Genomic DNA, 144,179 nt, shown 5'->3' with positions numbered 1-144,179 from the left:
AGTATGTACAATGAAGTCCCTTTCATCATGTTCCACTCTGTCACATAAACAAGAACAAATTCAATCAAATCAATACTTCTCTTCATATAGAGTGCATTCTAAGTTATTAGCAGGCATTGGCTTAAACCGCCTGTGAGGGTTTAAACTATCACATTCCCTCAGTACCTGCAACCTGGAAACAGCAACAGTCAAAGTTAACAGGTCGATCTTGGCATCTGGGAAGAAGAAAAAAATACTTTTGAAAATTCCGCCCGACGATATCAATTGCTTTTCTAGAAGATCTAATCTGAAATATTCTCACAAAACTCTATATGGACAGACCTTCTAAAGGTGTTTTCCCCCAGAAATGCTCTTAGAAAGGAGAGAAAGAAAGGAGAAGGAAAACATGAAGTAAAAAGGAAGAATTTAAAGAGGGAAAGAAATAAAGAAATTAAGAAGAGAAAGACACTAGGGTAGATGGGAATTCTTCCCCTTTCATGGTAGGCAGGAAACCTATGGAAATGCTGAAGAGGTGATGCAATTGGGTCCCTATCATTTTCACAGGAGTCCTGCTGATCTCCTACCCATCAGTTTTGGATCAACCTGGACTCCAATGAAAGAGGGATTGAGAAAGAACTAGTCATAAGTGCTATATTCCCCTCTCCCAGAGGTTCATCATTACTGTCAGAACTCAGCCTTCACCACCAGTGAAAGCTGAATGTAATTCCCAGAAAAATCTATTACAGTTGCAGCAGAGCAGCTGGCTATAATTACCCAAGGGTGCTTGTGTACTTCTACTGCACAGTGGGGAAGATAAGCAAGTCTTTGCAGATTGATTTGCTATGGTTGCAGACTGATTTAGCCTCCAAATCAACTTGAACAAAACTGACTCCCTCCATCAAGTATAGATTATTTTGATATAAATATCTTAAGGGATCAGAGGTCCAATGTTCCTGGGCAGTCATTGTCCTGGAACATAGCGCACTCGATGTTACGACCTGAATAGAGACCATTAACTTTAAAGCAAGAGATATAAACTTCCCAGACCGATTAAAGAATTACGTGAGATTTCATGTTTTAAGACTTTTACTATAACAACTAAACTAAAAAAAAATCAACATTAACTAAAATGTATTTAGTAGGTAGCTAATACACTAAACTACAGAGAAAGGTATTTTCCATTAACACACTCAAAAACCCCACACCATGGGTGAATTTTATGCTGTCTGACACGGCGGTTTGGTGGCGGGTGGTGTGATATAATTAGGTGGGAGGTGTTTTTTCAGATTCACGATGGCGGCATATTTTAGAGGAATTAAGTCATCGGTGATTTTGCAGCGTTCTGGGGTTCCCCAGCGTGATGGCAGATTGCAGCTTTGCATTTATTTACATGCAATGAGTACTCATTACCCTATGCATAGTTACAATTTAGTCCTACCTGTCAGATTAAGTGAACGGTTAGTGATATTCCTGTGCCACCCGGTTCACGAATGTTTCAATGTGTCGTATGACAATTAGATTTTGCAGTTATGGCTTAGGACTGTGCTCTTCTCTCTTTCATTCAGCCACTAAACTATCACCAGCATTGGAATGGATTTGCCTCCAGGCTTGGCACCAGCAAGGGTGAATCATCTCATGGGATGGCGGGAGCTACAGGGAGGAGCAGGGGAGGGTAGTCAGGGAGGATAGGGTGGGGTCTCAGGTGCATGGCAAAGCAGGGGAAGGAGGAGGGCAGCATCCAGTGTGTGTAGTGACTGATTTTGATGATGAGGCTGGCTGTGTGTGGTTGCAGGGGGTGGCAGGTTGATGCGTTCCTGTCAGTAAACTGATGGTCATGAGAGGCGTAAAAAGGGGGAGGATGGCTGTCATTGGAGTCCTCTGTGTCCACATCAGGGTACTGAATGATAGAAGGTACAGTCACAGTTACAGGGGGCAACTGTATATGGTGGGGGTGGGGGGGGGGTGGGGTGGAGGGTTGGGTATTTGAGGTCATCATAGGGAGAGGATTGGGGATCTGTGACTATATCAAGGTGGATTCTTGAAGGTTTAAGGGTGAGAGTTGGCAGTTGGATGCTGACGGGAGTAGGGGCAGTGGGGAAGCCTGACATGTATAACTTGATGATGGGCTGGTCCACGGTAACGGGGGAAGGTGCTATGGTAACAGGGGGCAGGGTGAAGGTTAAGTGGTGGGTCAAGGGTTATGGGTGCAGGGTGGAAGGTGGCAGGAGGAGGTTGGAAGGTGGGTAAATTTGCCTGGTATTGCAGACACAACATTTTCTGGAAGAAGAATGCAAACCACGTGTCCAATCAAGGAATGCAAGTCGATTGGGAGGAGATAAATGATGGTGGGTGCGATCACCTGCTGCATGCAAATGTAAGGCACATAACAGCGATCTGCTCATGACTTTCATAGTTCTGCTGAATGGCAGAAGGACAGTTTTACAACACACTTCTCATCTCAACAATTGAAAAACTGCAAAGATATGAATCTCATTTGTCCTCTAACACACGAACAATTGCAGAGGGAGAGACTGAGGAAGGATCTTGGCGATCAACGGACGATACCTCAACAGGAGCAGCAGGCAACACAAGAGGGCGAGACTGCTCAGAATGAAGCCATCCAGGAAAGACATTATCAAAGACGGATACTGGCATGTCATCGCATCCTCAGGACAAGGACACATTACCTTCAGATGTCAGCGAGGCAATGCCAGAGAAACATGAGGATGTGATTTGCAATGGCGACAGAAATGTATATGATCCCTCAGCATTACCTGCAGCTGCTTGTTTTCATTGGGAATCCCATGCCACTTACCCTCAAGGTTACTATTGCACTCAATCTCTTTGCTACCAGGCGACATATGTGGCATCTTGCAGTCCACAACCAACAGGTGCAGAGGTAAAAAATGCCCTTTTTCAATGTGCCAATGATTTCATCTACTTTCATGTACGTTTCAGCCAACATTAAGCCACATCATCAAGAACTTTGGGAGGAGAAACATAACAATTCCTCACAGAAATTCCCTTTTGCCCAAGGTCTTGTTCATCTCTGCAATCCTAAAGCGTGGCTGCACTTTCATGTGATTGGCAATTGAAATTGTCCATGGGCTACAATGAATGCGACTACAGCAGCGTTAAGTTATGACCGTAGTAAATAAAAGTAAGACTTGACCGTACTGAAAAATTTTATTAATCATCAAAAGGAAAACAGCCATCATTGAAGAGTGAAAGCTCAAATTCCAATGAGATATGGACACTGGACATTTCCTGAGATGCTTTGCAAACATCATTGCAATTTGCACAATGGTACCTGCCTGTCGCCCTGAGAGAAAGGAGCACCTGGAGGGAGGTCCAGGTTCCTCGGCCCCTCTCGCTTAGACTCTGCTGCATGGAGCCCACGGCAACAGTGATGGAGTGCAGGTCAGATCATGTATGACTCGAGTGCTCCACAGAGCTCGCCAAACTCTTGACTGAGCAAGCCATATGCTCAAATGTCTGGGACATGGCAGACATCATGGCTTACATGGACTCCTCCATGGCATGCACAAAGCCACACATGACCTCAGGCATCTCCGACATATTTTCCACATGGTTTTGCTGCATATCCAGCAGACTTCTTGCAGCAACAAACAGAGGGTCATCATGAGCGTGCAGCTGAGCAGGAGCCTGGTCCCCAGCGTTCCTCCGATTATCAGGGGACCCGGCTGGCACATGCTCCCTCAGGCTGCTGGGATGTGTCTGTGTTGTGCACACCAGCTTGAGACCCAGATTCCAATCTTAAACCCCCTCCCCCCCACAGACCGTGTGGATGTATCTGCGCTGGCAGAGATGGAAGAAGAGGCAGGTGACGGTGAACCCTCTGGGGCATTGGCTTCATCATCCTCCCCAGAGGAGGATTCTTGGGCCATGCGGTGTTCTGTGACTTGAGTGTGGGCACCTGCAGTGGAGACACAAAATTTAGTCTGGGGCAGGAAGGCCTGTGAATGGCCTTCCCACCGCGCCATCAATTGAGGCTGTTAACTGGGCAATTAATCCCCAATTAAGGGCCTCTTCCCACCGCAGCCGAAATTAGCCATGTGGTGGGCTTCCCTGTCGCTGGATGGGAAGCACGGCATGGAAAACCATGAGGGCTGCTTCCTGGCTCTGGGGGTGTTGTGGGGGGTTCTTTGTTTAAAGGCATTTAGTGCCTGAACGAGGGGTCTGGCATCGGGAGACGGGGAAAAAGGGGTGCCTGTTGACAGCCAACCCCTTCCCTTGCTGCCAACCCCTCTCACTCCTCCCTCCAAACCCCCACCCCGCGAGACCCCTCCCACTCTGACCTACCTGTGACCTGGGTCCAGCAATGCTTCTCAGCCTCCAGTAAGTTCTCCTCCAACAACAGCCACTGCCTCCACTTTTGGTTGGCTGGCAGCTCTCCAAGGGCGGGAGCTCCGGCAAAGAGGTCCTTTATCCTGTGGAAGGCCTGCCACTGTGCACTTAAGTGCCTGATTGGCACTAGATTAGGCAGGCCTTCCAGAGAAGAGGCGATGCGTGGATCTCGGCGTCACTTTTTCCAGACGTTGAGACCCTCACCGCCAGAATAAAACTCTCCCTCCCCAATAAGTCTGACCATAGCAAGACCACCTGGGCCTTTCTTTGTTTCCAGGTGTTAAAAATTGCTACTCAAATCGGCATTTGAGAGTCCCTGGGCTCCTGTTTACAACCTGTGTCTGCGTGGGTTTTCTCCGGGTGCTCCGGTTTCCTCCCACAAGCCAAAAGACTTGCAGGTTGGTAGGTAAGTTGGCCATTATAAATTGCCCCTAGTATAGGTAGGTGGTAGGGAAATATAGGGACAGGTGGGGATGTGGTAGGAATATGGGATTAGTATAGGATTAGTATAAATGGGTGGTTGATGGTCGGCACAGACTCGGTGGGCCGAAGGGCCTGTTTCAGTGCTGTATCTCTAAACTAAACTAAACCTGTGAGTCTGGGAGAGTGAAACCCTTTGTCCTTTAGGTGTTACAACCTTGCACCCTGCTTTCAAAAGTGTCTTTGATCTGGGTTCCTTGTTCTCACGGTAACCAAGATCCCTGGCTTGTCTGGGCAGATTTTGTGGGAGGTCACATGTTTCCTCCGATTGTCCATTTTACACTGCATTAAAAATCATGTTAAAACATAACCATATTACAAAGGCCAGCGTTTATAACATCTGAGGGTGGATGTTGGTGCATGTTGAGGTGCCCAGCTGGTGGTGGACCCACAGCTGACAGGAAGTCCAGGAGGAGGCAGGTCCCGCCAAGCAGCTCCTTCCAGATCTCATTGCAAGGATTTGCCTTTAAGTCCTAAAATGGGCCTGGGCTTCCTGTCAGCTGTGGGTCCTCCACCAACTGTGCACTTCCACATGGACCAAAATCCACCCTCAATCTGCAGGTGAGAGGGACCTCAAATTATTGAAGCACCAGAACATCTAAGGCTCATGCCAATTAGTTTGACCATTTTCAGTTCATTTTTGGAGCACTGTCCTTTTTATGGTTTTTCTTCTCAAATTACCACCTCCAACACTGCAGCACTCCTTCAGTACTACACTGATGGATCAGCCTAGGTTATGTGCTTAAGTCTCTGGAGTGAGAATTCAACCCACGACAGTCTGACTCATACACAAGAGTGCTATCACTGAGCCATGGCTGACACATAGCATGGCTAATAGCTGCAGAACAAAGGAAACATTGGGAATTGCTGTAGCAACGGGCAATCACATGCAGAGTTCTGTTGCTGTGGCCACGGACTACCAAATCCATTGATGGGACACAGCTCTTGCTATTCATGAATGGCACAGCATCTGTGCTGGGGCATGTACTCCACACAATGGCAGTCAATAAAAGCCTGCATTGTGGAAATTCTGGCACACTGAAGAAGTATGGGGCATTTTCTTCCTTCTGGCTGCATTCAACTGGAGACATGACAAAGCCCTTAGCCCTGGAAGAGAATGGGGCCGATTTTAACTTGTAAAACGAGGAGTATCATTGGGGAGGATGGGAGGGGGGGAATTCATGGGAGGTAGGGGAGAGGGCACTGTGAGTGACCCACACAGAAATTATAAATGAAGCAAAGTGCTGATGGTTTTAGCAGCTTGGCCTTATTTTAATATTGGACACCTGAAGTCAGCAGAATAACATCAAGTTCAGCAAGGGGTGGTGCGGTGTTGGGAGGGGCGTGGGTGCGATGGGGGAGACTGGGAACAGAGGGGCAAGAGAATTGAGGAACCCAAGGGAATGGACCCTGGCATACAATAGGTGCCGGGCGGGGTCCACAAATGAATGACAGGATGGGGAGGGAGAGGGAAAGTTCAAGGCTTCCTTCTGGGAGGAGCGTTCCCACTCTTCCTGGATCCTAAGAAATCCTTACGGTATAAAAATAAAACTTATTGGCCCCTCGTGATCAGTCTGCTGCTTCTTATTGTTTTTTCTCAGGCAGATTTTACACTGCTGGACACCCCCTCACACCCCCAATCCTGCCCCAAGTCCTAGTGAACATAGCGCTGACGTGCTGATGATGTCATCAGGCCATGACTTTTACATTTTAATTAGCTCCTCACCTGCCTGTAGCCGGCCATCGGCTGACAAGAGAAGATGGTGGCAGGCAAGAATGTAGCAACTTCAGATCAGTAGGTCAATTCGCCCAATTTTAGCATCTCATGTCCACTGCTCCTGGATGTCGGGTGTTAAAATTGACCCCAATATCTCAGATTACCTGTTTGATGCAATTGTGGATTGAGGTTGGGAGACTTGATTATCTCCCACAATTGCCAGCGAGGAGCCTGCCACATAAACATTCAAAGCTGCAACCTTGACAACTGCTGACAGAAACATCCATGTGCTTGAACTGATCTGCAGGAAGTGTGCAGAGTGTAGTGGTGACTTCCTTTGGGAATCAAAGTCAGTGCTGGAAAGATAAGAGGGAAGAGACCCTGACCCAAGTATGTGAGGGTCAGCGGAAGGACATGTCCACAGGGAATGTCTAAGGTGGAATCTCTCCTGTCTTTCATGTCTCCTCTGATCTCCCTCTTCCTCCTTCAGGAAAAGCAAGTAGAAAGATATCCCCTTAGGACTATCCATAGCTGGAAGGTATCGAGCTGTCTAACAACTGTAGCTGCAGAAACAGTCAATGATAAAAGAGTCAGTACAGCTATCAAGAAGCAATTCATTCCAAGAATCTCCCCTGTGTCTCAAGATCAAAACTGTGCAGAAACTAAATTATTCACCGATATCCAGCAGAAAAGTGCAATGTTGGTTTAAGAACAAGAACCCAATTAAAGGGACATGTGTCCTTATCAACAACTGATTGAAACAGAGGCGATGGCCAGGAATTTGGCCCCGATTTAGGGGCAGGAACTGACATGGGCAGGCATGCAATTTCATGCAGCCAGCTGGTGTGCTGGTTTGCCAGTGCCATCCTGCCCCCAAGCCATTTTGCTGGAGGTCGGATTGGGGGCGGAACGGCTATCCGCCAATAAGCAGTGGGTAGCTTGTTAAGGTAATTAAGAAACTAATTGGGGACAGACATCAGAGGCCAACTGGAATTCTCCAGTCGGCCTGTGGGTTCCCCTGGCATTGGGGCCGCGACAGCTGCCTGGAGGTGGCCTCCTTGCGGCACACCAGAGGGCCAATTCTCCAGGAAAGCGTTGAGGACCTCCCCACCCCGCCTCCATGGTCACAGCTTGTCAAATGTGGGTCTTGGCTTTGTACCGTGTCACCTGACATCAATTCTACCTGGATTAGCCAATTAGTGGCCAGAGGGTGCACTGGACAGTGGGTGAGATCTCGATGGAGGCCAACAGGAGGCCCTTTAGCACTGAAGGAGCTGCAACCTGCCATTGTAGGTAAGGGAGATGAAGGGTGCCTCCATCTTGAGTGCCCTCTCAGCACTTTTAAAACTTTTGAAGTAAAAATTGGTCACAGCTGCTGCACAACAGTTGCTCAGAGATATCCAGGATAACTAGGGATGAACAATAAATGCTGGCTTTGTCAGCAACATCCAGATCTGAGCGTTCATTTAAAAAGGCCCAACAAAGACAGGAGAATACAGGAGGGCACCAGCTGGTTGTTTTTTTCTCAGCAGCCGCAACTGAACAACTGAAGGTTTTCTTTTCTGTCAATAACAGCTTTCATCTCAATACAAAGGAAGTCTGGTGTCATCTCGAGGGAAATGAGAGCTCAAAGTGGGGGTCTGTTAATGGTTATAGTGGGAAAGAAGTAAAGAAAATGCTGCTGTGAGTCTCTTGTCTTTGGCAAAAAGTCCATCTGCTTCCCAGGAAAAGACTTCTACAAAGACATGTCGTTTGGAACTGCGATGGGGGCTTCAAAGGTGATGAAGTCGATCCTATAGCGTGGCCATTTTCCCGCTCTTTAAGAATCTGGCTTTGCTCTAAACTAGGTAAAGGAATGAATCATAGGCACTGCCCACAATTGCCCAATTACACAGTGAGGACAATGGGGAATGGGAAGGAGAGGGAAAAGAGTAGAGAGGAGGAGGAGGGGAATGGGGTAGAGGGGAGAGGTGGAGGTGGGAAGGGGAGGAGGGGAGAAGAGGGAAGGGAGGAGGGGAGGGAGGAGGGGAGAAGAGGGGAGGGAGGAGAGGAGGAGGGGAGATGGGAAGGTAGAAAGTGGAGGGAAGAGGTGTGGAGGTGGGGAGGGAAGGAGGGGAGAGGTGGAACTGGGGAGAGGAGGGGAAGAGGGTGGTGGGGGAAGGGGAGGAAGGGAGAGGGAAGAAGGGGAGAGTCAGAGTAGGGGAACAGAGGTCAGAGAGGGAAAAAAGTAATATTAGAAATTGTAATTTCCATCACAACCAAATCAATTAGAAGTGGAAAATCCTACTGGGTCTTATGCCTATATTCCAGATGCAAGCTTCCAGTTCCTTGAAATTGTAAAATGCATTGTCTTAATTTTCTGTTTTCCATTATTCCAGTTACAGTCATCATCTGGAAATCTGGCAAGATGGTACGGGAAGTGGCAGTCAGGTATATTCTCAATGTTGGGTAAAGAAAAAGTTTGCGTTTATATAGTGCCTTTCATTTCAGGATGTCCCAAATCTCTATAGCCAATGAAGTACTTTTGAAGTGTAATCATTGTTGTACTGTAAGAAATACAGCAGCTAAATTGCACACAGCAAGCTCCCACAAAGAGCAATATGAGATAAATGACCAGATAATCTGATTTTTATCTATTGGTTGAAGGATAAATGTTGCATAGGACACACTAAGAAGAACTTCCCTGCTCTTCTTTAAGTAGCACTGCTTCTCAGGGCTCACTGCCACCTTCCCTCATGGCTGTATTATGGTAGACACTAGCGAAAATGGGCAAGGACCTAGGCCCCAAATCACTGCTGCCATTTACACACAGAAGGCAGGGGTAGGAGCTGGGGAGAGGGAATACAGGTCATGCCGTGAGCAGATGTTGGCATCACTGCCTGATTCCCTACCATGCTTCTTTATCTGGCCAGGATACTGGAGGAAAATCCAGCCCTCTGTAACAGAAGAGAGAGAGGATCCATCCTAATTATTAACAACAAAAACAACTTGTATTTATGTTGCGCCTTTTAAGCAGTAAAATGTCCCAAGGCACTTCACAGTACGTTACCAGATATACTTTGACACTGATCGTGTAAAGAAATATTAGGAAAGGTGATTTAAAAAAACTGGGCCAAAGAGGCATGTTTTAAGGAGCATCATAAAGGAGGAGAAAGAGGTAGAGAGGTGGAGAGGTTTAGGGGGTGTTTAGGAGAGCTTAGTGGCAATCTGTATCAATTGTTAAATGCAGATGGAAGGTGTTAATTGAAGTCTTATTTGACCACTTAGAAGCAGACATTTACTGAAACTGGTGGAGGGTTTGAGTGAGGAGCTACATGTTTGTAATCGTTTAACTCTGTACAATAAATGTGAAACTGAGTAAACATAGGCTCCAGTATCATCCTTCCATAGCAAGCTTTCTGGAACTTAACACTTAGGGCTGAAGGCAACTGAAGGCATGACTGCCAATGGTGGGCAAAGGATATAGAGGATGCACAAGTGGCCAGAATTGGGGAAAATGTAGCGATCTCGGGGGACTGTAGGGCTGGAGGAGGTTTTAGAGATAGGGAGGAGTGAGGCCAAGGAGAGATTTGAACAAAAGGAAGAAAATTATAAATTTGAGGTGTCACTGGACCAGGAGCCAGTGTAAGTCAGCGAGAACAGGGCTGATGGCTAAGCGGGACTTTTACCACATTTTCCATTGACAGTAAAATTGTGACAGGTGTTTCAAAGAAAGAGATATGCAAACAGGGTGGGTACTACTACTGCTCATGTGGAGGATAAGCACCAACATGGACTGGTGGGCTGAATAGCCTGTTTCCATATTGTGTTCTTCTTTGGCCTCCTTATCTTGAGAGACAATGGATAAGCGCCTGGAGGTGGTCAGTGGTTTGTGAAGCAGCGCCTGGAGTGGCTATAAAGGCCAATTCTAGAGTGACAGGCTCTTCCACAGGTGCTGCAGAGAAATTTGTTTGTCGGGGCTGTTACACAGTTGGCTCTCCCGTTGCGCCTCTGTCTTTTTTCCTGCCAACTACTAAGTCTCTTCGACTCGCCACACTTCAGCCCCGTCGTTATGGCTGCCCGCCAGCTCTGGCGAACGCTGGCAACTGACTCCCACAACTTGTGATCAATGTCACAGGATTTCATGTCGCGTTTGCAGATGTCTTTAAAGCGGAGACATGGACGGCCGGTGGGTCTGATACCAGTGGCGAGCTCGCTGTACAATGTGTCTTTGGGGATCCTGCCATCTTCCATGCGGCTCACATGGCCAAGCCATCTCAAGCGCCGCTGACTCAGTAGTGTGTATAAGCTGGGGATGTTGGCCGCCTCGAGGACTTCTGTGTTGGAGATGCGGTCCTGCCACCTGATGCCAAGTATTCTCCGGAGGCAGCGAAGATGGAATGAATTGAGACGTCGCTCTTGGCTCACATACGTTGTCCAGGCCTCGCTGCCATAGAGCAAGGTACTGAGGACACAGGCTTGATACACTCGGACTTTTGTGTTCCGTGTCAGTGCGCCATTTTCCCACACTCTCTTGGCCAGTCTGGACATAGCAGTGGAAGCCTTTCCCATGCGCTTGTTGATTTCTGCATCTAGAGACAGGTTACTGGTGATAGGTGAACTCTTGAACCACTTCCAGAGTGTGGTCGCCAATATTGATGGATGGAGCATTTCTGACGTCCTGCCCCATGATGTTCGTTTTCTTGAGGCTGATGGTTAGGCCAAATTCATTGCAGGCAGCCGCAAACCTGTCGATGAGACTCTGCAGACACTCTTCTGTGTGGGATGTTAAAGCAGCATCGTCAGCAAAGAGGAGTTCCCTGATGAGGACTTTCCGTACTTTGGACTTCACTCTTAGACGGGCAAGGTTGAACAACCTGCCCCCTGATCTTGTGTGGAGGAAAATTCCTTCTTCAGAGGACTTGAACGCATGTGAAAGCAGCAGGGAGAAGAAAATCCCAAAAAGTGTGGGTGCGAGAACACAGCCCTGTTTCACGCCACTCAGGATAGGAAAGAAAAGTTTCCATATTGTGTAATTTCTAGGTAACACTGTTTTCATGTTGGCATCTCGCCTTGTCCTGTGTTCACACACATTGAACACAAGGGGGACCTCTAAGTCCACAGTCCAGACATTGTGACACATTCCACTTCCCAGGAAACAGACTTGTTGAAAAGCAGAGAAGAAAGGATTTGGACTGTGCCTAATTCATATAAAAATGAAGAACTGACAGAGATCACAGCAACTGATATTCTTTTAAAGGTTATTGAAATAAGATGGCAAACAAATGGTCGGCCACCCTTTCCGAAGGCAAAGAGGTCCTTGCCATTTTGAGGTTGTGGCCTCATTTAAATTTCTGCTTGCCCGGGGCCCACAAAAATAATTTGACTATTACCTTTGACTATTGTTTGGCCTCTTCTCCTCCATTGCCCATGAAACTGGTCAGAGTGCGTAGGGCGCAGCTTCCACCTAAAATGGCAACTGCGGATTCTATTTACATCATAGGATTCTGATTTCCATAGTAGAAGGGGCCTATTGTCTGAAATAGGCGAGGGCTTTAGACACCTATTGGTAGGCCCCCTGTTAAAATGGGACTGGACACATCGCTGATGTTAATGGGGTAGTAAGGCTACCCACCACATTTTGAGGCCCTTACTGCCCTGTTAACACCAGTTTAAGGGCACACCTAAACCAACCTGTAGGTCAAAAACACAGATTTTAAATTGCAGTTGAGAATGATTGCTACTGTGAGATGTAATATAAGAATTTATTGAATGAGAGCCTGCTGGTAGCACACATTGGTAAATTACATCAATTCTAGGTTTAGTTGGATGGTTAATCGTGGGGAGCGCACCTGCAATTTCCTAATACACAATGCCACCAGACAAGATTCCCAACAAATAATATATCGTCCATGATCAGATACAATCAATGTTCTCTCTGATTCCCCTTCGCTGTGCCCAGCCCATTTGTTGCACTGAGTGGTCCCATTAAGCTTGTCACATGGCTGTGCATGCACACATCTTAAAGGGACCACTTCTTGTGTGCGGTCTGTTTGTCCCCTGTGCGGTAAGTTCTGGATGGCTGCACAGACGCATGCCCACACAGCTTAGAGGGAACTTTGGACACAATGGCTCGGATTTTGCATTGAAAATAACGGTGAAGCTATCAGTGCTCGCCATGATTATTGAGCAAAATAAGTCAGCTACCTTCTGAATGAGACATTAAACCAAAGCTCTATCTACTCTCTGAGGTAGACATAAAATACCTCATGCACTATTTGAAGAAGAGCAGGCAGTTATCCCCAGTGTCCTGGGCAATATCTATCCCTCAACCAACATCACTAAAACAGATTATCTGGTTATTTATTTCATTGTTGTTTGTGAAAGACACTACATAAATTTGAATCTTTCTCTTAAATACAAAGAGAAGAGGAAAGGAAAATGCCAACATGCCATGCTGTTCCTGGCCTTCAGCCTTGCTATCTCTGATGCTAACTGAAGTGTGCCATCCAATAAGGTCAATGACAGCCTCACCACAGTGGTCAGTGCTTACAGTGAGGCAAGATCTTCTCCTGTGCTGCTTCACTCCCTCTTGTCAGGTGCCTGTATATCCTGGAAGAAGAATGCAAATGGATTAATATGTTGCCTTGAGAAAGTGGCTTTCAATGTGTATGAGACAACTTGCTATAGTTTGTATCATGACAGGTGGAAACAGTAAGTTTGAACAATAGCAGCTTTTGAGGGAGTGAGTGCAAGTAGAAAGGAGATGCAGTGAAGTCTTTTCAGCTGAATAATGAGCAGCCAGGCCAAGTAGGGAAGGGAAAAATTGACGGTACTGAGATAAATGTAGGGTCCTCTTTAGGCTGTGCAGCAAGTATAAGAGATGAAAACAGGAATCTTATCATGGCTCTCTTGGTGAGATCACTAATTTTTCAGTCAGTTCCTAGAGAAGATTTTACTCACATTGACATGTCACGCCACCTGCCATCATTCACCATTTTGTCTTGGTAAAGACTGACCACCTGCCGGTTGGAGGACCTTTCCTTACTGTTGTGAATCTGCTCCACCAGCATCTCTGCGGCTGAATCTGATCACCTTGGGGCCCTGCTCCCCAGACATCTTGCTGCAGCTCCATGGCAGTGCAAACTCTTTTGCATCCCTGCTTCCTTTGCCCCACTATTGGCGGTCATGCCTTCATCCATCTAGGGTCTAAATGCTGGAGCTCACTCCCATCACCTTGCCACCTCTGACTCCTCCGATAAGACCTTTGTTTAAATCTTCTTCTTTTACCAAGCTTTTGGTCATCTGTCCTAATGTCCTCTACTTTAGCTGGGTGTCAATTTTTGTCTGATTACATCCCTGTGAAGTGCCTTGGGACCATTTTGTATACATTAGAGGCACTATATGAATGCAAGTTGTTGTTTGTTGCTGTTCCTCTCAGTTTTGACCACAATTGAAACACCTCCTCTTTCAGCTGCCACTGGCCATCAAGGACTTGCAGCAATGGCTGATTTCTCACCACCTAGTCAGTGAGCTGCCGAACAAAAATTACCCCAAACAAAATAACTTCCAATTGCCCTCCTCCATTTTCCAATTCTGGGCACCACATTTTCGAAAGGCAGTCAAAACCTTGGAGATCATGGATAAAGGATGTCTGTTATGTGGAGAGAGTAGAGAAACTGGGATTGTTCTCCTTAGAGCAGGAAAGCCTAAGGGGTGATTTACTAGAGGAGTCCAAAATTACCTCTGCTGGTGGGATGCACGTGCACTCTTCTGAAGGCTGGTACGTCTTCCCTCACTGGGTGCACGAATACATCAAGTCCTTTCTCCAGAAGAGTAATGAGGCAGATATGCTCCTTTGTTTCAAATGTGTGTCCAATTCTTCCTTGAAACATATAATGGTCTCTGTTTCAACCAGTGGAGAGACTGGAGAAGCTGGGATTCTGCTCCTTAGAGCAGTGATGATTAAGGGGAAATCTGACAGAGGTATTCAAAATTATGAATGGTTTTGATAAAGTTAATAAGAAAATGTTTTTACTGGTAGGAGGGCTGATGACCAGAGGACACAGATTTAAGATAATTTGGAGAAAAGACGAGATGAGGAACACAGTGTGTTGTGATCTGAAATGCTGTGCCTAAGAGGATGGTGGAAGAAGATTCAATAGTAACTTTCAAAGGGAATTTGGATAAACACTTGAAAAGGAAATAGCTGCAGGGAAAGGGCAAGGGAGTGGTACTAATTGGATAACTCTTTCAAAGAGCAGGCACGGGCATGATGGGTCAAATGACCCCCCTCTGCCTGTATGAGTCTATGGGATAGCTTTAACATTGGGCTGTATGCTCTTTGAAAATAGACTTGAAACTGTTGTTGATCTGATATTATGAATATTCAGTGCTGCAATGGATGCAGATTTGAGGCACAGATTTAATTTTGTTCACTGAAATTTAGGTAATAAATAGATAGAAAGAATGGCTAACCAGCAGTCCATGATGGTATTGCTTTAGGGTTGGGTTTAGAAAATTTCCCCTAAAAATTGCTGAAGATGGAATTGGCATCAAGATGTGAGGGGGTGGAGGGCTGGGTGCATTGGTTTGGGCTTCTCCTGCTACACTGTTTCGGCAGAAGTTTGGTGGAAGCTTTATTGATGCAAAGAAATGGGTTTTCTAGTGACAGAGCAGGAGGAGCTCCCAGGAAATTCAACCCCTTGGCATTCTCAGCTTGCTAAAGTGGGACTCCATTAGTTAGTCTTTTTCCCTCACCCTTCAGCTCAACAATTAGTTGCACCATAAATTGCTGTAAGTATGAGCTGATAATGGGTGCAGCAAGGTCAACAAAGCAGCTGGGACCTTGATGAATGACAGGACCAGTAGTCTATCTCCTTACCCAATGAGATTTAAGGATTGAGAAAGAAACAGGATGAAAAGGAAATGGGATGAATTAGCATTAACTCTGCAACAGAAAGAGAATAAACAGGGAAACACAGATTGGATTGAGAGATTAAAAAAGACAAAGGGAAAAAAAAATCAACTCTAAATTTTAAAAAAAGCTCCAGGAACAATTGACTACCTGTAGGAATGAGGCTTCACAGCTTAAACTGTTCGCTCTGTGGGATGGAGAGATTGATTGGCATTGCAGGAATGTAAATCTCGCCATTGAAAGGGTCCATATGCCATCCTTAGTTTTCTTCTGTGAGTTTAATTGATAATTAATGGGCAAATGCAACAATGTCTTGAAACTTACAGTGTTGAGAGCACACTACTATTTTTCCAGGCTAGCAGAGGAGCAGCACAAAGCATCCTTAAGGGGCTAAAATCCGACAAATCCCCAGGACCTGATGGCCAACACCCTAGGGTTCTAAAAGAGATAGCTGCAGAGATAATGGATGCGCTGGCTATGATTTTTCAAAATTTCTTAGATTCTGGAATTGTCCCAGCAGATTGGAAGTTGGCAAGTGTTTCCCTCCTTTCTTGAAAAGCAGTGTGAGAGAAAAAAGCAAACTACAGGCCAGTTAGCCCAACATCAGTCTTTCGGAAAATGCTGGAATCTATTGTTAAGGAAGTCTTAACAATGCACTTAGAAGGGCGGCACAGTGGCGCAGTGGTTAGCACCGCAGCCTCACAGCTCCAGCGACCCGGGTTCAATTCTGGATACTGCCTGTGTGGAGTTTGCAAGTTCTCCCTGTGTCTGCGTGGGTTTTCTCCGGGTGCTCCGGTTTCCTCCCACATGCCAAAAGACTTGCAGGTTGATAGGTAAATTGGCCATTATAAATTGCCCCTAGTATAGGTAGGTGGTAGGGAAATATAGGGACAGGTGGGGATGTGGTAGGAATATGGAATTAGTGTAGGATTAGTGTAAATGGGTGGCTGATGGTCAGCACAGACTCGGTGGGCCGAAGGGCCTGTTTCAGTGCTGTATCTCTAAACTAAACTAAACTAAAAGCATAGTATGATTAGAACAAGTCAACATGGTTTTACTAAAGGGAAATCCTGTTTGCCAAATTTATTAGAGTTTTTTGAGGATGTAACTAGTAGGGTAGATAAAGGGGAACCAGCAGATGTAGTATACCTGGATTTCCAAAAGGCATTTGATAAGATGCCACACAAAAGGTTAATAGGCAAGATAAGGGCTCATGGAGTTGGGGGTAATATATTAGCATGGATAGAGGATTAATTAACAGACAAGAAGCAAAGAGTGGGCATAAATGGGGCATTTTCAAGTTGGCAGGCAGTGAATAGTGGAGTGCTGCAAGGATCAGTGCTGGGGTCTCAGCTATTTACAATCTATATTAATAACTCAGATGAAGAGAATGTATCTAAGTTTGCTGATGATACAAAGGTAGGTGGAAAGGTAAGCTGTTGGGAGGACACAGAGAGGCTGCAAAGAGATATAGACAGGTTAAGTGAGTGGGCAACAAGACGGCAGATGGAGTATAATGTAGGGAAGTGTAAGGTTATTCATTTTCGTCATAAGAAGAGAAAACCAGAATATTTTTTCAAAGGTGTGAAACTTGTAAGTGTTGATGTTCAAAGAGACTTGGGTGTGCTTGTACAAGGAATGCAGAAAGTTAGCATGCAGGTACAGCAAGCAATTAGGAAGGCAAATGGCATGTTGGCCTTTATTGCAAGGGGATTGAAGTACAGGAATAAAAAATTCTTGCTACAATTGTACAGGGTTTTGGTGAGACCACATCTGGAGTACTGTGTGCAGTTTTGGTCTCCACATTTAAGGATATACTTGCATTGGAAGCAGTACAGCGAAGTTTCACTAAGCTGGTCCCTGGGATGAAAGGGATGTCCTATGATGAGAAGCTGAGTAAATAGGGCCTATTCTCTCTGGAGTTTAGAAGAATGAGAGGTGATCTCAATGAAGCACAAGATTCTGAAGTGGCTGGATAGCGTAGACACTGAGAGATTGTTTCTGCTGGTTGGGGAATCTAAAACATGGGGGTACAGTCTCAGAATAAGGGGCCGGTCATTTAGGACTGAGACAAGGAGAAATTACTTCATTCAAAGGGTTGTGAATCTTTGGAATTCTCTACTCCAGAGGGTTGTGGATGTCCCATCGTTGAAGACACTTAAGGCTGGGATAGATAGATTTTTGGTCTCTCAGGGAATCAAGGGAAATGGTGAGCAGGCGGGAAAGTGGAATTGAAGCCTAAGATCAGCCATGGTCGTATTGAATGGCGGAGCAGGCTCAATGGGCCATATGGTCTACTCCTGCTCTTATTTCTTATGTTCTTGTTTAGTTTAGTTTAGTTTAGTGATACAGCACTGAAACAGGCCCTTCGGCCCACCGAATCTGTGCAGACCATCAACCACCCATTTATACTAATCCTACACTAATTCCATATTCCTACCACATCCCCACCTGTCCCTATATTTTCCCTACCTACACTAGGGGCAATTTCTAATGGCCAATTTACCTATCAACCTGCAAGTCTTTTGGCTGTGGGAGGAAACCGGAGCACCCGGAGGAAACCCACGCAGACACAGGGAGAACTTGCAAACTCCACACAGGCAGTACCCGGAATTGAACCCGGGTCGCTGGAGCTGTGAGGCTGCGGTGCTAACCACTGCGCCACTGTGCCGCCCAGCAATTTATGGTGATTTCTATTCTCTTCCTCGCCACAAGTTGCTGGACCATTTATACATTAATGATGACATCTGCATTAAACTCCCCAAATTCTGACCTAGTAATTTTTATGGATAAGAAGGTTGCCACCCCAGAACAACTTGGCAAAGTAACTTTCACTGTAGCTCCATAAAGATATCAATGATCATTTAACAGGGAAAACTGTTGCAAAGGCAAGTGCTTTAATGCAATTAGATAGACTCCCAGATAAATCATAAGTAAAAATACAAAGATGAAGCAGGGGTGAAAACCATACAGGCTCTGAGCTTTAGGAATTTATGGAAATAACAATCAACCAAACACATCTGCAACCACAGTTGTTCACTCTTCATCCCATTTTCTTGTGGCTCCCACATTCTAATAGCTCTGTACAAAAAATAATTTGGGAGGAAGTTGATGCTTTTTGCAAGTCAGCAATTTTAACAAGATATAAAATTCTTACAGCTGGTTAACAATCAGCAGACCACCCCACACCTGGGCTAACCTGTTCCTGGCAATGAAGATGTGTAATAAATGAGAAAATATCATTCAAGTTCACCAGTTACCATTCCTACATACTCTGTGCCAATTTGATGATTTGCCTGGTCATGCAAGCAACTGTAGGTGATTTGAGATTTTAGAAAGCTAAGTAGGATTTACAGTAACTGATCCATATCAAAATCTTCAAATAAATAAAAGAAAAGGAAAACATGCATTTACAGAACATATTCCATGAACTCAGGGTGTCCCAACGTGCTTTACAGCCAATAATGTAATTTTGAAGTGTAGTCACAGTTGTAATATAGAGAATTCTGGCAGCCAATTTGTACACAGCAAGATCCCATAAACAGCAATGTGATAATGGACAGATAATCTGTTTTTGGTGTTGGTTGAGAGACAAATATTAGCCCAGGACATTGGGGAGAACACTCCTGTTCTTCTTCCAAGAATGGCACGGGACCTTTTTTATCCACCCGAGAGGGCAGACAGGACCTTGATTCAACATCTTATCCAAATGACAATGCATTGGGCAATGCAGCACTCACTCAGTACTGCACTGCAATGTCAGCTTAGATTATGTGCGCAAGTTTCTCGAGTGGGACTTGAGCCCACAACCTTGTGTGTCAGACACAAGGGTGCTACCACTGAGCTATGGCATAGTAACTCTCCCTATATAATCAAAGAAATACTCCCACTGGTGGATACAATGCTTGGTGGCAGCTGGAGAAGGTGCACAACATCTGCAATGGAACCTCCAGCCACCAGGTTACTCAATGTCAGAAATTCAATGCAAGATCGCTCCCTTTTCAATTAGTACTTTGCAGATGCGATCTATATGATCCTTTTTGAACGTGGCTCAAATCATTACCAAACTGCCAAGTAAAATACTTCAAATATTTCTTCAAGGTTTATTCTCGGATCGTCAATCATTGCCAATTAACCAAGTTTCCAAGTTTCTGACATATATTAATAATGATCCAGAACATATGACAAAGTAAGTGAAATTCCTTTGTAGCAGTTACAAGGGGAGATGGTGGCATAGTGGTAATGTCACTAGACCAGTAATTCAGAAGCCCAGGGCAGCTCATGGAATTTCAATTCAATTAATTAATAAAAATCTGGAATTGAAAGTAGTCTCAGTAATGGTGCCATGAAACTATCATTGTTTGCTGTAAAACCCCATTTGGCCCTTTAGAGAAGGAAATCTGCTGTCCTCACCTGGTCTAGCCTATGTGTGACTCCAGACCCACAGCAATGTGGTTGACTCTTAACTGCTCCCTAGTAAGCCATTCTGTTCAATGGCAATTAGGGATGGGCAACTAATGCTGGCCTGCCAGTGATGCCCACATCTGATGAAAGAATAAAAATAAGTTAGGTCTGACAGGCTGCCCATTATTTCAAATCACTGTGTTTGTAGAATTATTCAGTTTACACCATAAAATTGAAGTTTTATTTTACCTGCTCCACTTCAGCACAAAATAAAACAAAATAACCATTGCTGGCTGTTATTATTTCACCCACACATTTCTGTAAACTTTCAAATCTGGATTTAGGTATTTGAATTCAGAACACACATTTAGTTGTCACTGAAAAATGACAAAAATGCACATCTAAATTGGTAAACATTGACTTCCCTGGCACACAAAAAGAAATCTGTCTTAACTGTTACTATGTTGGCTTTTTTTTTTAAGAGGTGTCTGAGAAGTGTTACAGATCCACTACATGCAGCAAGGGAGGTACAGATGTTCAATATTTCATATCTGCAAGATTCCTTTCTCTGTCCCTCAGTGGTGTTGCATTTTAATTCTCTAACATCTTACTCTGTGATGGCCTCATAAAACAGTTTAAATGAAAGAACTTGCATTTCTATAGCACTTTTCACAACCTTGGGACATCCTAAAGCACTTTACAGACAATGAAGTACTTTATCGAGGTACAGTCATTCCTCTCCTGTGGAAAACACAGTAGCCAATTTGTACACAGCAAGGGCCCACAACAACAATGAGATTCTAACAATATAGTCTGATTTTCTTAAGAAATGCTGGTTGAGGGGTAAATTGGCTAGGACACTGGGAGAAGTACCTTTGTTCATCTTTGGATAGCAACGTGGCATCTTTTACATCCACCTGCACTCCCTCATTACAACATTGAATTTTCATCTTCTCTGGAGGAGAACTTGAATCCACAACCATCTCACTCATAGGAACAGGACTATCAACTGAACCACGACTGGCACAGCTGTCAGCTTAGTTTATAGAAATGATTACTGCAATCTCCCAAATCGTGCCTCTGTTTATAAGTGTCTGTTTAGTACCGAGGTTACTCATTGCACAGGATGCTGAGCTCGAAACCAACATCACTCTGAATTTAAATAAGGACTGGAAATCTGAGCAAGGACTTGCGAGTAACGGTGCCACATGTTGACTGTAAATCAATGTTGGCAGGGTCATTACAGGCACGGCGAAGGAACATCACTACTTTCAAATGAAACAAGCCAAAAAGAAGACTCCTTCATTATTTCTAATTGAAAGTTGTTGACGGCAGTGCGAAAATGACTTGTCCAAATTAAATTGATAATTATGCTTAGCTGAACTTTGTGGAAGAAAGACAGCTTGAACACCAACAGAATAATTCAAAGCAGCAAGGTGGAGGAGTTTTATAAAACAAACTGCATTGATCATGATGGATAATCAGCAACCAAGGCCGGAAACTTACAATCCATCTTGAGATCCTTCATGGGCCTCAAGGCAGAGCGACAGTTGGGGTGGGGGGGCTTTCCACAAGTCATAACAAGGACTCAAGAAGGTCCCTGAAAAATATTTAAAGGTGAGAAAGCCTGAGCAACATTCCAGCCATCCAGTTGTTTGAAATGGGCACTTAGGGGAGGAACAGAGGGATCAAGGGCTGCAGATACATAGGGGGGTGCTTTTCTGCGGGGGAACACCTGCTTGTTTGACTTAACTTAAGTACAAGGAACGTCAGTTAACACTTACAGTGGACAAATGGGAGAACCCGTGTGAAAATCGACCCCATATTTTTTTAAATAACTAAACTCTCCTGGCTGGATTCCCAGCTTTCACCTGCCATAAATTTCAGCTCAACCAAAACTCTGCCGCTGCTTCCTAACTCCTGTTAGTACAAATCAAGGCAGACTTCTACAATCAAACAATCTACTTCCAGATGTGATTTATCAGAACAGCAAAGAACTGAATAAATCTTTGGTAATTAGAGTGTGGTTAGAGCACAAAAAACAACAATCAAATCAAGCTCTATAAATTAAGCACCATAATAAAGACAAGCAACCTTTCTAATGTGTTGACAGTTTTAAACAATGTGTGGCGATGCTTGTGGAACTGAATTAATCCTTTCTGGTGCTGCTGGGTAATGAAGCTATCTGTTCAGTGTGCAAAGACAAGTGTCTGAAGCTTACTGATCTGTCCTTCCAGCTGGAAACCAATCTTCTTACCTTTTCAGTGGTGCAGCTAAAGACATCTGACAAGTCTCATTTTGTTTTAAAAATGTCAACCTTGACTCAGTGGTATCACTCTCACCTCTAAGTCAGTAAGCTGTGTGTTAAAGTCCTACGCCAGAGAGTTGAGCACAAACTCTAGACTGACACTCCTGTCATCAGTTCTTTGTGTTCTGTTAAGCAACAAATGAGGTACATGGATTCCAGTTCGTTGAAGATCTTTGCAGGGTTTATTAACAGTTAAACTGGTATATACAAGGCAGAGCAAACTATATACAGAATCTTTGTCTAGGGTGTTATAGTTGCAGAGAGAATATGGCTTCTAGTTGCATGACTACATCCTGGTACTTAGCTCGTTAGCATACTGAGTTCTTAAAGGGACATCACTCTTAAAGCGATCAGACAACAACTCCAGTGTGTTGGGTAAGTCCTTTACTTTTAAAAAAAAACAGATTGTGCAACTAGAAACAGCAATGTTACTGATCATTCACTTCACTTATTATCTCCTAGCTAAATAAAAATATGGCATCTCTTTATACCATTGTCATTATGGTTTTCTTCCTGTTGAATATAACCCTGTCTAAAGCTTTCTGAGCACACAGTTGCTCGAACTGTTTGTCAAACAGTGATGAGTGTCCCTTGTCTTTTCACACCTGTTACTTCCTATGGTTGCTTTTACAAGCTGTGGCTCTATTGTAAACAATCTTTGCATGAATGCAGTTATAGCAGCATATTATGTTCTATATTGTCTGCCCTTGTACTGCCACCTGCTGTGATGAAAAACCTATGCTTCAAAAGCAGTATTGAGGGGGAAAGACAGTCTTTCCAAGAACATGATTTAAGCCAAATCTTTTTACAGTACAATACTGTCTCGAATAGAAACAACAGTTAATGTAAAAACATACCGATATTCTTACATAATGCAGTACTGAGAGAGTACTGCACAGTTGGAGGTGCCATTGTTCGGATGAGAGGCTAAACCAAGGGCCAATCGGCCCTTTCAGCTAGACATAAAATATACCATTCAACTATTTTGGAGGGAATTACTCCACTATGTCCTAGCCAAATAATTATCTTTCAGCCACATCATTATGGGAGCTTGCTATGTGTAAATTGACTACTGTGCTTCCTATATTACAGGAGTAACTACACTTCAAAAAAGTTCTTAATTGGCTGTAAACTATGGGATTTCCTGTGGTTGTGAAAGAAGTTATATAAATGCAAAGTCATTCTTTTTTCTTTTTATTGCTGGGGGCCTCAAGTCATGTTTATGTTTGTCTATTTATTGGCTTGTAAAGGTCATCTCTGGGTCATCAGGGATGAGAGGTCCATTTCAAAGAGTGACTGGTGGCAGCAAATATGAGAGAATTTTGTTTATCGTCCCTGTGAAAGTTGCAACTTTGGCACTCCGAATAGCACATCAGGGAGACGAGGTTGAACCATTGTTTAATCAGCTATATACTGCTCAAGAAGATTAAAGTGCCAGTGTGTGCTAGTAAGTTTTCCAAAACACTCCTCACTGGAATTAAGAAACAAATTGAGAAGCTGACCAACAGTTGGAAACAATGGACATGATAACAGGAAATAGGGCACAATTTGATCAGTGCAGGTAATATCCTAACAATGGATTTCATTGCATTCAGGAAAGTAGGAGTCCAGCCCATCTGCAATGCTGACAATCACTTCAAGAAACTTTGCAGGAAATAAGTCCTGAGAATATTCTCAGGAATTGGTCACACTATAAATACTGATCCCCGAGCCATATGTGTAGAATGCAACATGCAGCCAGCGGACCCAAGTTATACTGCTGGCTGCACTTCCCACTCTGTCCAGTATTGAGTGAGTTGACCAGTGCATGTTTAATGTTGCGGAGCTGGGGGGGGGGAGGTGGGGGGGTGGGGGGGGGGAGTGGGTGGAGGCAGGGCAACAGGAAGTGATGGTGCCTGTGCTTGGCTGATCTTGAAATGATTCGAAAGTAAATCTAGAAACATGACTTTGTAGTGGAGGAGTTATACTGCCTTGTGTAAAGCAATAAGCAGACTAACTGCCAGAGATATTCTCTCATTCCAAAGAGATATTGGGGTCATTTCTGAGGCTCCAATCTGGTGTGAGCAGAGCTGACAGTATCTTTGTAGCATCGTAGTGCTGGTCCTGTGACCTGTGTTTTTTTTATTCATTCATTCAGGGATGTGGGCGTCGCTGGCCAGGCCAGCATTTATTGCCCATCCCTAATTGCCCTTGAGAAGGTGGTGGTGAGCTGCCTTCTTGAACCGCTGCAGTCCATGTGGGGTAGGTACACCCACAGTGCTGTTAGGAAGGGAGTTCCAGGATTTTGACCCAGCGACAGTGAAGGAATGGCGATATAATTCCAAGTCAGAATGGTGTGTGACTTGGAGGGGAACTTGCAGATGGTGGTGTTCCCATGTATTTTCTGCCCTTGTCCTTCTAGTTGGTAGAGGTCGTGGGTTTGGAAGGTGCTGTCTAAGGAGCCTTGGTGCATTGCTGCAGTGCATCTTGCAGATGGTACACACTGCTGCCACTGTGCGTTGGGGGTGGAGGGAGTGAAAGTTTGTAGATGGGGTGCCAATCAAGCGGGCTGCTTTGTCCTGGATGGTGTCGAGCTTCTTGAGTGTTGTTGGAGCTGCATCCATCCAGGCAAGTGGAGAGTATTCCATCACACTCCTGACTTGTGCCTTGTAGATTGTGGACAGGCTTTGGGGAGTCAGAAGGTGAGTTACTCGCCTCAGGATTCCTAGCCTCTATCTAACTATCTCTCAAGGCTCAAAATCACTATCTATCTCAATCTTTAGCTCACTGTCTCTACGATTTATAATTTTATCTTTTACTAAAGTTCCCAGTCCATTAACATCACTCCCCTCACGAAGATCTTGCCCTGTCACACTTGTAGTGGGATTTAGCAGAAAAAGTAGACATGAGTAAAGAACGTTGGAATGTCATGAGAAAGTGCCAGCAGATAATTTGTTGATGTTTAATGCTGCTCCGTGATCCTTCCTCTCAAAGAAAAAGAGTATAAATGCAGGCGGAAGTTAAGCATTATGCAGAACAATTTTTGCTTGTGTTTTTACAAGGTAAAGGAATATAGAGAACAGCATTAAACACTAGCAAACAATCGGTGTCTCAATCATGGCACAAAGGTAGCACTCTTGCCTTCGAAGTCAGAAGGTTATATGCAAGTTTCACTCCAGAGACTTAAACACATTGGGCTGGATTTTTCCTGCTCGCTGCCGATCTCAGAGCTGCCGTGATAGGTACATGGAGGGGGTGGAATGCCCGCCCCCGATGTGGTAGAAGGGGTGTGCGTTACAGCCCCGTCAACAGCATCTGGTGCCACCGTGCAGGCGCCAGCGCCATTTTAAAAAGGCTTCAAGCCCTTCAGGTCCATTTACATTTTTAAAGTTACAGTTAGCTAAAAAAAATGTAAAACTTTAGGAGCACTTTTCATCCCCTCTCCCAACCCCCAATGCCTAATCAATCAATAAATTGCCCTCTCCCGCCAAAAAAAGTAAACTTTCGATCCCGAACTTTCCCTCCCGCACTTTATTAACTTTGACCTTCAACCCCTTTTCACTATCCTCTCACCCAATAGCAAGAGTTTTCCCTGCTCCCTCACACGCCCTCGCCCTGAAAACTTTACTCCTCCCCCCTCCCCACCTGTGTGTCACCTCGGATCTCCGAATGGAGATTCGAAAGCATGGGAGTTCAGGCAATAAGCTGGAATATCAGCGTGGAACAGCCGTCGCGATGAGGTAAGTAATTATGCATTGATTAAAATGTCTTTCAATATTTAAATTAAGCTTCTTTCGGAAGCGGCCAGTGGGGGGGGTAGCACCGCCAATAGACCTTGCTGCCGCCGGTAATATGGGTGGGGCCTTCCCGGCACGAAGGCACATGGCAGGTCTCTCCTGGAGATATTTTCTGGGCCCCCCTGCCACGACCCCCGACGTCGGAGGGGCTGGTAAAATCCAGCCCATTCTTTAGTCTGACACTTCAATGCAGGGAGTGCTGCACCATCGGCGCCACTGTTTTTCGGATGAGAAATTAAGTTGAGGCCCTGCCTTTCCTCTGAGGTGGACATACAAGATCTAATGGTGCTGGTCAGAAAAGAGCAAGGGACCTCTTCCCAGTGTCCTGATTATTACTTATCTCTCAACCAACACTAGTAAAACAGATTATCTTGTCATCATCTTGTTGTTGTTTGTGGAGTCTTGCTCTAACATTCCACAGTGAATGCATTTGAATTCTTCATTGGTTGTAAAACACGTTGGGATCCCCTGAGGCTGTGAAAGATGCCGTAAAAATGGAAGTCTTCCTTTCAAACTGCTGTGGTAGGAGAGACGGAGAGAGGATGAATAATTGTTGTGCAATGAGACAAAGAGAATTGATGGGATGGCACGTGTGGCTCCAAAATAAGAGACTTTCTCCGAAATAACTTTTGTTTCTTTTGATAGTGTGTGTGGGTGGGAATGGTTGGTGTGTGACAGATGGAGGTTGGTAGTGGCAGGATCTGAGGTCCAGCCACCAGTTAAATGACAAGGCCCCGCTCTCGGTTTTGAAAGACTTCCCATCCTTGCTGCACAATCATAACAGCTGGCAATGGCTGCTTTAACCCATTGAGCTGAGGTAAAGGTAGAGGGGTTTAACCTTCAACTCCTGCACCAATTCTCCAAAATGGTGCCAGAATCCGAACCATATTAATAACCACTCGTTACCAATCAGGTGCCAGATTGGTTTGCAGCATTTACAAAGAATATATTTTGGTGCTTGCACTATTTTAACTCGAAAAGTTAAATGTTGATTAATTTACACTGGTTATGGAATAATAGATATGAGACAGCAAATGATTTCTAATAATTTAGTCAAGACTTGTGTTCATTTTGTTTTATGAATGTCAAATGAAAAGCTGTTGCGGTTAGGTCAATTGAAAATTTACAAGCAGAGATATACTTTTGTTAGGTAAGGGTGTTAAGGGATTTGGAACAAAGACAGGAAAGTATTCTTAATAATCCTGTTTATCAAGTATTCAGGAATGATAGAGAAGGAAAAAGAGGTGGAGTGCGTCAGTATTGGTTAAGGATAATGTTACAGTTGTAATTAGAAAGGACTGAAGCTATTTGGCTTGAGTTAAGGAACGGATGGAGAGTTGCTACATTGTTATGAGTTTTTTATTCAGCTCCAAAGAGTACAAAGGAGATAAATGAGCAAATTCGTTGTCAAATTTCAATGGCGTGTATCAAAAGTAGAGCAGTAGTAATAGGATCCTGAGTGGCGTGAAACAGGGCTGTGTTCTCGCACCTACACTTTTTGGGATTTTCTTCTCCCTGCTGCTTTCACATGCGTTCAAGTCCTCTGAAGAAGGAATTTTCCTCCACACAAGATCAGGGGGCAGGTTGTTCAACCTTGCCCGTCTAAGAGCGAAGTCCAAAGTACGGAAAGTCCTCATCAGGGAACTCCTCTTTGCTGACGATGCTGCTTTAACATCTCACACTGAAGAGTGTCTGCAGAGTCTCATCGACAGGTTTGCGGCTGCCTGCAATGAATTTGGCCTAACCATCAGCCTCAAGAAAACGAACATCATGGGGCAGGACGTCAGAAATGCTCCATCCATCAATATTGGCGACCACGCTCTGGAAGTGGTTCAAGAGTTCACCTACCTAGGCTCAACTATCACCAGTAACCTGTCTCTAGATGCAGAAATCAACAAGCGCATGGGAAAGGCTTCCACTGCTATGTCCAGACTGGCCAAGAGAGTGTGAGAAAATGGCGCACTGACACGGAACACAAAAGTCCGAGTGTATCAGGCCTGTGTCCTCAGTACCTTGCTCTATGGCAGCGAGGCCGGGACAACGTATGCCAGCCAAGGGCGACGTCGCAATTCATTCCATCTTCGCTGCCTCCGGAGAATACTTGGCATCAGGTGGCAGGACCGTATCTCCAACACAGAAGTCCTCGAGGCGGCCAACATCCCCAGCTTGTACACACTACTGAGTCAGCGGCGCTTGAGATGGCTTGGCCATGTGAGCTGCATGGAAGATGGCAGGATCCCCAAAGACACATTGTACAGCGAGCTCGCCACTGGTATCAGACCCACCGGTCGTCCACATCTCCGCTTTAAAGACGTCTGCAAACGCGACATGAAATCCTGTGATATTGATCACAAGTTGTGGGAGTCAGTTGCCAGCGTTCGCCAGAGCTGGCGGGCAGCCATAAAGACAGGGCTAAAATGTGGCGAGTCGAAGAGACTTAGTAGTTGGCAGGAAAAAAGACAGAGGCGCAAGGGGAGAGCCAACTGTGTAACAGCCCCGACAAACAAATTTCTCTGCAGCACCTGTGGAAGAGCCTGTCACTCTAGAATTGGCCTTTATAGCCACTCCAGGCGCTGCTTCACAAACCACTGACCACCTCCAGGCACGTATCCATTGTCTCTCGAGATAAGGAGGCCCAAAGAATTACCCTAATGGGGAAAGCATACTGCTCAGGGTAGGGAAGAAGGGGAATTTTTGATATATGTATCGAACATTCTTGATTAATGAGAGGAACTTTAACATTGGTGAGTGAGTGGGCTTGGGTGTGGGTGAGTGGGGGGGAAAGTGAAATTAAGGCAAAATGCGAGTGCGTCAGGAAACCGGCTCCAACCCACCATCCTTTCCACAATCCACCCTGTCAAGACCCCTCAGGAACGTATATATTTTAATCAAGTCGCCTCTTACTCTCCTAAACCCCAGCGGATACAAGCCTAGCCTGTCCAACATTTCCTCATAAGACAACCCGCCCAATCCAGGTACTAGTCAAATAAACCTTCTCTGAACTGCTTCCAACGCATTTACATTCTTAAATAAGGAGTCCAATATTGTACACAGTACTCCAGATGTGATCTCACCAATGCCCTGTATAACTGTAGCATAACCTTCCAACTTTTGTATTTAATTCCCCTTGCAATAAACAATGACATATTCTATTAGCTTTCCTAATTACTTGCTGTACCTGCAAACTAACCTTATGCGATTCATGCACTAGGACACCCAGATCCTTCTGCATCTCAGAGTTCTGCAATCTCTCACCATTTAGATAATATGCTTCCTTTTTATTCTTCCTGCCAAAATGGACAATTTCACATTTTCCCACATTATGCTCCATTTGCCCACTCATTTAACCTATCTATATCCCTTTGTAACCTCCTTATGTCCTCTTCACAACTTACTTTCCTACCTATCTTTGTGTTATCAGCAAATTTCACAACCATACCTTCGGTCCCTTCATTCAAGTCATTTATATAAATTGTAAAAAGTTGAGGCCCCAGCACTGATCCCTGTGGCACACCACTCATTACATTTTGCCAACCAGAAAATGACCCATTTTATGACTACTCTCTGTTTTCTGTTAGCTAGCCAATCTTCTATCCATGCCAAAATGTTACCCCCTACACCATGAGTTTTTATTTTCTGTAATAACCTATGATGTGGCACCTTATCAAATGCCTCCTGGAAATCTAAGTACAGTACATCCACCACTTCCCCTTTATCCACAGCATGTTACTTCTTCAAAGAAATCAAATAAATTGGTTAAACATGATTTCCCTTTCACAAAACCATATTGACTCTGCCTGATTACCTTGAATTTTTCTTAATGCCCTGCTATAACGTCTTTAATAATAGCTTCTAACATTTTCCCTAAGACAGATGTTAAGCTAACCGGCCTGTAATTTCCTGCTTTCTGTCTCCCTCCATTTTTGAGTAAAGGAGTTACATTGGCTATTTTCCAATCGAATGGAACCTTTCCCGTATCTAGGGAATTTTGGAAAATTAAACCAACGCACAACTATCTCACTAGTCACTTCTTTTAAGACCCTAGAATCAAGTCCATCAGAACCCAGGGACTTGTCAGCCCGCAGCTCCAACAATTTGTTCAGTACCACTTCCCTGGTGATTGTAATTTTCTTGAGTTCCTCCCTCCCTTCCATTTCCTGATTTACAGCTATTTCTGAGATGTTACTTGTATCCTCTATAGTGAAGACCGATGCAAAATACTATTCAGTTCATCTGTTGTCTCCTTATTTTCCATTATTAATTTCCCAGATTCAATTTCTATAGGACCATCGCTCACTTTGTTAACTCTTTTTTAAAAAAATCTATAGAAACTCTTACTACCTGTTTTTATATTTCTAGCCAGCTTTCTCTCATACTGTAATTTTTCCCTCCTTATTAATCTTTTTAGTCATTCTTTGCTGTTTTTTATATTCTGTCCAATCTTCTGATCTGCCATCTTTGCACAATTATATGCTTTTTCTCTAAGGGACGCCCCGATCCCATTATGAAGCCAGGAGGTCTCACCTTGCAATGTTGCCGCGTGGCAGTGGGCCCCTTCATTGGTTAAATGCCAGAAGAGGCAGGGAGGTGGCCCTTAAGTGGTTTAATTGGCCTTCCAGTGAGCTTCCCATCCTCCACGATTCCCACTGTGGCCAAAAGTGCCCCACAGCAGGACTTTGGGCACATTGCCTCGCCGGGGGTAATTGGTCGGACCCGGCCAGGCAAGGGTAGTCTACTGGGGGGAAGGGGGGGGGGGCGTGTTGGGTGCTGGGGATGGTTGGGGTAGCGGGGGGTGGTCGTCCATCGGGCACCCTGTGTCCAATGAGCAGGGGCCCTCCCCCACCTCCAGGACGATCGGCAGCCGCCTGGTTTTCCCAGGCAGCTTTTCCTGGCTCCAGAACGCCCGCTTGCCATGCGTAAAATCCGCGTGGAGGCAGGCGAAGGCTCTTAAGTGGCCTATGTAAAGGGCGGCGGAGGCAGGAGCAGGTTGGAAAAGCCTCCCGGAGCCTGCTGCTCCATTTTACGCCACCATCCCGCTCGTTGGGGTGGTGTAAAATTCCGGCCGTAATCTCTGTTGTACAATGGCAGAAATGAGGCCTTTTAACAGTTTTTGTATGAGCTGCTTGTTGATGACCTTTCATTAGAACTGTCCTCTCTCCACAGATGCTACCAGACCTACTGAGTATTTCCAGCATTTTCTGTTTTTATTTCAGATTTCCAGCATCCACAGTATTTTGCTCTAACACTAATGAACATTGATGTTCAAACAATGCTTCAATTAACTGGGGTGAAAAAGATATCAACGGGATTGCCAAACTGAGATCAGATATGGTACAGTTTTTTTTTATTTGTTCTTGTGATGTGGGTGACACTGACTGAGAATATCTATTATCAATCCTTAGCAGCTCTGAAGGCATTAAGAGTCAACAATGTAGTGTGGGACTGGAATCACATGGAAGCCAGACTAGGTAGTCTAGGTCCCTCCAATTAAGGGCATGAGTCAACCAGTTGTTTTTTTTTTATGACCATCCAGCAGTTCTCATGGTCATTTTTGTGGTGCAGATTTGACCAGATCTATTGAATTTACTTTCACAGCTTGATGTGGTGGGATTTGAACTCCTGCCCTTTGGGTTACTAGTACCAGTACAGCTTCATTCATCTTCTTAATCTGTCAGCAATATTAATTAGAGCCTGTGCACAGATATTAGTTTAACTGAGTACAGCCCCAAGAGCTGTTCTTCCATAAATTAGTCCAAGAATGAATTTATTGAACATCACTCCATTGCGAATGAAATTGAAAATAACTGAAGAGATGATGAAGGAAAATTAATATTTCTAGTTATTGAACATAGCTCCAGGAAGTATTTTAGTTGGGTTTCCAGTAATTAATTTGAGCAGTGTTCTGGGAGTAATTTATAGGAGAACAATTTGAAGGGGTTAGCCAAGGGAAATTAACATTTTTTTTAAGTCACTTTAGCTCAGTGAGACAATGTCTGTGAGGAACGTTAAAAGTATCTTGCTGTAATTTGGAAAGAATCAGTGGCAAAAAACATTAACAATCACCAGGCCAACCTGGTAGGAATAGCAACCTGTGCCAGAAGAGGCCCAAAAACTAAGTGGTTTTATTGTATTTTTAATTTCCTTGCCAGGTGCCAGATGCATGGGGCTGGATTTTAACAGCTTTTTTTTCCCAAAATACACTTTATTCATAAAAATCTGTAAAAAAATACATTACAAAACAGTTCCAAAAAGCACGAAGTCAAACAATACAAAGACTGTAAAGGAAAGCAGTTTCCTTCAATACAGGAGTGAGTTGCCTCACAAACCTTCCATTTCATTTTAAATGCCATGTACATTTTACAGCAAATATTTTCTGACTACAGTTCAAGGGGTTTTCCATGGATCCAGCCCCTCAGTTCACCTTGGCGGGGGGATCTTACACAGTGGTCTTTCCCCATTGAGCCTTTGCTGTGGCTGCCCCAAACTTTAGCGCGTCCCTCAGCATGTAGTTCTGGAACTTGGAATGTGCCAGTCTGCAACATTCGGTCGTGGACAACTCTTTGCGCCAGAAGACCAGCAAGTTTCGGGCAGACCAAAGGGCATCTTTCACCGAATTGATACTTGTCCAGCAGCAATTGATGTTTATCTCGGTGTGCATCCCTGGGAACAGCCCGTAGAGCACAGACTCCTGTGTTACAAAGCTGCTTGGGATGAACCTCGACAAAAACCACTTCACCTCTTTCCACACCTGTTTTGCAAAGACACATTCCAGAAGGAGGTGGGCAACCGTCTCTTCCCCACCACAGCCACCTCGAGGGCATTGTGCGGAGGGGGTGAGACTCCGAGCGTGCAGGAAGGATCTGATGGGGAGGGTTCTTCTCACCACCAGCCAAGCTACATCTTGGTGATTGTTTGAGAGTTCTGGGGATGAGGCATTCTGCCAAATGATTTTGGCAGTCTGTTCGACAGGATCCACCATCTCCTTTTTCTGTAGGGCCTTGAGGACATTCCGTGTAGACCACTGCCTGATGGATTGGTGGTCAAAGGTGTTTTTCCGCAGAAACCTTTCCACGAAGGATAGGTGGTATGGCACGGTCCAACTGGATGGAGCAACAATGTGAGCACCTCGTATTTGATGACCAGGTTCTTACCCACAATGGAGAGAGATCGCTGCCCCCATATGCTCAGCTTATGGTGTATCCTGGCTACTCGCTCCTTCCAGGTTTTGGTGCAAGCCACGGCCCTTCCGAACCATATCCCCAACACCTTCAGGTAGTCTGACCTGACGGTGAATGGGACAAAGGATCGGTCAGCTCAGTTCCCAAAGAACATGACCTCGCTCTTGCTGTGGTTAACTTTGGCTCCCAAGTCCAGTTCGAACTGGTCGCAGATGCTCATCAGTCTGCAAATGGACAGTGGATCCGAGCAGAAGACGGCGACGTCATCCATGTACAGGGAGGTTTTAACCTGAGTGCCTCCACTGCCTGGGATTGTCATCCCTCTTATGCTTGCATCCTTCCTAATAAACTCAGCAAAGGGTTCAATACAGCAAACAAACAAGGCAGGGGAGAGAGGACAGCCCTGTCTGACTCCAGATTGGATCGGGAAACTTTCTGATTCCCACCCATTGATTGAGACTGCGCTACTGATGTTTGTGTACAGCAGTTTGATCCAATTGCAAATTCCCTCCCCAAACCCCATTTTGGAAAGCACGCCCATCATGTAGGTGTGTGATATCCTGTCAAAAGCCTTCTCCTGGTCCAGGCTGATGAGACAGGTGTCCACTCTCCTGTCCCGTACATAGGTGATCGTATCCCTGAGTAGCGCGAGACTATCAGAGATCTTCCTGCCGGATACAGTGCAGGTCTGGTCAGGGTGAATCACCAACTCCAGAGCAGACTTGACTCAACTGGCTATGACTTTGGACAGAATCTTGTAGTCAACATTAAGCAGTGAGATGGGCCGCCAATTTCTGATTTCTGCCCTCTCCCCCTTCCGCTTGTAGATGAGGGTGATGATGCTTTTCCTCATGGATTCTGATATGCTGCCGGCCAGAAGCATACTCTTATATACTTCCAGCAGGTCTGGGCCGACCCAGTGCCACAGGGCGGAATACAACTCAACCGGTAAGCCAACGCTTCCGGGAATTTTACTTATCTCGAAGGACTTGACGGCCTTTGTCAGCTCATCCAGAGTTAACGGCTTGTCCAGTCTCTCCCTCATGCTGTCATCTAAGACCTCTGTGATAGATGACAGGAAGGACTGGGAGGCTCTGCTGTCTTTGGACTTCGAGTCATACAGCCCAGCACAAAAGGATTTGCTGGTCCTTAGTATGTCGGACTGCGAAGACGTTACCGAGCCATCCTCTTCCTTCAGGCTGCTGATCACAGAGCTCTCTCTGTGTACCTTTTGGAAGAAGTAACGCGAGCACGTCTCATCCTGTTCAATGGAGCAGACTCTGGACCGGAAGATGATCTTAGAGGCCTCCGTGGCAAAGAGCGAGACCTGCTAGCTCTTCATCTCATGGAGGTCCTCCTTGACCTCGATCCCCATCGACTGCAGCCGGAGCAGATTTTGCATACTTTTCTGGAGTCGGGACATTTCCCTCTGTCTCTCTCTCACCCTCTGAACACCTTTGTGGATGAAGAACCTCTTGATGTTCACCTTGATCGCCTCCCACCAGTGGACTGGAGACTGAAAGAGTGGTTTCATGGTTTTCCAACCTTTGTAATCCCTTTTGAGTTCCTCTGCGTTCTCTGGGGTTAGCAGTGTAACATTGAGCTTCCATGACCCCCTGCCTACCCGCTAGTTGTCCTGTAAGTGACAATTGGCCAAAAGAGGCAATGGTCGGAGAAGAACACTGGCTTGACGTCGGTTGATCCGACCGTGACAGCACGGGACACAAACAGGAAGTCAATCCTGGAATGGGCAGACCCGTCCGTTCTTGACCATGTTATCTACACAGTGCTCCATCAGCTGGTTTGCTGAAGACGTCGTGCAGTTTGGCATCTTTCACTGTTTCTATTAGGAATCTGGACGTAGTGTCCAGTTTGCTGTCGTCCCTGCCGGATCATCCAGCTGCATCGATGATACAGTTGAAGTCACCACCTAGAATGACCGGCCTGGAACAGCAGCAGTGGGAGCTGCTGGAAGACGGTTAGCCGCTCGCCGCGTTGAACCGGGGCGTACACATTGATCAACCGGAGCAGAGCATCTGCTACGTAGCATCTGCTACGAGGAGGCGATCGCCCTTAACTTCGGAGTTGGTGAAGTAGCTCTCCGCAGCAGAATACCCAGGCCGGAGGAATGGGAATCATTACCCCTGACCAGATCGATGGCCCATAGGACCACCATCGCAACCATTGCCTGGTGGTGCTGAGGTGTGGTATTCCACACTCCTGCAGAAACAGTAGGTTGGCTTTGTCCTTGGCAAGGTAGTCCACGGTTGAAACACATCGCGTAGTGGATTTAATGCTACGCATGTTGATTGAATTTTAACAGCAGGGGTCGTGGCAGGGGGGTCCGTAAAATTCTGCCGGGAGAGACCCGCCTCGACCCCTGACACCGAGAAGGCCCTGTCACATTTTACTGGCAGCGGCGAGGCCTCGTTGCGGCCCCTGAAGTGGGGCCTTTATTTGCGTTGCAAAAGATATTCAAAGAAATGTAAATAAACCTACCTAGACCAGGTGGCAGTTCCTCGATGATATTCTGACTGGTGGCTGGAAGTTCCCTGTTTGGGGAACCAAGGCAAGACACTGGTGGGGCGGGGGAAGGAGCAGGGAACAGTCTTTTGATTGGTGGGGGGGGGGATGGTGGGAAGGGATTAAGGATACAAGTTAATAAAGTTTGGGGTGGGGGGTGCGGTAAGGTCGGAATCTGCATAAAGGTTTTTTGGGGGAAATGGGCATTTAATAATTTGAATCTTCCATGGGTGTGTGTGTGAGGGGTGTGAAAATGTTACTACATGTGTAACTTTAATTTTGAACGTTTGTTCCTTTCAAAAATGCAAATGCTAGTGAAGGGCTTGAAGCTGTTTAAAAATGATGCCGGTGCCTGCGTGGTGGTGCTGGACGCCATTGCCAGATACAGAGCGCCTGCCCCCTCTATGTCATCGGGGGTGGTCGCTCCGTGCCTTCATTTTTAATGAGCTCCCGCGCGAAATATCACAGGGATTCAGTGGTGGCTGCTGCACGTAGGCGGACCGCCGTGTGTTGTAGTGCGCTAGTAAAATCCAGCCCTTTGTCATTTTCCTCCGCTCTCGCCCATATGTCTCCTGCAATGTGTTAAAATTGGGGTTACAGTGTCACCCAAACAAAATTTCTGCCTTTTTTTCTTGTGATTTTCTTTGAAATAGCAAAGACTAAAATGGAGACTCAGCCTGGAGGCAAACAGCTGATAAATGAAATTACTTTGGTGTCAGGGAAACAACAAAAACAGACATAAATAAAGCACTTTTAACACAGAGAAACCTCCCAAGCATTTCACCAGGAAAATGGACGCAAAACCAAAGAAGAAAAGATTAGGAGGAATGACAAAATGCTTGGTCAAAAAGGTGGGTTTTAAGGAAGGAGAAGAGGAGCCAGAAATGTTTAGGGATGGAATGGCCAAATAGTGGCACCTAGGTGGCTGAAGCATGGCTGCCAAATGGTAGGGTAAAGGATGCATAAGAGTTTGGAATCTGAGAACAGAGAGTTTGGGTTATGGGCTTGGAGGTGATCACAAAGTTAGGGAAGGATGAGGCAATGAAGGAACTTAAAATATGAATATAAATTTGAGATAATATTTAACAAGCCACATGGAGGTAGTGAACGGGGTGTGAGAGACAGTGGAGGCTGACCCCAGGTTTACAGGATGATATTTCCACAGGGCAGATTGTAGATGAGGAAGAGGAGGAGGCCAAGGATGGGTCTGTAGGGACTCTGCAGGTGTTAGTGCAAGGGTAGGATGAGAAGCCATTTCCAAGCATGCTCTTGCTGTGATTGGAAAGGCAAGAGTAAAACAGAGTGAGGGAATTCGCACAAAATTGGCCAATGGAGGAAAGGCATTGGGGAAAGGTTGTGCAGTCAAAGGTGTTGACATTTGCAGAGAGGTTGAAGCGGATGAGAAGGGTAAATGGACCATGGTCACGGTCACAGTCACAAAGATTGTTGTTCCTGACGTTGGTTAGAGCCATTTCAACGCTTTAGGATATAGGAAATGCTGAGCTAAAGCCCATTAATTTACATTTAGAGCAGGGGTCTGCAACCTGCAGCTCTTTAACACCTCATATGCAGCTCCTAACCTTTTCCAGTTGGAAAGCATTACCATAGAAAAAAATTTAAATCAAGGAAATTAAGAGCTGTGTTTTTATTGTGGGGATAAAAGGCTGTTTAAAATGATTCTTTTAAGGAAAACCTTAATCGTATTCTAAATAAATCTGTTCAAGTGGTATAGCTACAGCATGATTATAGATAATGCCTTTGGTTCGAGCAACAGGTCGTATGGTTGTAACCATTATTGATTCTAATCTCGCTGAGAAGATAAATTATTCTGAATGTGCTATTAGAAACTTTTTTTTATCACTAGAATCTATATCCAAAAAATTGCCTTAATTCTAAACATCATTAGTTACAGTTTCTTTTAAAGATGACTTTACTGACAAAATTATAGTGAAATATATTCCATTTATCAAGATCTGATAGAATGCTTTTTGTCTTTGTGTTTTTATTTCAGTTTTTATTTGTAAATTCCTTACTTTTTTATTCAACGTGGGAACGTGCTGTTTTTCCATTAAATGAATATGGTTCACCATATTTACAATTTCTTTTTAAATATGCTTATATATAATTCATGAAAATTGACGCACAAAACCTGAAGATGCATATACTGGAGATATGAAGAGAAAAAAAGACGCAAAAAATGCAGCAATTCAGAGCTAGGGCCATTTTAATTTTGTTTGTTTCTCTATTGATACATAAATTCATATATATTTTATTTATATATGCAAATTATGCATTCTAACAGAGGCACTTGCCAATTTGCCAAGTATTTAGTTTAGAATTGCAGGATTTTCATCTTGCGGTTTCCAATAGTTTTTATTTTAGGCAATTTCTTTTAAAAAGGCTCTTAAGTTAAAAAAGTTGCCAACCGCTGGTCTACTGTGTCATTGCTCCTTTGTAAGACCTTTAGCTTGAACAGTTCATTGCATGTCTTACCTTTTGATTTAGAGGAAAGAATGCTACTATTGAGCCAAACTGACACCTTTCTTAATTCAGAAGTATGCCTGTATATAGTAGTGAGGCACAAATGACAGTGATTTTAACTGCTTACCTCAACATTTGCTTCAGGATAGGAAATAAGTTTTTAAATATATTGTTCCAATATTGAGGTGTTGTTGAGATGCACTGAATTCCTGTGTGATTGCTGCAGATGCTGCCTGGATTGTCTATTTAGTCTTTTAACCTGTACAGGACATCTCTTCACACCATCCACAATAACCAGAAGGGTATACTTACCACATAGTCTATTCCACACTTCCTCCATCAATGCTCCAGCTCATGCCCTCCAGAGTTAGACTAGAGTCATTGAATTTTACACCACAGACAGAGTCCATTTGGCCCATCTTGCATGTGCCAACTCTTTGCAAATGTTATCAAATTAGTACCACTCCCTGCCCTTTCCCCACAGTCGACTTTAAAGAACTTCACTGGCTGTAAAGTACTTTGGGACATCCTGAGGTTGTGGAAAGCATAATAGGAATCCAAGTTTTTCTTTTATATATCAACTGCCCTTTTGGAAGTTACTATTGACTCTGCTTCCAGATCAAAACAACTTGCTGTGTAAAAAGAATTCTCCTCAAGTCCCCTCTGGTTCTTTTGTCAAGCACTACAAAATAAATCTTAGATGCACATTAATGGGTGATTCAACTTAATTTCTTAATTAGTTATGCATCAGTTGAAACACCTCTTAATCCAGGGTTGTCAACACTGGTTGGACATATGTCAGGAGGTTTCATCACATGACCTCCCACTTCCAACCATGCCGTCCCCCTGCTTTCACCATTGGTCACCTGACATGCTCATTCTTGCAGAGATCCTTCATTTTCTAATTGGATGATTCTTGACCGTCAGTCAAACAGCCATTTTTCTCATCCCTGATATTTTCATAACTAATAAATTAGTGTATTCAAAAAAAAGAAAAATATTGGGCTATAATTTTTCTCCCTGACGCACCCGAACAGCTGACTGAGGCTCAGCCAGCTGAGGCCACTGACAGTCGGAGGACTGGCTGAGCCCCAGGCTGATGACGAGCCTCTGGTGTCAACATCACAGGGCATGCTGGAGTTGCAGAGAGAGGCAAGGCAACATCTAGCAGAGATGCCAGAGGCAATGCACAGCCATGAGTGGATGATGGAGGAGCCCATCCATACCATGACTGCTGCCATGTCTAAGGCATGTGAGTGCATGGCTTCCTCCATCGAGAAGTTGGCGACTCTCATGGAGACCAGATCCTAACAGATGCGCACAACATTGCTTTGTCCATGGGCTTGATGCAACAGTTGCAAGGTGACAAAAGGACAAGGCACCTTGAGGCTTCTGCAGCTCCTCGTCCTTCTCTGGTGAGCCGGAGGTTCAAGTGAGCCTTGGAAGGGAAGAGGAGAGGCTGGCCTCCACAGCTGGGGGCTGCCCTCAAAGTGCTCTAAGTGTGGACAGTGGCTCCTCAGCCCCTCCACCAATGAGCCCAGCTCCAGCAGCCACGATGCCTGGGGAGAGTCTTGCACCAGTGCAGGAAACCCTCAGGCAACCAGCGCCATGCAGGCCTCAGGCAACCAGAGGACGGCTGCCAAAGTCATCACAGGCCAAGGGGCAGCCTGATCAGCAGCCTTCCTCCAGCCCGGCTGCTGTTGCAGGGATCACATCTCACAGAAACACTCAGAAATGTACAAAGAAAAGCACCTAGACACACTTGGGGGTTCACAGGTTTTTGATATCTGGCATGTGAAGCTTCATATAAAGTTCTTTTGTTCAAGCCATTAATGTTCATTGTGTAAAAGTGAGTATTCTATTATGCCCTAATTGTGATCTGTTGACTTTCCCCCTTCCCCCTGAGTGGAATGCCAATATAGGAACAGCCCTCATTTAAATATGATCTCCCATGAGCACTAGTGCGTGTTTCAGCTGGAAACTAGGCACGGAACACAAATTGAAAGGAGGTGACAGATTATATGCATTGAGGTCAGTCTTTATTGGGTTTTTTTTGTGAGTGGACATCAGGGTGGCTGGAAGTGGATAACCATGAGATTGTCTCTTGCCTCCTTGGCACATCGCTCAATTTGCCTTGCCTCCAGTACAAGGACTTCAACATCCAGTGCTGCTTGCTCATCTCCCTCTCTGTGTCCTCCTCATCGGAGGCCTCCCCCCTCTGCAGTGCTAGGTTGTGCAGAACAAAGCAGACCACCACAATATGTGAGACCCTCACAGGACCATACTGCAGGGCTCCACTGGATCAATGTAGGTAATAGAATCTCATCTTCAGCAGCCCAATGACCTGCTTGATGGTCACTCAGGTGGAGCTGTGGCAATCTTATTGTGCCTTTCCTCCGCTGCTTTGCAAGGGTTCACATAGCCATGAGGAGCCAAGTCTTCAATGGGTAGTCCTTGTCTCCAAGAATCCATCCCTGAAGGCGAGCGGGGGCCAGAAAAGCTGTGGCATCTGGGACTGTTGAAGTATGTAGGTTTCGTGGCTTCTTCCCAGGAAGTGGGCACATATCTGCAGGAAGCACTATCGGTGGTCACAGACCAGTTGAACATTGATGGAATGGAAGCCCTTCCTTTTAATGAAGGCAGCTGGCTGGTCCTTTGAAGCTTTGATGGTCACATGCATGCAGTCTATCACATCTTCCACCCGGGGAAATCCAGCAATGGCCCCGAATCTGATGGCCCTCTCCACCTGACTATCAGGGTCAGTTCGTTAGCGCACATAGTCACCAGTCTTCTTGAAAAGGCACTGGTCATCTCCTTGATGCATCAGTGGACTGCTACCATGAGACCCCATGTCTCCAGTGGATCCTTGGAATGATCCAGATGTGTAAAATTTGAGTGCCATGGTGTTCTTCAGGATCATTGGCATAGGGTAATCCCTGAATCTCATAGGTCGAAACTCAGCTTGCAGCAGGGCGCATGAGTCGGCGACAGCCTCCCTGGAGAGCTGTAGTCTTTGCTGATAGAAGTCCAGTACACACTCTGGCGCAGGTGGACCCTTCTTGGCATGGCCTGCTGCTGCTGCTCTCGTCGTGGAGCTTCATGGGTAGACGCAGCTGCCTCTTGGCCCTCACCTGTTGGAGGTGCTGCAACATGCCAAGGGGGTCCAAAAAGACAGGGTGTATGAGATCCATGCCAGGTAATCAATAGGCATCCAGATACAGAGACGACCCTATCTTCGCTGCTGTCCCTTTGCTACTTCCCCGGCAGACTCCCTGATGGCCCTCAGTGCCCACCTTTGCTGATGTCCAACTCTCTCATCCAGCAGTATGGGCAAATACACATCTCACCCAACAGTTTGTTCACCAGATACAGCCACCCAAACTCAAGTCCCCCCCTTCCCCAGAGAGCCTCTGAGACCCCGATCCCCACTCCCTGTAGAAGCCCAAGACCCCAACCCCCTTTTCAGAGCGCACAGCACTGCAGTCCAAAAGTGTCCTCCACAACCCCCTCTTCCCCTATGCAATGCTGCTCATGGCTGCTTACCCGTCGCGACACTGAAGCTTTGCCCAGCTTTCAACCATCATGAACCTGAAGGCATGTGAGTGCCATCTGCCGTCCACTTAATCCCAAGCACCCCTTTAAATCACAATGAATGAGATGCTAATCTATTGAAATTAGGCATTCTACAATGTTAAATACATTCCCATCGCGTCGGGGCATTGATTCTGCCTTGGTACTTTCCCAGCACTGACTAAAAATGGAACCAATGTCACGGCGCTGGATTTCCAGGTGTCCTCTGACTGTCAGAGGCCTGGGCTGTCACAGCCTACGTTAGCAACTCAAGTGTGTGCTATGCTACAAGTTTCTGTGCCCGAATCAAACCGTGAGCACATAAACACTGTTGTTAGAGTATCTGTGCTGTTGGAGGGTGAAGAGGTATGAGGTGATGATGCACCCTCTGAGGCTCCTTACTTCCCCTCAGGTGGCAGAATCTGCAACAGTCTTGGAGTCTTCGGGTAAGTTCCGTATGACCTGCATGGGAAAACAGAGACATTAATGGCTCAAGGGCCTCCCCTCCTGACATAGCACTCACTCCTACATTGGAGACCCCTGTAGGCACTGGATGCCTGATGAGCAGCATGGCTCCATTGCTATAGATGTACCCTTGTGCCCCATGATGACCTCATTCACTGCCTTGGGAAGAAGGCTCTGCCTCTCTGTCCACAATACTTCATCCTCCCTGCAGTCCAGCCAGCTGCATGGCCTCCTTCTCCATTGGGCTCAGAGATTTGGCAGTCCACCACTGGTCTTGGCCCACTCTCTGCAATTCCTGCAGACACAAGTATGAATGCTGTTGGTCTGCCAGTGGGAACAACCCCAAGTCATGTGCTGGTGTATGTCCATCGGATTGGGTCACACAGATGCCTCCTGCATCCGACCCCTTTCCAGGGACCTCATGAGGGTCTCCATGACATACGGCCTCCTTTCAAGGCCATTTCTCCAGGCCTCAGGCAGTTTGTCTGCATCCTCTGACCATTTGCCCACGTCTGGATGGGGACCCCCTCTCCACCCGATGCACCCTCCTCCTTTGCCAGATGCAAGACCCAAGAGCTGAACACTTTAAGAGGTACTCACTTTTGCTGCCTAGATGAGGTCATTGAGCCACTTGCGACACTGTATCCAGGTTGTTGGTGTGACCTCATGGCTGCTGACCCCCTCTGCAATCTGCAGCCAGCCTTGCTCAGTCAGGCTCCCGGCTCTCCTCCTCCCGCCCCTAGGGAAGAGAAATGCCCGCCTTTCCCTGACAGCTTGTAACAGCATCTGGAGGGAGGTATCACTAAAGCGTGGGGCCAACCGAGAGTCTACTGTCTGCCATTACTCTGCAGCCTTTTATTACTCTGGAAATCCCAACACTGCAGACAGTAACATTGAATGCAAGTCTGGCAACCCTTTAAAAATGGCGTCAGCACCTGTCGCGGCGTCAGCTGTCACCACTGTCTCCATGTCTGCCTCTGCCAGCAGCCACGTAATTGGTCGGCTCCTGTACCTCATCGCTTTAATTGGCTGGCTGCCGCTGGATCAAGTGCAGCCAGCCGCTCCTGTCTCCGACATGGTGGGACCGACATTTTCTTCATTAAATCCGGCCCTTTGTTCCTACATCACAACAGTGGTTACTTTTCAAAAAGTGCTCAATTGGTTGTGTGCTGCTTATGGGCTGCCTTAGTTTGTGAAAGTCACTATATAAATGCAAGTTTCTTTGATATAATTCTATCTGAGCTCCAAGAAAAGAAAAACAGAATGTGAAAGTGCTGAAACCTACTATCAATACACTAAGAACAAATTACTGAGTATTAGTTCCAAAAATGAGCTCCTACATTGAAAATTAAGTTGGTGCATACAAGTGCACGCATGATACACACATCCTCACTTTTCTCCCTCGATTTCCAAATCAATTATACTCTAGAAGCCATTGAATGTCTGTCCCACTGGACCAGCTCACATCTATCTCCTTTGCTGCTAATCCAATGTTAATTATTAAACCAGGGATATTGTATATTTTAAGACCCTTCGTGCCTTAAAATGCTGTTTCACTGTTAGTGACTACTCAACAAATGAATCGTTCATTTTCTTCCCACAAAGATGAGTGCCTCACACAAGTCTACCCAACTTAGCTTAAGAGGCCATGCAGTAATTACTTCACGTTCTAACTTGAGCATATTGAGTGGCTAGGCTCAACAAACGTTTTACGATCAGAAGCTATTTTCACGATCCTCCCTTTCCATCCTCATTAGCACTTCTATTTGAAGTGTAAACATGTTTAAAAAATAATAAGCACTTTATTTGAAAGGCATCTTTTCGATGGTTGCTGGGAAGCTCATTTACTGTCTGCATTCTATTTCTGGGAAGTCGCCTTTCTGGTTCAAATGTTTATTTATACATTCAGGTGCTTCACATATTTAATGTGCAGTGAATTTAGAATGGCTCATTTATCTGACAGACCATTTTTCTGTTCTTCTGGATCAGTGTGTTTCTTTTCCATTTTAGATGGAGAGCGATGTTCTGAAAGCCATTTTTCAGAATTCGAATGTAACCTTTGTGTGCCCATGGTATATAGCTCCTGGTCTAAGTTGAACATTTAACAATCAAAGGCCTGTTCTAACTGTGGGTATCACCCTAAACTCCTCCGTTGTGATGGTTCAGTAAATAGCAGGATGATATTGCTCACTGAAATGCTTCAGTCACTTCATCAGAACTGATCGTGTTATGATACTATTGCAAGTGGGACCCAGAAAGCAATCACTGAATGACAATCAGAAAGATCAGTTGAATTAAGGAAGCACTAATTCAACAAAAGGGCACCTCGGCACTCACAATTTCTTTTACTTCGGCTACTTTGGCTGGACTGGCATCACCAACAAAATTCAGCATCTCCTGTTGGTCAGGCACCTTAAGGAACGTGAGTGCCTTAAATAAAAACAGCAAGTGCCGGAAATACTTAGCAGGTCTGGCAGCATCTGTGGAGAGAGAGAAATAGAGTTAACGTTTCAGGTCAATGATGAAAGGTCACAGACCTGCAAAGTTAACTCTGTTCCTTTCTCTACAGATGTTGCCAGACCTGCTGAGTATTTCCAGCACTTTGTTTTTATTTCAGATTTCCAGCATCTGCAGTATTTGGTTTTTATTAACATGAGTGCTTTTCCCTTTTATGCAAACGACCCCATCCTTGGGATTTGCCTCATTCCTGAGGCAGAAATCCCCTCCCAACACAATGGCTCAATCAGAATATTTGGGTCAAATTCTCACTCAAACTGTCCTTCTCTAGTTTTTAAAAGTCAGTAGGATAAATATAATGAATCTACTACTAAAGCTCCCAACTATCAGAACAATTCCAAAATCATGTCACTTTTGTGCATAAGCATGTTGTTAGTTCAGAGTTTGCTGCTTTGTTTGGACTATGTTATTCAGTGGTGTTGTATGATCACTTCAAGAGTGATGTCCCTTTAAGAACTCAGTATACTAATAAGCTAAGTGCCAGGATGTAGTCATGTGACTAGGAGCCATAGTCACTCTGCAACTGTAACTCCCTAGACAAAGGTCCTGTAAATAATATGCTCTGCATTGTATACAATAGTTAGCTGATAATATACCTGTTTGAGATCTTCAAAGGATTGGAATCTGCATAACTCGTTGTGTTATTCAAGATAACACAAAGAATACATGACGTGGTGGCAGCTGTGGTGAAAACACAAGCTATAACCCTGAAGACTATAGGCGAAAACAGCAAGCCAATGAAGAAACTCTAAAAAGTACTTGAAAGAGTGAAAGAAATATTGGCCCAAACAGTAGAAAGCTGCAGGAGACAGAGCACTGAACGACAGGCTGCAAATACATTCCTGTGTCCGGGTGAGTCATTGTGCCAACGGACAAGAGATCCTTGTTTTAAAAAAAAGCTTTGAAGTACTTAAAAAAATGATTTTTTAAAGGCTCCATGGGAGAGAGAGAAAAAAACGGGGAAAGCCCAACTCCTCTTTCATCGAGGTCGGCTCCATTATGGGAGGTCTCCAGAAAAAAACGCACAAGAAGCCCCGAGCACTGTAGAGCCTCCATTCATGCAGCCAAAGCTAAAAAAAAAAGCCATTAAAACAGTTAACTGTGAAGAAGATAAATAAACTCAAGGAACCAAAGCTAAAAAAATTAAACCACTCAAGCATGAAGAGCATAAACAGTCTCTAGCAAAAAAAAACAAAGGGGAAAGCCCTTGAATTGCCTTTTGGACAGCTGTTTAAACATACAGGCTGAAGTGCTGAAAGCAAATTAAACAGAGAACACTGTCAAGCATCTGTCAGTCTCCATCAAAGTAGCTAGTCTAAAGAAAAGAGAACTTCTTAAAGGGGAAATAGCGCAGTCAATAGAACAAGTCTTAAAGCAACTGTGAAGTCACAAATAGAAAAGCCTTAATAAATACAGTGCTGCAGGCACACACAGAGCTGAACAAAGTTAACTATATAGCAGAAAGATGGATATCAAATTTCCCAGCATGAACTGGAAGGCCATTGAAATCCTATCTGAGTTCAAACTTTTTAAACAAAGAATACTGTCATGCTTCACAGATCAAGCAGTTGTAGAACCATAGAAGCAAGCTGTGAAAATACTGATAGCAGTTGTAAATGAGGGGTTGTATAGAATCAATATCTCTGGCTTATCTGAAGAGGACCAGAAAGATCCCACAAAGATATGGAAAGTGCTAGAAGATCAGCTTCAGGTAAGAGTGAATTTTAGAATTCATCACCTGCAATTGATGTCCTACAGGCAACAGCCACCGGAATCAATGGATCAATTTGACAGTAGATTGCATAGTAAGGGCAACAAATGTGATTTTTCAGAAACTGAGCTGTCGGAGCAAATAATGGAGCTGCTGATTGTCTCAATATCTATTGAAACATTTCAAAAAGACCTCGACAAAGAAAGGTCACAGCATTGATGCATTACTAGAAGAAGGCAGGAAATACGAAGCCATTGTAGCTGGACGACAGCATCTGCAAGCATTAAATGCAACCTACAGTATCGGCATGGTAACCAGATCACAAAAAGCAAGCAAGCAAGTGTGGTTTGTCCCACTCACTGCAAAGTTGTCCTGCATTTCAGGACCTGTACAAGGCATGCAGTGCAAAAGGACACCGGGCCCACCTATGCAAGGAATCTGGATCCAAAGACGCAGCCAGAAGTCACAATAGAACACAAACAAAAGACATGTGCAGCAATAGTGCAACAGCAGCAAGGAGGGCACCAAGGACCTGCATAAACGCACGCTGATACATGAAGTGTACAACGAAATGGACCTGAGACAAGACTCAGAGTGGAGCCAGAAGACGATCAGGCGTTTCACATTGTAAATCTGACACATTGTGTTGATGAAGTCAAAAAACTGGAAGCTTTTGCTACTATCAATATCATGTGCCCAAAGAAATTTGGCAAACACACATTCAGGGCTAAGATTGACACAGGAGCTACTGCAAACTTCATACCAGTCAGAATCCTGAAGGGTATGTACCAGGGTGATTGGAAATTAATGATACAACCGACAATTGCCAAGTTAACTGCATACAATGGGTCACCCATCCCTTGAAGTGGCACACTAACAATACGATGCAGCTATGATAAGTCGGCATGGAAACCACAAATATTTTACCTGGTAGACACGAGCGGACCAGCAGTGGCAGGGCTCCCAGCATGTAACGACTCAACATCATGATCATCCATAAGGTAACTGAGGTACCCATTACAGAAGAAGAGATCAAGGGTTCCCATATTGAGTCAGTCCATGACTTACAACAATGTACTCGGACAGGTTCGACACCATAGGAGATTTCAAAAGCGATGCCATACTGCACCTCAGAGAGGATGCAATTCCATCAATTCAACCCTCCCAGAAAGTGCAGTGTGCACATACACGAAAAGCTTAAGCATGGAATCCAATGGCATCATCTGTCGTGTGCATTATCACACAGACTGGTGCCGTTCAATTACGTGCGTACTAAAGAAGGATGGAGCAATCAGGGTATGTCTTGATCCGAGGTGTCTAAACCACTTCCCAAAGAGATGCCCCCACAAGATTCCAACACTAGAGGAATTGAAGCCCAAGTTCACAGGAACCAAATTCTTCTCCAAGTTGGATGCTAATCATGCATATTGGTCAGTACACCTAATTAAGGAATCTTAAGAAGTCACCACCTTCAGAACTCCATTTGGAAGATACTGCTTCCTGAGACTACCTTTTGGCTTATCTGTCAGTCAAGATCAGTTTCAGCAACATATGGACAGAACTATAGAAAACATGCCTGGGTGCATATGCATTGCCGATGATATTGTGGAAATGGGCAAAACCAAAGAAGAGCATAATTGAAATCTTCACTCACTGATGGCAGTGGCTCATCACATAGGGCTCGTTTTTAACAGCAAGAAGTGCCGGGTGAATGTAAGTCAGATCAATTTCTTTTTGGCTCCATCTATTCAGGTTGTGGAATCCCGTCCTGACCCAGGCAAAATCGAAGATGTAAGGCATATGCCTACTCCACAAAATAAGGAAGACCTCCAGAGATGTCTTGGATTTTTCAACTTCTTAGCACCACACATTCTAAACTTTTCAGACAAAGCATCATCACTGAGAGAGCTCTTAAAGAAAGATGTACCATATGTATGGCAAGAGGACCATCAGTATATGTTTGAGTCTCTAAAACAACAATTACCAGAAGAGACCTATACCCTACAGTACTATGATCCAAGGAAGAAGACTATCTTGGAAGTCGACACCCCACACTGAGAACATGATTAACTGTAGAGGTATCCAAAATATACAGTGAGCCTATGTCCTACGAGGTTACACATCTAACGGAGCAGTGTTGAGGAGGAACCAAAGACGATTAAGAAAAGTGTGTGATACTCCAATTGCACACAGTGGACTCGAAGGAGCACACTCTGATGATGAGGGTGTGACAGAACAACAGGACAACAATCAACACATTGACAACATGTCTGCAAACCGAAAACAGCCAAGGGTGAAATACACATCCCCAGAAGGTTATACCATAACAAGTTCTGGAAGAGTTGTCAAACCACCGAAACGATACATGGACTCTTAAGCTTCTGCACATGTAAAGTTCATAATCTCTATCACTGTGTAAATAATGTTGTTGTTATCCAATTTTATGTGTTTTTACTTATAGCGCATGACACTAATCTTTGGAAAGGGGATGTCGTATGATCATTTCAAGACTGATGTCCCTTTAAGAACTCAGTATGCTAATGAATTAAGTGCCAGGATGTAGTCATGTGACTAGGAGCCACAATCACTCTGCAACTGTAACTCCCTAGACAAAGGTCCTGTAAATAGTTTTCTCTACTGTATATAATAATATAATAAGAACACATGACAGTGATAGCACTTAGAGTCAGGGCTGGGATTTTATGAGTCCCGTGGTGTTTCCAATGGAATAACTTCTGCTTCCACCATTTTTCCCGTATCCCACACGATTCAATATTCAAATGAATGATACGGTGACGGAAAACAGGAGACACGTGGAATCATGCAGCGGGGACGGCCTTTCATTGGTAGAAACCACCATCACTGGGCCAAGCACCATGATTGCCATGGATATAAAGTGTTCTGTGCTTGCAGCCTCAAGGATCAGCAGCCTTGCTGTCATGTTATCTCTTCTGAGTAACATAAATTAAATCTTTAACTTATTTGTCAATGCTTTTGCCTCCCTTAATTTGTGAAACCCAGCACTAACTTCACATCATTTCGTTTCTCTGCAGCAAAAGTAAAGTAGATATCAGTGAGCAGGCAGCGTCGCACCCCATGGTTCAGTGATGCTTCCCTGCATGTTCTCTTCCAGGCCATCAGGGAAAGACAGGAGGTCCTCTTCCCTGCATATGAAGTCAGAAGACCCTCCCACCTTACCAAAGCGGCCTGGATGGAGGCAGCAGAGGAGGTCTCAAACAATGGGGTGACGTGCAGAACTTGGGTACAGTGTCACGAATGGATCAATGACTTGCTCAGATCAGTGAGCATTAGTGGTCTTGGTGAAGCTGCTCGATTGGTTTTCTCCCAGACTACGTACCTTTAACATGGAGGGCAGTCAGGGCATGCAGTGGAATGTGTGAGCAGCCTTGGTGCCATACATTAAATGTGCACCAAGCTGACGATTGGCATTGATTATGTGCTTGGATGTGACGTGTGAAATCCACGGCAGAATGAGTGATGTCGATGCATCTATGCAATGGTTGTGATGCATCTTTTGACATGTCATTAAATCTGAACTGTCTCCTGCAGGATAAACACACCCAGAACTAGCACGAGCTCGCTAAAATCAGAGGAGGTGTCTCTGACATCAGGATGCTGACACTGTCTGAGGAGGAGGCATTGGAGATGGTGCGAGAGGAGGGAGGCAGGGCGATCACAGATGGTGAGGCAGGATCCTCAAGGTGCAAGGATGAAGTCTCATCTCTACTCTTGCAGCCATATGTGGTAACCAGAGGAAAATGTGTGAACTCATGTGCATCAGATGCTTAAAGTGCCTCTGTTTGTGTCTCCACTGCAGTTGCCCACATTTGAATCATGGAATTCCACATGGCACAAGTATCCTCCACTGCAGAGGAAGAAGAAGCCAATGCCCTAGAGGGTGCACCATCACCTGTCTCTTCTTCCACCTCTGTCAGTGCAGATACATGCACACGGGCCACAGGGAGTTTTAGATTAGATGCAGGGTCACAAGCTGGTAGTCATGACACAGACATGTCCCAGCATCTGAGGGAGCATGTGTCAACCAGGAACCCTGACAATAGGAGTACTGCTGGGAACCAGGCCCCTGCTCAGCCCCACACTCATTATGTTCCTCTGTTTGTTGCTATGAGAAGTCTGCTGGATGTGCAGCAAAGCCATGTGGAAAATATGTTGGAGATGCCTGAAGTTATGTGTGGCTTTGCATGTGCCATGGAGGAGTCCATGCAAGCCATGATGTCTGCCATGTTCCAGGCATTTGAGCATATGGCTTGCTCAGTAGAGAGTTTGGCGAGCTCTGTGGCGATTCTATTTGAGCACTCGAGCCATATGCGATCTGACCTGCACTCCATCGCTGTTGCTGTGGGTTCCAAGCAAGAGGGGGAACCATAGGATCGGAGGAAATAGGAGCAGGAGTAGGCCATTCGGCTCATCGAGCCTACTCCACCGTTCAAACAGATCATGGCTGATCATCTACCACTACGCCAGTTTTCCCCACTGTCCACATATCCCGTTATGTCGTTGGTATTCAGAAATATATCGATTTCTGTCTTGACCATGCCCAATGATTGAGCTTCCACAGGCCTCTGGGCTAAAGAATTCCACAGATTCACCACCCACTGAGTGAAGAAATTCCTCCTCATCTCACACTTAAATGCCCCTTATTCTGAGACTGTGTCCCCTTGTTCTAGACTCACCAGCCAGAGGAAACATCCTATCCACATCTACCCTGTCACGCCCTGTAAGAATTGTGTAAGTTTCAACGAGATCACCTCTCATTCTTTGAAAGTCTAGAGAATACAGGCCCAGTTTCTACAATCTTTCCTCATAAGACAATCCCGCCATCCCAGGGATTAGTCTGGTAAACCTTCATCGCATACCTTCTATGGCAAGTATATCCTTCCTTAGATAAGGAGACCAAAACTGTGCACAATACTCCAGGTGCTGTCTCAACAATGCTTTATACAATTAAAGCAATACTTCTTTACTCCGATACTCAAATCGCCTTGCAATAAAGACCAACACGCAATTTACCTTCTTAACAGCTTGCTGCACCTGCGTACTAGCTGTTTGTGACTCATGAACAAGGACATCCAGGTCTCTTTGGATATCAATACTTCCTGACCTCTCACCATTTAAGAAATACTCTGCCTTTCTGTTTTGTCTATAAAAGTGGATCACTTCACACTTATTCACATTATATTCCATCTGCCATGTTCTTGCCCATTCACTTAAGCCTGTCCAAATCTCCTTGAAGCCTCCTTGCATCCATCTCACAACTTACATTTCCTCCTAGTTTTGTGTCATCTGCAAATTTGGAAATATTACAATTGGTCCCCATATCCAAATCACTTCTATAGATTGTAAACAACTGTGGCCCAAGCACTGATCCTTGCAGTACCCCACTAGTAACAGCCTGCCATCCTGAGAATGACCCATTTATTCCTACCTTTCTAATGAAAGGTCAAAGACTTGAAACGTTAACTCTGTTTCTCTCTCTACAGATGCTACCTGACCTGCCGAGTAGTTCCAGCACTTTCGGTTTTTATTTCATTTATTCTTACTCTCTGCTTTCTGTTTGCTAACCAATTCTCAATTCATTGCAGTATATTACCCCCAATCACATGTGCTGTAATTTTGTTTACTAACCTCTTGTGTGGGACCTTAGCAAAAACCTTCAGAAAATCCAAATACACCACATTCACTGATTCTCCTTTATCTATGCTACAAGTAACATCCTCAAAAAAACTCCAACAGGTTTGTCAAATGATTTCCCTTTCACAAATCCATGTTGACGCTGTCCAATCATATCATTATTTTCCAAGTGTCCAGTTATCTCATCCTTTATAATATATTCCAACATTTTCCCTATTACTGATGTCAAACTAACAGGACTGTAGTTCTCCGTTTTCTCTCTCGCTCCCTTCTTAAATAGTGGGGTTACATTTGCTACTTTCGAATCTGCAGGAACCCTTCCAGAATCTATAGAATTTGAAAGATAACCACCAATGCAACTGTTATATCTCTATAGCCACCTCCTTCAATACTCTGGGATGTAGCTTATCCGGTCCAGGGGATTTATCAATTTTCAATCCAATTAATTTTTCAAATATTACCTCTTTATTGATACTAATTACTTTCAGTTCCTCATTTTTACAAGTCCCTTGGTTGCCTAGCATTTCTGAGAGATTTTCTGTGTCTTCCTCTGAGATGACAGACACAAAGTAATTGTTTAGTCTCTCCGCAATTTCCTCATTCTCCACCACAAACTCTCCTGTCTCTGCCTGTAATGGACCCATATTCATCCTTGCTAATCGTTTTCTTTTCACATACCTACAGTCCGCCTTTATGTTTCTAGAGAGTGTAGATTCATAATCTCTTTTCCCTTTCTTTATCAGTTTCTTGGTCCTCCTTTGTTGATCTCTAAATTGCTCCCAATCCTTGAGCTTACCACTTTTTCTGGCAACTTTATAAGCCACTTCCTTAGACTTAATGCAATCCTTAACTTCTTTTGTTTGCCACGGTTGATTCATCTTTCCTGTTGGACTTTTGTATCTTAGAGGAATGTACATTTGTTGTAAACCATGTAATATTTCTTTAAATACTAGCCATTGCCTGCCTACCATCAAATGTATTTCCCAAACCATCATAGCCAACTTACCTCTGATACCTTCATAGTTTCCTTTGTTCAGATTTAAGATCCTAGTTTCAGAATAAACTATATCAAACCTATTGTAGAATTCTATCAGATTGTGGTCACTATTTCTTAATGGTTCCTTTACAGCAGGGTTTTTAATTAGCCATTTCTCATTGCATTATACTAAATCTAAAATAGCCTGATCCCTACTTGGTTCTTCAACGTACTGCTCCAGAAACCCATCTCATACACACTCCAGGAATTTATCCTCCACGGCATTAGTGCTATTAGGTTTGCCCAATTTATATGTAAATTGAAGTCGTCCATTATTACTGTTTTGACCATGCTACATGTAGCTCTAATATCCTGATTTATACCATGCCCAACATTACCACTACAGTTTTGTGGCCTATAAACAACTCCCACCAATGTTTCCTGCCCCTTGCTGTTTCTTAGCTCCACCCAAACTGATTCTACATCTTGCTCCTTCGATCTAAGATCCTGCCTCACTTGCGTACTGATCTCATCCCTTATTAACAGCGCTACCCCACCTCCTTTTCCTCTCCGCATATCCCTCCTAAATGACAAATATCCATGAATATTCAGTTCCCAGATCTGGTGGCCTTGTAACCACGTTTCCGTAATGGCAATTATATCATACCTATTTACCTCTATTTGTACCTTCAAATCATCTACCTTGTTGCAAATGCTGTGTGCATTCAGATAGAGTGCCCTTATCTTTGCCTTAACATTATTCCTCATTCCGATCCTATTTGATGTTTGCTTTTGTCTCGTCTGCCTTCCAATTTCACATACAACTTCCCTACTTCCTGTTACCAATTTTGCTTCCTTCCAATCTGAGCTCCCTCTTAGGTTGCCAATCCCCTGACAATTTAGTTTAAACTCTCCCCAATAGCACTAGCAAATCTCCCTGCAAGGATCTTAGTCCCAGTCCTGCTAAGGTGCAACCCCTCCACCTTGTACAGGTTCCACCTACCCCAGAACAGATCCTAATGCCTCAGAAGTCTGATGCCCTCCCTCCTGCACCAATTCTCCAGCCGCGTGTTAAATCGCTTAATCCTCCTTTTCCTATGCTCGCTGGCAAATGGCACTGGGAGTAATCCTGAGATTACTGCTTTTGAGGTTCTGCCCTTTAATTTCTTTCCTAACTCCTTAAACTCCACTTTCAGACCTCATCCCTCTTCTTACCTATATCATTGGTACCAAGGTGGACTACGGCCTCTGGCTGTTCACTCTCCCCCAAAACAATGTCCTGCAGCCGCTCTGTGACATCCTCTGGGATGAGGAACCTGACCTCCCTCCAGGGGCTCCTTCCCCTCAGGGAGCCAGGCAGGTGCCATCATGCACTCAGGCGGAGAAAAAGCGCGCATCAGCTACTCCAGGGCTCTCCTTTCAGGACAGCCCCAGGGTAAAGCAGTGAGCTGCTTTATTTTTCTCCTGCAGTCGCAAACCAGTTTTATGTTCTAAGATTGGAAGCCTCTGCGAATTACAAATGCAGCAGGCTGCTCCCAGGGAGCTCTAATGGCCACATGAGTGCAGACGATCTGACCTTGCACTCTAGGAAACCCAACAATGGCAGTGAAGGCTACAGACCTTGCTGCCTGGCTGTCTTCATCTACAGATAAGTAGATGAACTCATTGGCAAGATGAAATAGGGCATTAGTCACCTCTTTGATACACCTACGTATTGCAGACTGTGTTATGTCACAGATATCGCCTGTTGATCCCTGGAAGACAGCGGTAGGCCAAAAATTGAGCAGCACTCACCTTGAGTGAAAATGGTATGGATTCCCCACCAAACGTAAGCGGTTGAAGGTCATTCTGCAGGATCATAGTATTTTCTGTGACTATTTCACAAAATTATCCTTGGGCCTCTCTGACATTGGCTGTCTGACATTTCAAGGTGATTTGTCCTTGTCCTGAGGATGCGATGACGTGCCAGTGTCCGTCTTCGATATGCCATTCCTGCATGTTGTCAGTCTCAGCATCCTCACCTTGATGCTCTGCCTGTTGCTTGCATTCAGCCATCATGTGTGGTGGGTAAAGATCCATCCTTGCTCGCTCCCCGTCCTCCTTTTCCCATAGTATTAGAAAAATTGGGGGTATGAACCCATGATGCTGCAGCTTTGCAAATAGTGAAATGAGCATAATGTTCCAATGCAGCCTTCTGCTGCCAGTAAGCAGAAACATCCAGGCAACGTGCACTGTTTTCTGTGCCATAGAGATGCAGCCAGGTTGAATACCCACCCACAATCATTTGTCTCCACCCACAGTCATTTGTCTCCTCCCACTCACCTTGCAAACCTTGAGTGGCCACATGGTTTTCAGTATCGTTGGAGAAAATGGTGCGGGTGCAAGTTAAGGCAAGTATCCCCACCTTCCAACCTCCCCCTGCCATCTTTCAGCCTACATCCATTACCTTCAACCCACTCAATGTAACCTGAAACCTTCCTTCCATTATCATTGACCTACCCCCCCCCCCCCCATTATCCTGCACAGTGTCACAATCAATTTATTTATGCCGACCCTCCCTCTGTTCCTACTCCCTTACCCTTGAAATGCCCACTCTGAGCCTTGATCCTCCTGAAATCAAACTGAATATTACTGCTGAATCCCCTTCCCCTCCCGATGATGCAGTAGAATACCCAAACCTAAATCTCAATCTTCCCCCCCACCCCTACAGAATCCATTTGCTCACATTGACTGTGACCATTCCCTCTGCCAGTCAGTACCCTGAATTCACCCCACAGGTCTGAGACATTGACAGCACTCATCCCTCCCTTTAGGCCCTTCCTGACCATCTGCTGACAGTAAAACTCAAATCCACTCAACAACCCTGCAGCCACTCACAGCCAGCTTCAGCAGCAGAAACAACCACTGCACATCCTGGACGCTCCCCACCTCCCTCTCTGCTCCTCCATGCGCTGATCACCCCACCTTTGGTTCTCCCTTCCTTCCTCCCCTCCTCCTCTATGCATCCGGTAACTCCACCCTGCTCTCCCCGGGTGACCTGCCCTGCTCGTCCATTTAGACCCAACCATGACTTTGCCACCATCCACTGAGAAGTATTGCCCTTGCTGGTGCTAAGCCTGGAGATAAACATCTATTCCAATTCTTGTGTTTCTTTCGCTGATGAGTTCAATAAACAAAAACACTGTCCTCAGACTCAGCTGCACAAAGCCGATTGTTGCACATCACATTCAAACGAATGTGAACTAGGTGGCACAGGAATAAGGCTTACCGTTCACTTAATCTGGCAGGTAGGACTTAATTGGAAGTAAATGTAGGTTAATGAGGATTCATGGCATGTAAATGAATACAAAGCTGCAACCCACCACCACATGGGTGGAACCCTGGAATGTCGCAAACACACTGCTGACTTAATTTTGCTAAAGAAATCTTGCCTTCGGAAATCCAACAAAACACCTCGCGCCTAATTAAATCACCTAGCATGCCACCAAATCTGCCCTTGCAGGGCCCATAAAATGCCACCCATAGAATCATTTACAGCACAGAAGGAAGCCATTCAGCCCATCGAATCCATGCCGTCTCTCCACAGAGCAATGCAGTCAGTTCTACTCCCCTGCTCAATCCCTGTAGCCCTGCAAGTTTATTTCCTTCAAGTGGCCATCCAAATTCCTTTTGAAATCATTGACTGTCTCCACTTCCACCATCCCCGTGGACAGCAAGTTCCAAGTCAGTACCACTGAGTGAGAAGGCTGTAGGTTGAAGACTCAACCCAGAGATCTGAGCATGCAGTTTATGCTGACACTTTGGTGCCACCTTTCAAATGAGATGTTCTGACTTCTCAGGTTGAGGTCAAAGAACCTGCAGTACTATTTAAAGAAGAACAGGAGAGTTCTCCCTGTCACGGCAAACCTTCATCCCTCAACCAACACCATCAAAAACAAATCATCTGGACATTTATTTCATTGCTATTTGTGGGACCTTCCTGTGTGCAGATGGCTGCTGTGTTCCCTGCATTACAACAGTGACCACACGTCAAATGTATTTCTTTAGTGGTGGAAGCACTTTGGGAGGTCTCATAGATGGGAAAGGTTCTTTCTTAATTCCAAAGGTTTCATTCACTTATGTTGCTATGCCTAAAATCATGGTTGTGCTAACTTAGATATTATAAATGTACCTGTCTCTTCATAATATTTGGCTAATAGTTGGACCAGACATCTCAATGTACTTCAGGCTGAATTCCTTATTTATCTTGTTGGCCTGGTTTGCTGCACGGCATTTAAAGATAAATTACAAGTTTGAAAATCTGGCGACTAGCCTTGGGAACCCAACGATGAGGCTGTTCTTGTGGTATGCATGGACACATTTAAATATTACAATCTTTCATTTTTGTTTTGGATCCTCTCCCTTGAAACAAGCCTTTAAAAGAAGGAAGTGAATCTCTAATTTGTTTTGGGAGGGAATGATTGTGGTTGTGATTGTGTTTGCAGGTTCTTTTTGCTGCATCTTGCTCCATACATTAGCTGGTGTGGCTGAGTACGCCTCCAGATTGCATTTTTTTTTAAATTTCCACAAAGCCACTTTTCTTCTTTGGTCACTGCTGGTTTACAAAGGATTGCAGATGGGGATTCCTTCCAGGCATCCAGTTGTATCATTGAAAGAAAGATTTGCATTTATAGAGCATCTTTCACATCCTCAGGATGTTTGAAAGCACTTTACAACCAATGAAAGATCTTTTTGAAATGTAGTTACAATTGTAATGCAGGGAAATGCAGCTAATTTGCACACAGCAAGGTTCAACAAACAAAAAAGAGATAATAACAAGATAATCTGTTTTAGGTGTTTGTTGAGGAATAAATATAGGATGGGATACTGGGAGAACTTCCCTGCTCTTCCTCAAATAGGATCATTTCTATCCATGTGAGAGAACATGCGGGGCCTTGATTTAACATTGTATCTGAACTACAGCAGATCCAAGAGTGCAGGACTCCCTCAGTATGGCACTGATGTGTCAGCCAGGATTATGTGCTCAAGTCTCTGGAGTTTGGCTTGAACCCACAACCTTCTGACTCAGAGATCTTTGCAGAGAATTAGATATGTAAGCAGAGTCATGGGCCCAAACAAATGCAGGCACATTGACTCTTGTGGCATTTTTTTGTTGTCTGTGTCTGTCATTACCCTGGGATCTGTATTTGGACATGTCAAAGGAGGCTTGATTTTGCCACCAACGTTTCACTGCATTGGGTCATTGGTGGCAGGCTCACCTGCACAGGAATCTGACCCAGTGACTGCTACTCCTTTAAGAAGTAATGCCTACCACAGCACAAGGTTTTCGTGCTAATTGTGGAGTGTTTTGAAGATTGCATTGTGCATTGTGTCCACTTGTGGCTACCATACACACAGACAGCAGCAAAGGGTGTTGGGAAAAGAAAGCTTAACAATAATGGCATCAATGTTTTTAACAGCAGGCAGTAGTTCAGTGTCTCTTACTAACTCTGGGTGAATCTTAGTCCTAAGCACATCAGAATGGTGATGAAGTTTGTGAAAAATAGCAAATGGATGGTGAAAAAAAAATAGGGAACATTGCTTCTAGCTATGAAACTTCTGGAAGGAATTTGGCTACTTTCTGCAGATAGGATTTTGAGTGTACATACTGTTACGACCAGGTGAGAAAGGGGTCTAGGGGTTCCCTCTCAGCCTTTACCTGGTTTAACCATAACGGTTTAATTTTAAAAACACCGTGTTTTTAACTTTCCCTCAGTGAACCCTTGTTCACTGCTTTCCAATTGTAAGGCAAAGAAATCAATCAGACAGGGTTTCTTAGATTTAAACAAGAAAGGTGGAAGTTTATTAATCTTAAACTCTAATTTGGTTAGCGACTACGAATATGCGATATGATCACACTAGCATGGCATATGCGATAAACATACATGCAGGTAGAGACAGAAAAAGTAGAAAGAATAAAGGGGAAAAGTTTGAGGCAATAGTTGGGTTTCTATTTATGGTCCTTTGAGTTTGATGCGGAGTCTTTGGTTGCTGGTATGTTTTGCCATTTCGTTGGGGCTTAGTGCACGCTTTAAAACTTGTTTCAATGTAGGAGGGAACTAAACGTAATGTCTCCAAATTTGCAGATGACACAAAATTGGAGGGTGAGTTGTGAGGAGGATGCAGAGAGACTTCAGGGTGATTTGGACAAGTTGAGTGAGTGGGCTAATGCATGGCAGATGCAGTATAATGTGGATAAATGTGAGGTTATGCACTTTGGTAGCAAAAACAGGAAGGCAGATTATTATCTGAATGGCTATGAACTGAGAGAGGGGAATATGCAGTGAGATATGGGGGTTCTCATACACAAGATGCTGAAGGTAAGCATGCAGGTCCAATAGGCGGTAAAAAAGGCAAATGGTATGTTGGCCTTCATAGCGATAGGATTCGAGTACAAGAGCAGGGATGTCTTGCTGCAATTATACAGGGCCTTGGTGAGGCCACACCTGTAATAATACACCTGTGCAGTTTTGGTCTCCTTATCTGAGGAAGGATGTTCTTGCTGTAGTGGGAGTGCAGCGAAGGTTTACCAGACTGATTCTTGGGATGGCGGGACTGACGTATGAGGAGAGATTGAGTCGGGTAGGATTATATTTGCTGGAGTTCAGAAGAGTGAGGGGGGATTTCATAGAAACCTATAAAATCCTAACAGGACTTGACAGGGTAGATGCAGGAAGGATGTTCCCGATGGTGGGGGAGTCCAGAACCAGGGGTCATCGTCTAAGGATACGAGGTAAACCTTTCAGGACTGAGATGAGGAGAAATTTCTTCACCCAGAGAGTGGTGAGTCTGTGGAATTCGCTACCACAGAAAGCAGTTGAGGCCAAAACATAGTATGTTTTCAAGAAGGAGTTAGATATAGCTCTTGGGTCTAAGGGGATCAAAGGATATGGGGAGAAAGCAGGAACAGGTTACTGAGTTGGATGATCAGCCATGATCATAATGAATTGCGGAGCAGGCTCGAAGGGCCAAATGGCCTACTCCTGCTCCTATTTTCTATGTTTCTATGAGTCTATGAGTCTTTTCTCTCTTGAGGTTTAAGTGACTTCAGTGGATCTGGAGATTAGTGAAAGAGAGGGAAAAAGCCAGACAGGAGACAGGCTCTCTTCCAAGTTCAGTTGCAATCTGCAGTCTGTCTTCAAACTGTCATCAATTCAAAACTTTAAGTTGGCCAGCAGGTTAGTCATGTGACTAATCCCTTAGTTGGGAACAACCGCTCCTGCCGTTTGTGCATTTCAAAGCTCTCGATGGGGATGAGGGTAGGGGGAGGGGCGGGGGATGGGGGGTTGGGGTGTAGTGCTGTCTCTTACACCGACAAGATGTGAATCACCATTGCCCAGACCAATCTCTGTTAATTGAATCAGTGAGCAGTTCCCATCGTCTCTCCAAGCACTGTCTCTTAGTATGCAAATGCTTTCCAGCCACTGCTGATCTCTTTAAACAACTCGTCTCTTCACTCCAGCAACAGTTTAAAATTAATGTTCATGTGACAAAATTAATATGCCTCATTCTTGGCAGGTGGGGGGTCTTCATATCTCAGATCATTACAGAGAACATTTTCTTTGAAAAGAACGTGATCCCAGATCCTGATCGCGTACTATCACTGCGTTGCTGATCAACATGACATTGTCCATGTCCAATCCATCACCTTTTGATGTGCATTCAGAGCCATCATCTGTATTCCCATGTTGGCAAAAGTTGCTGTGACGTTTCGAAGGCGCGTTGTCAGGTTTTGCAATCACAGATGACAAAATGACCCAGATGGCCTGCCTGATTTACACGGCGTCTGATTTACAGGGCTGAATTTTTAAAGCTCACCGCTGAGATTGGCGGCGAACTTCAAGAATGGCACGGCGCATGCGTGAAATGTGTGCCGCGATATTTCGCACAGCGTTTCATTAACAAGGAGGGGGCAGTGCTCCGTCCCTGGCAATGGCGTTCGGTGCCATTTTTAAAGGCCTCCAAAACCTTCAGTGAGATTTACATTTTTAAAGGTCCCGCTATCCAAAAAATTAAATTAAATTTAAAAAATTAAATAAATTGGGCGGCACAGTGGTTAGCACCGCAGCCTCACAGCTCCAGCGACCCGGGTTCAATTCTGGATACTGCCTGTGCGGAGTTTGCAAGTTCTCCCTGTGTCTGCGTGGGTTTCTGCCGAGTGCTCCGGTTTCCTCCCACAGCCAAAGACTTGCAGGTTGATAGGTCAATTGGCCATTGTAAATTTCCCCTAGTATAGGTAGGTGGTAGGGGAATTGAGGGAAGGTGGGGACGTGGTAGGAATATGGGATGAATGTAGGATTAGTATAAATGGGTGGTTGATGGTCGGCACAGACTCGGTGGGCCGAAGGGCCTGTTTCAGTGCTGTATCTCTAAATAAAAAATAAAATAAATAAAAATAAAATAAATAAACTGTTCATTGCACTTTGAATCCCCTTCCCACCTCCCCAATGAGTGATCAATGTATTAATTTCCCTCTCACTCCAAATAAAACATTTTCTCAGATCACGGACTTTACTAACTTTGACCCTCAACCTCTTCCCACCATCCCCGCAACCAATAGGAAAGGTTTTCCCCACACTCCCCACCTCCCCCCCCACCAACCGCGCCCCCCCCCCCGCCACCACCACAACCACCCTAAGAACTTCACTCCTACCCCCTCCCCACCAGTGTTACACCTCGGGTCTCCGAACTGAGATCCAAAGGCGCGAGAATTCCGGAAACCGGCTGGTATATCGGCATGGGATGGCCGTCGCTACAAGGTAAGTCATTAATCATTACTTAACATTGATTTTAATATTCAAATGAAGTTTCCGTTGCCATGCAGCGTGGTGGGGGGTCGCCATGAGGCCTCACTGCAGCCGGCAAAATGGAGAGGGGCCTTCCCTGCATTGAGGCCTGTGGCGGGCCTCTTGGGGAGGTATTTTCTGGGCCCACCCGCCGCGACCCCTGATATCAGGGGGGCTGGTAAAATTCAGCTCACAGTCTACTCGACTTACACCCGCAACCGCCGCCCCTAGTTATACCCCACCCGATTTCCACCCCACCCGATTTACACCTCGCCAGATTTACTACCTGCCCTGTTTACACCCACCCAAAAGGGTAAATTGGGCGCTGTGTTAATTGGGCCGGTGTAAATTGTGCGCACTGTAAATTGGGCGGGTGTACAATTGGCTGGACTGTAAATTGGGCGTGCGTAAATCAGACAGGGTGAAATCGGGCACAGTGAAAATCGGGTGGGCCGTTCCAATTCCCCCAGTTTTAACCCAATTAGGGTTAAAAATGACTGCCCTGGGCTTTCCTCGGAATTAATGGCTACTGGACCCACCAAGAATACCCCAAACAGTGAAAGTACAGCTTTGCCTGAATGCCTCAGCATGTGTTGCTCTTCCTTGGCTGGGACCTTCTTTCTCAGTTAGTTACAGTGCCCAATCAACAAATGTATGCAAAAGTGCAGAATGGTGCACTGTGCTTGTATTCGTCACTCTCTGGTGAGTGGGGACTTTCCAACTTACAGTTGAGTCAAGGATAATAAGCCCCACTAAAAATATGTGCAAAAATGAGGAATGCAGCTATCAGCATATCGCTCCTGAATGCAGTAAACATTGGTTAGATTTTTGTTGTCCGGATCCCATGCCATTTTGTCAGGGCCGAGGATTGCCTTCACACCTCGGGCCAATAGAGGCCTTTAATAGCATCTCCGATGGTGGGCAGTTAATTGCCTGCCCGCCGTCAAATAGCTTTGGGGGTCCAACGGAAGGCCGAGGCTGGGTCTCCTCACGCCTTGTGGCTCGCCGCCGGGACGCTGGTCGCCACAATAAAATGTAGCCCGTTAATTTTGTGGAAGGCTGAGGAGGGGCCCACTGCACAGGGAGGCACTGCCAGGTAAAGCCTGGTGGCCTCCTAGTGGAATTGGGAAGATCCCTCCTCTGGGGGCAATCTTAAGGTCCTCGGAGGGTCCCTCCCAGTGGAAATTGGCGCCCTCCCAGGTAGACACCCCCCCCCCCACTCACCAACAGCCCCTCACCCCATTGTCTGGGCCTGCCTGAATGGCCCTGGCAACCCTGACCCCACTCACCTTTCCTAGGGTCTCTGGACATTTTTGTATTGCAGGGCCACCTGCAGTACCGGCAGTGGCCACTGCTCCCAGTGGCACAGCCAGTACGACAGGGCTGCTGGCCTTCCAATTGGCTGGCAGTTCTGGAAGTGAGAGCTTGTTCTTTAAAGGGACGGCATCTCCAAATGTGGGCCGTTAATTGCCTGCCTGCCATTAAATAGCTTTAGGGGTCCAACGGAAGGCCGAGGCGGGGTTTCCCCATGCCTTGCGGCTCACTACTGGAACCCCGGTCGCCACTCTGTTTCTCTCTGCACAGATGCTACCTGACCTGCTGAGTATTTCCGGCATTTTCTGTTTTTGTTGCAGTAAACTTATGCCTCGTTTTCAGTCAGGTATAATAGGCTCTGTGTGACTGCATTGACTCAGCCAGTGAGGAGTGCCTTCCATGTAGTTGACACCTGAGCTTGAACTGGAGATTGGTCTTCAGCCCCAGGTAGGACCACTCTTCTCTGAGGCATCTCCATCAGTGAGATGCCCAACTCCTCAGGGTCAAAAACAGCAGTGCTTCCCACATGCCTCCTCTGCGTGGCTGTCAGTCTACTCTTCCTCATTCAGTATCCCATGATGTGAACATTCACATCTTTTTGAAATATTGAATGCCTGTTTTGCATGTCACTGACTTGGCCAGTATTTATTGTCTACCCCTATTGCCTTTGAGCAGGTGGTAGTGAGCCTCCTTCTTGAACTGCTGCAGTTCGTGTGTGGAAGTGCTCCTACAGTGCCGTTAGAGTTCTGAGATTTTAACCCAGCGACAGCAAAGGAATATAAAGGAAAGGATATATGTCCAAGTCGGGATGGTGTGTGACGGATGATGGTGCTTCCATGCTCTTGCTTCCTTTGTCCTTCGAGGTGGTGGAGGTCACAGGTTTGGGAGGTACTGTTGAAGAAGCCTTAACGAGTTGCTGCAGTGCATCCTGTGGATGGCACACACAGCAACCACGGTACTTTGGTGGTGGATAGGCAAGAAGATGAAGAATTGAGGATTTAATGTGTGCTGACAGATGCCTTGTACAGTTAGTACGGAATTTCTATATGATTTACACTGAAGATCATTACCCCAATGTTCCCTTTCCTTTACAGCAATAGTCATGTGGAGCCTCACCAGAGCTTCAGTTGAAGGTGTGCAATTGAAAACTTAGTGGACCATGTTATGAAAGTGCTTCTGTTTCTGTTGCAGTTTTTGACAAAAAGGGAAGTTGCTTCAAAGTTTGAAACTTTAGGCATAAAAGGGATAACTTTCAACTTCAGTGGGGTGTAAATCTGATGGTGTTGGATCTCAGATGAAAGGATAGTTCAGGGAGGTCATAAAGAACAAAGAACAAAGAACAGTACAGCACAGGAACAGGCCATTCGGCCCTCCAAGCCTGCGCCGATCTTGATGCCTGCCTAAACTAAAACCTTCTGCACTTCCGGGGCCCATATCCCTCTATTCCCATCCTATTCATGTATTTGTCAAGATGCCTCTTAAACGTCTCTATGGTACCTGCTTCCACCACCTCCCCCGGCAACAAGTTCCAGGCACTCACCACCCTCTGTGTAAAGAACTTGCCTCGCACATCCCCTCTAAACTTTGCCCCTCTCATCTTAAACCTATGTCCCCTAGTAACTGACTCTTCCACCCTGGGAAAAAGCTTCTGACTATCCACTCTGTCCATGCCGCTTATAACTTTGTAAACCTCTATCATGTCGCCCCTCTACCTCCGTCGTTCCAGTAAAAACAATCCGAGTTTATCCAACCTCTCCTCATAGCTAATGCCCTCCAGACCAGGCAACGTCCTGGTAAACCTCTTCTGTACCCTCTCCAAAGCCTCCACATCCTTCTGGTAGTGTGGCGACCAGAATTGCACGCAATATTCTAAGTGTGGCCTAACTAAGGTTCTGTACAGCTGCAGCATGACTTGCCTATTTTTATACTCTATGCCCCAACCGATGAAGGCAAGCATGCCGTATGCCTTCTTGACTGCTTTATCCACCTGCGTTGCCACTTTCAGTGACCTGTGGACCTGTATGCCCAAATCTCTCTGCCTGTCAATACTCCTAAGGGTTCTGACATTTACTGTATACTTCCCACCTGCATTAGATCTTCCAAAATGCATTACCTCACATTTGTCCGGATTAAACTCCATCTGCCATTTCTCCACCCAAGTCTCCAACCAATCTATATCCTGCTGTATCCTCTGACAATCCTCATCACTGTCCGCAACTCTACCAACCTTTGTGTCGTCCGCAAACTTACTAATCAGACCAGCTACATTTTCCTCCAAATCATTTATATATACTACAAATAGCAAAGGTCCCAGCACTGATCCCTGCGGAACACCACTAGTCACATCCCTCCATTCAGAAAAGCACCCTTCCACTGCTACCCTCTGTCTTCCATGACCAAGCCAGTTCTGTATCCATCTTGCCAGCTCCCCTCTGATCCCATGTGACTTCACCTTTTGTATCAGTCTGCCATGAGGGACCTTGTCAAAGGCTTTACTGAAGTCCATATAGATAACATCCACTGCCCTTCCTTCATTAAGTCACTTCCTCAAGAAACTCAGTCAAGTTAGTGAGACACGACCTCCCCTTCACAAAACCATGCTGTCTCTCACTAATAAGTCCATTTGTTTCCAAATGGGAGTAAATCCTGTCCCGAAGAATCCTCTAATAATTTCCCTACCACTGACGTAAGGCTCACCGGTCTATAATTTCCTGGATTATCCTTGCTACCCTTCTTAAACAAAGGAACAACATTGGCTATTCTCCAGTCCTCTGGGACCTCACATGTAGCCAATGAGGATACAAAGATTTCTGTCAAGGCCCCAGCAATTTCTTCCCTTGCCTCCCTCAGTATTCTGGGATAGATCCCATCAGGCCCTGGGGACCTATCTACCTTAATGTTTTGCAAGACACCCAACACCTCCTCCTTTTTGATAATGAGATGACTGAGACAATCTACACTCCCTTCCCTAGGCTCATCATCCACCAAGTCCTTCTCCTTGGTGAATACTGATGCAAAGTACTCATTTAGTACCTCACCCATTTCCTCTGGCTCCACACATAGATTCCCTTCTCTGTTCCTAGCCTTTCAGCCCTTATGAATGCTTCCTTTTTCTTTTTGACGAGGCTCACAATATCCCGCGTTATCCAAGGTTCCCGAAACTTGCCAAACTTATCCTTCTTCCTCACAGAAGCATGCTGGTCCTGGATTCTAATCAACTGACGTTTGAAAGACTCCCACATGTCAGGTGTTGATTTACCCTCAAACAGCCGCCCCCAATCTAAATTCTTCAGTTCCTGCCTAATATTGTTATAATTAGCCTTCCCCCAATTTAGCACCTTCACCCGAGGACTACTCTTATCCTTATCCACAAGTACCTTAAAACTTATGGAATTATGGTCACTGCTCCCCGACTGAAACTTCGACCACCTGACTGGGCTCAGTCCCCAACACCAGGTCCAGTACGGCCCCATCCCTAGTTGGACTATCTACGTATTGTTTCAAGAAGCCCTCCTGGATGCTCCTTACAAATTCTGCCCCATCCAAGCCCTTAGCACTAAGTGAGTCCCAGTCAATATAGGGGAAGTTAAAATCACCCACCACTACAACCCTGTTACCTTTACATCTTTCCAAAATCTGTCTACATATCTACTCCTCTACCTCCCGCTGGCTGTTGGGAGGCCTTTAGTAAACTCCCAACATCGTGACTGCACCCTTCCTATTCCTGAGCTCCACCCATATTGCCTCGCTGCAAAACCCCTCCGAGGTGTCCTCCCGCAGTGCAGCTGTGATATTCTCCTTAACCAGTAATAAAACTCCCCCACCCCTTTTACATCCCCCTCTATCCCGCCTGAAGCTTCTGAATCCTGGAACATTTAGCTGCCAATCCTGTCCTTCCCTCAATCAAGTCTCTGTAATAGCAACAACATCATTGTTCCAAGTACTAATCCAAGCTCTAAGTTCATCTGCCTTACCTGTTATACTTCTTGCATTGAAACAAATGCACTTCAGACCACCAGTCCCGCTGTTCTCCGCAACATCTCCCTGCCTGCTCTTCCTCTTAGTCTTACTGGCCTTATTTACTCGTTCCCCTTCATTTATTTCACTTGCTGTCCTACTGCTCTGGTTCCCACCCCCCTGCCACACTAGTTTAAACCCTCCCGAGTGACGCTAGCAAACCTCACAGCCAGGATATTTGTGCCCCTCCAGTTTAGATGCAACCCGTCCTTCTTGTACAGGTCCCATCTGTCCCTGAAGAGATCCCAATGGTCCAGATATCTGCAACCTTCCCTTCTACACCAGCTGTTCAGCCACGTGTTTAGCTGCACTATCTTCCTATTTCTAGCCTCACTGGCACGTGGCACAGGGAGTAATCCTACGATTACAACCCTAGAGGTCCTGTTTTTTAACTTTCTACCTAACTCCTGAAACTCCCCCTGCAGGACCTCATCACTCTTCCTGCCTATGTCGTTGGTACCGATGTGTGCCACAACCTCTGGCTGTTCACCCTCCCCCTTCAGAATGCCCTCTGTCCGTTCAGAGACATCCTTGACCCTGGCACCAGGGAGGCAACATACCTTCCTGGAGTCTCTTTCACGTACACAGAAGCGCCTATCTGTGCCCCTGACTCCGCCCTTCGGGTTTTCTCCGTGAATGTAGGCCGCGAATCCCCAAGGTATGTTTTTCATACTTACCGGTCTGGAACTCCGCCCTTCGAGTTTTCTCCGTGAATGTAGGCCGCGAATCCCCAAGGTATGTTTTTCATACTTACCGGTCTGGAACTCCGCTCTCCGAGTTTTCTCCGTGAATGTAGGCCGCGAATCCCCAAGGTATGTTTTTCATACTTACCGGTCTGGAACTCCGCCCTTCGAGTTTTCTCCGTGAATGTAGGCCGCGAATCCCCAAGGTATGTTTTTCATACTTACCGGTCTGGAACTCCGCCCTTCGAGTTTTCTCCGTGAATGTAGGCCGCGAATCCCCAAGGTATGTTTTTCATACTTACCGGTCTGGAACTCCGCCCTTCGAGTTTTCTCCGTGAATGTAGGCCGCGAATCCCCAAGGTATGTTTTTCATACTTACCGGTCTGCATCTCCGCCCTTCGAGTTTTCTCCGTGAATGTAGGCCGCGAATCCCCAAGGTATGTTTTTCATACTTACCGGTCTGGAACTCCGCCCTTCGAGTTTTCTCTGTGAATGTAGGCCGCGAATCCCCAAGGTATGTTTTTCATACTTACCGGTCTGGAACTCCGCCCTTCGAGTTTTCTCCGTGAATGTAGGCCGCGAATCCCCAAGGTATGTTTTTCATACTTACCGGTCTGGAACTCCGCCCTTCGAGTTTTCTCCGTGAATGTAGGCCGCGAATCCCCAAGGTATGTTTTTCATACTTACCGGTCTGGAACTCCGCCCTCCGAGTTTTCTCCGTGAATGTAGGCCGCGAATCCCCAAGGTATGTTTTTCATACTTACCGGTCTGGAACTCCGCCCTCCGAGTTTTCTCCGTGAATGTAGGCCGCGAATCCCCAAGGTATGTTTTTCATACTTACCGGTCCGGAACTCCGCCCTTCGAGTTTTCTCCGTGAATGTAGGCCGCGAATCCCCAAGGTATGTTTTTCATACTTACCGGTCTGGAACTCCGCTCTCCGAGTTTTATCCGTGAATGTAGGCCGCGAATCCCCAAGGTATGTTTTTCATACTTACCGGTCCGGAACTTCGCCCTTCGAGTTTTCTCCGTGAATGTAGGCCACGAATCCCCAAGGTATGTTTTTCATACTTACCGGTCCGGAACTCCGCTCTCCGAGTTTTCTCCGTGAATGTAGGCCGCGAATCCCCAAGGTATGTTTTTCATACTTACCGGTCTGGAACTCCGCCCTCCGAGTCTTCTTCGTGAATGTAGGCCGCGAATCCCCGAGGTAAGTTTTTTATACTTACCGGTCTGGAACTCTGCCCTCCGAGTCTTCTCTGTGAATGTAGGCCGCGAATCCCCAAGGTATGTTTTTCATACTTACCGGTCCGGAACTCTGCCCTCCGAGTCTTCTCCGTGAATGTAGGCCGCGAATCCCCGAGGTAAGTTTTTTATACTTACCGGTCTGGAACTCCGCCCTCCGAGTCTTCTCCGTGAATATAGGCCGCGAATCCCCGCTAGAAGACATTACAGGAAAAGGAAGGAACAAGACCAATTTTTCCTCTATGCTGCAAGGATGTGCAATTGCTCAGTAACCCTGAAGTGAGCACGCAGATGGTGTATATGCCATCTTTTTTAAGACACCGCCTGCCCTTGCGTGGCCCAATAGGCTGTGCACAAAAAAAATTGGAGGGGACATTGGTTGAGACCAGGGAGAGCTAAGAATTTTAACTTTAAGGAATTGGAGGATCAGGAGCAATGTAGGGTCAACATGAGTGAAAGTGATGAGCGTGTGTGATTTGGTGGGAGAGGTGGGTCAATTTGGAAGGCAACAAGTTCAAGAATGCTGGAGAGGAAAAGCAGGTTAGGGATGGACCATAGTTGCAGCACTCGATCCAAGTGAACCAAACAATGACACTGTTGTTTTAACATCGCTATTTTGTGATTGGCAGTAAAGATGATGGTGTGGGTCCTTTTGAATCTGCACTCTGCTTCTATTAAGAACTGTTACTGAAAGTGGGAAGCCTGGTCTCCCAAAAGTCATCTGAACTTTCCCTTAGGACTCTCAAATAATTCAGGCCCTGTGGCCTGACTACTGCATAATGAAAACAAGATGGCTACTTCCTGGATAAAGGACAAGAATGTACAAGATCACATTTTAGTGATCAGAAACCATTGTACATTGATGGGTGCTGCCTGTTACTGTTGATGTATGGATTTGTGGTGATGTGTAAGCATTGATGGTCCCTTTGGTTCCACTTGTAATGTCCTGGACTCTTTGGAAATCAGTAGATTCTAAAGGTTCTCTGCCTTCTCCAGTTGCTATCTCCCTTCTATTGGGAAAACCGGAATGGTGTTTCCCTTGCCAGAGTTGGGACTGTCGTTTGTTTTATGCAGGAATGAGCTGTGGACTGGCTAATCTGGCATAGTTCCATTCTGATGGCCTAGAGGGATCCTGTTGTATGACAGCTTAATACTGCTGTGACCTTCCCAGCTATGGAGAGAATTTAGGTTGTTTTAAAGCCAATTTGCAGCAGGTGGCAAAAGTTGGTCATTACATGAGTATAGCTGGGCAAATTCCTCATAGAAACATAGGAGCATGAGTATGGCATTCAGCCCTTGACCCTACTCCGCCATTCAGTTTGATTATGTCTGATCTATACTTGAATCCCATTTACGCACCTTTGCTTTATATCCCTTGCAACCATTACCTGAAAAAAATCTATTGATTTCAGACCGAAAAGCTCCACATCCTGTTGAGGGAGAGAAAGATCTAGATTTCCACTGCCCTTTCTGTGAAGAAGTGCTTTCTGATTTCACTCCTGAATGGCCTAGCTCGAATTATAAGATTATTCCCCCTTGTGGATTCCCCCACTAGAGAAAATAGTTTCTCTGTATCTATCATATTGGAGCTATTTTAAATCATTTTAAATGCCTCGATTAAATCACCTCTTCACCTTCGATGTTCCAAATTCCTCGCTCCCATTGTAAGTCCTCTCACTGACCTGTGTTTCCTACAAGAACAGGTCCCATACTGGTGGTGAAGAGCCGCAGAGCTATTCCTATTGTACATTAACTGAACTCAGGTACATAAAATATACATAGAATAGAATCATAGAATAGTTACAGCACACAAGGAGGCCATTCAGCCTGTTGAGCCCATGCTGGCTCTCTGCAAGAGCAATTTAGCTAGTTCCATTCCCTTGCCCTTTCCCTGGAACCCTGCAATTTTGTTTTCTTCAGGTGCTTATTCAATTCCCTTTTATAAGCCACGATTGAATCTACCTCCACCACCCTCTCAGTCATTCCAGATTGAAACCACTCACTGTGTAAAAATGTTTATTTTCATTCACCTTTGGGTCGTTTGCCAATTACCTTAAATCTGTATCCTCTGGTACTTGGCCCTTCCACTAATGGGAACAGTTTCTCTCCATCTACTGTGTCCAGAATCCTCATGATTTTGAACACTTCTATCAAATCTCCTCTCAAACCCCAGCTTCTCCAATTTATCCATGTAACTGAAGTTCCTCATCCCTGGAACCATTTGTGTACATTTTTTCTGCGCCCTCTCTAAAGTCTTCACATCCTTCGTAAAGTGCAGTGCCCAGAATTGGACACAATACTCCAGTTGAGGCCAAACCACAGTTTTATAAAGGTTCATCATAACTTCCTTGCTTTTGTACTCTGTCTCTATTCACAAAGTCCAGGATCCTGTATGCAATTTGAACCACTTTCTCAACCTGCCCTGCCATCTTTAATGATTTGTGCATATATAACACCAGCTGTCTCTGTTCCTGCATCCTCTTTAGAATTGTATCCTTTATTTTGTATCGCCTCTCCTTGTTCGTCCCACCAAAATGTATCACTTCACACTTTTGTGAACTTTTGTTATTCGGTTTGTTTTTTTTCTTCATTGTTAGAAAGAGGCACAGTTTCCAATTGGATTAGCTTCCAGGTGATTGACAAAGGGGCAAATTTTCAATGAAATTCTGAAGGAAAGCCCACTCAGGAGTTTTTTTAATATATTAAAGCAGCCATCATAAATCATAAAATAGAAAAATTAAACCTCCAATAAGATTTGAGTTGTAATCATGGATAACAACTATGATGAGTGAAGGTGAATCACTTGACCTTTTAATACCACACAGGCGACAGAATAAAACTACATCGCAACAGCAACATACAACGGAAATTGCAATGCCCCATGTTGCTTTTGCGTGTACTTGTGAATCAACTCACAAAATTACAAAGTACGTACAAAAAGGCACAGCATCCAAAATAACAATTACTAATGCTATTGACGTAGCTGGAATATTATTGCTGAAAAGATTCAATGACACAAGAATGGCCGAAAGCACAAGCATTGCAACCACAGAGCAAAAGGTTCTTTAACCTGTAGACTGCGGATAGTCAAAGGAAAGTTCTTCTCCTTAGGCTGAACAGTTTTGTTGATTTCAGTCAGATAGAGACAAACTTTCATTGATCCATTTATCATAAAGACTTTCTGTGTCGGAACTGAAACTTGTGCTTTGATCATTCATTTGTTCTGATCACCTCTGAGTCTTTGTCGCAGTCAGTTAGCTGCATATTTCAAGATCTGTTGCACGATCATCACCCTGGAGGTGCTGTCTCAAGTCTGGTTGTTGCTCAGTTTGTGCTGTGTTCAATCAGTTCCTATAACCTTCATTTATCGTCTGTGTTTACTATCGGCTTCAGATCAATATATTTTTTAAAAAATTCATTCTTGAGATGTGGGCATTGCTGTCATTTATCGCCCATCCCTAGCTGACAGTTAAGGAAAAGAAAGACTTGCATTTATGTAGCACCTTTCACATACTCAGGATCCCAAAATGCTTTTGCAGCCATGAAGTGCATTGTTTTTCGAAGCGTCGATACTGTTGTAATGTAGAAACACTGCCCTGAGAAAGTGGTGATATAAATGAATGGCTTGCTAAACCACTTCAGAAGGCAGTTTAAGAGTCAACAATGTTGATGAGAGACAAGAGTCATGTATAGACCAGGTCGGGTTAAGGATGGCAGGTTTCCTTCCCTAAAGGGCACTCATGTACCTGTTGTTTTTTACGACAATCTGACAGCTTCATGGTGACTTTTACGGATACCAGCTTTTTATTTTCAGATTTTTTTCATGATAACTGTCCATTGCTTCTCTATTATCCTATGGGCATATAGAAATTACCTCAATGTCATAGCTTAAATATTCAAAGTATTCTTTTTTTTTCTTTCTTTTGGGCCTCCTTATCTCGAGAGACAATGGATACGCGCCTGGAGGTGGTCAGTGGTTTGTGAAGCAGCGCCTGGAGTGGCTATAAAGGCCAATTCTGGAGTGACAGGCTCTTCCACAGGTGCTGCAGAGAAATTTGTTTGTTGGGGCTGTTGCACAGTTGGCTCTCCCCTTGCGCCTCTGTCTTTTTTCCTGCCAACTACTAAGTCTCTTCGACTTGCCACAATTTAGCCCTGTCTTTATGGCTGCCCGCCAGCTCTGGCGAATGCTATACACTTTGAATAAGAGTCAAAACTGATCAGAAAAGGCATTGCACATTTTGCATGGGCTGTGAGATTGTTCATTCCTTTTTCAATGATAACAGATGGAAGAGGGCTTTTTCCTAATAATTATTGAGAGCTGAAACTGTTGTTAACTATGAACAAGGAGAATTTAGATCTAAATGCCAACAAAATTGGCATCAGTAGCGTTATTGTTTTGGGGGCTATGCGTGCACACTTCTGTGGCAAATTTCGGCAGATACCATCTTGGTGCAGAACAGCCAAGAGATATCCTTTACCCACATCTGAAGCAGACACTTGCTCAGTTGCAAATGCCAATAAGGAGCCTAATGCCTGTTTCTTCGCCTTGCTGTAAGTTTGGTTTGCTTTGAGGCAGCCAGAGCCTGTGCTGATTGCCTTCAGGAAAACCAACTCTGTACACCATGTAAGTAAAAAAAAAGTAACTTCTATAACCGCTTCACTCCTGAGTCTGACCTCCAAGTTGCCACGCTCTTGCCCCATCCCTGACCCCTGACCCCAGTAGTACTTCTGAAACCCCAACAATACTCCCGTGACCTGTGATCCAACCCCCGACACCACTCCTCACCTCCACCCTCCCTCCCAATACTCCTTAAGTCTGTGATCTGTTTACCCAACTGCCCCCACAACAGTACAACTGGGGACTGTGATCATACTACCCAAACCCCAACAGCATTCCCAAGGCCTGTGATCTTCCAACCCAAACCCCAACAGCACTCCCAAGGCCTGTGATCTTCCAACCCAAACCCCAACAGCACTCCCAAGGCCTGCGATCTTCCTACCCAAATCCCAACAGCACTCCCAAGGCCTGCAATCTTCTTACCCAAACCTCAACAACACTCCCAAGGCCTGTAATCTTCCTACCCAAACCCCAACAGCACTCCCAAGGCCTGTGATCTTCCAACCCAAACCCCAACAGCACTCCCAAGGCCTGCAATCCTCTTACCCAAATCTCAACAATACTGCCGAGGCCTGTAATCTTCCTACCCAAACCCCAACAGTACTGCCGAGGCCTGAGTGAAGGAAAGGAGAGAGAAGGAATGACAATAAGTTGAATAGGGTGAGGGAATAAAAGGAGAAAAGAGGGCATGAGAGATATAAGAAAAGGTGAAATGAGCAGAAAAGGAGAAAGGGAATGAGAAAAAGGGAGAGGAAATGAAATAGCCGGAGAGGGAATAAGAAAGAAGGAATGTGAAGCCAGACAAGGAGGGAATAAGGGGGATAAAAAGAGAAAAGAGATGAGGATGGAATGTGAGTGAGACAGGGTAAGAGAAATGTGAGAGAGCGGGAGGGGATAGAATGAGACACGAGAGAGGTGGAATGAGAAAGGGAAGGATTGGAAGAGAGACAGAATAAGACAGTGCAATCCAGGTTTCAAGCAAATTGTTGGAAACAAGACGATTTATGTGGTCATTTATCCAGTTACTTCTGGTGGGACCTTGCTGTGCACAAATTGGCTATTGTGCTTATTAAACAACAATTAGGAGACTTCTAAAAAATCTTTTGGCTGTAAAGCACTTTGGGACATCCTGAGGATGTGAAAGGCACTATATAAATGCGGGTTGTTTCTTTCTTTTACAGTGTACCAGTAAACTACAAAGCCGTAATGCCAATATGGAGTACAGATCATAAGTTTGGCACAGAATTCAGCACCAAATTTTGATGGTACTTTCCCTCTACTGGGACTTGATTGATATTTAAAGCTCATTGCTCTCTTGTTGGTATCCAATTTTCTTTCTGATTCAGGTTTTAAAGATTTGCCTGTTGGCTGGAACATAAGAAATCAACTCTGATGTAAAATCGGAAGATATTTGGACCTCCTGCAAAAATGGATGCATAGAATTGTGTGTTTTACTGTTGTTTTGACATTTGCCCAGAGGGAGGCTATATATGATTGGGAGATCGCCTTGTCGCCACTGTTACTAAAGGATTATTAGTCAGGATATTTTGAGCTAGTCAATCAGACCTTCCTCAGCTGTGAAACCTTCCAAATGTCAGGTTGGAGCGGAATTGTTTGCTGCAAATAGTTATTGTATCTCAAGGCGAGAGGTGAATGTGCTGAGGTTTCCGTGACGCAGTCTGTCATTGTCATTAGAAAAGATCGATTCAATGCCACGAGCTTTAGTTCTAATCTTTTCACTGCCATGATTTTGATTTGTAGTTTTGACTGTTTTTTTTCAGGGACACTTTAATCAACATTGAACTTGTGCCTGTAATGTTACGACCAGGTGAGAAAGGTGTCTGGGGTCTTTTGCTGTCTTCACCTGGTCTTATTGTAACAGGGTTTTATTTTTAAACACATTGTGTTTTGAGCTCCCCCTTTGTGAATCCTTGTTCACTGCTTTCCAATTATAAGCCAAAGAAATGAGCATAAATGGACTTTCTTCGGTTTAAAGGAGAAAAGTGAAATTTATTAAACCTTAAACTTAAACTTTAATACGGTTAACGTCTATGGATATATGACGCGCCCACATTAGCATGCACACACAATGCACACATGCAGAGAGGGACAGAAAAGAGGAGAGGAAAATATAGTAGAGAGGAGTTTGAGGCAATATCAGAAGAGTTTCTTGTTTACTATGCTTCGAACTGACTTGATTGTAGGTAGTCTTGCTGTTCATTGGGGCCCAGTGTTCTTCTTAAACCTTGTTCACGAAGGAGACTTTTTTCCCTTTGAGGTTCACGTGTTTTCACAAGGTTCAGTTCTGTGAGAAAGATGGAGGCAGGCAGGACTGGAGAGGTTCTGCTTCAGTTCCAGGACACATGGTTTTCTCAGTTCAAATCCTCAGTTGTAAGTTCAAATTCAAACACTCCAACAATCAGTCAGTCATGTGACCAAAACTGGTCTGACCACTTCTTCTGTGTATTCGGCCATCTTAGTAGTTAACCTAGAATGCTTCAACGTCTGGTAATCAAAAGTCCATTGTTGGTTGAATGTGTCAGGGCATGGTCCTTTGTTCCTTGTTCCAACACTGCCTATTACTATGCAAATGGCTTTCCAGTCAGGGGCTTGCAATTTTAAGTTTTAATGATCATGTGGCGAAATAATGTGTGCCTCAGTCTTGGCAGGTGGGGGGCTTGCCTGACAGTAAATTTACATTGTACAATAAAAGCAAAATACTGCGGATGCTGGAAATCTGAAACAAAAACAAGAAATGCTGGAATCACTCAGCAGGTCTGGCAGCATCTGTGGAAAGAGAAGCAGAGTTAACGTTTCGGGTCAGTGACCCTTCTTCGGAACCGAAGAACTGACCCGAAACCTGCTCTCCTGAACAAGCAAAAGGATCCCGGCTCAAAACCAGTGGGATCCATCTTTAATGTGCAGAGCAGGCTCTGATGAGGTGGGAGGCCTGCGCAGGTAAACCATTGCTTCCACGTCAGGCCAATCCAGCAGGATGAGGAGCTGGGGCCAGAAGAGGCCTGAAAAGGTAAGTGGATTTTGTTTTATTCCCACTTTCCCTGTGAGTCCAAGATGGGCAGGAGTGCTCACCCAGGCTCCATGAGGGGAGTTTAGGTGCTTCCTGCCTTGTGGCTTCCCCCCACCCTAACTGCTAGGCATCTTGTAGATGGGACACACTGCTGCCACTGTGTATCGGTGGTGGAGGGAGTGAATGTTTGTAGATGGGGTGCCAATCAAGCGGGCTGCTTTGTCCTGGATGGTGTCGAGCTTCTTGAGTGTTGTTGGAGCTGCACCCATCCAGGCAAGTGGAGAGTATTCCATCACACTCCTGACTTGTACCTTGTAGATGGTGGACAGGCTTTGGGGAATCAGGAGGTGAGTCACTTGCCTCAGGATTCCTAGCCATGGTATTGATATGGCTGCTCCAGTTCAGTTTCAGGTCAATGGTAGCCCCTAGGATGTTGATAGTGGGGGATTCAGCGATGGTAATGCCATTGAATATCAAGGGGAGATGGTTAGATTCTCTCTTGTTGGAGATGGCCATTGCCTGGCACTTGTAGTATATAGCAGTATATTATCAGTAGTATATAGCAGTATCATCTTGTTAAGGTTCAACTCAATGAGGCCAACTTTGATACGGCGACGATATAGCTTTTGCACAGCTTACTCCAAGTTTGTTTACATTTAAACATGAGCCATTTAAACCTTTTCTCACAATTAACCATTTTTGGGAGGTTAAATAGACTTGGCAATTACAGTAGCAGGAGATGGAACAAGTCTGTTATAAATCACCCTATGCAAGAAGATTATGAAGAAATCCACATGTCATTGGAGGGATACAATTTTAATTTGACTTGGAGACTAGTGGGTGACATCATGCCATCTAGACAAGTCTTACTCCAGACAGCAGGCCATGAATCAGTTTGCTGGCGTGTTTATTGTTCTTGTTCAACTGATAAGGCAGTAAAACAAGCGATCACTGAGGCAGTCAAGCTTTTGATAAGGCAATCGAACACTCAAAGTGTCATTCCAAGAGCAAATACACTAACCAAATAAATTAAATTCCATTTTTACTGGATGGGATAACAGGATTTTTTGGGATTCTTAACCAGTGTTTTTAGGGCTGCAATCTCAGATTCAGTCCTTTTTTTCCATGAAAACTATGAAGCAGAAGCCTTGCTTATCTCTCACTTAATAATTATAGAGAAAACTTCCACCTTATATATATCACTTTATAATGAATGTTCAATAGTTTGTATGAAACCTTATATTTAAGAATTCACATTCCCTTTTTCTGGATCTCTACCAATGCCCTGTAACCTGTGCTTATAGGTACAGATGAATAAATGAAAGTAACCCTCATTATTCTACTCTGCTTCTTCAACTGTGGGAAGGCCTCACGATGCAGCCAAACCAGTGGAAATCAGAAACTCTCTTTGTGGAAAATCATAACTGGAAAGGCACATTATCAGATGGACTGCAGCACTTCAAGAAGGGAGCTCATCATCACCTTCTCAAGTGCAATGAGGGATGGGCAACAAATGCTGGCCTTGCCAGCAATGCCCACATCCCACGAAACAAATTAAAAAAAAATCTTGCTGTTTTATGTTCCAGCATACTGGCAAACCAACCTGCTATCTCACTGACAACAGGAACTCTGCCGTTAATTGCACAAAGATTTTAGGTTACGAGGCAAAGGCAAACACACATAATGGGCCATATTTTAAGCCGGTGTACTTTAACTCCTGGACTTCACTTAATTGTAACTGGCCAGTTTTCCAACTGATTGCGCTATGATGAGGAAGCCCACCCATTTTAAGCTCGCAATTTGCAGCTATCTTCCAGAGACCCATTTATACCAGGATTGTGGGTTTCATTTCCTTCTAGCAGACTATTCTGTGAGATTGCTGAAAGAAGATTTTCTGCAACCATCAGTCAGAAGCAAGTTCCCAGTTTGTTTGAAGCTTCCCTTGAGCACTTGTTTAAACCAAAAGCCAGGAAATTAAAAATTTCAATCAGCTTCAGTATAGCAGTCAGTGAATAAATAATAAGAATATTAGCATAGAACAGGTCTAGGGGTATTAATTAAAATTAATAGTTTAAACCAGGTACTAACTAGATTCTAAAATAGGGAAGAGAGATTTTTTTAGAACATGGATGGGCAGCTCAGAACTCTTGCTTGCAATTCCTGCATCATGTGGGAACTTCAGGACACAACATGTGCCTTGGGTGACCATGTGTGTAGGAAGTGTCTCCAGTTACTTCAGCTCAAGCTCAGAAGATGGTCACCCTACAGGCAGGGAGAGTTCAGGATAGTAGATGGGTGGCCATCTGGAAGAGTAGAAAGAGACAGCAGGTGCAGGAGTCTTCAGGGTGCGTGCCACTCTCAAACCAGTGCTCAGCATTGGAGACTGTTGGGAGCGATGGCACCTTGAAGGATTGCAGTCTAGATCAAGGCACCAATGGGCAAGGGACTGCACAGGGGGAAACAGCTAAATGTAGAAATGCAGGCATTATAGCAGATTCCAGAGTTAGGGAGACAGACAGGCATTTCTGTAACAATCACATGAATCCCGCATTGAGGTCCTACAGTCAGACTTTCAGGAGCTAGGGAGGAAGTTAAAGAGTAGGACCTCAATGGTTGTAATCTCTGGATTACTCCTAGTGTCACGCGCTATCGAGGGTAGAAATAGGAAGATAGGGAGAATCACTGCAAGATGCACTGCAGCAATGCACCAAGGCTCCTTAGACAGCACCTTCCAAACCCGCGACCTCTACCAACTAGAAGGACAAGGGCAGCAAATGCATGGGAACACCACCACCTGCAAGTTCCCCTCCAAGTCACACACCATCCTGACTTGGAACTATATCGCCGTTCCTTCACTGTCGCTGGGTCAAAATCCTGGAACTCCCTTTCTAACAGCACTGTGAGTGTACCTACCTCACATGGACTTCAGCGGTTCAAGAAGGCAGCTGACCACCACCTTCTCAAGGGCAATTAGGGATGGGCAATAAATGCTGGCCTGGCCAGCGACGCCCACATCCCATGAATGAATTTTTTTAAAAGTCAATTTGAGTCCATCTTATTAAACTAATTCCACTTCTTTTTTCGTGTCACCAGTGCCTTCTACACACTTTGAGTAATACACATTTTATAATGCCCTATGCTTCTGGCCACATGTGCACAATTTACCAATTAAGATGCACAATTTGATTTGCCTACCTCTGGAGAGCTTCCTGCATATATCAGTTTCTATTCCAAGTTCAAAGTTCATACTGATCAATATGCAATAACAGAATTTGTACTATGTATGGTACCATGGCAAACAGCGATCTAAATCATTGTGCAAAATGACAACCTCAGTAATTTCATGAGAAAAGTTCCTGGTTTCCATTTGTGAATTAAAGCTCCTCAACAATGTGATATACAAAATATCACAAAGTGCAACGTCATTGGGTGGTTTGGATCATATTCCACTTCAGCAACGACAACTGCTGCAGATAAAAAGACAAAATTCTTATATTTTTTACTGAGTGTTTCAACCTAATGCATTAATTCTCATTTTGGCTGATGGATTAAAGTATGTTTGCAGCTATTTCTTGTTTTGAACCTTTAAGAACTCGAGACAAGCTTGAGTGCCCAATAGCTAAAATGGCCCAGTTATTTAAAAAAAAAATCTTGTTATAGCGTGCAATGGGCAATTTATACAAGATGCCTGATAATTTCAGAATGTACCTTGTGGGCGTCTCGGGAGAGACCAAGGCTAAGGGAGTAAATCCTAACAGATAATCCGGAGCGGAACCCCGTAGGCGGTCATGTGTCACCTTTGGCGTGTATCCGGCAGTTCCTGCAGCCATACTGGTGCCAAACGTCATGCCCTGCACTCCTTTGGACCCCACCAGAAAGGCCGAGAGGGGGGTTTTGACGACTGGGCAACTCTCAACCTCCATAAACTTGCCCAGGCATGCGCCATGGAGAGGTCACTCCATAGTTGCCTCACAGCGACTGAAACAACACGGAAGGCAGCAGTTACGGGTTAAGAGCCTGTCACTCTAGAATTGGCCTTTATAGCCACTCCAGGCGCTGCTTCACAAACCACTGGCCACCTCCAGGCGCGTATCCATTGTCTCTCAAGATAAGGAGGCCCAAAAGAAGAAAACTGCGAGGCCCTCCCAAACACCATCTCAATCATAAATTAAAACAGAAAATGCTGGAAATACTCAGCAGGTCTGGCAGCATCCATGAAGAGAGAAGCAGAGTTAATGTTTCAGGTGTGTGACCTTTCATCAGAACATCGCCATCTCAATCACTTACTTGAGTGCTGTTGCTTCAAGTTCCCAATGTCTGCCTCCAGTAGCCTGACATCCCGCTCCTGGCTATCTGTTGTTTCCCACCAGATTCAGGCATGGGACTGCCCGGGTCCTATCCAGATAAGGCTCAGAAGTTAAAATTGCCTTGTTGCTGAGGTTATGGGTGGTTTGCCATCTCCTTTGCTGTCTCAACTGTCTCTGATTAGCCATCTTGCTTGTCTGACATCCAATATTGGATGAGCAGAAATTTCCTCCAACTAAGTATTGGGAAGACTGAAGCCATTGTCTTTGGTCCCTGCTGCAAACTCTGTTCCCAGTCCACCATTTCCATCCCTGGTAACTGTCTTAAGCTAAGCAAGGCCATTCACAACTTTGGTGCTGTGTTTGTTCCTAAGATTAGTTTCCAACGACATATCTGCGTCACTGAGCGGGTTATTGCTAAGCAAGTGCCGTTTGATAGCACTGTCAATGACACCTTCCATCGCTTTACTGATAATTGAGAGTAGACCGATGGGGCGGTAATTGGCCGGGTTGGATGTGTCTTGCTTTTTGTGTTCAGGACATACCTTGGCAATTTTCCACATTGCTGGGTAGATGCCAGTGTTGTAGCTGTACTGAAACAGCTTGGCTAGGGATGCGGAAAATTCTGGAGCACAGGTCTTCAGTACTATTGCCGGAATGTTGTCAGGGCCCATAGCCTTTGCAGTATGCAATGCCTTTACCTGTTTCTTGATATCACGCGGAGTGAATTGAATTGGCTGAAGACTGGCATCTGTGATGCTGGGGACTTCAGGAGGAGGCTGAGATGGATCATCAACTCGGCACTTCTGGCTGAAGTTTGTTGCAAATGCTTCAGCCTCATCTTTTGCACTGATGTGCTGGGCTACTCTATTATTGAGGATATTTGTGGAGCCACCTCCTCCAGTTAGTTCTTTAATTGCCCATCACCATTCACAACTGGGTGTGGCAGGACTGCAGAGCTTAGATCTGATCCGTTAGTTATGGGATCACTTAGCTCTGTCTATCGCATGCTGCTTACGCAGTTTGGCATGCAAGTAGTCCTGGCTTGTAGCTTCACTTCATTTTTAGGTATGCCTGATGCTGCTCTTGGTATGCCCTCCTGCACTCTTCATTGAACCAGGGTTGGTCTCCTGGCTTGATGGCTTTGGTAGAGTGGGGGATATGCCGAGCCATGAGGTTACAAATTGTGGTTGAGTACAAGTCTGCTGCTGCTGATGGCCCACAGTGCCTCATGGATGTCCAGTTTTGCATTGCTAGATTTGTTTGAAATCGATCCCATTTAGCACGGTGGTAGTGCCACACAACACGATGGACGGTATCCTCAATGTGAAGGCGGGACTTTGTCTCCACAAGGACTGTGTGGTGGTCACTCTTGCCAATACAGTCATAGACAGATGCATCTGCGGCAGATAGATTGGTGAGGAGGAGGTCAAGTATGTTTTTCCCTCTTGTTGGTTCCCTCACCACCTGCCACAGACCCAGTCTGGTAGCTATGTCCTTTAGGACTCGGCCAGCTCGATCAGTAGTGGTGCTACTGAGCCACTCTTGGTGATGGACATTGAAGTCACCCACCCAGAGTACAATCTGTGCCCTTGCCACCCTCAGTGCTTCCTCCAAGTGGTGTTCAACACGGAGGAGTACTGATTTATCAACTGAGGGGAGGGCGGTACGTGGTAATCAGCAGGAGGTTTCCTTGCCCATGTTTGACCTGATGTCATGTGCCTTCATGGGGTCCAGAGTCGATGTTGAGGACACCCAGGACATCTCCCACCCGACTTATATCACTGTGCCGCCACCTCTGCTGGGTCTGTCCTGTCGGTGGGACAGAACATACCCGGAGATGGTGATGGCAGTGTCTGGGACATTGTCTGTAAGGTATGATACCGTGAGTATGACTGTCAGGCTGCTGCTTGACTTGTCGGTGGGACCACTCTCCCACCTTTGGCACAAGCCCCCAGATGTTAGTAAGGAGGACTTGAAGGGTGAACAGGGCTGGGTTTGCCATTGTCATTTCTGGTGCCTAGGTCAATGCTGGGTGGTCTGTCCAGTTTCATTCTTTATTGACTTTATAAGGGTTAGATGCAACTGAGTGGCTTAATAGGCCATTTCATAGGGAATTTAAGAGTCAGCCACATTGCTGTGGGTCTGGAATCACATGTAGGCCAGACCAGGTATGGATGGCAGATTTCCTTCCCTAAAGGGCATTAGTAAACCAGATGGGCTTTTACAATAATCGTCTATGGTTTCATGGCCATCATTAGATTAGGTTTTAGTTCCAGATTTTTATTAATTGAATTCAAATTCCACTTTCTACTGTGGTGGGATTTGAACCCATGTTCCCCGAGCAATACCCTGGGTCTCTGGGTTGCTAGTCCAGTGACAATAGCACAAAGCCACCACCTCTCTGTCAGCATAAATGTGGGGTTTTGTTATAACAGAACCGGAACATATATACATAAATAGTAACTGCAGGAGCTAGATTTGAACACGTCTTATTATATCAGGCTCCACCCACAACTAACTGGTCATGTGTGACTCAACATCGTTTCCTCTGATGATGTTCACTTGCAGTGCTTAAGGTGTTCTGGCCTTGAGGTCATCCCACAACATTCCTCAGTTTTGCTAAACACAAAAAACCAGAGCAGGTGAGTTTCTGCCGAGATTCCAAATTGTGACTCTGTCTGTCCAAGTCAGATCATCACCCACGTACTGCACTCTTGCCCTGAGAGATCCATTTCTGGTGGCATTCACACAGAATCAGCTGAGCTGTTGAATGGATTGTTAACTTTGGCATCGACCTATAACTGCTTCCCCAGCTATACAAATATAGCAGTAGCTTCAGCAAAAGAATTACAGAAACCCTGGAGAACCAGCATGAAAATTCAACCCTGAAGTTATTGCTGTACTTTATGGTTGAATGTCTTTGGCCTAGCAGGAGATATCTCACAGACCTCTGCTCTTCTATGAGTCTGTTAGCTACTGTATTCACTCTGGAGATATGCAGGCAAAGGGTTGCTATAGTTTTCTTTCATTCTCTTGGGAACTTTCTGTTTTGAGCTAAAAAGCAAAGCAAGGATCCAGTTGTTGCCATGGAGTTGCAGACTTCCACTTTGATCAGCGGCTTAGAATGCCATGAATAGATCAAGTCCCTTCTGATTTGACAGCTGACACAAGTGTGGACAGCAACAAGTCTGTTATAAACATGTCTGCATCAGTCACTCATCACAAAATGATGAAACCATGTAGGTTCATGAAAAACTCAAACTGTCAACCTCAAGGCACTCTGAAGCAGCTACTAATTCACTCTGAAACAATAATAACTTGGTTTTCGAGAAAAGAGGTGTCAGCCTTGACTCAGTGGTGGTAACACTCACTGCTGATTCAGAAGTGCATTTCATGATCTCGGGACATTCCAAAGCTTCACAGCCAATGAATACTTTTGAAGTGTAGTTACTGCTGTAATGTAGGCAAACTCACAGCAAATGTGCACACAGCAAGATGCCATAAACAGCAATTAGACAAACGGTCAGGTAATGTTATTTGTGGTCTTAGTTGTGGGATGAATGCTGGATAGGACACCAGGAGAACTTGTCGAATCATAGAATCATACAGCATAGAAGGAGACCAATGTGCCTGGCCCAACTCTTTGAATGAACTTTCCAATCAGTGCCATTCCCCTGCCCTTTCACTTCGCCTTGCAAATTTTTTTCCCTTTTCCCTTTTGGAAGTTATTATTGAATTTACTTCCACCACCCCTTCAGGCAGTACAATCCAGATCATAAGAACTCGCTGAGTAAACAAGTTTCTCCTCATCTTACCTCTGGTTCTTTTGTCAATTACTTTAAAACTGTGTCCTTTTGCTATTGGCTCTTCTGCCACTGAAAAGTTATTCATTATTTACTCTATCAAAACTTGTCATGATTTTGAACACTTCTATTATATTTCCCCGTAACCCTCTCTGCTCTAAGGAGAACAATCCAGTTTCTCTAAATTCTCCACATAACTGAAGTCCTGCAGTTCTGGTACCATTCTAGTAAATCTCTTCTGTACCCTCTCTAAGACCTTGACATCCTTCCTAGAGTGTGGTGCCCAGAATTGGACACAATACTTCAGCTGGACTTAACCAGCATTTGACAAAGGTTTAGCATAACTTCCTTGCTTTTGTATTCTATACCTCTATTTATAAAGTCAAGGATCCTAAATGCTTTCTAACAGCCTTTTCAACTTGTCCTGACACCATCAAAGATTTGTGTACCTCGGCGAACACCACTGTACACTTCCCTCCAGTCTAAAAGACAACTGTTCACCACTACACTTTCTGTCTCGTCAGCAATTTTGTGTCCATGCTGCCACGGTTTCTTCAATCCCATGGGTTTTAATTTTTTTAATGAATCTATTATGTGGTACTTTATCAAGTGCCTTATACACATCAGCTGTATTACATTCATTAGTCTCTCCATTACTTCAACAAAGAATTCAATTAAGTCAGTCAAACACAATATGCCTTTAATTAATCCATGGTTTTCTTCAGGAAGTGCACAGGATCTTTTATATCCACTTGAGAGGGCAGACGGGGCCTTTGTTTAGCATCGCATCCAAAAGACAAGTACCTCTGACAGTGCAACACTCCTCAATACTGCACTGAAGACTGAAGTGCCACCTTAGACTATCTGTTCCAGTCTCTAGAGTAGGGCTTGAACCCACTAAAGAGGAAAAGGAGCTACCACTGAACAAAGGCTAACATCTAGAGTGATTCCTGCTGTTGTCTGAGGAGCATTCACATTGGTCAGGAGAAACTTTGTATCCTAGACGCTTTTACTATCCCAACAGAAGGAGGAAACACAACCGTGAGAACCTGAAGAGGGCAAACCTCTGCTATGCATACAGAACACATGTGTGCATGAATATAGGAGATCCAAAACAAAGCAAATGTACAGCTCTGACTCATAATTTCAGGTTTATATAGTTTACCATATAATTAAAATTGGAACAGTGTATTTGCTCTGATTAATTACACCATGGACAGTGTGGAGAAAGTTGAACTCAGCCAGGTGGACTGTAAATAGAAAATTATATTCCTTTTCTAAAGTTAATAGCTGATATTAAGAAAAGTGGTCACTAAGCTGCAGGGTGATGCACCTTTTCATACATTTTAATTTTTTTGTTCAGAAATACATGTTTTAATTAAAAATTTACTGTTTCCCAATCTTTTATTGCCCATGAAATATGAAATACTCTTTGACCAGATCAAATTATCAGTTTGAATAAAGAAACGGCCTGTAAATTTTCTTAAATGTTCTAGCATCAAGTAATGTGCAACTAAATTACTCCAGGTTTTGCCAAGCTGAAGATCAGAGTGTCCAGTCACTTCAATTTGAACCGCTGTGGTAAATAGTAAGCTGAAAAAAGCATCCTACTGTTATCAGAGTGCATGAGTAATGAGTCCCTAATATAATTATAACATCCCTGACATTCCAAAACATGGTCGACCGCACAAAATCTTTTAAAGCAGGAAGAAAGGTTTACAAATATGGAGCGCCTTTCATGACCTCGGGATGTCTCAAAGAGCTTTATATCCATATCAATGAAATACATTTTGAAGTGCAGTCACTGGTGAAATGCAGTGAAATGTAGCAGCCAATATGGGCACAAATTACCCCCACGATTTTAGTAAATTAAAATTGGAAAAAACATAGATACTGACCCAATATTTTGGCATGAAATACTAGACTAGAAATTGGTTGATGCCGCTTTACAAGCGAAAATGGATGAAAATGTATCCAGCATTCCATACCAGAAGTGCGGCACCCACCATATTGCTAAAGATGTCCTAGACCCTACCTGATGTAGGCTTTAGACGTTTTGCATGTGCAAAATCCTAATGTCTGTTTGAGGGCCTCTTTCTAAAATTGGCCTACGCTGAATGCATTTGGGTCTGGGCAAATTGCATTCAGGAAAACGTGGTCCTCAGAGGAAGACCACCATCGAAAAGATAAGTTTGTTAAAATGTTCCTTGAATCCTCCTCCCAGCTTCCCTCCAGTGCAAAAGACCATTGCCACCTCCTGCTCAGCCTCCTCATCATTTACTCCCATTCCACCCTCCCAGAACCTACCTGAAATCCAGTGCTGACTTGCTAGTGTTCTATGTGGGGTGCACAACGCCTTCGGGGGCTGCAGCTCACCAGTCTCATTTAAATGATGCCTGAAGCCCAATATCGATGTACTTCCGGTCTACCCATTCCTAGATATCAGCAATTCCGAGGCCACTGACCTTAAAATTTAAGATGATGGTACCACTTGATTATGTATTAATCTACATACTTATCTATATAAGACACATTTAATTGAAAATCCATTATAAATAGATTTAGTACCAGTTATGCCTGTAGATGGCACTGGAACTGGTGTTTTTAACGTTAAAGGTGCCATGTTAGTTTGATGCAGAATTGTTCCCAGTAGCTCTATTTTATAGTGAATGTATATCATCATATGAGTGCAACACCTGGCCACAAAGTTCCCACAAAGCATCCAAGTTGCTTTCTGAAAGTTTATCAACAGCTATTTTTTCTGAGTAGCAGAAATTTCTATTGTCCAAAATAAGAATTCAAACAAAAGAAAAAGAACTATCATAATTTGATTGAATTTATTAATTGAAATGTCTTTGTGATTTTTAATGCCTTCATTAAAATTTTTGCCAGAGTTTTTTTTCCAGAACTGAGCTCAGACTTGATACTTCTATCAAGAATGGAGACTCTGTGATCTATTCTGATGATAGAGCAGTACCATTTAATCAGCTGTGCTGACAGAACTCTTTTTAGCTTTTTACTCTAGATCTTCAAATAATTTTGTAAAACAATGGGATAAATTTCAAAAGCTTTATTCAGGTAAAAATATTTGGCTTTTTTCTTTAAAGACAGAAAGGCTAGCCCTGATGATTGCGTGGAGACCAAAAGTGCTGAAGAACCAGGTAAGACTGGGGACATAGAGAGCCTGCTGAACTTAATACCAGGACCTCATCAGTTTTTGTACTGTTTCCCAACTGGCAGCGAGGCAGATGGACAGTACCTGTCAAGGGGTAGAAGGTTACATCTTACAATTGGTGACCATAAAGGGACACGAGTGGGAATAATGGCATATCCAAATTCCAAAGCCAAAACCATGGATGAGTTTGTCATTAAATATTTGGTAGGAAAGTTGCTGCTCTGGGGGATTGGTCATTTTAGATGGTAGTGATCGCATCTATAGGGTAGAACAGTGGATGCAGGGATCCATTTGCAGAATAATCCCAAAAGATGTGAAGAATCATTGCCCCTCAGGGAGGGGTTAATCCCAGGGACTGTGTGTGTCAGTTTGGTCACAAAGTATGTGACAAGAAGATGCCCCTAAAAGAGGGGTGGGTTAAATTAAAGGAATTGAGGAGTTTAAGGCTAAGGCAAGTGACTGAGAAGCAGTAGTGAATTGACTATTAAAAGAACTGGCGGAGGAACTGGGAAGTTGGAAAAGGGAGAGAGAAGAGGTCGAAAAGGGAAAGGAAAGATGGTGCATTAAGGATGGGCAATAAACGCTGGCCCAGCCAGCGACGCCCACACCCCACAAACAAATATATTTTTAAAAAAATTAAAGTTAACTTGTTAAGTCATGAGAACTTGAGTTTCATTGAGGCACCATGAAATTCTGGTTTTAATGGAAAAATATGTGGGAATTTTAATTCTGGATATAAAATTCTCACAAGCAATGGCAGTTTTGAATTTTTTTAAATGTTTCATGGTGTTAATTGGAATTTGAGACATTCAAAGTGATTCTGGTTGTATTGGCTGTATTAAAAATATTGCTTTGAAACTTTTTTTTAAAAAAAGAACTAAGCATTTGGAAGTAGTTGGAGTTCGAATTTTAAGTTTCTAAATCAATAGATATGATTTGTCAAATTAACCCATTGAGCTCTGAAACAGATCAACAATGGATTCTTTGCTTTTTTTCTTTTAAATAGATGTCCATGGTTTTCAGCTCCACATGAATAATGCAGCAAGGGATTTGCAGCAAGAAATAAGATCTTATCTGCAGACATCTTATGTTACAGCATGGTGACGATTTGAACTAATGGCTTTGCCTTTCAAAGACTTGGCTTTAACCTATCTAGGGTGTTTTGTATTTTCAGAGATAAAGCACTCGAGAAGGGGAGATATTATTTACAAGAATTCTGTCTTTAATGTTAAAAACCACCGAGCCTTGTTCCTGAGATTGGAATTGATACAATAAATTGATAAGAGCTGCTATTTCAAGCACTCAAGAAAGGAAAGGTTCACTGAAGTTTAAAGGGAGGTTCAAATTTTCGTGAAATGGAACTAATGAAAATTAGTCTAGGTGGTTCCTGAGTATCAAGGAATAAAGTTTCTTTTGGGGTGCAATAAATTGGAAATTGACAAAAACATTTCAATTTGGGGTAATTTTGAAATGATAAAAAGTCAGGCAAAATATAAGGGCTATCTTTGAGAAATGAAAGATTGTCTCAAATTAAGGATAGACAAACAAAATATATTAATGCTTGGAATCAAGTGGAAACATTTGATTTCTGTTTTAAAGACATTATCAAAATATTGTACTGAACTGTAAAGTTTCTCCAGGGCCAACTAATGGGCTAGTAATAATCCCCACTCGGAAGGTTCTCTCTCACAGTGTTCACCATGAAGTAACACTGGTAATTTTAAATTTAACTGGGTTAGGGATGCCTGAGTGGTGTAAACTTAAAACTATGCGTTTGTATGAAAGGTTGATGTGCAAATTGATTGAGGAACTTTGGGGTTAAAAACTAGTGATCCACTAGTAGAGAGAGATCTGGAAGCTCTGTACCATAATGACTTCCAGGATCGTCATGGGTTTAATGCTACTTCGGAATTGAATGACTTTGATTTAATTAAGAATGCTGAGGAAAACAAGAGTGAGAAGCATGTCAGAAGTTGGCATAGCTTGGTCAATGATGTTGCCACTTTATTCAACACTGGTGCTTCCCTAGTTAATACCTTTGATTTAGTTACTTTTTAGAAAGCTCAGTAAAGATGTTGAGAAACTGCTTAAGGAATCTTTTGAACAAAATGAATACTTTAGAACAGGGAGAATTGCAGGGGAGGGTCAAGTCATGACCATACACCTACAGGATGTGGTCAAATATCTTGAATCCTATGCTAAAACAATCAATCTGATGTAAGGAGAATTGTAACGCTTCTGACGAGGCTGGGCAAAATGATTTTTTGTTTATTTGTTTAGAGATACAGCACTGAAACAGGCCCTTCGGCCCACCGAGTCTGTGCCGACCAACAACTACCCATTTATACTAATCCTACATTAATCCCATATTCTCTACCACATCCCCACCATTCTCCTACCACCTACCTACACTAGGTGCAATTTTTAATGGCCAATTTGCCTATCAACCTGCAAGTCTTTGATGTGTGAGTAATGTATGGATCCTGGTTGGTGGAACAGTCCAGGGAAAATCTGCAACACATTGCCAAGGGAAGGCTTCTTTCATGGAAAACTAATTGACATTTGAGGGCTATGTCCACCTACCAATTCAATTTAACTATGTGTCAGGTCAGGAGATTGGTACAGGTGTAGTGGGTAAGACATGAATACAATTGGTTGGAACAGGAGGGTATTACCCTGCTGGGACTGGTTTTGTATTATCCTGTCTTGCATAGGCATGCAATCCCTAGTTCTTTGTTTCATGTTGAAAACATCGGGGTATGTAAGGTGAACCATTTAGTGGAATATGATGAACCCCCAGAGCATGTGACCCAGGTGAATGGGATCACGTGGGTGCTCCTAGACACGTTTGTCTGCCCCTATGACATAGCTGAGCGTGCAGCTCCAGCTTGTGTGTCACATCAAATGGAATTGTACCATGAAGGTAACAGTGGGGTGTCACTTCCTCATGAGATCATCATATGGGGAAGAGGTAAATATTGTGTCACCACCAAGCACCAGGAATACCAGTACAATAATCTAACCTGTTCGATTGCGACAGGAACATTTTGTCTCACCCCAGTCCGGCTTATAAGGGTTGGAGTGTGTGTGTTATTAAATATATATTCACATTAGTAAGTAGGTATTGATGTCGAGGATGAGTTAAAAAAGCAGTTGCACAAATACGTTACCAGTTTTTGGTATAACACACTACCATTGCCTGAGCACCTGGTAGAATTAATGAAGCATATTAATCATTCTCAGGAGTACTATTATATTCTGGTTCAGCGGAATCGTGAAATGAGGAAAGAAATACACAAGGTTGGTGAATGATTTGTCCTGGTGGGATATCAGTATGAATATTGAGATCCATCCATGAATGAGGATTATCTCCCATATTCTTGTCATTGTCCAACTGGTGATTGTACTGTACTTACTAATGTTAACCTGCTATGTCAACAGGCGATGCAAGCAGTGAGAACGGGTTAAGCTACTACAGAAGACAAAAGACAAGGATGAGGATATTTCAGAATAAGTACTTGGCATCTGTAACTTTTGGGGTTCACAGCCACTTTGAGGGGGCGACTGTAAAAGACAATAATTTTTTTAGTCAAAATTTGTGCTTGAAACTTGCGAGGCTATCCAACCCGGGAGCATGATAGTTTAAATTAAATGCAGGAAGCTATGCTGCACATGTGAAAACTGAAACTCTGCCCAGCATGTACTGCAAAGGCCAAAAGGGCTGTTTGAGCCAAAGTAACCTGTTAACAGCTGCAAGCTGTTTTCATTACTGTCATTATTAATTTTTTTTGAGGAATTGTGTTTAAAAGACAGTGGAAAATACCCAAGAAGATGCCCGAACTTGTGCTTTTTTTTTAAAGGGTCACTGGAAGGACATTTGGGACTTTGTTTAAAAAAAATCACTTACTGGCAGTCACATGTCTTAAGCCAAATAAACAGCTGGAGCCTGATGGACTATGGAACAGTTTGGACTTGGAGAAGTCACATGTCTGGATTTATGGCAGTCAGGGGTTTTGGTTTCATTTTTGGATATTGTTTGTAATGCTCAGTTGGTGTGTTGAGAGAAGCCGCCCAACTCATCCTTTTCCACCTGTTTTGAGAAACCCTGAGAATCCAGTGTGACAGCTGGAGTAACTGATGTAGCATTTCTCTTGAAAAGCTTCTGGAAGACTTCCTTTTGATATCTCCTGAACAAACTGCTTCAGAAAAGAACACAGTGACAACTGCATGTGTCCAATGACACCTGTTTATGTGTAACAGGACACCAGACCAAAAGTCTCTGTAACATTCCATATCTCATCCTTTTCTTCAAGAATTGACAAAAACTGGGCCAAAGTATTTTTTTTAAAGTTGATCTTTGCAGAGCCAGTTTTTTCATTTTTCTTTAATTTTTCTTTAACAGGTGTGTGTGTCTGTGTGTGTGTTAGGGTATTTTAGAAGGTTGGTATTTATACTTTCATATTTTGAACTGTGTTACTAAAGCTTTGCATCTTTATTGAATAAGTCTTGTTTTATAATAAATCAACAATTTTGCTGTTTATTAAAGAAACCTGGTTGGCAGAGTTTTATTCTGAAACTTACATAAAGTATATAATTAGTCGTATCGGTAACTGGGTAAAACATTTAAATATATGTTGTGACCAGTGGCTTAGTGGAATTAGAGAAAGACAGTGCATTCCTCCAACCTCGGTCATAACATTACAGATAAACAGTCACTGGAAAAAAACACTTTAAGACTATGGAAAGTTTAGCAAAAAGCAGAAAAGCCATAAAAATTGAGTTGAAACCAATAAACAAACATACTTCAAAGCTATCTCTCATTTTGATGCCAACTTACAGCTTCGGAGAAGATTCACGTAGACAAAAATATGCAGTCATGGTGCCCAAAGACACGAAGATAAGAGACTGAACATGTTTTAAGAAATGCTAATTTAGCTGGCCTAAGTGTCCCAACGTGTTTTGAAAAACTGCAAGGGACTGACACAAAAGGTCATTAATTGATGTCATCAGAGTTTGCCTTCTTTTGAAATGCAGAGAAACTAACTCCACAAGAAGCTATGTTTTTCACATGCTTTATTTGATAGATTCTGCCTTTAATTCTCCAAGCAACAAATTGTAAGAAGTCAGTAATTTCTGGGACTTGAATTAGAGCCATTTATGGCACAGAAGAAGGCCATTTGGGGAGGCGGTGGTGTAGTTGTAATGCAACTGGACTGGTAATCCAGAGGCCTAGGTTAATGCTCTGGGGACATGGGTTTGTATCCCACCACAGCAGATAATTTAATTCAAATTTCACTAATGCATATGGAATTAAAAGCTAATCTAATGGTGACCATGAAACCATTGTCAATTGTTGTAAAACTCCATCTGGTTCACTAATGTCATTTAGGGAAGGAAATCTGTCATCCTCACCTCGTCTGGCCTACATGTGACTCCAGACCCACAGCAATGTGGTTGACTCTTAAATGGCCGGCATCGACCTAGGCACTGGAAACGACAATGGCAAACTCAGCCCTGTCGACCCTGCAAAGTCCTCCTTACTAACACCCGGAGCTTGGGCCAAAATTAGGAGAGCTGTCCCACAGACTAGTCAAGCAACAGCCTGACATAGTCATACTCATGGAGTCATACCTTACAGATCATGTCCCTGCCACCACCATCACCATCCCACACAGTCCTTGTGGAGATGAAGTCTCGTCTTCACATTGAGGATACCCAACCTCATATTGTATGGCACTACCACTGTGCTAAATGGAATAGATTTTGAACAGATCTGGCAACTCAAAAGTGGGCATCCATGAGGCACTGTGGGTCATCAGCAGCAGCAGAATTGTATTCAACCACAATCTGTAACCTCATGGCCCGGCAAATCCCCCACTCTACCATTACCATCAAGCTGGGGGATCAACCCTGGTTCAATGAAGAGTGCAGGAGGGCATGCCAGGAGCAGCAACAGACATAGCTAAAAATGAGGTATCAGCCTGGTGAAGCTACAACACAGGATTTCTTGTATGTCAAACAGTGGAAGTAGCGTGCAATAGACAGAGCTAAGGGATCCCACAACCAACGGATCAGATCTAAGCTCTGCAGTCCTGCTATATCCAGCCGTGAGTGGTGGTGGACAATTAAACAACTAGCACGTGGAGCAGGCTCCACAAATATCCCCATCTTCAATGATGGGTGAGCCCAGCTCATCAGTGCAATAGACAAGGCTGAAGTATTTGCAACAATCTTCAGTCAGAAGGGCCGAGTGGATGATCCATCTTGGCCTCCTCCTGAGGTCCCCAACATCACAGATGCCAGTCTTCAGCCAATCCGATTCACTACACGTGATATCAAGAGACAGCTGAAGGCACTGGATACTGCAAAGGCTATGGGCCCTGACAACATTCGGCAATAGTACTGAAGACCTTTGCTCCAGAATTAGCTGTCCCCCAGCCAAGCTGTTCCAGTACAGCTACAAAACTGGCATCTACCCTGCAATGTGGAAAATTGCCCAGGTATAGCCTGTGCACAAAAAGCAGGACAAATCCAACCCGGCCAATTACCGTCCTTTTCAATCTACTCTCGATCATCAGTAAAGTGATGGAAGGTGTCATCAACAGTGCCAGCAAGTGGCACTTGTTTAGCAATAACCTGCTCAGTGATGCTCAGTTTGGGTTCCGCCAGGGACACTCAGCTCCTGACCTCATTACAACCTTGGTTCAAACATGGACAAAAGAGCTGAACTCAAGAGGTGAGGTGAGAGTGACTGCCTTTGACATCAAGGCAGCATTTGACCGAGTATGGCATCAAGGAGCCCTAGCAAAACTGGAGTCAATGGGAATTGGGGGAAAACTCTTCGCTGTTTGGAGTCGTACCTAGCACAAAGGAACATGCTTGTGGTTGTTGGAAGTCAATCATCTCAGTCCCAGGACATCACTGCAGGAGTTCCTCAGGGTAGTGTCCTAGATCCAACCGTCTTCAGCTGCTTCATCAACGACTTTCATTCCATCATAAGGTCAGAAGTGGGGATGTTCGCTGATGATTGCACAATGTTCAGCACCATTCATGACTCCTCAGATATTGAAGCAGCAAGACCTGGCAACAACCAGGCTTGGGCTGATAAGTGGTAAGTAACATTCATGCCACACAAGTGCCAGGAAATGACCATCTCAAACAAGAGAGAATCTAACCATCTCCCCTTGATGTTCAATGGCATTACCATTGCTGAATCCCCTACTATCAACATCCTGGGGGTTACCATTGACCAGAAACTGAACTAGACCAGCCACATAAATACCGTGGCAACAAGAGCTGGTCAAAGGCTGGGAATTCGGAGGCGTGTAACTCACCTCCTGTCTCCCCAATACCTGTCCACCATCTACAAGGCACAAGCAAGTCGTGTGATGGAATACTCTCCCCTTGTCTGGATGGGTGCTGCCCCAACAACACTCAGGAAGCTTGACACCATCCAAGACAAAGCAGCCCGCTTGATTGGCATCCTATCCACCACCTTCAACACTCACTCCCTTCACCACCGATGCACAGTGGCAGCAGTGTGTACCATCTACAAGATGCACTGCAGCAACTCACCAAGACTCCTTCAACAACACCTTCCAATTCCGTGACCTCTACCACCTAGAAGGACAAGGACAGCAGATGCATGGGAATACCACCACCTGCAAGTTTCCCTCCAAGCCACACACCATCCTGACTTGGAACATTCCTTCACTGTCACTGGGTCAAAATCCTGGAACGCCCTTCCTAACAGCACATGGACTGCAGCGGTTGAAGAAGGCAGCTCACCATCACCTTCTCAAGGGCAATTAAGAATGAGCAATAAATGCTGGTCTAGCCAGCAACGCTCATATTCCATGAACGAATAAAAAAAAATTTAGCCCATTGAGTCCATGGAGATATGCAGTCAGTCCCACTCCCCAACTCGATCCCCATAGCCCTGCAAGTCTATTTCTCTCAAGTGTCCATCCAGTTTCCTCTTGAAGTCACTCATCGTCTTCGCTTCCACCACCCTTCCCTATATCCAGGGAAGATTTGAAGATTATGGCAAGCCCTTCCGCTATCTCCATCCCCACTTCCTTTAGCAACCTGGGATGCAAGCCATCTGCACCGGGTGACTTATCAACCCTCAGCATAGCCAGCCTTTTTAGTACCTTCGCCCGTCTCAATTTTTATCCTATCCATTGCCTCTGCTCTCTCTGCTTCCAGTGAACACTGATACAAATTATTCATTCAGTATATTATATTGTTTAATTGTCCTGTGGTTTTAAAATGTGTGTGTGACGAGGAAAGGAAGCTATTGTGTTTACTGATAAAGATCTTGAAAGCATCTGCAACATCCACAAGGGGTGATGGAATTACTGGAGGAAATGTAAACCTGTGGTCATTGTCACGGCTGTTTCTAATATTGTAGTTTGAACAAAGAATTCGATGCCTCATCGGACAATTGTAGCTTAAGTTAGATTTTGATCAAACAGCACAATTTGTCAATGAAACATCCTGCCCAGCTTGGAAAGAAATGCATAAAAATATTTGTAAAGAGTGATTCGGTCCTTAAGCCAAGCAACTGGTCAGCTGCTGAAGAGAACTATCAACAGGAGGGGACCTATCACTGGGTGATTGTATGTGAAACCCCTTGTAATGTATTTGTGACTGACTGGTGTGTTATATTGTTTACTGGTATTCCAACCAAATCTAATAAAGCCAGTGATGTTTAATTTGGCCTTTGAGTGTTGTCTCATTATTTCTTGCAATTCTCACATCCGAATCATATCAAAGGGTAGAAGGTTATGTTTTACACCAAGTCTTCTTTATTATCTGAGGAATCACAAATGAAACTCAATACTGTGCAATCATCAGCAAACATCCTCACTTCAAGGGAACATTAAAATGATTTACCCCCAACAATCACTACCATCTTCCTTTGTGCTAATATGACTCCAACCAGTGGAGAGTTTTCCCCCGATTCCAATTTTGCTATCGCTGCTTGATACCATACTCTGTCAAATGCTGCCTTGATGTTCAGGGCAGTCACTGTCACCTCACCTCTGGAATTCAGCTCTTTTGGACCATGGCTGTAATGAGGTCAGGAGCTGAGTGGTCCTGACAGAATCCCAACTGAGTATCAGTGAGCAGGTTATTGCTGAGTAGGCACCACTTGATAGCACTGTCGATGACACTATCCGTTACTTTACTGATGATCGAGAGTAGACTGATGGGCGGTAATTGGCTGGATTAGATTTGGCCTGCTTTTTGTGGACAGGTCATACCTGGGTAAGGACAGCAGGTTGTGTTCCACTAAAGGACCTGAGTGAACCAGTTCGATTTTTTGAATTTGATTGTCACCATTACTGATACTAGCTTTTAATACCAGATCTATTTAATTAACCGATTTTGCAACTGACCCTGGTGGAGTTGAACTCAAGTCTCCAGGCCTTTGGACTACTAGTCCAGTATCATAACCACTATGTTACACTACCTTTGGCCCTGCAAGGAGCCCAGGAAGGAAGGAGGGCTACTCTCCAATTCATGGGGGTGACAGACCCAGAGTGAGGTACTTGCATCTCAGTGAAGGCGATTGTGCTACTCAGCGGCCAGATCAGAATTCTGCAGAATGCTCCAGCGGGAGCTGGAGCCTCTGACTACAGCTATTGTTGCATGTGGTAGTTAATCAGAGAATCTTATAGCACAGGAGGCTACTCATCCCATTGTGATTGTGCCAGCTCTTTGAAACAGTTATCCAATTCCTTTTCCATAGCCTTGCAATTTTCAAGTATTTATCCAATTTGCTTTTGAAAGTTATGATTGAATCTGCTTCAACCATCCTTTCAGGCAATGTACAGTCTAAACACATGTTGTGAACAAGAATAAGATTATCTTGGCACTTATTCCACTTTAATTCCTGTCTCACTACTCCCAGATTAAACCTGTAAATCTTATAGGTCAGATATAATCAAAATTGTTTTCATTTTGAAGAAGTCTTTTATATTTCAAGGTGTTTAATCCTCATTCCTCCCTTGGAAGAAATGTGACCCAATCAGAGGTGAAGAAACATGCAGCTTTCCAAGTTAAGAAAGACAAGGGGCTGAATTTTGTTCCCAGCTTGACGTTGGGCTCCGTGCTGGGGGGTGTGCGGTGGGGGGGGGGGGTGGGGGGGGGGTGGTGGGTGAGTGGTGTGGCAGTGGTGGGGCTTGAAAATCAGAGCAGCAACAGCCGCCATGTAACCCAACGCCGGGATTCTCAGGCCCAAACTTGCCAGCAGCGAGGGTGCTTTGTGGCAGCTACTCTGCCACGGGACGTGAGTTAGCATATTTAAATAACACATTTGCATGAATTAAAATCTACACTGCAGCGATCATACCTTCAGTTTCCTCAGCGCGACGAACGGCATCACATGCCTTAACTTCCCCATCCAGGGGAAAGCTGGAGCCACCAAGGTGGGGAGGTGGTGATCTCCGCATCCTGATGAGTTGTGGGGGAAAAGGGTGAACACTGCACTCTGACGGATTGTGGGGGAAGGGGAAGGGTGAACTCGGCACTCTTGGGGCAGGCAGGAAGGGGTGAACTCTGCACTCTGATGGGTACGGGGGCGAAGAGGTGAACTCTGCACTCTGATGAGTTGTGGGGGAAGGGGTGAACTCTGCACTCTGATGAGTTGTGGGGGAAGGGGTGAACTCTGCACTCTGATGAGTTGTGGGGGAAGGGGTGAACTCTGCACTCTGATGAGTTGTGGGGGGAAGGGGTGAACTCTGCACTCTGATGAGTTGTTGGGGGGAAGGGGTGAACTCTGCACTCTGATGAGTTGTGGGGGAAGGGGTGAACTCTGCATTCTGATGAGTTGTGGGGGGAAGGGGTGATCGCTACATTCTGATGGGTTGTGGGGGGAAGGGGTGAACTCTGCACTCTGATGAGTTTTGGGGGAAAGGGGTGAACGCTACATTCTGATGGGTTGTGGGGGTAAAGGGGTAAACTCTGCACTCTGATGAGTTGTGGGGGGAAGGGGTGAACTCTGCACTCTGATGAGTTTTGGGGGAAAGGGGTGAACGCTACATTCTGATGGGTTGTGGGGGTAAAGGGGTGAACTCTGCACTCTGATGAGTTGTGGGGGGAAGGGGTGAATGCTACATTCTGATGAGTTGTGGGGGGAAGGGGTGAACGCTACATTCTGATGGGTTGTGGGGGGAAGGGGTGAACTCTGCACTCTGATGAGTTGTGGGGGGAAGGGGTGAACTCTGCACTCTGATGAGTTGTGGGGGAAAGGGGTGAACGCTACATTCTGATGGGTTGTGGGGGTAAAGGGTGAACTCTGCACTCTGATGAGTTGTGGGGGGAAGGGGTGAACTCTGAACTCTGATGAGTTGTGGGGGAAGGGGTGAACTCTGCAGGCTGATGCGTTTTGGGGGAAAGGGGTGAACTCTGCACTCTGATGAGTTGTGGGGGGAAGGGGTGAACTCTGCACTCCGATGGGTCGGGGGGAAGAGGTGAACTCTGCACTCTGATGAGTTGTGGGGGAAGGGGTGAACTCTGCAGGCTGATGAGTTTTGGGGGAAAGGGGTGAAGTCTGGACTCTGTTGGGTCGGGGGGGAAAGGGTGAACTCTGCACTCTGATGAGTTGTGGGGGGAAGGGGTGAACTCTGCACTCTGATGAGTCGTGGGGGGAAGGGGTGAACTCTGCACTCTGATGAGTCGTGGGGGGAAGGGGTGAACTCTGCAGGCTGATGAGTTGTGGGGGAAGGGGTGAACTCTGCACTGTGATGAGCTGTGGGGGGAAGGGGTGAACGCTGCACTCTGATGAGTTGTGGGGGGAAGGGGTGAACTCTGCAGGCTGATGAGCTGTGGGGGGAAGGGGTGAACTCTGCACTCTGATGAGTTGTGGGGGGAAGGGGTGAACGCTACATTCTGATGAGTTGTGGGGGGAAGGGGTGAACGCTACATTCTGATGGGTTGTGGGGGGAAGGGGTGAACGCTGCACTCTGATGAGTTGTGGGGGGAAAGGGTGAACTCTGCACTCTGGTGAGTTGTGGGGGGAAGGGGTGAACTCTGCACTCTGATGAGTTGTGGGGGGAAGGGGTGAACTCTGCACTGTGATGCGTTGTGGGGGGAAGGGGTGAAATCTGCACTCTGATGGGTTGTTGGGGAAGGGGTGAATTCTGCATTCTGATGAATTGTGGGGGAAAGGGGTGAACTCTGCACTCTGATGGGTTGTGGGGGTAAAGGGTGAACTTTGCACTGTGATGAGTTGTGGGGGGAAGGGGTGAACTCTGCATTCTGATGAGTTGAGGGGGAAGGGGTGAACTCTGCATTCTGATGAGTTTTGGGGGAAAGGGGTGAACTATGCATTCTGATAAGTTGTGGGGGAAGGAGTGAACTCTGTATTCTGATGAGTTTTGGGGGAAGGGGTGAACTCTGCACTCTGAGGGGTCGGAGGGGAAGGGGTGAACACTGCAGGCTGATGAGTTTTGGGGGAAGGGGTGAACCCTGCACTCTGATGGGACGGGTGGTTGGGGTGGAAGGGGTGAACTCTGCAGGCTGATGAGTTTTGGGGGAAGGGGTGAACCCTGCACTCTGATGGGTCAGTGGTGGGAAGGGGTGAACTCCGCACTCTGATGGGTCGGGGGGGGGGGGGAAGGGGTGAACTCTGCAGGCTGATGACTTTTGGGGTAAGGGGTGAACTCTGCACTGTGATGAGTTGTGAGGGGAAGGGGTGAACTCTGCATTCTGATGAGTTGTGGGGGGAAGGGGTGAACTCTGCATTCTGATGAGTTGTGGGGGGAAGGGGTGAACTCAGCATTCTGATGGGTTGTGGGGGGAAGGGGTGAACTCAGCATTCTGATGAGTTGTGGGGGGAAGGGGTGAACTCTGCACTCTGATGAGTTGTGGGGGGAAGGGGTGAACTCTGCACTCTGATGAGTTGAGGGGGAAGGGGTGAACTCTGCATTCTGATGAGTTTTGGGGGAAAGGGGTGAACTATGCATTCTGATAAGTTGTGGGGGAAGGAGTGAACTCTGTATTCTGATGAGTTTTGGGGGAAGGGGTGAACTCTGCACTCTGAGGGGTCGGAGGGGAAGGGGTGAACACTGCAGGCTGATGAGTTTTGGGGGAAGGGGTGAACCCTGCACTCTGATGGGACGGGTGGTTGGGGTGGAAGGGGTGAACTCTGCAGGCTGATGAGTTTTGGGGGAAGGGGTGAACCCTGCACTCTGATGGGTCAGTGGTGGGAAGGGGTGAACTCCGCACTCTGATGGGTCGGGGGGGGGGGGGAAGGGGTGAACTCTGCAGGCTGATGACTTTTGGGGTAAGGGGTGAACTCTGCACTGTGATGAGTTGTGAGGGGAAGGGGTGAACTCTGCATTCTGATGAGTTGTGGGGGGAAGGGGTGAACTCTGCATTCTGATGAGTTGTGGGGGGAAGGGGTGAACTCAGCATTCTGATGGGTTGTGGGGGGAAGGGGTGAACTCAGCATTCTGATGAGTTGTGGGGGGAAGGGGTGAACTCTGCACTCTGATGAGTTGTGGGGGGAAGGGGTGAACTCTGCATTCTGATGGGTTGTGGGGGGAAGTGCTGAACTCTGCATTCTGATGGGTTGTGGGGGGAAGGGGTGAACTCGGCACTCTGATGGGTCGGGGTGGAAGGTGTGAACTCTGCAGGCTGATGAGTTGTGGGAGGAAGGGGTGAACTCTGCATTCTGATGGGTTGTGGGGGGAAGTGCTGAACTCTGCATTCTGATGAGTTGTGGGGGGAAGGGGTGAACTCAGCACTCTGATGGGTTGTGGGGTGAAGGGGTGAACTCTGCACTCTGATGGGGTGTGGGGGGAAGGGGTGAACTCTGCACTCTGATGGGAGGGGTGCGAAGGTGTGAACTCTGCAGGCGAGTTGTGGGGGGAAGGGGTGATCTCTGCAGGCTGATGAGTTGTGGGGGGAAGGGGTGAACTCTGCACTCTGTTGAGTTTTGGGGGAAAGGGGTGAACGCTACATTCTGATGGGTTGTGGGGGGAAGGGGTGAACTCTGCACTCTGATGAGTTTTGGGGGAAAGGGGTGAACGCTACATTCTGATGGGTTGTGGGGGTAAAGGGGTGAACTCTGCACTCTGATGAGTTGTGGGGGGAAGGGGTGAACTCTGCACTCTGATGAGTTTTGGGGGAAAGGGGTGAACACTACATTCTGATGGGTTGTGGGGGTAAAGGGGTGAACTCTGCACTCTGATGAGTTGTGGGGGGAAGGGGTGAACGCTACATTCTGATGGGTTGTGGGGGGAAGGGGTGAAATCTGCACTCTGATGAGTTGTGGGGGGAAGGGGTGAACTCTGCACTCTGATGAGTTTTGGGGGAAAGGGGTGAACGCTACATTCTGATGGGTTGTGGGGGTAAAGGGTGAACTCTGCACTCTGATGAGTTGTGGGGGGAAGGGGTGAACTCTGCACTCTGATGAGTTGTGGGGGAAGGGGTGAACTCTGCAGGCTGATGCGTTTTGGGGGAAAGGGGTGAACTCTGCACTCTGATGAGTTGTGGGGGGAAGGGGTGAACTCTGCACTCTGATGGGTCGGGGGGAAGAGGTGAACTCTGCACTCTGATGAGTTGTGGGGGAAGGGGTGAACTCTGCAGGCTGATGAGTTTTGGGGGAAAGGGGTGAAGTCTGGACTCTGTTGGGTCGGGGGGGAAAGGGTGAACTCTGCACTCTGATGAGTTGTGGGGGGAAGGGGTGAACTCTGCACTCTGATGAGTCGTGGGGGGAAGGGGTGAACTCTGCACTCTGATGAGTCGTGGGGGGAAGGGGTGAACTCTGCAGGCTGATGAGTTGTGGGGGAAGGGGTGAACTCTGCACTGTGATGAGCTGTGGGGGGAAGGGGTGAACGCTGCACTCTGATGAGTTGTGGGGGGAAGGGGTGAACTCTGCAGGCTGATGAGCTGTGGGGGGAAGGGGTGAACTCTGCACTCTGATGAGTTGTGGGGGGAAGGGGTGAACGCTACATTCTGATGAGTTGTGGGGGGAAGGGGTGAACGCTACATTCTGATGGGTTGTGGGGGGAAGGGGTGAACGCTGCACTCTGATGAGTTGTGGGGGGAAAGGGTGAACTCTGCACTCTGGTGAGTTGTGGGGGGAAGGGGTGAACTCTGCACTCTGATGAGTTGTGGGGGGAAGGGGTGAACTCTGCACTGTGATGAGTTGTGGGGGGAAGGGGTGAAATCTGCACTCTGATGGGTTGTTGGGGAAGGGGTGAATTCTGCATTCTGATGAATTGTGGGGGAAAGGGGTGAACTCTGCACTCTGATGGGTTGTAGGGGTAAAGGGTGAACTCTGCACTGTGATGAGTTGTGGGGGGAAGGGGTGAACTCTGCACTCTGATGGGTACGGGGGCGAAGAGGTGAACTCTGCACTCTGATGAGTTGTGGGGGAAGGGGTGAACTCTGCACTCTGATGAGTTGTGGGGGAAGGGGTGAACTCTGCACTCTGATGAGTTGTGGGGGAAGGGGTGAACTCTGCACTCTGATGAGTTGTGGGGGGAAGGGGTGAACTCTGCACTCTGATGAGTTGTTGGGGGGAAGGGGTGAACTCTGCACTCTGATGAGTTGTGGGGGAAGGGGTGAACTCTGCATTCTGATGAGTTGTGGGGGGAAGGGGTGAACGCTACATTCTGATGGGTTGTGGGGGGAAGGGGTGAACTCTGCACTCTGATGAGTTTTGGGGGAAAGGGGTGAACGCTACATTCTGATGGGTTGTGGGGGTAAAGGGGTGAACTCTGCACTCTGATGAGTTGTGGGGGGAAGGGGTGAACTCTACACTCTGATGAGTTTTGGGGGAAAGGGGTGAACGCTACATTCTGATGGGTTGTGGGGGTAAAGGGGTGAACTCTGCACTCTGATGAGTTGTGGGGGGAAGGGGTGAATGCTACATTCTGATGAGTTGTGGGGGGAAGGGGTGAACGCTACATTCTGATGGGTTGTGGGAGGAAGGGGTGAAATCTGCACTCTGATGAGTTGTGGGGGGAAGGGGTGAACTCTGCACTCTGATGAGTTGTGGGGGAAAGGGGTGAACGCTACATTCTGATGGGTTGTGGGGGTAAAGGGTGAACTCTGCACTCTGATGAGTTGTGGGGGGAAGGGGTGAACTCTGAACTCTGATGAGTTGTGGGGGAAGGGGTGAACTCTGCAGGCTGATGCGTTTTGGGGGAAAGGGGTGAACTCTGCACTCTGATGAGTTGTGGGGGGAAGGGGTGAACTCTGCACTCTGATGGGTCGGGGGGAAGAGGTGAACTCTGCACTCTGATGAGTTGTTGGGGAAGGGGGTGAACTCTGCAGGCTGATGAGTTTTGGGGGAAAGGGGTGAAGTCTGGACTCTGTTGGGTCGGGGGGGAAAGGGTGAACTCTGCACTCTGATGAGTTGTGGGGGGAAGGGGTGAACTCTGCACTCTGATGAGTCGTGGGGGGAAGGGGTGAACTCTGCACTCTGATGAGTCGTGGGGGGAAGGGGTGAACTCTGCAGGCTGATGAGTTGTGGGGGAAGGGGTGAACTCTGCACTGTGATGAGCTGTGGGGGGAAGGGGTGAACGCTGCACTCTGATGAGTTGTGGGGGGAAGGGGTGAACTCTGCACTCTGATGAGTTGTGGGGGGAAGGGGTGAACGCTACATTCTGATGAGTTGTGGGGGAAGGGGTGAACTCTGCACTCTGATGAGTTGTGGGGGGAAGGGGTGAACGCTACATTCTGATGAGTTGTGGGGGGAAGGGGTGAACGCTACATTCTGATGGGTTGTGGGGGGAAGGGGTGAACGCTGCACTCTGATGAGTTGTGGGGGGAAAGGGTGAACTCTGCACTCTGGTGAGTTGTGGGGGGAAGGGGTGAACTCTGCACTCTGATGAGTTGTGGGGGGAAGGGGTGAACTCTGCACTGTGATGAGTTGTGGGGGGAAGGGGTGAAATCTGCACTCTGATGGGTTGTTGGGGAAGGGGTGAATTCTGCATTCTGATGAATTGTGGGGGAAAGGGGTGAACTCTGCACTCTGATGGGTTGTAGGGGTAAAGGGTGAACTCTGCACTGTGATGAGTTGTGGGGGGAAGGGGTGAACTCTGCATTCTGATGAGTTGAGGGGGAAGGGGTGAACTCTGCAGGCTGATGAGTTTTGGGGGGAAGGGGTGAACCCTGCACTCTGATGGGACGGGTGGTGGGGGTGGAAGGGGTGAACTCTGCAGGCTGATGAGTTTTGGGGGAAGGGGTGAACCCTGCACTCTGATGGGTCAGTGGTGGGAAGGGGTGAACTCCGCACTCTGATGGGTCGGGGGGGGAGGGGGAAGGGGTGAACTCTGCAGGCTGATGAGTTTTGGGGGAAGGGGTGAACCCTGCACTCTGATGGGTCAGTGGTGGGAAGGGGTGAACTCCGCACTCTGATGGGTCGGGGGGTGGGGGAAGGGGTGAACTCTGCAGGCTGATGACTTTTGGGGTAAGGGGTGAACTCTGCACTGTGATGAGTTGTGAGGGGAAGGGGTGAACTCTGCATTCTGATGGGTTGTGGGGGGAAGGGGTGAACTCTGCATTCTGATGAGTTGTGGGGGGAAGGGGTGAACTCAGCATTCTGATGGGTTGTGGGGGGAAGTGGTGAACTCTGCATTCAGATGAGTTGTGGGGGGAAGGGGTGAACTCTGCACTCTGATGAGTTGTGGGGGGAAAGGGTGAACTCTGCATTCTGATGGGTTGTGGGGGGAAGTGCTGAACTCTGCATTCTGATGGGTTGTGGGGGGAAGGGGTGAACTCTGCACTGTGATGAGTTGTGGGGGGAAGGGGTGAAATCTGCACTCTGATGGGTTGTTGGGGAAGGGGTGAATTCTGCATTCTGATGAATTGTGGGGGAAAGGGGTGAACTCTGCACTCTGATGGGTTGTAGGGGTAAAGGGTGAACTCTGCACTGTGATGAGTTGTGGGGGGAAGGGGTGAACTCTGCACTCTGATGGGTACGGGGGCGAAGAGGTGAACTCTGCACTCTGATGAGTTGTGGGGGAAGGGGTGAACTCTGCACTCTGATGAGTTGTGGGGGAAGGGGTGAACTCTGCACTCTGATGAGTTGTGGGGGAAGGGGTGAACTCTGCACTCTGATGAGTTGTGGGGGGAAGGGGTGAACTCTGCACTCTGATGAGTTGTTGGGGGGAAGGGGTGAACTCTGCACTCTGATGAGTTGTGGGGGAAGGGGTGAACTCTGCATTCTGATGAGTTGTGGGGGGAAGGGGTGAACGCTACATTCTGATGGGTTGTGGGGGGAAGGGGTGAACTCTGCACTCTGATGAGTTTTGGGGGAAAGGGGTGAACGCTACATTCTGATGGGTTGTGGGGGTAAAGGGGTGAACTCTGCACTCTGATGAGTTGTGGGGGGAAGGGGTGAACTCTACACTCTGATGAGTTTTGGGGGAAAGGGGTGAACGCTACATTCTGATGGGTTGTGGGGGTAAAGGGGTGAACTCTGCACTCTGATGAGTTGTGGGGGGAAGGGGTGAATGCTACATTCTGATGAGTTGTGGGGGGAAGGGGTGAACGCTACATTCTGATGGGTTGTGGGAGGAAGGGGTGAAATCTGCACTCTGATGAGTTGTGGGGGGAAGGGGTGAACTCTGCACTCTGATGAGTTGTGGGGGAAAGGGGTGAACGCTACATTCTGATGGGTTGTGGGGGTAAAGGGTGAACTCTGCACTCTGATGAGTTGTGGGGGGAAGGGGTGAACTCTGAACTCTGATGAGTTGTGGGGGAAGGGGTGAACTCTGCAGGCTGATGCGTTTTGGGGGAAAGGGGTGAACTCTGCACTCTGATGAGTTGTGGGGGGAAGGGGTGAACTCTGCACTCTGATGGGTCGGGGGGAAGAGGTGAACTCTGCACTCTGATGAGTTGTTGGGGAAGGGGTGAACTCTGCAGGCTGATGAGTTTTGGGGGAAAGGGGTGAAGTCTGGACTCTGTTGGGTCGGGGGGGAAAGGGTGAACTCTGCACTCTGATGAGTTGTGGGGGGAAGGGGTGAACTCTGCACTCTGATGAGTCGTGGGGGGAAGGGGTGAACTCTGCACTCTGATGAGTCGTGGGGGGAAGGGGTGAACTCTGCAGGCTGATGAGTTGTGGGGGAAGGGGTGAACTCTGCACTGTGATGAGCTGTGGGGGGAAGGGGTGAACGCTGCACTCTGATGAGTTGTGGGGGGAAGGGGTGAACTCTGCACTCTGATGAGTTGTGGGGGGAAGGGGTGAACGCTACATTCTGATGAGTTGTGGGGGAAGGGGTGAACTCTGCACTCTGATGAGTTGTGGGGGGAAGGGGTGAACGCTACATTCTGATGAGTTGTGGGGGGAAGGGGTGAACGCTACATTCTGATGGGTTGTGGGGGGAAGGGGTGAACGCTGCACTCTGATGAGTTGTGGGGGGAAAGGGTGAACTCTGCACTCTGGTGAGTTGTGGGGGGAAGGGGTGAACTCTGCACTCTGATGAGTTGTGGGGGGAAGGGGTGAACTCTGCACTGTGATGAGTTGTGGGGGGAAGGGGTGAAATCTGCACTCTGATGGGTTGTTGGGGAAGGGGTGAATTCTGCATTCTGATGAATTGTGGGGGAAAGGGGTGAACTCTGCACTCTGATGGGTTGTAGGGGTAAAGGGTGAACTCTGCACTGTGATGAGTTGTGGGGGGAAGGGGTGAACTCTGCATTCTGATGAGTTGAGGGGGAAGGGGTGAACTCTGCAGGCTGATGAGTTTTGGGGGGAAGGGGTGAACCCTGCACTCTGATGGGACGGGTGGTGGGGGTGGAAGGGGTGAACTCTGCAGGCTGATGAGTTTTGGGGGAAGGGGTGAACCCTGCACTCTGATGGGTCAGTGGTGGGAAGGGGTGAACTCCGCACTCTGATGGGTCGGGGGGGGAGGGGGAAGGGGTGAACTCTGCAGGCTGATGAGTTTTGGGGGAAGGGGTGAACCCTGCACTCTGATGGGTCAGTGGTGGGAAGGGGTGAACTCCGCACTCTGATGGGTCGGGGGGTGGGGGAAGGGGTGAACTCTGCAGGCTGATGACTTTTGGGGTAAGGGGTGAACTCTGCACTGTGATGAGTTGTGAGGGGAAGGGGTGAACTCTGCATTCTGATGGGTTGTGGGGGGAAGGGGTGAACTCTGCATTCTGATGAGTTGTGGGGGGAAGGGGTGAACTCAGCATTCTGATGGGTTGTGGGGGGAAGTGGTGAACTCTGCATTCAGATGAGTTGTGGGGGGAAGGGGTGAACTCTGAAATTTGATGAGTTGTGGGGGGAAGGGGTGAACTCTGCATTCTGATGGGTTGTGGGGGGAAGTGCTGAACTCTGCATTCTGATGGGTTGTGGGGGGAAGGGGTGAACTCTGCACTGTGATGAGTTGTGGGGGGAAGGGGTGAAATCTGCACTCTGATGGGTTGTTGGGGAAGGGGTGAATTCTGCATTCTGATGAATTGTGGGGGAAAGGGGTGAACTCTGCACTCTGATGGGTTGTAGGGGTAAAGGGTGAACTCTGCACTGTGATGAGTTGTGGGGGGAAGGGGTGAACTCTGCATTCTGATGAGTTGAGGGGGAAGGGGTGAACTCTGCAGGCTGTTGAGTTTTGGGGGAAAGGTGTGAACTCTGCACTCTGAGGGATCGGAGGGGAAGGGGTGAACACTGCAGGCTGATGAGTTTTGGGGGAAGGGGTGAACCCTGCACTCTGATGGGACGGGTGGTGGGGGTGGAAGGGGTGAACTCTGCAGGCTGATGAGTTTTGGGGGAAGGGGTGAACCCTGCACTCTGATGGGTCAGTGGTGGGAAGGGGTGAACTCCGCACTCTGATGGGTCGGGGGGGGAGGGGGAAGGGGTGAACTCTGCAGGCTGATGAGTTTTGGGGGAAGGGGTGAACCCTGCACTCTGATGGGTCAGTGGTGGGAAGGGGTGAACTCCGCACTCTGATGGGTCGGGGGGTGGGGGAAGGGGTGAACTCTGCAGGCTGATGACTTTTGGGGTAAGGGGTGAACTCTGCACTGTGATGAGTTGTGAGGGGAAGGGGTGAACTCTGCATTCTGATGGGTTGTGGGGGGAAGGGGTGAACTCTGCATTCTGATGAGTTGTGGGGGGAAGGGGTGAACTCAGCATTCTGATGGGTTGTGGGGGGAAGTGGTGAACTCTGCATTCAGATGAGTTGTGGGGGGAAGGGGTGAACTCTGAAATTTGATGAGTTGTGGGGGGAAGGGGTGAACTCTGCATTCTGATGGGTTGTGGGGGGAAGTGCTGAACTCTGCATTCTGATGGGTTGTGGGGGGAAGGGGTGAACTCGGCACTCTGATGGGTCGGGGTGGAAGGTGTGAACTCTGCAGGCTGATGAGTTGTGGGAGGAAGGGGTGAACTCTGCATTCTGATGGGTTGTGGGGGGAAGTGCTGAACTCTGCACTCTGATGGGGTGTGGGGGGAAGTGCTGAACTCTGCATTCTGATGAGTTGTGGGGGGAAGGGGTGAACTCAGCACTCTGATGGGTTGTGGGGTGAAGGGGTGAACTCTGCACTCTGATGGGGTGTGGGGGGAAGGGGTGAACTCTGCACTCTGATGGGACGGGGGCGAAGGTGTGAACTCTGCAGGCGAGTTGTGGGGGGAAGGGGTGAACTCTGCAGGCTGATGAGTTGTGGGGGGAAGGGTTGAACTCTACCCTCTGATGAGTTGTGGGGGGAAGGTGTGAACTCTGCACTCTGATGGGTCGGTGGGGAAGGTGTGAACTCTGCAGGCTGATGAGTTGTGGGGGGAAGGGGTGTGAGAATAAGAAATACTGAAATGTTGTTTCTACAGCTTGTGGAAAGTTACCAAGAAGTCATTTGTGCACAACATAATGAAATCACTGAAAAAGTGAACTGATAAGGGTCTGTAAGTGGAGACCTTAAGACAGTACATCACTGAAAAAGAGAATTGATAAGGGTATGTAAGTACAGACCTTGGGACAGTACATCACTTAAAAATTGTGCTCAGGCAGATAAAAGAGAAACAGCAAGAGTTAGAACAAAGGATGTAGTGAATAAGAAACTGCCCCACTAAGATAAAGGCTGACAGCTGCAAGTTAAAACACATAATGGAGAGCCAAATAAGGTAAAACAAAAACAAGAGTTAGGGGCTAGAAAGTTAGAGTAGGGGGAGAAGTAAACAGAGGAGGAGACTGTAGCAACCATAGGATAGGTTAGTGTCATAATACGTTATAACCAATAATGTAAAATAAAGGCGTGGACAAATGGATTTGTATTGTATAAACATGAACTGAATATGTTGATGGGTGTGCCTGCTTGTAGGACACCCGATCTTGCAAGACCGTTAAATAAACTTACTTCTTCAGAGTTTGACTTGGTGTAAACTATTATCAAGTGGGCTACGTTTCTCACAATTGGGGGCTCGTCCGGGATCTATTCATCATTGCCGGGACCGTGGCCGACGACAGACGAGAAGACGCGTCCCGTTAATTTAAAAACGGTCTCGTTTCTCTCGTTGGTAGCGGACCCGAGTAGTTGACTGAAAACGATCCTAGGGAAGTCACTCTGAACGAGTATTTAGTGCGGCAGGTACACACGTGAAGTCAGGCAACTCCGTGCACGGACCAAGGTAAGAAAAACGACTTTTAAGTATTATCTTGGTGACTTATGGTTAACTGTAGGATAAGACCTTCTAAGTACCAAAAGTCCTTGAGGAGTGAATTTTACAGTCCTGCAGTATAAGACCCTTCAGCTAGGAGGTGAGTACTGTATGGTATAAGACCCTTCAGTTAGGAGGTGAATACCGTAAGGTATAAGACCCTTCAGCTAGGAGGTGAATACCGTAGGGTACAAGACCCTTCAGTTAGGAGGTGAATACTGTGGGGCAGTATAAGACCCTTCAGCTCGGAGGTGAGTACTGTATGGTACAAGACCCTTCAGTTAGGAGGTGAATACTGTGGGGCAGTATAAGACCCTTCAGCTAGGAGGTGAATACCGTAAGGTATAAGACCCTTCAGTTAGGAGGTGAATACTGGTTAACTGTGGGATAAGACCTTCTAAGTACTAAAAGTCCTTGAGGAGTGAATTTTACAGTCCTGCAGTATAAGACCCTTCAGCTAGGAGGTGAGTACTGTATGGTATAAGACCCTTCAGTTAGGAGGTGAATACCGTAAGGTATAAGACCCTTCAGCTAGGAGGTGAATACCGTAGGGTACAAGACCCTTCAGTTAGGAGGTGAATACTGTGGGGCAGTATAAGACCCTTCAGCTAGGAGGTGAATACCGTAAGGTATAAGACCCTTCAGTTAGAAGGTGAATACTGGTTAACTGTAGGATAAGACCTTCTCAGTACTGCAGTATAAGACCCTTCAGCTAGGAGGTGAGTACCGTAGGGTACAAGACCCTTCAGTTAGGAGGTGAATACTGTGGGGCAGTATAAGACCCTTCAGCTAGGAGGTGAGTACCGTAGGGTATAAGACCCTTCAGTTAGGAGGTGAATACCGTAAGGTATAAGACCCTTCAGCTAGGAGGTGAATACCGTAGGGTACAAGACCCTTCAGTTAGGAGGTGAATACTGTGGGGCAGTATAAGACCCTTCAGCTAGGAGGTGAGTACTGTGTGGTATAAGACCCTTCAGTTAGGAGGTGAATACCGTAAGGTATAAGACCCTTCAGCTAGGAGGTGAATACCGTAGGGTACAAGACCCTTCAGTTAGGAGGTGAATACTGTCAGGTATAAGACCCTTCAGTTAGGAGGTGAATACCGTAAGGTATAAGACCCTTCAGCTAGGAGGTGAATACCGTAGGGTACAAGACCCTTCAGTTAACCATGGGAAATAAATCGTCTAAAAAGGAAGACGATGGGAGACAAGGAAAGTCTGCCGGCAACATCCCTCCAGAAAGTCCATTGGGACGGATGTTGGAGTATTGGGATTTAGAGTCAAAAACCAAGGAGAAAAAGACCCAAATATGATCTAAGGACAGCAAGAAGGACCACCCCTAAACCCGACGATAACGACGACGATAGAGACAGAGAGTCTCCTAAGACAATGATGCCCTTGAGAGAGGTACCAATAGGAAATAATGAAATTGGATTTGTTAGTGCACCATTAACGTCAGGAGAGGTAAGAGTGTTTAAAAAGGAAATGAAAGTCCTCGTAGAAGACCCCTGAAAATTTGGGAAAGAGAAAACCCTCCCGGGGTAGGGGGAAACGAACCAGCTGAACAAAAATACCCTAATCAAGACCCGCAGTGGCAGAACAATAATATCGGCCATAGGGGCCAGATGAAAGACCTTAGAAATCTGATAGTAAAAGGCATTGTTGTAAACAAGTAGTTGAAGCCCCTGCAAAACTTATGCCTTTACAGAGTTACCGCAGGCCCCTCTTATGGCACAAGCAGGCGACATATTGAGTGCAACCCCTCTGGGTGTTGAAGGCTGTTTCTAGACAAATAGAGACCATTAAAGGCACCTAGGTGGGATCAAAGGATTGATTTTTTAAAAATGTTTTGAAGAATCAAAAGGGGGGACTGTGAGAACAGAATTTAGATTTTAGAATTTTTAAGAACAGAATTACATGGGAACATTTAAGATGAAACAATTAATCAGTCATGTATTGCTAACAAGCTAGCTGACTTCATAACTTCAGGGCTGCAGAGGCAACTTGGCCTTGCAGCTGGTACAGCGAGAGAGTGCGAGACATTGTACTTCAACAGCACTCTTCTTATCACCCAGACATGACAATCCTAGGGAAAGGCTAGAATGAAAAACATACCGACCAGGCTAATACACGCCCCCTTGTTAGAGGGTGGCTCAGCCTACCCTGAAACAATTAATCAGTCATGTACTGCTAACAAGCTAGCTTCAGTGCTGTAGGGAGGGACAGCTTATCAGAAATGACTTCATAACTTTAGGGCTGCAGAGGCAGCTTGGCCTTGCAGCTGGTACAGCAAGAGAGAGAGAGAGAGACAGTGTGCTTCAGCAGCACTCTTCTTATCACCCAGACATGACAAAGTTAGAATGAAAAACATACCGACCAGGCTAATACACGCCCCCTTGTTAGAGGGTGGCTCAGCCTACCCTTCTGATTCAGCAGTTGCTGAGTTTTTTTTATATTTGCTTTTAGGCATGGCATTATGCTTAATGGGAAATATAGCCAAGTTAGGAATAGTAGCTTTGCTGAGCTTTGATTTTAAGTGGCAGAAACCACAATGAAATAGCTAAAAGGGATGGCCAGAGTGTGTGCAAGCTGTGGCAGCCACAGCACTTCAGACCAAGGAAGTCATTTTACCTCGAAGCTATTACAAGAAATAGTTAGGGGATTGGGAATCCAATGGGACTTCCATACCCCTTGACACCCTCCCTCTTCAGGGCGGGTGGAAAGAATGAATCAGACCTTAAAGAAACACCTGTCCAAACTGATACTTGAAACAAGGTTACCCTGGACAAAATGTTTACCTATAGCGATACTCAGAATTCGGACAGCCCCTAGAAAAGATGTGGGACTGTCCCCCTACGAAATGCTATTCGGATTACCCTATATGGGAACCAGGGGCAAGATGCCAACCTTAGAAACTAAAGATTCGTTTCTAAAGAACTATATACTGGCGTTGTCTTCCTCATTGTCATTCCTCAGGAAGCAAGGCCTGTTAGCACAGACACCACCTCTCGAATTTGCAGTGCACAAGATCCAACCAGGAGATTGGGTTCTGGTGAAATCGTGGAAAGAGACTAAACTACAACTGAACTGGGAAAGACCATACCAGACTCTCCTAACCACTGAAACAGCCATAAGAACGGCAGAAAGAGGTTGGACCCACTACACAAGAATCAAGGGGCCGGTACAACACCCGGCCGAGGAAGGAACTTGGACAACCGAATTAACAGAAGAACCATTGAAAATAAAGCCAAAAAGACTATGAGTAACGAACTTTTTTTTTAATATAACGGCGCGAGCGCGGAAATACTGTCTGTAATATTGTGTGCCTTCTCTCTTTCTTTTCAAAAGTAGCCAGGAAATAAAATGGGTTGGATGTTTTTGTATTACCCACTTCCAATTAGACAACAAGGTGTTTGGAGTAACAGTTAGAGAAGGGAAAAAGAAAGGTGAATTAAAATGTTGTTTTCAGGTAACAATAGATAAGATTGGTAAACCATCTAACAAACTAAAAGGGACCTCTCATAATGATCCTAACATAGTAAAAATAATAGAGGTAAAGGACCTGAGAAAGACAATTGAGATAGAAACCGGTTACGGGGACACAAATGCCTGGGTAGAATGGATAAAATTACCTGTAAAAAGTTTGAACAAAAACAATTGCTATGCTTGTGCATCTGGTAGACCGATAGCTCAAGTAGTACCTTTCCCGCTGGGGTGGGAGCGTGACCGAAAGGGCATGGAATGCATGTTAGCCCTATATCAGGATAAGACAGCTTGGGGTATTCAAACTTGCATATCCTTGTCAATAATGTTCCCTCCCCTAGAGAAAGAAGATTCAAGGACTCCCCCTTCATTTTTAGCCACCAGTGTGAATCACACATCATGCGTACATCGACACGGTGCGGAGCTAACCAGAAATATGGGAGAGTTGAAGTCATGCATAGAGACTGAGGACGTAACTGGAAGAGTCAGGGGAGGGAACTAATCATCATTGAATGTCCCCAGAGCGGATTTATGGTGGTATTGCGGAGGAAAAATCCTGAGACAGACCCTACCCTCCCAGTGGAAGGGTACGTGCGCAATTGTTCAATTGGCAATACCATTCACCTTGGCATTTGAGAAACAAAAGATAATAACGAGGGAAAGGGGTAAAAGGGAAGCGATAGCGAACTCTTTTGACGACCAGGTATACTTGGATTCCATAGGGGTCCCAAGAGGGGTACCTGATGAATTCAAGGCCCGAAACCAAATAACCGCCGGTTTCGAGTCTTTGTTTTGGTGGGTCACTATTAACAAAAATGTAGATTGGATAAATTATATTTATTACAACCAACAAAGATTTATAAATTATACTAGAGATGCGGTAAAAGGTACAGCTGAACAATTAGATGCCACTAGTAGAATGGCTTGGGAAAATCGACTGGCTCTAGATATGATCTTAGCAGAAAAAGGAGGCGTGTGTATAATGTTAGGAGGGAAATGTTGCACATTTATCCCAAATAACACAGCACCCGATGGTTCAATCACCCGAGCACTGCAAGGGTTAACAACTTTAGCAGAGGAGATGGCCGAAAATTCAGGAGCAGACACTTCCCTGACGGGGTGGCTTGAATCCTGGTTTGGAAAATGGAAAGGCATGATAATCTCGGTTTTTACCTCCCTGATCATGGTTGTCGGAATACTAATAGCCATCGGGTGTTGTATTATTCCTTGTGTAAGAGGGCTGACACAGCGATTGATTGAGACAGCTTTGACGAAGCAGATGTCAATACAAAGAGGCCAGGAAGAAAGTATGTACCTGTTAGGTAATGACAAAGTGGCAAAGTGACAAAATCCAATCTACATTTTTGTTAATATCAACGGAAATACAGACATTAAAAAGACGGCTGAAATAATGCTCAGAGGATTTGAGAGGACATATGAGAACCCTCCGCAGTATGTAGAAAACAACAAGGATTAAGTAAAAGAAAAGGGGGAATTGTGAGAATAAGAAATACTGAAATGTTGTTTCTACAGCTTGTGGAAAGTTACCAAGAAGTCATTTGTGCACAACATAATGAAATCACTGAAAAAGTGAACTGATAAGGGTCTGTAAGTGGAGACCTTAAGACAGTACATCACTGAAAAAGAGAATTGATAAGGGTATGTAAGTACAGACCTTGGGACAGTACATCACTTAAAAATTGTGCTCAGGCAGATAAAAGAGAAACAGCAAGAGTTAGAACAAAGGATGTAGTGAATAAGAAACTGCCCCACTAAGATAAAGGCTGACAGCTGCAAGTTAAAACACATAATGGAGAGCCAAATAAGGTAAAACAAAAACAAGAGTTAGGGGCTAGTAAGTTAGAGTAGGGGGAGAAGTAAACAGAGGAGGAGACTGTAGCAACCATAGGATAGGTTAGTGTCATAATACGTTATAACCAATAATGTAAAATAAAGGCGTGGACAAATGGATTTGTATTGTATAAACATGAACTGAATATGTTGATGGGTGTGCCTGCTTGTAGGACACCCGATCTTGCAAGACCGTTAAATAAACTTACTTCTTCAGAGTTTGACTTGGTGTAAACTATTATCAAGTGGGCTACGTTTCTCACAATTGGGGGCTCGTCCGGGATCTATTCATCATTGCCGGGACCGTGGCCGACGACAGACGAGAAGACACGTCCCGTTAATTTAAAAACGGTCTCGTTTCTCTCGTTGGTAGCGGACCAAAGTGGGCTACGTTTCTCACAAGGGGTGAACTCTGCACTCTGATGGGACGTGGGGGGGGGGGGGGGGGAAGGGGTGAACTCTGCAGGCAGATGTGTTGTGGGGGGAGGGGTGAACTCTGCCCTCTGATGAGTTGTGGGGGGAAGGGGTGAACTCTGCCCTCTGATGAGTTGTGGGGGGAAGGGGTGAAATCTACAGGCTGATGAGTTGGGGGAAGGGGTGAACTCTGCACTGTGATGGGTCGGGGGGAAGGGGTGAACTCTGCACGCTGATGAGTTGGGGGAAGGGGTGAACTCTGCACTGTGATGGGTCGGGGGGAAGGGGTGAACTCTGCAGGCAGATGTGTTGTGGGGGGAGGGATGAACTCTGCCCTCTGATGAGTTATGGGGGGAAGGAATGAACTCTGCATTCTGAAGAGTTGTGGGGGGTAGGGGTGAACTCTGCACGCTGATGAGTTGGGGGAAGGGGTGAACTCTGCACTGTGATGGGTCGGGGGGAAGGGGTGAACTCTGCACGCTGATATGTTTCGGGGGAAAGGGGTGAACTCTGCATTCTTATGGGTCGGTGGGTAGGGGTGAACTCTGCCCTCTGATGAGTTGTGGGGGGAAGGGTTGAACTCTGCCCTCTGATGAGTTGTGGAGGGAAGGGGTGAACTCTGCAGGCTGATGAGTTGTGGGAGGAAGGGGTGAACTCTGCACTGTGATGGGTCGGGGGGAAGTGGTTAACTCTGCACGCTGATAAGTTTCGGGGGAAAGGGGTGAACTCGGCATTCTGATGGGTCGGGGGGTATTGGTGAGCTCTGCACTCTGATGGGTCGGGGGGAAGGGGTGAACTCTGCAGGCTGATGGGTTGTGTAGGGGAAGGGGTGAACTCTGCACTCTGATGGGTTGTGGGGGGAAGCGGTGAACTCTGCACTCTGATGGGTCGGGGGGGAAGGTGTGAACTCTGCACTCTGATGAGTTGTGGGGGGAAGGGATGAACTCTGCATTCTGATGGGTTGTTGGGGAAAGGGGTGAACTCTGCCCTCTGATGAGTTGTGGGGGGAAGGGGTGAACTCTGCACTCTGATGAGTTGTGGGGAGAAGGGGTGAACTCAGCACTCTGATGGGTTGTGGGGGGACGGGGTGAACTCTGCACTCTGATGGGTCGGTGGAGGAAGGTGTGAACTCTGCAGGCTGATGAGTTGTGGGGGTAAGGGGTGAACTCTGCATTCTGATGGGTTGTGGGGGTAAGGGGTGAACTCTGCCCTCTGATGAGTTGTGGCGGGAAGGGGTGAACTCTGCCCTCTGATGAGTTGTGGGGGGAAGGTGTGAACTCTGCAGGCTGATGTGTTATGGGGGGAAGGGGTGAACTCTGCACTCTGATGGGTCGGGGGGGAATGGAGTGAACACGGCACTCTGATGTGTTGTGGGGGGAAGGGGTGAACACTGCCCTCTGATGAGTTGTGGGGGGAAGGTGTGAACTCTGCACTCTGATGTGTTGTGGGGGGAAGGGGTGAACTCTGCCCTCTGATGAGTTGTGGGGGGAAGGTGTGAACTCTGCAGGCTGATGTGTTATGGGGGGAAGGGGTGAACTCTGCACTCTGATGGGTCGGGGGGGGAAGGTGTGAACTCTGCCCTCTGATGAGTTGTGGGGGGAAGGGGTGAACTCTGCATTCTGATGGGTTTTGGGGGGAAGGGGTGAACTCTGCATTCTGATGGGTTTTGGGGGGAAGGGGTGAACTCTGCAGGCTGATGAGTTGTGGCGGGAAGGGGTGAACTCTGCATTCTGATGGGACGGGGGGGAAGGTGTGAACTCTGCAGGCTGATGATTTGTGGGGGGAAGGGGTGAACTCTGCAGGCTGATGAGTTGTGGCGGGAAGGGGTGAACTCTGCACTGTGATGGGTCGGGGCAAGGGGTGAACTCTGCACGCTGATAAGTTTCGGGGGAAAGGGGTGAACCCGGCATTCTGATGGGTCGGGGGGAAGGGGTGAACGTTGCACTCTGATGGGTTGTGGGGGGAAGAGGTGATCTCTGCATTCTGATGGGTTGTGGGGGGAAGCGGTGAACTCTGCACTCTGATGGGTTGTGGGGTGAAGGGGTGATCTCTGCACTCTGATGGGTCGGTGGGGAAGGTGTGAACTCTGCAGGCTGATGAGTTGTGGGGGGAAGGTGTGAACTCTGCAGGCTGATGTGTTATGGGGGGAAGGGGTGAACTCTGCACTCTGATGGGTCGGGGGGGGAAGGTGTGAACTCTGCCCTCTGATGAGTTGTGGGGGGAAGGGGTGAACTCTGCATTCTGATGGGTTTTGGGGGGAAGGGGTGAACTCTGCATTCTGATGGGTTTTGGGGGGAAGGGGTGAACTCTGCAGGCTGATGAGTTGTGGCGGGAAGGGGTGAACTCTGCATTCTGATGGGACGGGGGGGAAGGTGTGAACTCTGCAGGCTGATGATTTGTGGGGGGAAGGGGTGAACTCTGCAGGCTGATGAGTTGTGGCGGGAAGGGGTGAACTCTGCACTGTGATGGGTCGGGGCAAGGGGTGAACTCTGCATGCTGATAAGTTTCGGGGGAAAGGGGTGAACCCGGCATTCTGATGGGTCGGGGGGAAGGGGTGAACGTTGCACTCTGATGGGTTGTGGGGGGAAGAGGTGATCTCTGCATTCTGATGGGTTGTGGGGGGAAGCGGTGAACTCTGCACTCTGATGGGTTGTGGGGTGAAGGGGTGATCTCTGCACTCTGATGGGTCGGTGGGGAAGGTGTGAACTCTGCAGGCTGATTAGTTGTGGGGGGAAGGGGTGAACTCTGCATTCTGATGGGACGGGGGGGAAGGTGTGAACTCTGCAGGCTGATGATTTGTGGGGGGAAGGGGTGAACTCTGCAGGCTGATGAGTTGTGGCGGGAAGGGGTGAACTCTGCACTCTGATGAGTTGTGGGGGGAAGGGGTGAACTCTGCCCTCTGATGAGTTGTGGGGGGAAGGGGTGAACTCTAGATGCTGATGAGTTATAGGGGGAAGGAATGAACTCTGCAGGCTGATGATTTGTGGGGGGAAGGGGTGAACTCTGCAGGCTGATGTGTTGTGGGGGGAGGGGTGAACTCTGCCCTCTGATGAGTTGTGGGGGGAAGGGGTGAACTCTGCCCTCTGATGAGTTGTGGGGGGAAGGGGTGAAATCTACAGGCTGATGAGTTATGGGGGGAAGGAATGAACTCTGCATTCTGAAGAGTTGTGGGGGGTAGGGGTGAACTCTGCACGCTGATGAGTTGGGGGAAGGGGTGAACTCTGCACTGTGATGGGTCGGGGGGAAGGGGTGAACTCTGCAGGCTGATGTGTTGTGGGGGGAGGGGTGAACTCTGCCCTCTGATGAGTTGTGGGGGGAAGGGGTGAACTCTGCCCTCTGATGAGTTGTGCGGGGAGGGGTGAACTCTGCCCTCTGATGAGTTGTGGGGGGAAGGGGTGAACTCTGCCCTCTGATGAGTTGTGGGGGGAAGGGGTGAACTCTGCATTCTGATGAGTTGTGGGGGGAAGGGGTGAACTCTGCACGCTGATGAGTCGTGGGGGGAAGGGGTGAACTCTGCACTGTGATGGGTCGGGGGGAAGAGGTGAACTTTGCACGCTGATATGTTTCAGGGGAAAGGGGTGAACTCTGCACTCTGATGGGTCGGGGGGGGAAGGTGTGAACTCTGCAGGCTGATGAGTTGTGGGGGGAAGGGGTGAACTCTGCCCTCTGATGAGTTGTGGCGGGAAGGGGTGAACTCTGCCCTCTGATGAGTTGTGAGGGGAAGGTGTGATCTCTGCAGGCTGATGAGTTGTGGGGGGAAGGGGTGAACTCTGCATTCTGATGGGTCTGAGGGGAAGGTGTGAACTCTGCACTCTGATGTGTTGTGGGGGGAAGGGGTGAACACTGCCCTCTGATGAGTTGTGGGGGGAAGGGGTGAACTCTGCCCTCTGATGAGTTGTGGGGGGAAGGGGTGAACTCTGCAGGCTGATGAGTTGTGGGGAGAAGGGGTGTACTCTGCACTGTGATGGGTCGGGGGGAAGGGGTGAACTCTGCATTCTGATGGGTTTTGGGGGGAAGGGGTGAACTCTGCATTCTGATGGGATTTGGGGGGAAGGGGTGCACTCTGCCCTCTGATGGGTTTTGGGGGGAAGGGGTGAACTCTGCAGGCTGATGTGTGGGGGGAAGGGGTGAACTCTGCATTGTGATGGGTCGAGGCAAGGGGTGAACTCTGGATGCTGATAAGTTTCGGGGGAAAGGGGTGAACCCGACATTCTGATGGGTCGGGGGGTAGGGGTGAACTCTGCACTCTGATGAGTTGTGGGGGGAAGGGGTGAACTCTGCAGGCTGATGAGTTGTGGGGGGAAGGGGTGAACTCTGCACTGTGATGGGTCGGGGGGAAGGGGTGAACTCTGCAGGCTGATGAGTTGTGGGGGAAAGGGATGAACTCGCCATTCTGATGGGGCGGTGGTTCGGGGTGAACTCTGCACTCTGATGGGTCGGGGGGGGAAGGTGTGAACTCTGCACTCTGATGAGTTGTGGGGGGAAGGGGTGAACTCGGCATTCTGATGGGTCGGGGGGGGAAGATGTGAACTCTGCACTCTGATGAGTTGTGGGGGGAAGGGGTGAACTCTGCAGGCTGATGGGTTGTGGGGAGAATGGGTGAACTCTGCATTCTGATGGGTTTTGGGGGGAAGGGGTGAACTCTGCATTCTGATGGGTTTTGGGGGGAAGGGGTGAACTCTGCAGGCTGATGAGTTGTGGGGAGAATGGGTGAACTCTGCATTCTGATGGGTTTTGGGGGGAAGGGGTGAACTCTGCAGGCTGATGAGTTGTGGGGAGAATGGGTGAACTCTGCATTCTGATGAGTTGTGGGGGGAAGGGGTGAACTCTGCACTCTGATGGGACGGGGGGGAAGGTGTGAACTCTGCAGGCTGATGAGTTGTGGGGGGAAGGGGTGAACTCTGCAGGCTGATGTGTTGTGGGGGGAGGGGTGAACTCTGCCCTCAGATGAGTTGTGGGGAGAATGGGTGAACTCTGCATTTGGATGGGTTTTGGGGGGAAGGGGTGAACTCTGCAGGCTGATGGGTCGGGGGGTAGGGGTGAACTCTGCACTCTGATGGGTCGGGGGGGGAAGGTGTGAACTCTGCATTCTGATGGGTTGTGGGGGGAAGGGGTGAACTCTGCCCTCTGATGAGTTGTGGCGGGAAGGGGTGAACTCTGCCCTCTGATGAGTTGTGGGGGGAAGGTGTGATCTCTGCAGGCTGATGAGTTGTGGGGGGTAGGGGTGAACTCTGCACTCTGATGGGTCGGAGGGGAAGGTGTGACCTCTGCACTCTGATGTTTTGTGGGGGGAAGGGGTGAACACTGCCCTCTGATGAGTTGTGGGGGGAAGGGGTGAACTCTGCCCTCTGATGAGTTGTGGGGGGAAGGGGTGAACTCTGCACTGTGATTGGTCGGGGGGAAGGGGTGAACTCTGCATTCTGATGGGTTTTGGGGGGAAGGGGTGACCTCTGCATTCTGATGGGTTTTGGGGGGAAGGGGTGCACTCTGCATTGTGATGGGTCGGGGCAAGGGGTGAACTCTGGACGCTGATAAGTTTCGGGGGAAAGGGGTGAACCCGGCATTCTGATGGGTCGGGTTGAACTCTGCACTCTGAAGGGTCGGGGGGGTAAGGTGTGAACTCTGCACTCTGATGAGTTGTGGGGGGAAGGGGTGAACTCTGCAGGCTGATGAGTTGTGGGGGGAAGGGGTGAACTCTGCACTGTGATGGGTCGGGGGGAAGGGGTGAACTCTGCAGGCTGATGAGTTGTGGGGGAAAGGGATGAACTCGCCATTCTGATGGGGCGGTGGTTCGGGGTGAACTCTGCACTCTGATGGGTCGGGGGGGAAGGTGTGAACTCTGCACTCTGATGAGTTATGGGGGGAAGTGGTGAACTCGGCATTCTGATGGGTCGGGGGCGAAGGTGTGAACTCTGCACTCTGATGAGTTGTGGGGGGAAGGGGTGAACTCTGCAGGCTGATGAGTTGTGGGGAGAATGGGTGAACTCTGCATTCTGATGGGTTTTGGGGGGAAGGGGTGAACTCTGCATTCTGATGGGTTTTGGGGGGAAGGGGTGAACTCTGCAGGCTGATGAGTTGTGGGGAGAATGGGTGAACTCTGCATTCTGATGAGTTGTGGGGGGAAGGGGTGAACTCTGCCCTCTGATGAGTTTTTGGCGGGAAGGGGTGAACTCTGCCCTCTGATGAGTTGTGGGGGGAAGGTGTGATCTCTGCAGGCTGATGAGTTGTGGGGGGAAGGGGTGAACTCTGCACTCTGATGGGTCGGAGGTGAAGGTGTGAACTCTGCACTCTGATGTGTTGTGGGGGGGAAGGGGTGAACACTGCCCTCTGATGAGTTGTGGGGGGAAGGGGTGAACTCTGCATTCTGATGGGTTTTGGGGGGAAGGGGTGAACTCTGCATTCTGATGGGTTTTGGGGGGAAGAAGTGCACTCTGCCCTCTGATGGGTTTTGGGGGGAAGGGGTGAACTCTGCAGGCTGATGAGTTGTGGGGGGAAGGGGTGAACTCTGCATTGTGATTGGTCGGGGCAAGGGGTGAACTCTGGACGCTGATAAGTTTTGGGGGAAAGGGGTGAGCCCGGCATTCTGATGGGTCGCGGGGTAGGGGTGAACTCTGCACTCTGATGGCTCAGGGGGAAGGGGTGAACTCTGCACTGTGATGGGTCGGGGGGAAGGGGTGAACTCTGCAGGCTGATGTGTTGTGGGGGGAGGGGTGAACTCTGCCCTCTGATGAGTTGTGGGGGGAAGGGGTGAACTCTGCCCTCTGATGAGTTGTGGGGGGAAGGGGTGAAATCTACAGGCTGATGAGTTATGGGGGGAAGGAATGAACTCTGCATTCTGAAGAGTTGTGGGGGGTAGGGGTGAACTCTGCACGCTGATGAGTTGGGGGAAGGGGTGAACTCTGCACTGTGATGGGTCGGGGGGAAGGGGTGAACTCTGCAGGCTGATGTGTTGTGGGGGGAGGGGTGAACTCTGCCCTCTGATGAGTTGTGGGGGGAAGGGGTGAACTCTGCCCTCTGATGAGTTGTGCGGGGAGGGGTGAACTCTGCCCTCTGATGAGTTGTGGGGGGAAGGGGTGAACTCTGCCCTCTGATGAGTTGTGGGGGGAAGGGGTGAACTCTGCATTCTGTTGAGTTGTGGGGGGAAGGGGTGAACTCTGCACGCTGATGAGTCGTGGGGGGAAGGGGTGAACTCTGCACTGTGATGGGTCGGGGGGAAGAGGTGAACTTTGCACGCTGATATGTTTCAGGGGAAAGGGGTGAACTCTGCACTCTGATGGGTCGGGGGGGGAAGGTGTGAACTCTGCAGGCTGATGAGTTGTGGGGGGAAGGGGTGAACTCTGCCCTCTGATGAGTTGTGGCGGGAAGGGGTGAACTCTGCCCTCTGATGAGTTGTGAGGGGAAGGTGTGATCTCTGCAGGCTGATGAGTTGTGGGGGGAAGGGGTGAACTCTGCATTCTGATGGGTCTGAGGGGAAGGTGTGAACTCTGCACTCTGATGTGTTGTGGGGGGAAGGGGTGAACACTGCCCTCTGATGAGTTGTGGGGGGAAGGGGTGAACTCTGCCCTCTGATGAGTTGTGGGGGGAAGGGGTGAACTCTGCAGGCTGATGAGTTGTGGGGAGAAGGGGTGTACTCTGCACTGTGATGGGTCGGGGGGAAGGGGTGAACTCTGCATTCTGATGGGTTTTGGGGGGAAGGGGTGAACTCTGCATTCTGATGGGATTTGGGGGGAAGGGGTGCACTCTGCCCTCTGATGGGTTTTGGGGGGAAGGGGTGAACTCTGCAGGCTGATGTGTGGGGGGAAGGGGTGAACTCTGCATTGTGATGGGTCGAGGCAAGGGGTGAACTCTGGATGCTGATAAGTTTCGGGGGAAAGGGGTGAACCCGACATTCTGATGGGTCGGGGGGTAGGGGTGAACTCTGCACTCTGATGAGTTGTGGGGGGAAGGGGTGAACTCTGCAGGCTGATGAGTTGTGGGGGGAAGGGGTGAACTCTGCACTGTGATGGGTCGGGGGGAAGGGGTGAACTCTGCAGGCTGATGAGTTGTGGGGGAAAGGGATGAACTCGCCATTCTGATGGGGCGGTGGTTCGGGGTGAACTCTGCACTCTGATGGGTCGGGGGGGGAAGGTGTGAACTCTGCACTCTGATGAGTTGTGGGGGGAAGGGGTGAACTCGGCATTCTGATGGGTCGGGGGGGGAAGATGTGAACTCTGCACTCTGATGAGTTGTGGGGGGAAGGGGTGAACTCTGCAGGCTGATGGGTTGTGGGGAGAATGGGTGAACTCTGCATTCTGATGGGTTTTGGGGGGAAGGGGTGAACTCTGCATTCTGATGGGTTTTGGGGGGAAGGGGTGAACTCTGCAGGCTGATGAGTTGTGGGGAGAATGGGTGAACTCTGCATTCTGATGGGTTTTGGGGGGAAGGGGTGAACTCTGCAGGCTGATGAGTTGTGGGGAGAATGGGTGAACTCTGCATTCTGATGAGTTGTGGGGGGAAGGGGTGAACTCTGCAGGCTGATGAGTTGTGGGGGGAAGGGGTGAACTCTGCATTCTGATGGGTCTGAGGGGAAGGTGTGAACTCTGCACTCTGATGTGTTGTGGGGGGAAGGGGTGAACACTGCCCTCTGATGAGTTGTGGGGGGAAGGGGTGAACTCTGCCCTCTGATGAGTTGTGGGGGGAAGGGGTGAACTCTGCAGGCTGATGAGTTGTGGGGAGAAGGGGTGTACTCTGCACTGTGATGGGTCGGGGGGAAGGGGTGAACTCTGCATTCTGATGGGTTTTGGGGGGAAGGGGTGAACTCTGCATTCTGATGGGATTTGGGGGGAAGGGGTGCACTCTGCCCTCTGATGGGTTTTGGGGGGAAGGGGTGAACTCTGCAGGCTGATGTGTGGGGGGAAGGGGTGAACTCTGCATTGTGATGGGTCGAGGCAAGGGGTGAACTCTGGATGCTGATAAGTTTCGGGGGAAAGGGGTGAACCCGACATTCTGATGGGTCGGGGGGTAGGGGTGAACTCTGCACTCTGATGAGTTGTGGGGGGAAGGGGTGAACTCTGCAGGCTGATGAGTTGTGGGGGGAAGGGGTGAACTCTGCACTGTGATGGGTCGGGGGGAAGGGGTGAACTCTGCAGGCTGATGAGTTGTGGGGGAAAGGGATGAACTCGCCATTCTGATGGGGCGGTGGTTCGGGGTGAACTCTGCACTCTGATGGGTCGGGGGGGGAAGGTGTGAACTCTGCACTCTGATGAGTTGTGGGGGGAAGGGGTGAACTCGGCATTCTGATGGGTCGGGGGGGGAAGATGTGAACTCTGCACTCTGATGAGTTGTGGGGGGAAGGGGTGAACTCTGCAGGCTGATGGGTTGTGGGGAGAATGGGTGAACTCTGCATTCTGATGGGTTTTGGGGGGAAGGGGTGAACTCTGCATTCTGATGGGTTTTGGGGGGAAGGGGTGAACTCTGCAGGCTGATGAGTTGTGGGGAGAATGGGTGAACTCTGCATTCTGATGGGTTTTGGGGGGAAGGGGTGAACTCTGCAGGCTGATGAGTTGTGGGGAGAATGGGTGAACTCTGCATTCTGATGAGTTGTGGGGGGAAGGGGTGAACTCTGCACTCTGATGGGACGGGGGGGAAGGTGTGAACTCTGCAGGCTGATGAGTTGTGGGGGGAAGGGGTGAACTCTGCAGGCTGATGTGTTGTGGGGGGAGGGGTGAACTCTGCCCTCAGATGAGTTGTGGGGAGAATGGGTGAACTCTGCATTTGGATGGGTTTTGGGGGGAAGGGGTGAACTCTGCAGGCTGATGGGTCGGGGGGTAGGGGTGAACTCTGCACTCTGATGGGTCGGGGGGGGGAAGGTGTGAACTCTGCATTCTGATGGGTTGTGGGGGGAAGGGGTGAACTCTGCCCTCTGATGAGTTGTGGGGGGAAGGTGTGATCTCTGCAGGCTGATGAGTTGTGGGGGGTAGGGGTGAACTCTGCACTCTGATGGGTCGGAGGGGAAGGTGTGACCTCTGCACTCTGATGTTTTGTGGGGGGAAGGGGTGAACACTGCCCTCTGATGAGTTGTGGGGGGAAGGGGTGAACTCTGCCCTCTGATGAGTTGTGGGGGGAAGGGGTGAACTCTGCACTGTGATTGGTCGGGGGGAAGGGGTGAACTCTGCATTCTGATGGGTTTTGGGGGGAAGGGGTGACCTCTGCATTCTGATGGGTTTTGGGGGGAAGGGGTGCACTCTGCATTGTGATGGGTCGGGGCAAGGGGTGAACTCTGGACGCTGATAAGTTTCGGGGGAAAGGGGTGAACCCGGCATTCTGATGGGTCGGGTTGAACTCTGCACTCTGAAGGGTCGGGGGGGTAAGGTGTGAACTCTGCACTCTGATGAGTTGTGGGGGGAAGGGGTGAACTCTGCAGGCTGATGAGTTGTGGGGGGAAGGGGTGAACTCTGCACTGTGATGGGTCGGGGGGAAGGGGTGAACTCTGCAGGCTGATGAGTTGTGGGGGAAAGGGATGAACTCGCCATTCTGATGGGGCGGTGGTTCGGGGTGAACTCTGCACTCTGATGGGTCGGGGGGGAAGGTGTGAACTCTGCACTCTGATGAGTTATGGGGGGAAGTGGTGAACTCGGCATTCTGATGGGTCGGGGGCGAAGGTGTGAACTCTGCACTCTGATGAGTTGTGGGGGGAAGGGGTGAACTCTGCAGGCTGATGAGTTGTGGGGAGAATGGGTGAACTCTGCATTCTGATGGGTTTTGGGGGGAAGGGGTGAACTCTGCATTCTGATGGGTTTTGGGGGGAAGGGGTGAACTCTGCAGGCTGATGAGTTGTGGGGAGAATGGGTGAACTCTGCATTCTGATGAGTTGTGGGGGGAAGGGGTGAACTCTGCCCTCTGATGAGTTTTTGGCGGGAAGGGGTGAACTCTGCCCTCTGATGAGTTGTGGGGGGAAGGTGTGATCTCTGCAGGCTGATGAGTTGTGGGGGGAAGGGGTGAACTCTGCACTCTGATGGGTCGGAGGTGAAGGTGTGAACTCTGCACTCTGATGTGTTGTGGGGGGGAAGGGGTGAACACTGCCCTCTGATGAGTTGTGGGGGGAAGGGGTGAACTCTGCATTCTGATGGGTTTTGGGGGGAAGGGGTGAACTCTGCATTCTGATGGGTTTTGGGGGGAAGGAGTGCACTCTGCCCTCTGATGGGTTTTGGGGGGAAGGGGTGAACTCTGCAGGCTGATGAGTTGTGGGGGGAAGGGGTGAACTCTGCATTGTGATTGGTCGGGGCAAGGGGTGAACTCTGGACGCTGATAAGTTTTGGGGGAAAGGGGTGAGCCCGGCATTCTGATGGGTCGCGGGGTAGGGGTGAACTCTGCACTCTGATGGCTCAGGGGGAAGGGGTGAACGTTGCAATCTGATGGGTTGTGGGGGGAAGGGGTGAACTCTGCAGGCTGATGAGTTATGGGGGGAAGGGGTGAACTCTGCACTCTGATGGGTCGGGGGGTGAAGGTGTAAACTCTGCACTCTGATGAGTTGTGGGGGGAAGGGGTGAACTCTGCAGGCTGATGAGTTGTGGGGGGAAGGGGTGCACTCGGCATTCTGATGGGTCGGTGGGGGAAGGTGTGAACTCTGCACTCTGATGAGTTGTGGCGGGAAGGGGTGAACTCTGCAGGCTGATGAGTTGTGGGGGGAAGGGGTGAACTCTGCACTGTGATGGGTCGTGGGGAAGGGGTGAACTCTGCAGGCTGATGAGTTGTGGGGGAAAGGGGTGAACTCGGCATTCTGATGGGGAGGTGGTTCAGGGTGAACTCTGCAGTCTGATGTGTTGTCGGGGAAGGGGTGAACACTGCCCTCTGATGAGTTGTGGGGGGAAGGGGTGAACTCTGCCCTCTGATGGGTTGTGGGGGGAAGGGGTGAACCCGGCATTCTGATGGGTCGGGTTGAACTCTGCACTCTGATGGGTCAGGGGGGGAAGGTGTGAACTCTGCACTCTGATGAGTTGTGGGGGGAAGGGGTGAACTCTGCAGGCTGATGAGTTGTGGGGGGAAGGGGTGTACTCTGCACTGTGATGGGTCGGGGGGAATGGGTGAACTCTGCAGGCTGATGAGTTGTGGGGGAAAGGGATGAACTCGCCATTCTGATGGGGCGGTGGTTCGGGGTGAACTCTGCACTCTGATGGGTCGGTGGGGGAAGGTGTGAACTCTGCACTCTGATGAGTTATGGGGGGAAGGGGTGAACTCGGCATTCTGATGGGTCGGGGGGGGGAAGGGGTGAACTCTGCACTCTGATGAGTTGTGGGGGGAAGGGGTGAACTCTGCAGGCTGATGAGTTGTGGGGAGAATGGGTGAACTCTGCATTCTGATGGGTTTTGGGGGGAAGGGGTGAACTCTGCATTCTGATGGGTTTTGGGGGGAAGGGGTGAACTCTGCAGGCTGATGAGTTGTGGGGAGAATGGGTGAACTCTGCATTCTGATGAGTTGTGGGGGGAAGGTGTGATCTCTGCAGGCTGATGAGTTGTGGGGGGAAGGGGTGAACTCTGCACTCTGATGGGTCGGAGGGGAAGGTGTGAACTCTGCACTCATGTGTTGTGGGGGGGAAGGGGTGAACACTGCCCTCTGATAAGTTGTGGGGGGAAGGGGTGAACTCTGCATTCTGATGGGTTTTGGGGGGAAGGGGTGAACTCTGCATTCTGATGGGTTTTGGGGGGAAGGGATGCACTCTGCCCTCTGGTGGGTTTTGGGGGGAAGGGGTGAACTCTGCAGGCTGATGAGTTGTGGGGGGAAGGGGTGAACACTGCACTCTGATGGGTCGGGGGGTGAAGGTGTAAACTCTGCACTCTGATGAGTTGTGGGGAGAATGGGTGAACTCGGCACTCTGATGGGTCGGGGCAAGGGGTGAACTCTGGACGCTGATAAGTTTCGGGGGAAAGGGGTGAACCCGGCATTCTGATGGGTCGGGGGGTAGGGGTGAACTCTGCACTCTGATGGCTCAGGGGGAAGGGGTGAACGTTGCAATCTGATGGGTTGTGGGGGGAAGGGGTGAACTCTGCAGGCTGATGAGTTATGGGGGGAAGGGGTGAACTCTGCACTCTGATGGGTCGGGGGGTGAAGGTGTAAACTCTGCACTCTGATGAGTTGTGGGGAGAATGGGTGAACTCGGCACTCTGATGGGTCGGGGCAAGGGGTGAACTCTGGACGCTGATAAGTTTCGGGGGAAAGGGGTGAACCCGGCATTCTGATGGGTCGGGGGGTAGGGGTGAACTCTGAACTCTGATGGCTCAGGGGGAAGGGGTGAACGTTGCACTCTGATGGGTTGTGGGGGGAAGGGGTGAACTCTGCAGGCTGATGAGTTATGGGGGGAAGGGGTGAACTCTGCACTCTGATGGGTCGGGGGGTGAAGGTGTGAACTCTGCACTCTGATGAGTTGTGGGGGGAAGGGGTGAACTCTGCAGGCTGATGAGTTGTGGGGGGAAGGGGTGAACTCTGCACTGTGATGGGTCGGGGGGAAGGGGTGAACTCTGCAGGCTGATGAGTTATGGGGGGAAGGGGTGAACTCTGCACTCTGATGGGTCGGGGGGTGAAGGTGTAAACTCTGCACTCTGATGAGTTGTGGGGGAAGGGGTGAACTCTGCAGGCTGATGAGTTGTGGGGGGAAGGGGTGCACTCGGCATTCTGATGGGTCGGTGGGGGAAGGTGTGAACTCTGCACTCTGATGAGTTGTGGCGGGAAGGGGTGAACTCTGCAGGCTGATGAGTTGTGGGGGGAAGGGGTGAACTCTGCACTGTGATGGGTCGTGGGGAAGGGGTGAACTCTGCAGGCTGATGAGTTGTGGGGGAAAGGGGTGAACTCGGCATTCTGATGGGGAGGTGGTTCAGGGTGAACTCTGCACTCTGATGTGTTGTCGGGGGAAGGGGTGAACACTGCCCTCTGATGAGTTGTGGGGGGAAGGGGTGAACTCTGCCCTCTGATGGGTTGTGGGGGGAAGGGGTGAACCCGGCATTCTGATGGGTCGGGTTGAACTCTGCACTCTGATGGGTCAGGGGAGGAAGGTGTGAACTCTGCACTCTGATGAGTTGTGGGGGGAAGGGGTGAACTCTGCAGGCTGATGAGTTGTGGGGGGAAGGGGTGTACTCTGCACTGTGATGGGTCGGGGGGAAGGGGTGAACTCTGCAGGCTGATGAGTTGTGGGGGAAAGGGATGAACTCGCCATTCTGATGGGGCGGTGGTTCGGGGTGAACTCTGCACTCTGATGGGTCGGTGGGGGAAGGTGTGAACTCTGCACTCTGATGAGTTATGGGGGGAAGGGGTGAACTCGGCATTCTGATGGGTCGGGGGGGGAAGGGATGAACTCTGCACTCTGATGAGTTGTGGGGGGAAGGGGTGAACTCTGCAGGCTGATGAGTTGTGGGGAGAATGGGTGAACTCTGCATTCTGATGGGTTTTGGGGGGAAGGGGTGAACTCTGCATTCTGATGGGTTTTGGGGGGAAGGGGTGAACTCTGCAGGCTGATGAGTTGTGGGGAGAATGGGTGAACTCTGCATTCTGATGAGTTGTGGGGGGAAGGGGTGAACTCTGCCCTCTGATGAGTTTTTGGCGGGAAGGGGTGAACACTGCCCTCTGATGAGTTGTGGGGGGAAGGTGTGATCTCTGCAGGCTGATGAGTTGTGGGGGGAAGGGGTGAACTCTGCACTCTGATGGGTCGGAGGGGAAGGTGTGAACTCTGCACTCTGATGTGTTGTGGGGGGGAAGGGGTGAACACTGCCCTCTGATAAGTTGTGGGGAGAATGGGTGAACTCTGCATTCTGATGGGTTTTGGGGGGAAGGGGTGAACTCTGCATTCTGATGGGTTTTGGGGGGAAGGGGTGCACTCTGCCCTCTGGTGGGTTTTGGGGGGAAGGGGTGAACTCTGCAGGCTGATGAGTTGTGGGGGGAAGGGGTGAACTCTGCATTGTGATTGGTCGGGGCAAGGGGTGAACTCTGGACACTGATAAGTTTTGGGGGAAAGGGGTGAGCCCGGCATTCTGATGGGTCGCGGGGTAGGGGTGAACTCTGCACTCTGATGGCTCAGGGGGAAGGGGTGAACGTTGCAATCTGATGGGTTGTGGGGGGAAGGGGTGAACTCTGCAGGCTGATGAGTTATGGGGGGAAGGGGTGAACTCTGCACTCTGATGGGTCGGGGGGTGAAGGTGTAAACTCTGCACTCTGATGAGTTGTGGGGGGAAGGGGTGAACTCTGCAGGCTGATGAGTTGTGGGGGGAAGGGGTGCACTCGGCATTCTGATGGGTCGGTGGGGGAAGGTGTGAACTCTGCACTCTGATGAGTTGTGGGGAGAATGGGTGAACTCGGCACTCTGATGGGTCGGGGCAAGGGGTGAACTCTGGACGCTGATAAGTTTCGGGGGAAAGGGGTGAACCCGGCATTCTGATGGGTCGGGGGGTAGGGGTGAACTCTGAACTCTGATGGCTCAGGGGGAAGGGGTGAACGTTGCACTCTGATGGGTTGTGGGGGGAAGGGGTGAACTCTGCAGGCTGATGAGTTATGGGGGGAAGGGGTGAACTCTGCACTCTGATGGGTCGGGGGGTGAAGGTGTGAACTCTGCACTCTGATGAGTTGTGGGGGGAAGGGGTGAACTCTGCACTGTGATGGGTCGGGGGGAAGGGGTGAACTCTGCAGGCTGATGAGTTGTGGGGGAAAGGGGTGAACTCGGCATTCTGATGGGGAGGTGGTTCAGGGTGAACTCTGCACTCTGATGGGTCGGGGGGGGAAGGTGTGAACTCTGCACTCTGATGAGTTGTGGGGGGAAGGGGTGAACTCTGCAGGCTGATGAGTTGTGGGGAGAATGGGTGAACTCTGCATTCTGATGATTTTTGGGGGGAAGGGGTGAACTCTGCATTCTGATGGGTCGCGGGGGGAAGGTGTGAACTCTGCACTCTGATGAGTTGTCGGGGGAAGGGGTGAACTCTGCATTCTGATGGGTTTTGAGGGGAAGGGGTGAACTCTGCAGGCTGATGAGTTGTGGGGTGAAGGGGTGAACTCTGCAGGCTGATGAGTTGTGGGGGGAAGGGGTGAACTCTGCACTCTGATGGGTCGGTGCGGAAGGTGTGAACTCGGCAGGCTGATGAGTTGTGGGGGGAAGGGGTGAACTCTGCACTCTGATGGGACGGGGGGGGAAGGTGTGAACTCTGCAGGCTGATGTGTTGCGGGGGGGGGGGGTGAACTCTGCCCTCTGATGAGTTGTAGGGGGAAGGGGTGAACTCTGCACTCTGATGGGTCGGGGGGGAAGGTGTGAACTCTGCAGGCTGATGAGTTGTGGAGGGAAGGGGTGAACTCTGCCCTCTGATGAGTTGTGGCGGGAAGGGGTGAACTCTGCCCTCTGATCAGTTGTGGGGGGAAGGTGTGATCTCTGCAGGCTGATGAGTTGTGGGGGGAAGGGGTGAACTCTGCACTCTGATGGGTCGGAGGGGAAGGTGTGAACTCTGCACTCTGATGTGTTGTCGGGGGAAGGGGTGAACACTGCCCTCTGATGAGTTGTGGGGGGAAGGGGTGAACTCTGCACTCTGATGAGTTGTGGGGGGAAGGGGTGAACTCTGCAGGCTGATGAGTTGTGGGGAGAAGGGGTGAACTCTGCACTGTGATGGGTCGGGGGGAAGGGGTGAACTCTGCATTCTGATGGGTTTTGGGGGGAAGGGGTGAACTCTGCATTCTGATGGGTTTTGGGGGGAAGGGGTGCACTCTGCCCTCTGATGGGTTTTGGGGGGAAGGGGTGAACTCTGCAGGCTGATGAGTTGTGGGGGGAAGGGGTGAACTCTGCATTGTGATTGGTCGGGGCAAGGGGTGAACTCTGGACGCTGATAAGTTTTGGGGGAAAGGGGTGAGCCCGGCATTCTGATGGGTCGCGGGGTAGGGGTGAACTCTGCACTCTGATGGCTCAGGGGGAAGGGGTGAACGTTGCAATCTGATGGGTTGTGGGGGGAAGGGGTGAACTCTGCAGGCTGATGAGTTATGGGGGGAAGGGGTGAACTCTGCAGGCTGATGAGTTGTGGGGGGAAGGGGTGCACTCGGCATTCTGATGGGTTTTGTGGGGAAGGGGTGAACTCTGCATTCTGATGGGTTTTGGGGGGAAGGGGTGAACTCTGCATTCTGATGGGTTTTGGGGGGAAGGGGTGAACTCTGCAGGCTGATGAGTTGTGGGGAGAATGGGTGAACTCTGCATTCTGATGGGTTTTGGGGGGAAGGGGTGAACTCTGCATTCTGATGGGTTTTGGGGGGAAGGGGTGAACTCTGCATTCTGATGGGTTTTGGGGGGAAGGGGTGAACTCTGCATTCTGATGGGTGTTGGGGGGAAGGGGTGAACTCTGCACTGTGATGGGCCGGGGGGAAGGGGTGAACTCGGCACTCTGACAAGTTGTGGGGGGAAGGGGTGAACGTTGCACTCTGATGGGTTTTGTGGCGAAGGGGTGAACTCTGCAGGCTGTTGAGTTGTGGGGGTAAGGGGTTAACTCTGCAGGCTGATGAGTTGTGAGGGAAGGGGTCAACTCTGCCTTCTGATGGGTTTTGGGGGGAAGGGGTGAACTCTGCAGGCTGATGAGTTGTGGGGGGAAGGGGTGAACTCTGCACTGTGATGGGTCGGGGGGAAGGGGTGAACTCTGCAGGCTGATGAGTTGTGGGGGAAAGGGGTGAACTCGGCATTCTGATGGGGAGGTGGTTCAGGGTGAACTCTGCACTCTGATGGGTCGGGGGGGGAAGGTGTGAACTCTGCACTCTGATGAGTTGTGGGGGGAAGGGGTGAACTCTGCAGGCTGATGAGTTGTGGGGAGAATGGGTGAACTCTGCATTCTGATGATTTTTGGGGGGAAGGGGTGAACTCTGCATTCTGATGGGTCGCGGGGGGAAGGTGTGAACTCTGCACTATGATGAGTTGTCGGGGGAAGGGGTGAACTCTGCATTCTGATGGGTTTTGAGGGGAAGGGGTGAACTCTGCAGGCTGATGAGTTGTGGGGGGAAGGGGTGAACTCTGCAGGCTGATGAGTTGTGGGGGGAAGGGGTGAACTCTGCACTCTGATGGGTCGGTGCGGAAGGTGTGAACTCGGCAGGCTGATGAGTTGTGGGGGGAAGGGGTGAACTCTGCACTCTGATGGGATGGGGGGGGAAGGTGTGAACTCTGCAGGCTGATGTGTTGCGGGGGGGGGGGGGGTGAACTCTGCCCTCTGATGAGTTGTAGGGGGAAGGGGTGAACTCTGCACTCTGATGGGTCGGGGGGGAAGGTGTGAACTCTGCAGGCTGATGAGTTGTGGAGGGAAGGGGTGAACTCTGCCCTCTGATGAGTTGTGGCGGGAAGGGGTGAACTCTGCCCTCTGATCAGTTGTGGGGGGAAGGTGTGATCTCTGCAGGCTGATGAGTTGTGGGGGGAAGGGGTGAACTCTGCACTCTGATGGGTCGGAGGGGAAGGTGTGAACTCTGCACTCTGATGTGTTGTCGGGGGAAGGGGTGAACACTGCCCTCTGATGAGTTGTGGGGGGAAGGGGTGAACTCTGCACTCTGATGAGTTGTGGGGGGAAGGGGTGAACTCTGCAGGCTGATGAGTTGTGGGGAGAAGGGGTGAACTCTGCACTGTGATGGGTCGGGGGGAAGGGGTGAACTCTGCATTCTGATGGGTTTTGGGGGGAAGGGGTGAACTCTGCATTCTGATGGGTTTTGGGGGGAAGGGGTGCACTCTGCCCTCTGATGGGTTTTGGGGGGAAGGGGTGAACTCTGCAGGCTGATGAGTTGTGGGGGGAAGGGGTGAACTCTGCATTGTGATTGGTCGGGGCAAGGGGTGAACTCTGGACGCTGATAAGTTTTGGGGGAAAGGGGTGAGCCCGGCATTCTGATGGGTCGCGGGGTAGGGGTGAACTCTGCACTCTGATGGCTCAGGGGGAAGGGGTGAACGTTGCAATCTGATGGGTTGTGGGGGGAAGGGGTGAACTCTGCAGGCTGATGAGTTATGGGGGGAAGGGGTGAACTCTGCACTCTGATGGGTCGGGGGGTGAAAGTGTAAACTCTGCACTCTGATGAGTTGTGGGGGGAAGGGGTGAACTCTGCAGGCTGATGGGTTTTGGGGGGAAGGGGTGAACTCTGCATTCTGATGGGTTTTGGGGGGAAGGGGTGAACTCTGCATTCTGATGGGTGTTGGGGGGAAGGGGTGAACTCTGCACTGTGATGGGCCGGGGGGAAGGGGTGAACTCGGCACTCTGACAAGTTGTGGGGGGAAGGGGTGAACGTTGCACTCTGATGGGTTTTGTGGCGAAGGGGTGAACTCTGCAGGCTGTTGAGTTGTGGGGGTAAGGGGTTAACTCTGCAGGCTGATGAGTTGTGAGGGAAGGGGTCAACTCTGCCTTCTGATGGGTTTTGGGGGGAAGGCGTGAACTCTGCACTGTGATGAGTTGTGGGGGGAAGGGGTGAACTCTGCAGGCTGATGAGTTGTGGGGGGAAGGGGTGACCTCTGCATTGTGATGGGTCGGAGGGAAGGGCTGAACTCTGCACGCTGATAAGTTTCGGGGGAAAGGGGTGAACGTTGCACTCTGATGGGTTGTGAGGGGAGGGGGTGAACTCTGCATTTTGATGAGTTGTGGGGGGAAGGGCTGAACCGTGCATTCTGATGGGTCGGGGGGAAGGGGTGAACTCAGCACTCTGACGAGTTGTGGGAGGAAGGAGTGAACTCTGCCCTCTGATGGGTTTTGGGGGGAAGGGGTGAACTCTGCATTCTGATGGGTCGGGGGAAGGGGTGAACTCTGCATTCTGACGAGTTGTGGGGGGAAGGAGTGAACTCTGCCCTCTGATGGGTTTTGGGGGGAAGGGGTGAACTCTGCAGGCTGATGAGTTATGGGGGGAAGGGGTGAACTCTGCATTGTGATGGGTTGTGGGGGGAAGGGGTGCACTCTGCCCTCTGATGAGTTGTGGGGGGAAGGTGTGATCTCTGCAGGCTGATGAGTTGTGGGGGGAAGGGGTGAACTCTGCACTCTGATGGGTCGGAGGGGAAGGTGTGAACTCTGCAGGCTGATGAGTTGTGGGGGGAAGGGTTGAACTCTGCATTCTAATGGGTTGTGGGGGGAAGGGGTGCACTCTGCCCTCTGATGAGTTGTGGCGGAAAAGGGTGAACTCTGCCCTCTGATGAGTTGTGGGGGGAAGGGGTGAACTCTGCACTCTGATGGGTCGGAGGGGAAGGTGTGAACTCTGCACTCTGATGTGTTGTGGGGGGAAGGGGTGAACACTGCCCTCTGATGAGTTGTGGGGGGAAGGGGTGAACTCTGCATTCTGATGGGTTTTGGGGGGAAGGGGTGCACTCTGCCCTCTGATGGGTTTTGGGGGGAAGGGGTGAACTCTGCACTGTGATGGGTCGGGGGGAAGGGGTGAACTCTGCACGCTGATATGTTTCAGGGGAAAGGGGTGAACTCTGCATTCTGATGGGTCGGGGGGTAGGGGTGAACTCTGCACGCTGATATTTTTCAGGGGAAAGGGGTGAACTCTGCACTCTGATGGGTCGGAGGGGAAGGTGTGAACTCTGCATTCTGATGGGTTTTGGGGGGAAGGGGTGAACTCTGCATTCTGATGGGTTTTGGGGGGAAGGGGTGCACTCTGCCCTCTGATGGGTTTTGGGGGGAAGGGGTGAACTCTGCAGGCTGATGAGTTCTGGGGGGAAGGGGTGAACTCTGCATTGTGATGGGTCAGGGCAAGGGGTGAACTCTGGACGCTGATAAGTTTCGGGGGAAAGGGGTGAACCCGGCATTCTGATGGGTCGGGGTGAACTCTGCACTCTGATGGCTCGGACGGAAGGGGTGAACGTTGCACTCTGATGGGTTGTGGGGCAAAGGGGTGAACTCTGCAGGCTGATGAGTTATGGGGGGAAGGGGTGAACTCTGCACTCTGATGGGTCGGGGGGGGGAAGGTGTGAACTCTGCAGGCTGATGAGTTGTGGGGAGAATGGGTGAACTCTGCAGGCTGATGAGTTGTGGGGAGAATGGGTGAACTCTGCACTCTGATGAGTTGTGGGGGGAAGGGGTGAACTCTGCAGGCTGATGAGTTGTGGGGGGAAGGGGTGAACTCTGCACTCTGATGAGTTGTGGGGGGAAGGGGTGAACTCGGCATTCTGATGTGTCGCGGGGGGGGAAGGTGTGAACTCTGCAGGCTGATGAGTTGTGGGGAGAAGGGGTGAACTCGGCATTCTGATGGGTCGGGGGGGGGAAGGTGTGAACTCTGCACTCTGATGAGTTGTGGGGGGAAGGGGTGAACTCTGCAGGCTGATGAGTTGTGGGGGGAAGGGGTGAACTCTGCACTGTGATGGGTCGGGGGGAAGGGGTGAACTCTGCAGGCTGATGAGTTGTGGGGGAAAGGGGTGAACTCGGCATTCTAATGGGGCGGTGGTTCGGGGTGAACTCTGCACTCTGATGGGTCGGGGGGGGGAAGGTGTGAACTCTGCACTGTGATGAGTTGTGGGGGGAAGGGGTGAACTCTGCACTCTGATGAGTTGTGGGGGGAAGGGGTAAACTCTGCAGGCTGATGAGTTGTGGGGAGAAGGGGTGAACTCGGCATTCTGATGGGTCGGGGGGGGAAGGGGTGAACTCTGCAGGCTGATGAGTTGTGGGGAGAATGGGTGAACTCTGCATTCTGATGGGTTTTGGGGGGAAGGGGTGAACTCTGCAGGCTGATGAGTTGTGGGGAGAATGGGTGAACTCTGCATTCTGATGGGTTTTGGGGGGAAGGGGTGAACTCTGCATTCTGATGGGTTTTGGGGGGAAGGGGTGAACTCTGCATTCTGATGGGTTTTGGGGGGAAGGGGTGAACTCTGCATTCTGATGGGTCTTGGGGGGAAGGGGTGAACTCTGCACTGTGATGGGCCGGGGGGAAGGGGTGAACTCGGCACTCTGACAAGTTGTGGGGGGAAGGGGTGAACGCTGCATTCTGATGGGTTATGGGGCGAAGGGGTGAACTCTGCAGGCTGTTGAGTTGTGGGGGGAAGGGGTGAACTCTGCACTGTGATGAGTTGTGGGGGGAAGGGGTGAACTCTGCAGGCTGATGAGTTGTGGGGGGAAGGGGTGAACTCTGCATTGTGATGGGTCGGAGGGAAGGGCTGAACTCTGCACGCTGATAAGTTTCGGGGGAAAGGGGTGAACGTTGCACTCTGATGGGTTGTGAGGGGAGGGGGTGAACTCTGCATTCTGATGGGTTGTGGGGTGAAGGGCTGAACTCTGCATTCTGATGGGTTGTGGGGGGAAGGGGTGAACTCTGCACTCTGATGGGTCGGGGCGGAAGGTGTGAACTCTGCAGGCTGTTGAGTTGTGGGGGTAAGGGGTTAACTCTGCAGGCTGATGAGTTGTGAGGGAAGGGGTCAACTCTGCCTTCTGATGGGTTTTGGGGGGAAGGCGTGAACTCTGCACTGTGATGAGTTGTGGGGGGAAGGGGTGAACTCTGCAGGCTGATGAGTTGTGGGGGGAAGGGGTGACCTCTGCATTGTGATGGGTCGGAGGGAAGGGCTGAACTCTGCACGCTGATAAGTTTCGGGGGAAAGGGGTGAACGTTGCACTCTGATGGGTTGTGAGGGGAGGGGGTGAACTCTGCATTTTGATGAGTTGTGGGGGGAAGGGCTGAACCGTGCATTCTGATGGGTCGGGGGGAAGGGATGAACTCAGCACTCTGACGAGTTGTGGGAGGAAGGAGTGAACTCTGCCCTCTGATGGGTTTTGGGGGGAAGGGGTGAACTCTGCATTCTGATGGGTCGGGGGAAGGGGTGAACTCTGCAGGCTGATGAGTTATGGGGGGAAGGGGTGAACTCTGCATTGTGATGGGTTGTGGGGGGAAGGGGTGCACTCTGCCCTCTGATGAGTTGTGGCGGGAAGGGGTGTACTCTGCCCTCTGATGAGTTGTGGGGGGAAGGTGTGATCTCTGCAGGCTGATGAGTTGTGGGGGGAAGGGGTGAACTCTGCACTCTGATGGGTCGGAGGGGAAGGTGTGAACTCTGCAGGCTGATGAGTTGTGGGGGGAAGGGTTGAACTCTGCATTCTAATGGGTTGTGGGGGGAAGGAGTGCACTCTGCCCTCTGATGAGTTGTGGCGGGAAAGGGTGAACTCTGCCCTCTGATGAGTTGTGGGGGGAAGGGGTGAACTCTGCACTCTGATGGGTCGGAGGGGAAGGTGTGAACTCTGCACTCTGATGTGTTGTGGGGGGAAGGGGTGAACACTGCCCTCTGATGAGTTGTGGGGGGAAGGGGTGAACTCTGCATTCTGATGGGTTTTGGGGGGAAGGGGTGAACTCTGCACGCTGATGGGTTTCAGGGGAAAGGGGTGAACTCTGCATTCTGATGGGTCGGGGGGTAGGGGTGAACTCTGCACGCTGATATTTTTCAGGGGAAAGGGGTGAACTCTGCACTCTGATGGGTCGGAGGGGAAGGTGTGAACTCTGCATTCTGATGGGTTTTGGGGGGAAGGGGTGAACTCTGCATTCTGATGGGTTTTGGGGGGAAGGGGTGCACTCTGCCCTCTGATGGGTTTTGGGGGGAAGGGGTGAACTCTGCAGGCTGATGAGTTCTGGGGGGAAGGGGTGAACTCTGCATTGTGATGGGTCAGGGCAAGGGGTGAACTCTGGACGCTGATAAGTTTCGGGGGAAAGGGGTGAACCCGGCATTCTGATGGGTTGGGGTGAACTCTGCACTCTGATGGCTCGGACGGAAGGGGTGAACGTTGCACTCTGATGGGTTGTGGGGCAAAGGGGTGAACTCTGCAGGCTGATGAGTTATGGGGGGAAGGGGTGAACCTGCACTCTGATGGGTCGGGGGTTGGAAGGTGTGAACTCTGCAGGCTGATGAGTTGTGGGGAGAATGGGTGAACTCTGCAGGCTGATGAGTTGTGGGGAGAATGGGTGAACTCTGCACTCTGATGAGTTGTGGGGGGAAGGGGTGAACTCTGCAGGCTGATGAGTTGTGGGGGGAAGGGGTGAACTCTGCACTCTGATGAGTTGTGGGGGGAAGGGGTGAACTCGGCATTCTGATGTGTCGGGGGGGGGAAGGTGTGAACTCTGCAGGCTGATGAGTTGTGGGGAGAAGGGGTGAACTCGGCATTCTGATGGGTCGGGGGGGGGAAGGTGTGAACTCTGCACTCTGATGAGTTGTGGGGGGAAGGGGTGAACTCTGCAGGCTGATGAGTTGTGGGGGGAAGGGGTGAACTCTGCACTGTGATGGGTCGGGGGGAAGGGGTGAACTCTGCAGGCTGATGAGTTGTGGGGGAAAGGGGTGAACTCGGCATTCTAATGGGGCGGTGGTTCGGGGTGAACTCTGCACTCTGATGGGTCGGGGGGGGGAAGGTGTGAACTCTGCACTGTGATGAGTTGTGGGGGGAAGGGGTGAACTCTGCACTCTGATGATTTGTGGGGGGAAGGGGTAAACTCTGCAGGCTGATGAGTTGTGGGGAGAAGGGGTGAACTCGGCATTCTGATGGGTCGGGGGGGGAAGGGGTGAACTCTGCAGGCTGATGAGTTGTGGGGAGAATGGGTGAACTCTGCATTCTGATGGGTTTTGGGGGGAAGGGGTGAACTCTGCATTCTGATGGGTTTTGGGGGGAAGGGGTGAACTCTGCATTCTGATGGGTTTTGGGGGGAAGGGGTGAACTCTGCATTCTGATGGGTCTTGGGGGGAAGGGGTGAACTCTGCACTGTGATGGGCCGGGGGGAAGGGGTGAACTCGGCACTCTGACAAGTTGTGGGGGGAAGGGGTGAACGCTGCATTCTGATGGGTTATGGGGCGAAGGGGTGAACTCTGCAGGCTGTTGAGTTGTGGGGGGAAGGGGTGAACTCTGCACTGTGATGAGTTGTGGGGGGAAGGGGTGAACTCTGCAGGCTGATGAGTTGTGGGGGGAAGGGGTGAACTCTGCATTGTGATGGGTCGGAGGGAAGGGCTGAACTCTGCACGCTGATAAGTTTCGGGGGAAAGGGGTGAACGTTGCACTCTGATGGGTTGTGAGGGGAGGGGGTGAACTCTGCATTCTGATGGGTTGTGGGGTGAAGGGCTGAACTCTGCATTCTGATGGGTTGTGGGGGGAAGGGGTGAACTCTGCACTCTGATGGGTCGGGGCGGAAGGTGTGAACTCTGCATTCTGATGGGTTGTGTGGGGAAGGGCTGAACTGTGCATTCTGATGGTTCGGGGGGAAGGGGTGAACTCTGCACTCTGACGAGTTGTGGGGGGAAGGAGTGAACTCTGCATTCTGATGGGTTGTGGGGGTAAGGGCTGAACTCTGCATTCTGATGGGTTGTGGGGGGAAGGGGTGAACTCTGCATTCTGACGGTTGGTGGGGGGAAGGGGTGACCTCTACTTTCTGATGAGTTGTGGGGGGAAGGGGTGAACTCTGCACTCTGATGAGTTATTTATTTATTTAGAGATACAGCACTGAAACAGGCCCTTCGGCCCACCGAGTCTGTGCCGACCAGCAACCACCCATTTATACTAATTCTACATTAACCCCGCCATTCTCCTACCACGTACCTACACCAGGGGCAATTTACAATGGTCAATTTACCTGTCGACCTGCAAGTTCTTGGAGGTGGGAGGAAACGGGAGTACCCGGTGGAAACCCTCGCAGACACAGGGAGAACTTGCAAACTCCGCACAGGCAGTACCCAGAACTGAACCCGGGTCGCTGGAGCTGTGAGGCTGCGGTGCAAACCACTGCGCCACTGTGCCGCCCTGATGAGTTGTGGGGGGAATGGGTGATCTCTGCATTATGTTGTACTGTTTGCAGGGCTGGCAGCTTTTTAAAAATGGTACCATCAGCTGCTCCTGCAACCTGTGACGTCATGAACAGCATCGCCGCAGTCGCCCCCGCCATTTGATTTGGGGAGTGGGGGGCGGGTGCTGGCTGCCGTGAATATGTAAAATGGCCACCTGCCGCATAATCGTGGCGGCGCGTTCCAATGAGGGACAGCTGCCATGTTCCATGCCCACCGCCACTGCCGGTGGTGGGACTACAAAATCTAGCCCAAGAATACCAAACACGCAAACTTCCTCAAAAATATTTACAACAAATGTTCCTTTGTTTTAAAATAAATATGTTAGAACATAAACCTCTAAAGTTCAATCTTGTGGTTTTGTTTTAGGGACTGTTACTCCAACTGTGGAAGATATATAAATGTCACTTGGAGAATACATTATGAACAAGCAAGGCCCATGCAGTGATCTCGTACCATGTCTCTTGGAGTGACAGATATGGAACAATACTGCATAGTGATATCATGGCAAGTAACACATGGCCCCTGAACCAACAACTGCAGACATTGCAGTCGCTTCTTGAAAGGGAATTCATGTCTTCGAAACAATGATTATAGTATGAACATTGCTTGAAGTTAAAACCGAGCCTCGCTGGCAAAGAGTTAAATGAGCAAACTTCAACTTTAAAACAAATATCAAAAAGCAGTCCCTAATTCAAAGCGTAACAAAGGTTTGGAAGTAGGGGCGAAGAGGCAAAAGCATTGCAGTTGTTCAAAGTGCAGCTGGATTCTATGGGCTGAATTTTCCCAGTCCTTTGGATACAGTCTGGGAGGCGGGAGGGCTAGCAATATGGCAAGGGAAGGCATCAGGAGGGGAGTGGGCAGACAATTGAGTCACTTAAGGGCTCAATTAAGGGTTACTTTCCAGCCTAATGGACATTTTGGTAAACTCTGGCCCTCTCTGATCGGTGCTTCATGGCCCATGGAGGGGCCCCCTGCCTGCAACAATGGCTACTTGTGCCTACACGCTACCAGTGCACCACAAACACCCCACCCGAATACGGGGGCCTGCCTGCCTGATCCCAGCTTCCACAAGAGAACTTACCTGTCTTCGAGGGCACCTTGACATTGAGCCCCCTCTCCCTTGAGCTGCAGGTTCGGAAGTGGTCACTGCTAGAGATGGTGCTTTTTAAAAATGTATTCATTTATGGGGTGTGGGCATTGCTGGCAAGGCCAGCATTTATTGCCCGTCCTTAATTGTCCTTGAGAAGGTGGTGGTGAGCTGCCTTCTTGAACCGCTGCAGTCCATGTGAGGTAGGTACACCCACAGTGCTGTTCGGAAGGGAATTTATTTCCCATCCCTTATTGCTGTGAGCTGCCGGCCCTTTGATTGGGCCCTCTAGTGGGGTGGGCTGCTGTCCTCAGTTGGCTGGCAGCCCCGGTGGCGGCTCGTCAATTAGCTGCTGCTGGAAAAATGCTGCCCAAGGGTCTCACCGCCCACCAGAGTGGGGTCAGCTCCCGCTTTCGGCTCCAGTGATGGGCCATCAGCCTCTGCCAAAAAATTTAGCCCAATATCTGAGAGGTGTGTAACTGCAGCCCATGGACCGCTGGTGCCCTGGGGGTCATTTTCAATGGTCATCTGCCTGCTCCCTAATGATTATCCGGGCATTAGCACTCTGGGTTGCAGTCTTCCGCTGGTAGTGCGGCTGGTGCCCTTTTTTCAGTTAGGTTGCTCGTGAGGCATCCAGCAACCTGTCTGAAAATTGCAAACAGGTAATGACTATATTTAAGTTAAAAATCCTGCACCAAGTGGCATTTTTAGCTGCTTGAAGTATGCTATTCACCAGTTCAGCAACAGGCTCACAAATCATGGAGGGGTATAGTTGACAGGCAGACTTTCCCTGCATTACTGGATCACCAGCTGCCCTCAGTTATGTCATAGTTTGTTCATTTCAGCAGCTCTTGGAGCTGAAATTAAACTTTGCAAAAGGTTATTTTCATGAGTTTGGAGTGTAATTTTGATTGGGGCAACAAATAGGCATCATGGGTTAAATGGCTGGAAGAGGAAAGCAGCCAAGAGTACACAG

Source organism: Heterodontus francisci, chromosome 4, assembly GCF_036365525.1.
Source record: "Heterodontus francisci isolate sHetFra1 chromosome 4, sHetFra1.hap1, whole genome shotgun sequence".
Classification (NCBI taxonomy): domain Eukaryota; kingdom Metazoa; phylum Chordata; class Chondrichthyes; order Heterodontiformes; family Heterodontidae; genus Heterodontus; species Heterodontus francisci.
The sequence above is the reverse complement of the archived record's forward strand: the minus strand, read 5'-3'. Positions refer to the sequence as shown.